Source organism: Bidens hawaiensis, unplaced genomic scaffold (assembly GCF_021521415.1).
Source record: "Bidens hawaiensis isolate Kalapana, Puna unplaced genomic scaffold, B.hawaiensis_p1.1 tig00009447_1, whole genome shotgun sequence".
Lineage (NCBI taxonomy): Eukaryota > Viridiplantae > Streptophyta > Magnoliopsida > Asterales > Asteraceae > Bidens > Bidens hawaiensis.
In genome coordinates, this window is record NW_027491701.1 from 813 (window position 1) to 144,991 (window position 144,179).

At 35.5% G+C, this 144,179-nt stretch overlaps 10 protein-coding genes and 2 pseudogenes across 15 annotated transcripts; all 12 read right to left on the minus strand.

Annotated features, from left to right (window-relative positions):
• Positions 1 to 5,613: 5,613 nt before the first annotated feature.
• On the minus strand, positions 5,614 to 6,928 carry LOC143532460 (GEM-like protein 7; annotated as a pseudogene). Its single transcript, XR_013135176.1, has 3 exons — positions 6,435 to 6,928; positions 6,076 to 6,339; positions 5,614 to 5,980 (listed from the first exon to the last, which is right to left on the minus strand). The product of XR_013135176.1 is annotated as a GEM-like protein 7 (transcript).
• Positions 6,929 to 8,096: 1,168 nt separating this feature from the next.
• Positions 8,097 to 11,014, minus strand: LOC143532461 (GEM-like protein 7). Its single transcript, XM_077027498.1, has 2 exons — positions 10,413 to 11,014; positions 8,097 to 8,655 (listed from the first exon to the last, which is right to left on the minus strand). The coding sequence occupies exons 1-2, from the start codon at positions 10,573 to 10,575 to the stop codon at positions 8,210 to 8,212; spliced, it is 609 nt and encodes a 202-aa protein (XP_076883613.1). The 5' UTR covers positions 10,576 to 11,014; the 3' UTR covers positions 8,097 to 8,209.
• Positions 11,015 to 14,318: 3,304 nt separating this feature from the next.
• LOC143532462 (GEM-like protein 7) lies at positions 14,319 to 15,393 on the minus strand. 2 transcript variants are annotated; one of them, XM_077027500.1, is made up of 3 exons: positions 15,176 to 15,393; positions 14,807 to 15,072; positions 14,319 to 14,724 (listed from the first exon to the last, which is right to left on the minus strand). In XM_077027500.1, exons 1-3 carry the CDS (start codon positions 15,336 to 15,338, stop codon positions 14,548 to 14,550), a joined length of 606 nt encoding a protein of 201 aa, XP_076883615.1. In that variant the 5' UTR covers positions 15,339 to 15,393; the 3' UTR covers positions 14,319 to 14,547. The 2 variants fall into 2 exon arrangements, with proteins under 2 accessions (XP_076883615.1, XP_076883614.1); XM_077027499.1 differs by having other exon boundaries at positions 14,807 to 15,081.
• Positions 15,394 to 16,542: 1,149 nt separating this feature from the next.
• LOC143532477 (uncharacterized) lies at positions 16,543 to 19,015 on the minus strand. Its single transcript, XM_077027510.1, has 2 exons — positions 18,634 to 19,015; positions 16,543 to 17,794 (listed from the first exon to the last, which is right to left on the minus strand). The coding sequence occupies exons 1-2, from the start codon at positions 18,965 to 18,967 to the stop codon at positions 16,899 to 16,901; spliced, it is 1,230 nt and encodes a 409-aa protein (XP_076883625.1). The 5' UTR covers positions 18,968 to 19,015; the 3' UTR covers positions 16,543 to 16,898.
• A 6,792-nt stretch (positions 19,016 to 25,807) lies between these two features.
• On the minus strand, positions 25,808 to 27,922 carry LOC143532478 (uncharacterized). The gene is made up of 5 exons (XM_077027511.1): positions 27,787 to 27,922; positions 26,938 to 27,667; positions 26,752 to 26,857; positions 26,258 to 26,427; positions 25,808 to 26,165 (listed from the first exon to the last, which is right to left on the minus strand). Exons 2-5 carry the CDS (start codon positions 27,639 to 27,641, stop codon positions 25,910 to 25,912), a joined length of 1,236 nt encoding a protein of 411 aa, XP_076883626.1. The 5' UTR covers positions 27,642 to 27,667; positions 27,787 to 27,922; the 3' UTR covers positions 25,808 to 25,909.
• Positions 27,923 to 34,974: 7,052 nt separating this feature from the next.
• Positions 34,975 to 36,869, minus strand: LOC143532479 (transcription factor SRM1-like). Of its 2 annotated transcripts, none has more exons than XM_077027514.1 (3): positions 36,140 to 36,869; positions 35,807 to 36,048; positions 34,975 to 35,281 (listed from the first exon to the last, which is right to left on the minus strand). In XM_077027514.1, exons 1-3 carry the CDS (start codon positions 36,526 to 36,528, stop codon positions 35,277 to 35,279), a joined length of 636 nt encoding a protein of 211 aa, XP_076883629.1. In that variant the 5' UTR covers positions 36,529 to 36,869; the 3' UTR covers positions 34,975 to 35,276. The 2 variants fall into 2 exon arrangements, with proteins under 2 accessions (XP_076883629.1, XP_076883628.1); XM_077027513.1 differs by having other exon boundaries at positions 34,976 to 35,281; positions 35,595 to 36,048.
• Positions 36,870 to 38,222: 1,353 nt separating this feature from the next.
• LOC143532463 (replication factor C subunit 3-like) lies at positions 38,223 to 41,576 on the minus strand. The gene is made up of 9 exons (XM_077027502.1): positions 41,422 to 41,576; positions 40,878 to 41,094; positions 40,602 to 40,681; positions 40,364 to 40,523; positions 40,007 to 40,088; positions 38,934 to 39,063; positions 38,771 to 38,834; positions 38,628 to 38,696; positions 38,223 to 38,403 (listed from the first exon to the last, which is right to left on the minus strand). The coding sequence occupies exons 1-9, from the start codon at positions 41,564 to 41,566 to the stop codon at positions 38,304 to 38,306; spliced, it is 1,047 nt and encodes a 348-aa protein (XP_076883617.1). The 5' UTR covers positions 41,567 to 41,576; the 3' UTR covers positions 38,223 to 38,303.
• Positions 41,577 to 44,626: 3,050 nt separating this feature from the next.
• LOC143532465 (superoxide dismutase [Fe] 3, chloroplastic-like) lies at positions 44,627 to 48,185 on the minus strand. The gene is made up of 9 exons (XM_077027503.1): positions 47,823 to 48,185; positions 46,929 to 47,018; positions 46,745 to 46,834; positions 46,332 to 46,523; positions 46,014 to 46,185; positions 45,731 to 45,804; positions 45,614 to 45,640; positions 45,338 to 45,361; positions 44,627 to 44,924 (listed from the first exon to the last, which is right to left on the minus strand). Exons 1-9 carry the CDS (start codon positions 47,892 to 47,894, stop codon positions 44,799 to 44,801), a joined length of 867 nt encoding a protein of 288 aa, XP_076883618.1. The 5' UTR covers positions 47,895 to 48,185; the 3' UTR covers positions 44,627 to 44,798.
• Positions 48,186 to 53,854: 5,669 nt separating this feature from the next.
• Positions 53,855 to 54,751, minus strand: LOC143532466 (transcription factor MYB4-like). Its single transcript, XM_077027504.1, has 3 exons — positions 54,602 to 54,751; positions 54,355 to 54,484; positions 53,855 to 54,248 (listed from the first exon to the last, which is right to left on the minus strand). Exons 1-3 carry the CDS (start codon positions 54,732 to 54,734, stop codon positions 53,855 to 53,857), a joined length of 657 nt encoding a protein of 218 aa, XP_076883619.1. The 5' UTR covers positions 54,735 to 54,751.
• A 10,564-nt stretch (positions 54,752 to 65,315) lies between these two features.
• Positions 65,316 to 72,925, minus strand: LOC143532480 (katanin p80 WD40 repeat-containing subunit B1 homolog KTN80.4-like). The gene is made up of 18 exons (XM_077027515.1): positions 72,723 to 72,925; positions 72,040 to 72,170; positions 71,854 to 71,971; positions 71,552 to 71,778; positions 71,359 to 71,461; positions 70,832 to 70,902; positions 70,651 to 70,725; positions 70,426 to 70,569; positions 70,097 to 70,322; positions 69,266 to 69,817; positions 69,036 to 69,095; positions 68,814 to 68,932; positions 68,391 to 68,516; positions 68,170 to 68,244; positions 67,955 to 68,067; positions 66,696 to 66,812; positions 65,901 to 65,969; positions 65,316 to 65,829 (listed from the first exon to the last, which is right to left on the minus strand). The coding sequence occupies exons 1-18, from the start codon at positions 72,751 to 72,753 to the stop codon at positions 65,766 to 65,768; spliced, it is 2,421 nt and encodes an 806-aa protein (XP_076883630.1). The 5' UTR covers positions 72,754 to 72,925; the 3' UTR covers positions 65,316 to 65,765.
• A 7,736-nt stretch (positions 72,926 to 80,661) lies between these two features.
• Positions 80,662 to 90,423, minus strand: LOC143532481 (guanine nucleotide exchange factor SPIKE 1-like; annotated as a pseudogene). The gene is made up of 29 exons (XR_013135183.1): positions 90,340 to 90,423; positions 90,042 to 90,204; positions 89,860 to 89,948; positions 89,674 to 89,786; positions 89,547 to 89,602; positions 89,351 to 89,448; positions 89,121 to 89,258; positions 88,724 to 89,035; positions 88,417 to 88,659; positions 88,151 to 88,318; positions 87,838 to 88,073; positions 87,640 to 87,709; positions 87,377 to 87,538; positions 87,080 to 87,187; positions 86,957 to 86,994; positions 86,738 to 86,882; positions 86,512 to 86,638; positions 86,246 to 86,439; positions 85,996 to 86,126; positions 85,816 to 85,891; positions 85,607 to 85,717; positions 85,333 to 85,515; positions 85,103 to 85,246; positions 84,864 to 85,052; positions 84,420 to 84,767; positions 83,923 to 84,255; positions 83,668 to 83,852; positions 82,177 to 83,148; positions 80,662 to 81,262 (listed from the first exon to the last, which is right to left on the minus strand). The product of XR_013135183.1 is annotated as a guanine nucleotide exchange factor SPIKE 1-like (transcript).
• Positions 90,424 to 93,388: 2,965 nt separating this feature from the next.
• Positions 93,389 to 102,771, minus strand: LOC143532482 (uncharacterized). 2 transcript variants are annotated; one of them, XM_077027517.1, is made up of 12 exons: positions 102,703 to 102,771; positions 102,001 to 102,124; positions 100,871 to 100,953; positions 100,683 to 100,758; positions 100,527 to 100,594; positions 99,708 to 99,792; positions 99,310 to 99,428; positions 94,500 to 94,583; positions 94,279 to 94,425; positions 94,034 to 94,150; positions 93,824 to 93,935; positions 93,389 to 93,652 (listed from the first exon to the last, which is right to left on the minus strand). In XM_077027517.1, the coding sequence occupies exons 2-12, from the start codon at positions 102,086 to 102,088 to the stop codon at positions 93,579 to 93,581; spliced, it is 1,053 nt and encodes a 350-aa protein (XP_076883632.1). In that variant the 5' UTR covers positions 102,089 to 102,124; positions 102,703 to 102,771; the 3' UTR covers positions 93,389 to 93,578. The 2 variants fall into 2 exon arrangements, with proteins under 2 accessions (XP_076883632.1, XP_076883631.1); XM_077027516.1 differs by having other exon boundaries at positions 102,001 to 102,142; positions 102,721 to 102,759.
• Between the last annotated feature and the right edge of the window lie 41,408 nt (positions 102,772 to 144,179).

Consider the following 144,179-nt stretch of genomic DNA (forward strand, 5'->3'; position numbering starts at 1 on the left):
TCTTCACCATATTAACTTCTCCAATTTCATCTGGGTTATTTTTGTAAATAAAAGCATCTTGCAAAATTTCATTTTTAGGTTTTTGCCCAGTATCAGAAATAACCAATTCTTTAGAGATATTATTGGTTTGAACATGTTCTTTAAGGACTTTATCAAAAAAAGATGGCTTATTAAGGGTTTTATTATATAAAACAGATTCTTCATGTTCTTTGTTGCAAGGATCAGGTTCTTTAAGGGGCTTGTTTAAAACCTTTCTAACTAAAGGGTGAATAAACTCATGATTGCAAACAAAAGGTTGAAAAGAATATGTATTGTAAACATTAGGGTTTGAGATTAGTCTCTCAAACATGTTACCTCCCTCATCAGAACCACCGTCTGATATTTCTGTGCCACCAAATCCTTCACTATCTTTTTCTGATTTCATGTGGATCTCCTTTGTTTTCAAGGTGGTTTCTGAGCTGCCGACGGCGACAGCGGCTTTTCCGGCTACACCAGTTGTCCCCCTTTCTTTGGTGGTATTCTGTTCAGTCGCATTTAAAGCAATCTGAGATGATAGGTTTTCGGTAAGGTGGTTTCGTCTTGCGTTCAAGTTTTGGGAATTGATAGCATGTTTGATGAGATTGGCTATTTGGGTTGTGAGATCGTCATTTTTTGTTTGATTGGCTGAACTGTTGTGGTCATACATGTTTTCGTTTATGAAAATTGAGAGAAAGATAGTGGATGGGTAAATATGATATGGTCCTGAAACCGTTTACTACTCTGATACCATATTGTAAAGATGGTGGAGAGAAATTAATGATCTGTATTGCTTTCTATTTTGTTTCATTCTTTTTCCATAGACAAAAAAACAATTAAATACATACAAGCATGCTAGCTAATAGAGGTGCACAAACCGGTTGGTTCGGTTATTAACCGGACCGGTTTTTTTTTGCCCGGAAAAAAACCGGTTCGGTTAATAACCGGACCGGTTAATAACCGGTTTTTTTCTGTCAAAACCCTAACCGGTCTAACCGGTTAGGACCGGTTTAGAAACCGGTTAATAAACCGGTTTTTTTATTAACCGGTTTTTTAATAACCGGTTTTTAGGTTAACCGGTTTTTTATTATTTTTTTTTTTTTAAATTTCGCGGTTTCAAATACGAATATTTGTTTTTTATATTTTGTACTTAATGAAGACCATTATTTTTTCACAGTATAAACAAACCGGTAACTACAAGGCAAACCGGTAACTACAAGGCAAAACGGACTGACCGAAACCATTCTTTGCTTTCTTTGTTAGGGTTCTTTGCTTGGAAGATGAGTATGAGTGTGTGTTGCTGAATGTGTTTTCAACAAACCAAAGATTAAAAACACATAACTTTCATTTATAGTTTTTACATTAAAAATACAAACATTAAATCGTTATCGCATATTCGTAACTCAAAAATACAAACATTAAATCATTAACACTGAAGAAATCTCTGCCAAGAACTGTTGTTCATGATTTAACTCAAAAATACAAACATTAAATCGTGAACTAGCAGATGCTCCTGTTGTTCCCAATCGCAGTTTGTTCATGATTTGCCTCCATGTTTGTTGTTTCTTTAACTAAATTAGAAAAATCCAAATCAACAAGTAAATAAGAGCACATATTAGGAAAAAGAATGCTTAGACACGATTACATGAACAACTTGCTGTTTCTTACTCATGATTTGCCTCCATGTTTGCTGTTTCTTTAACTAATTTTCTTCGCTACCCGATCCCGAGCTATTTCTTAGGTAATCGTCGTACGCGGCTTCTTCATCGGTCATTGGTTGAGTGTGTCCTTCATTGACCTCGTCTTCATACAAGCCCGCTTCATACTCCATTTCCCCCTCGAGTGAGCGTTGATGTTGTGCCCTATCTAAAGAGTCCAAGTAATCCTTGTAGCAAATCAACATCTCTATAGCTGGTGCAGTGAGTCGAGTCCTCCTAATCGATATAACCCTGCCAGAAACAGAAAAAGCAGACTCCGAAGCTACCGTGGAAGCTTGGACCGTTAGTAAATCTTTGGCCATGGCGGCGAGGATCGGAAACTCATCCTCCTTACCTCTCCACCAAGCCAGCAAATCAAGACTTCTAAATTCATCCGGAGTCATGTGTTTCACAAAGTTGGTACCACCATACCTTCCAAGTTCACTGCTTGGGGTGTTTACCCTTTGACTTTTACCGGCGTCTTCCCAAATCATGTAGTACATCCCCATTTCAAGGTCGGTTTGGGATTGGGATTGGGCAACAGCTCTTAACGAGTCATGAATTTGGGAAGACGACCCGTATTTTGTAAGGTAGACATCATACATGTTTGACAAGGTGGTGTTGAAAGCATTCTTTAAAGTTTGGCTATAATAGGGGTTTTGATCGTCGTTTAACCCAAGCTCATCACAAATTTTTTCTATTAAAGCTTCAACACCACCAACATTGATGCAAGGGTTTAACGCAGCAGCACATGTCAAAACAGCGGGTAGTTGTTGAAAATATTTTCTAAATTTTTCTTTCATTTTTACACCCATATCAAAATAAGGTGCACCCCTAAAATCAAGTTCACTCAACTTTGTGCACATGACAGCAATTTTTGGTAAAGCAATGGGGCTTGTTGGATAGTAAACCCCGGATAAACTAGTTGTGCAAGATTTAAAAATTTGAAGGACCTCCGTAACGATCTCAATCAATAACCAGTTTCTAGGATCATATGGTGCACATTTACCCCTACTTGACAAAATTTGATGAAACGCAATTAATGATTCTTTTTGTTGGATGGCTTTCTCAAACATATTACAAGTCGAGTTCCATCTTGTTGGACAATCCCAATTTGGCCCCAACCATTGACAATTAGCTTCTACACAAAATTTTTTGTATCTTGAAAATGTTTTATTGTTGCTAAAAACATCTCGTAACATTCTTTTAAAACTGTTTCTTTGCGTTTCGATCACGTTTAACCCATCTTGCACGGCCAAGTTGATAATATGTGCAATGCATCGGCTATGAAAAAACGCTCCATCACAAATAGGTTTATACTTTAATTTTAAATGGCCAACCGCGGCCGCATTGTTGGACGCGTTATCAAACGAAATTGAAAAGATTTTATCTTCAATTTTGTATTGTCGAATGACTTTATCCAAGATTTGAAAAATATTTCTACCCGTGTGCGGGTAATCAAACAATTGAAACACAACGGTTCGTTTCATCATTTGCCACGACTCGGGGTCAACCCAATGGCCGTCACACAAATGTATGAGTCGGGTGAACCATGAGGTACCGACCAAACATCCGTTGTTAAGTTTACACCAGTTTGTAAGTTTGAAAAGTATGAAATTAGTTCGGATTTAGCGTTTTTCCATGCTTTAAGACAATCTCTTCTAAGGGTCGAACGACTTACGTGTTGGTAGCGTGGTTGAACATAGTTTTGCATCATCTCCGTGAATTGAGGGTTGACGAAGTGGTTGAAAGGAAGTGTTTGTTGAATCACAAAGTTTGAAAACTGTTGACGTACCGCTTCAACGTCGTACGTAAACACCCCTCCTTGATTCGTCATCTCCGGCTGCGAACTACTTCCCGCTTCGTCCTTCAAGGCCTTGCAAAAGCGCTGTTGTATATGCGCTTTAAAAGTGGAGTTTGCATCTTTGGCATAGAACTTCAAACAGTGCTTGCATCGAGCTTTTTGGCGACCGTTAGACAGTTCGCATAGGTCGAAATGTTGCCACACATCTTGGTTTCGTTTCGTGGGGATGATCCGAACGACCGTTATGTCTGTGTTCGAGGCACCCATATTGACGGATGAAGCAGCACTTTGGGAGGCCATGATAATAAGAGCGTATAATCGAGTATGAAATAAACGAGTACGAGTATGAAATAAACGACTACGAAATAAGAGCGTATGGAGTGGTAATGTGGTATAATTGAGTGTGAGATAACAAAATAATCGCGTATGAAATAAACGTTTAGAGCTAGTAGAGTTGTATAATCGAGTGTGAGCTAACCTACCCAACCTAAACTATATATAGTTGTTTGTGGGGGTAAAATGTTAAAAAAAACGGCTATAAATCAAGAAAAAACGGGCAAAAAAGGACCCAAACGGTCATATGGCCGTTTTATAACGGTCAAAAACCGGTTAACCTAAAAACCGGTTAACCGGTTTTTAGGTTAACCGGTTTTTGACCGTTAACCGGTTAACCGGTTTTTAGGTTAACCGGTTTTTTAATAACCGGTTTTTAAATTTAACCGGTTTTTTTACTAACCGGTTCAATAACCGGTTTTTGTCCACGAATGAGTAACCGAAGTACTAACCGGTGGTTCAATAACCGGTCTAACCGGTTTTTAAAAAACCGGTTTTCGTAAAAAACCGGTTTCCGGTTTAAACCGGTAAACCGGTTCCCCAACCGGTTTTTTTGAACACCTCTACTAGCTAATAATGGAACATACAATAATAAAAATAAAGATGATTGATGGAGGCAACGGTATAACGTAGGGGTGACAATCTTGACCCATGGGTTGAATGGGTTGTATCAAAATGTATAAGATGGGTCAGAATGGGTCAAACTAAAAAAAGAAAATGATTGAAACGGGTCAAAACGGGTTGACATTTCTCGAGGGTTTTTTTTATGGAATGAGAAAAACGGAGGAAAATTTTTGGTATTTTTACTTTTTAAGTTTTTTATTTATATTTTGAGTTATAATTTTTAAATTATTTTTTTTGAATTTTTTGATGAGGGTTTTGAAATGGGTGAAAATAGGTTGAGATTTCAAAACCCCTTCACCAAAAAATTCAAAAAAAAATAATTAAAAAATTATAACTCGAAATATAAATCAAAAACTTAAAAAGTGAAAATACCAAAAAGTTTCCTCCGTTTTTCTCGTTCCATAAAAAAAACTAAACTCGAGAAATGTCAACCCGTTTTGACCCGTTTCAATCATTTTCTTTTTTTAGTTTGACCCATTCTGACTCATCTTATACATTTTGATACAACTCATTCAACTCATGGGTCAAGATTGTCACCCCTAGTATAATGGCTGTAATTTTGGAGGTGAATCTTCAAATAAGGAAATGAAATAAAGTGAAATTTATTTTAATTTTTTCATATTTTCTAACAATAGTAACTAGGATCGGTAGTAAGGTGGATAGTCGATAAATGAATAAAGATTGGCTCAGAAATACATCGATTGAATCTTTTCAAAAAGTAAATTTGAAGGCTAAAAACTTCAACCTGCTTTGTTGAGCGTGCTTATTTGGCCTCGTTTGATTGGTTGGTTTTGGATATATCTGTCAAAATGCGTATTTTAGTGACTTTTCTCTTTTTTATTTAATATAAGAGTTTAGTTAATATTTTGGTTACTGTGACCAAACTTAATAAGTAAGTTACTAGAATAATATATGTAGAGTGTCATTGTAGATATTGTTAGGATCAACTTTTGATGTTATAACAATCATCCTTCCTTTTGGGTTATCTACAAACATTTGCTAGAATGTATTTGGTAGACTTGTATTAGTAACAACCAAATAAATGGTAAAAGTCGGATCATTGTCATTAGTCCATCAACAAAAGTATACATATTCTTCCATACACAAAATAGTTAATAAATAATTTTTTTGGGCAAATATGTGATTTCCAATATGTCATCCCAATAACCAGTCATGAAGTTACATATTGTGGACAAATCTATAATCCATAATTAATTAGCTATTCCAATATTTCATCAATAATCCATGAAGTTACATATGTACAAAAATGTCTTGCCATCCTACTATGTACAAACCTATCAACAATCCCTCACTGTTCTAGACTAATCACTTAAGCAGTCAAGACCGAATCTCTGGCGGAGGCATTCTAAAGTTTTCTTGTAATTTGGAAAGCCAGAAAACCAAAAGTTGAAATCATCCACAGTTACTAACTCCACATATTGTTAGATGGCCTCTTCAAGTTCATGCTTTCTTCTACTCCATGTAATTTTTTCAATGGGATAGATACCTACAAGAACAATTAATGTTTATGTCAAGATACCACTTTGAAACTGAAAAATATATAAGTGCACAAGATGTTAACAAAAGAGGTTAATTCCATACCTTATATCGGAACTTTAACAGCTTCCCTGTGGTAGAATATGTTTTGAGGGAGCTATCACTACAAAAGCCAACTCTTTCAGTAGAGATGAAGAGTATGCCTGAGATCGCACCGGCTGTGGTGTATATGTAGCATCGGGAAGCATGTAACAACTTCTCGCCATCCCTGATAGTGAAACTTTTTCTGAAGATTTTTAGTGGTAGGATATTGGAACCATAAGTCAACTTGTGTTTTAATAATATCTATTAGTCTGTGTCCTAAGCCCACTGCAAAGTAAATTAAATTCTGTTAGATTAAGGAAGAGAGTAATGTAATGGAACTGTTAGTTGCTATTAGTTATTAGCACAAGACAATTAATTACCATGATTTTTCGAGACCGCAAAACTCTCTTTTTCTACACCATTGATTTTTGAGGAAGTAAGAAGTAGTCCCCTTGTTGGAATGCATACGGCAACTGCTGGGAGTCTGTTATCCATATTAATATTGATTTGAAGGTATGAAGCTAGCTAGCTCTCTTAATGCCGAATTTGTTGGGTGATGTATATTGGATCATGATGTTTATAAGCTGATAAAGTTCACAACTTTTAGTTGGATGAGTCACCTATGTGTCACAGTTAATGGTGCTTTGAATGTTGGCCATTAAATAAAGCCTAATTGAATATGGATTCGCCCAATTTGACCTCGTTCGCTCACTTTAGAAGTTCTGAACCTTTATCTGGGCCGCTCGATCTTCCTTTCGGTGATATCGGTCCTTCCGATAAGATTTAGCAATTAAACTTTATATGCTGACTGTTGCTTTCATAGATTTCCATTAGTTGTTAATAATATTGTGCTGAAGTTGGAGAAAAGTATATTATCATCATCAACATGGAAACAAGTCATATGCCGACAACGAAAGCAAGACAAGCAAACAATGTAAATGGTGACATAGCCTTTATTTTTCTTGATCAGATTGAGGTGTAAAGAAGGTAGCTTTTTACTATGGTTATGGGACTAAGATTTTTTTCAATCTTTTTTACTCCATATGTAGTACCCAATCATGCTTATGCCATGTCATTAGTACAAATAGCACATCATGATTTCTAAATACCCTTTCTGTTCCATAAGAATAGGATAGGAAAGAAACTGCGTACGGTGTTTAAAATGATAAGTTCCAATAAGAGCTTCATTGTTAAGTGTGTACAGAGACGTGTTAAATTTACATTTCGATCAGCGACACACGTTCTTGGTGAAGAGACGATCTTGTAACACCCCAAAAGTAAAGCTTTCTTCCGGGGGGGGGCATTTATGGAAAAAATATTTTACATGTACGTGTCGATTCTAGCCCCTCCGTATTTTTGTCGAAGCTTCGTCACTAGGTGATCTTCCATGAATATCTATTTTATACGGGATTACAGGCTCATTTGTAAGGTTTAGGGAACAACTTTCATGTATGATAATATACTTTCTCTCATTTGTGTTTTATATTAAACTTAAGTAGAATTTGTTTAGCACTTTCATATTTCATGCAATTAGTCAACTTTATTTTACATGTTCTAGCAAACATTTAGATACAAACCCAAAGGAGAGAGGTTTTGTGTTATTACCCCATAACCGTTCTCCCGAGGTTCCCATCATTACAAGTTACAACATATATGAGTCAAATGTTTGGTAAAATGTGTCTAGCTAGCCATTTTTTATTTCATACGAGCCATCTCACTACTAGAATATTATCCTTCAATAATAAAATCATTGTTACATGTATTTTTCGGTATTTATCACCGAGGATCAACAGCACATAGTTTGAACCCCAGAAAGGATACACAAACGGTCTATTGACAATCCATTATTACTTATGTCAGTTATATTTTATAGCAACTTTGACGCACGAATGCGTTCAATCAAACATTTATATAAAACAAAATTGGGAGAAAGCTTATTATATATCATACTTTCTTTAATTCACTAAAGATTAGAAACGATCCTCTATTTGAATTGTTAAATTTTATATATATATATATATAGCATGCAAACAAAGAAACAATGGAAAATCAATCATTTTAAATGGCATATATATCAACAAATGTATATACAACTTGTTATAAAATAGTCATACAACACAATGTTGTACACTTCAAATGCATATCGACTCGAGGGCTAATGGACAGACAATCGTGACCGATTAATTGCCTGAAGGAGATATCTTAAACTTTTGTTAGAATTTGGAAATCCCAAAAACCAGAAGCTGAAATCATCCACAGTTACCAACTCCACATACTTGTTCATACTCTCTTCTACTCCTTTTATCTTTTTTAACGGAATTGACACCTTGTATCGGAACTTTAACACCTCTCCTGCTGCAGAATAAGTTTTGAGGGACCTAGTACTGCAAAATCCCACCCTTTCGGTAGACACAAAGAGGATTCCTGGGATCGCACCCGCCGTAGTGTATATGGAACATTGTGCAGTATGCAACAAGTTCTCACAATCCGTTGTATTGAAATTTTTACTGAAGACTGTTTCTTTGCGGCCAAGTGGTAGGATTTTTGCGCTGTAACTCAGCTTGTGTTTCACTATTTGTATTAGTTTTGGTCCTAAACTCACTGCAAATACAAGCAAAAGTTTTCTGTTAGATCGAAGAGTGAAATAGAATCGTCTATTGTTACCCTCGGTGTTCAAGTTCGAATATTCAAAAATTCCGGATACTGAATTTCAATATCGGAATCTGTACCCGGAATTTTGGATATCAAGTTTCGGATTCGGATATCCACACATATATCCGAATTCGGAAAAATATTTATTATTTAAGAATTTTAAATTCTTTTTTGGATATCCAATGTCCAAATTTTTTTAAATAATATTTTAAATTTTATAACTTAAAGAATATTTCAGATAATTCGGATATCCGAAATTTTCTAAAATGCCTATCCAAATCTAAAAATTCAGATATCTGAATTTCAGATATTTGGGTTTAGTTTGGATAATTCGGGTTCGGATTGAGATTCTTTTTTACACACCGCCCACATTTGATGCAGTTTCGGAAGCAATCAATGGCTCGAGAGACTCATGATTAATCAAAGACGATAAACGAACCAAAGGTTCAAAAAACAAAGTTCTCTTCAATTAAAATTCAATCAAAAACTAATAATCTAAACAACCTTGGGTCCCTATTTATCCAAAACTCAAATAAAGATATCTGCATCATACTCCCCGTCTTCGAAAAAAACTCGTCCTCGAGTTTTGCCTTCGAAAAGCCACCCGGATCAAACGTAAGGTCGACTCGATTCTTATTCAGTATCATCTCTCTTAGCTCACTAGACAATTCAACTTCAATGGTCGTTCGACCGCACTCTAAACCAGTACCACCTGGGTCGAAGGGATGGCTGAACCGATTCTCATTTGCTATCAATTTTGGGCTCACAGATTTACAAATATCATAGCCTTTTTGTGGGCCATCATAGTTGGTAACTTCCCATGTTACACCTAACGCCTTAATTGGCCCATTACTACCTCCATCTTTGTCACCCATCTTTTGAAAATCCATATTAACAGGAGATTTAGTCAAATAAAACCCATAACTTAAATAATACCCATCCACATGAATTAATTTACCTCCCCCATCGTTCATGAAAGCCATGCAATCTCTATTTTCGGCATTGTATTTATTTTGTAGAATTGACCCTTCAACTAGCATTTTTGAAATAAATGACAAGCCATGTATAACACTAACCGAATTATACTCCAGATTATATTTATCATTGGCATGATATACGAGCTTTTGAAAGTAATCAATCATATTCCCCTTGATTGTCGGCAATACTATTGGAACTTCCAAAACTAACTCATAACCTCTAGCTAACTCTTCAAGATCGCGGACTCGTTGTCGGAGTCGTTGGATCTTCATAAGATCTCGTGGGTCGGAACAGACTCCACCGCTGCCTCGGTTGGCGACTCTGCGATAGGACATTGATCTTTTCCACGAGCACTTGAATAGAAAACACTTCTGTCGTTGCCTCAGTCGGCGAATCTACAAGTATTCTACACCACTTCGAGCCATTTGAGAACCAAAAGCTCTGATACCAACTAATGCAGTTTCGGAAGCAATCAATGGCTCGAGAGACTCATGATTAATCAAAGACGATAAACGAACCAAAGGTTCAAAGAACAAAGTTCTCTTCAATTAAAATTCAATCAAAAACTAATAATCTAAACAACCTTGGGTCCCTATTTATACTAAACATGGAAAAGGATAAACTAGGAAACGAGATAACATAAAATAATACAAGATAATAAAAATCAAAACTCAAATAAAGATATCTGCATCAACATTACTACTGTATTAGAGGGACACTGACGTTACCACGATTTTTGGCAGACACTGCAAGACTGTCTTTACTTCCTGCGGCGTTGGTTTTGGAAGAAGTAGGGAGAGTGTAAATGGGTTGATAAGCTAATTTAGACAAGACTAGTTCCCTTGATACAACCGGGGCGCCAATGACACTGCTCGAAAATGTGTTATCCATTGTGATCTGGTTGTGCTTGATATATGCTGAAGTTGCTGGTAAATGGTAATGCCTTCTGGATCATGATACATTGATATTTATAATGTGAGAAAGATGGTATCAACTAACAACTTTTAGTTGGATGAGTCATCTATGTTTCATATTTGTTGGTGGTTAGCATGTGAGGGCTTGAAAAGCTTGACAGATTAAATCTACTATTTTTGATTGATTTAGAAAGTTGGCATATCAGATTTTTATGGGATACATTGCCTTTATTGATATGTTCCTTTTGATGTAGATTTATGCATCTACTTTATATTTGCCATGCTGACTATTTCTTACATAGATATCCACTAGTAATTGTAATGCACAAAAGTTGGAAAAGGAATATTATATTCAAGATGACATGCAAATGACATAACCTAGCTAGTTAAGCAAACCGAATGGTTAGATGATGGCCTTTATTTTGCTTAATCAGATGGACCTGTAAAGTGGTTTTCAAATTTCAACTTTCTTATCCTGTAATATCCTAATTCATGGGTATAGAATTGAACATGCATGGATCTTTGTAACCTTTCTTCTTCTCTAGAACCAAAATTTATACCATGTATGCCATGGCGTAATTACAATAGGCAATGGCACATCGCATCACCAACTAAAATTCTAAGAATGTACATGGTTAATACCGTCGGCCCCCACCTTATGTTTTTGTCAGGCGACTTTATTATCAGCTAACGATTCATCGCCACTTGTCCCTTTTAACACACAGCACAAGTTTAAAATATATGGCAACTTTACAAAAGAGATGACTACTTTATAAAATATAGGACGATTTTATAAAACACAGGGTTGACTTTGTAAAAATATGAGACGACTTTATAAAATAATAGACGATATTATAAAAGAGATAATGACTTTATAAAAATACGGGACGACATTATAAAAATAGTGTGGATGCGACTATTAAGAATGGACATTTTGGGAATTTTAATTAGTGCATTTTATGTATTTTTCCTTAATTAATATTGACTTAAAGATGGGACAAATTGACAAGTTTCAGTTGGATCCACGTTGATCTCGTTACAGGTGGTTGGTAGTTGAATCTTTTGTAGGGCATCGGTCATGGCTTTTGACTGTATATGGCTACCTTTCTTGTCATGCACACTGTTTTTCAAAGTCATCATTATAATTTATTAAGGGGGTGTTTGGTACGGAGAATGGAAATGGAGAGAAAATAGAAATGGAAATGGAATTGTAGAGAAAGAGAATTGGTATGGAGAATGAGAATCGTTTCTCTTGTTTGGTACACGAGAAGATAAACAGAGAACTCTACCGTACCCAACCCCACCTCCACCCAACCTGACACCACCCACCACCGCAGCACCACCACCACCAGCCCCACCACCACAGCCCCACACCACCAGCACCACCACCACAGCCCTTTCTTCAACCACAGCCCACCACCACCGGCTGCCGCCACCAAACCCCCTTCTTCAACCACAGTACACAAGAAATTAAAAAGATTCAAATTTTTGGAACATAAGATATAGAAAAAGGAGGCTCAGATCTGTCATCACTGCCTCTTTGGAGATTTTGTGGTGGTGGTTGTGGTGGCGATGATGATGATGATGATAATCAGAAGCCACCTGCAACCACCGCCGATTTCCACCACCACTGTCACCCACCTGCGACCACAATCACCCGACCATCTGAAAACCCTAACCTACCACGAACCACCACTTGAAACCCTAATCTCCGTTCACCCGTACCACCTGCAACCTACAACCGGTTACCATCTCTGTGTTCACCACTGCGAACGGCGGAGACGGGGTTGTGGTTGCAGACTTGGAGACGAGGTGGCGGCCGGAGACGGGGTGGTGGCTGGAGACGAGGTGGTGGTCGGAGACGAGGTGGTGGCCGGAGACGAGGTGGTGACATGCTATGAGGAGGCTGCTGAGAAATGGATTTCTCTTTGTTTTAAAGAGAAATGGAATTCTCTAGTTTTAGAGAAATAGAAATGAAAAGTGGAAAACAAACAAAAGAAATATTTCTAATTCCATTTCTCCCCAATTAAATCCCTCTACCAAACACCCCCCAAGTGTACATATATACATAAATCCCTCTAGCTCTTTAACCTTTCTCTCACCAAAATAATTTATGAAACATTAACCTAGCTACAAACTTTTTTATTTTATTTTATTTTATTTTATGTTTTTGAACAGCCAAACAGGATTTCATTAAAATGCAAGGGGGTCTAGCCAAAGACTAGGCACCCAAAGTACAAAAAGAAAACACCTAAAATTAAATAGCTTTAAAATAAATGACAATAAAATAATATAACCATACGGCATAAACCATATTTCATCTGCAATTATTTGTAGATGTTAAAACAATATGAGAATATAATAAATCAATATGAGAATATAATGAAACTTCTAAACGAATATAGCATATTGTAGCTTTCTTGTCACGGTATCTAATTGTTTTTATTTATTTGTCCTAGATGGGAGTTTTCGTATTAAAAGCCAAATGATCTACGGACACATGACACGTCACTCCCTCATTAGGCAATAAAAATTGCTTGATATGTGTTACCTCCATAGGTGATGTCTCTCAACTTTGTTATGCATATTTTTGTCTGCTAAACATAAAGATTTAGATAAATTTATGATATATAAAAACTGAAGTTGATTGAATAAAAATGATTTAGTTAAAATTGTACACACATGGATAAAGATAAGAGCATTGTGACCCAAATATTTCTAGTCGTTAGGAATTGTGAATCAAATTGCATCGCCTTATACACCAAAACAAAAGGGTGTGGCTAAGAGAAAGAATCAGGCTCTTGATGAAACGGTTAAGCTCTTGCTATGTTGATTACTCGGCTTGAGTGATGGGTTTTGTGGATTGGCTATGGCTATGTTAACGGCCTGCTCTTTATTAAACATGGCTCCTAACCAAAGCCGAGTGAGATAGTAATTATAATTAACAACTTGGTCCACCAGTAGAAACGGAGATTAGCAGCAAATGTGTTGTTAGTAGTAATTGCGATTAGCAATGCTCTAATGTATATATGTATATAATGTATATATGTGTGCACCATCGGGTGGGCAAAAGTGAAATTGCACTAATTCTGACGTTATTTTAATAATCTCGTGAAAATAACGTTAAAAGTGGCCGAAGGTTAATCAAGCATCATGTGGTGGCGTTGATAGTCGAAAGACAAGGGTACATGCACCAATCAGCCGGTGTCTCGATGATTGAATGCTATGTGTCTTATGTTCAAGGCTTGATGCAAAACTACTATCGAGCCGGTGGTCTCACCGGAAGCAGCCTCTCTATCTTTATGGGGTAGAGGTAAGTCTGTCTACATCTTACCCTCCTTAGACCATACCATAGCTTTGCTATTGGTGGGATATACTGAGTACGATGATGATGATGAATAACTTGTGCTCTAAACAGTAAGTGTGCATTAGCGGAAAATTGTGCGATCAGCGATAACTAAGCAGCTGAGTTTCTGTTGAGGGGCTTTTTGTTGTCAGAAGTTACTATTGATGGTAACCGGAAGACTATAAACAGATGTGTAAATTATGTTAATTCGATCAATAATTTACGTTTTTTAGGCTATAGATGAAACTGTTGAATATTGATCAACTGGAGGTATCTTGAGTGACCAAATATGAGCCTTAAACTAAAGATCAAGGAATTTGGGTATGACAACTGGGCCAAATCGCGTATGGCCGTTTGTTAGATGATTTGGCTCGTCAAAACATTTCCATACACTGGTTATATATGGCCTTGTAACATTTCTTCAATTTGGATTAATCCCGACCATTATATTAACATGGAAACATACACGACACTGGAAATGAAATCTCGTCATTCTTTTCTGTACTTCAACAAACTATATATATGTACAAGCATGCTAACAAATATTGTATATTAAAAATTTACATGGAATGAAGCACTACCATTCCTTAGTCATCTATATCTTTAGCAAACAATACTAAATATCTTATGAAGGTGTCTTAAAGTTTTCTTATAATCTGGGAATCCCAAAAACCAGAAGTTGTAATCGTCCACCGTCACCAACTCTACATACTTGTTAGATGGCTTCTTCAAGTTCATGCTCTCTCCTACTCCTTTTATCTTTCGTAATGGGATCGAAACCTACACAAACAAATTATGTCAATACGCTAAAAGTCTAATCAAATTTTCAATAGAATATATAAGAATTTTGGAGGCTGCATACCTTATATTGGTACTTAAAAACCTCCCCTAGAGTAGAATGCATTTTCAAGGACTTGTTACTGCAAAATCCTACCCTTTCGGTAGAAATGAATAGAATGCCTGCAATTGCACCAGCTGTAGTGTATATGTAGCATTGACTTGAATGCAACAACTCCTCGCTGTCAATGGTACTGAACTTTTTCCTGAATATATTTTCTGCTCGGCTAAGTGGAAGGATTCTGGCCCCATAACTCAACTTGTGTTTCACCGTTTCTATTAGTTTGGGTCCTAAACTCACTGAAATTGCGTAAGTAAAAAGCATTAGATTTTGGAAGAGATAATATATATATATATAAAACGTATCGTCACAGAATCAGTGGTAAACCATTACCATAATTTTTAATCAACGCTGCAAAACTGTGTTTTCCTTGTATGCCGTTGATTTTGGAAGTAGATAAAGGATAATGAGGTTGATTATAAGGTTTAGACGATAATAATCCTCTTGTCGATATGATTGGAATGCTCATGACAATGTTTGAGAGTCTGTTATCCATGTTTTGAAACGGATGTGATTTGGCGACCTTGCAGATACTGAAACTTAGTGATGAATTAGTTGATGAGTATTAATGTGTTCTGGATCATGGTATTTATAAGCCCATAAAGATGGTGTAAGTTAACAACTTTTGATTGTATGAGTCATCAGTGTGTCATTGTTGCTGGTGGTTTGAAGATGTGGAAGTAAAAGAAAGGCTGATGGAAATAATATACTCATTTTGATACATCAACTTTTTGCGGTGCATGAGCAAGTTAAGCAAACTGACATGCAAGAATTGAATGGTCATGAGATTGCCTTTATTTTTCTTAATCAGATTAAGGTGTAAAGTGGTTGGAAGGTAGGTTCCTATCAAATAGTTCTTTGTTAATGGTTTTTGATATTATGGTTTCTAGATGTTTTATTTTATCTTTCATGACATCCAATAAAAAGGAAAGCTAAGTAAATTTTCATATCCCAAAACAAGTATTTTCATTTCGAAAACATGTTAGAAGCAATTAGAACTAGTAAATTAATTATCCCCTTAATAACAACATGTGACTCCGCGAGTTTTCCCATACGCACAACATCATATATAAACAGAATTTTTGGAACTAGTCCACGTAGAGGGCGTTCAGTTTGTAGAACGTTTTTAAAATTTAACAAAATAATTGGTTTGTAAAATTGTTGAAAGCATTTATTTGTTTATATAAAAGATGAAATGCAAATTAAAAAGCACATTTATGTTAGTCCCCATTGAATCAAAACTCCAATAACATGCTTTAAATGTTGAAGACTGATGGCATAAATTGACAGCTTTAAGTTGGATGACATGTCATTGTTATTGTTGCTGGTAGTTGATAGTTGAGACTTCTCTGACAAGTTTTAGTTGGATGTATCATCCACATGTCATGCTTACTGCTAGTCTACACTTTTCTTGGCCACTGTTTTACATTCTTGATGGTGCTGCTTGCCTCTTTCGTCCAAGTTGATGGCTCTTAAATAAGGTTGATAAGTGAAGTCAACTCGAGCTTCTTAAGTGAAGCTCAGTCTCGGGCTCAAACTCAACTCTGTTTAAAAATTTAATGAGCCAATCTAGAGTAGCTCACAAACGACTAAGCTGGTTTACACACCTAGCCGCAACAGCCAGAATGTTGATGAATTCATTTGGGCTATATTTTAACTTTAATACCTCAAATTGTAAGCCTAGAATAACTTCACATGACGCGCCCCATTCTAATCTGTATTCAAAATTGCTCATTATAGCCTAAATTTTCACCTGTTACCCTGGATATTACCAGTGGTTGGTCATAGTTCATCACCTCTGAACTATCCAAGTAAGCATAAACAAGACAACTTTAGAACTTAAGAAATAACACACCTGGTGTAGGTTTGATCATGAATTCGAATCAAGAACCGAAATAAAATAAATAAACCACCCTAGAACAGAGAGCGCTTTAATCAACAGGTTATAAATACTCATAATATGCACACAATAAAATCCACAAAAACAGCCATCAAACAAATTAAAAAGACAGACAAATACCCAAATAACATAAAGAAAACCACAATGGATTTGTATTCAAATCAAGATATTAGGCTCCACTAAACTTCCAGTATAATTCACCTTACAAGATTCAGGAAACCTCAATCCAGCTTCCTCACAATCGGCTTTTGTAACGTTTGGGCACGACCTCACATCAAGGTACTCCAATGACCTGCACGCCTTCAAAACCATGCTTATTCCCAAAACGGTTATCTTTTGACAGTTACTGACTTTCAAAACCTTCAAACGCAAACCGGACCCTTCACTGTCATCCCCCAGTCCCTCAAATGCAGCATCTGTCACCTCTTCACAACAACCAACATCAAGAACCTCTAAACAAGTGCATTGTGACAGTATGCAATTTAATGAAGCATCTGAAACATTTAAACACCAATCCATTCTTAGAGTCCTAAGGGAATGAATAGACACAGCCAGTGATTTTATCGATTTGCTAGATAAATCCCGACATCCTCCAATAATCAGGGTTTCAAGGTTTTTACAGAATTCAGCCACTGTTAATATAGATTTGTCACCAAGTTTGTAACAATCGAGCAGCTTTAATGTTTTTAAAGAAGTTGAGCAAGCTTCTGCAGCAGTTGAAACTCCAAGATCTCCAACATTAGTGCATTTATTTACATCTAGATGCTTTATGCGTTTACATCCGTCAACTAAAGCAGTGAGTCCAGTGTCTGTGATGTTGATGCAGCCTTGTAAACCTAATACTTCTAAATTATGACAGTTTTTAGAGAGGGATTCTAGAAGCTTGTTGGTAACAAAGCGGCAACCAGCAAGATGTAAGCTTTTTAAGTCATGGCAGCCGTCTGCAACAGCTGACAGCCCCTTATCAGTTAGCTTCCTGCAGTAGGAAACATCTAATGACTGTAGAGATGAAAGACCAGATCCAATGGCTACCATTCCAGCATCAGTGATACCTAACAAAACATGAGTGTTATTAAGTAATATGATGTTGCAAGCTTGATGATTAATAAGAATTGATCCAACAATCCTAAATAGGAAATAGTTTGATTGGTCTGAGGATATATTGTAGTATATACCAATGAATAAGTACATCTAACACGTAACAAATTTCTGCACCAGCTCAACTAACAAATTAGAAGATCTCACTACACATTATTGAGAATGCAATATCACTTTTCAACAACAAATAAAAAAAACATAGTTACATTTTCGAAAAAGAAAAAAAAACTTTTTTTTAACAAAATAGTGATTTTTCAAGACAAGACCTTTATCTAGAATTTAGAAATAATATATTAAGAATATTGGAAGGCAAATTACAAACACAAAAACAAAAAAACTGTCCCCTTCGTTTTTCTCAAGAAATACCAGAGGTTAGAATCTACCAAAGCATTAATCACCATAAGAACCAATAGTCCCCCACAATCGCGTTATATATAACAAAAACAGTGGCCTTTGTAATAATTTGCGGATAATAGAAAGAATTATAAACCTAACAAGAAACATGTATGATTTCACACGGTAGGCCAAGTATATCACACAGTAAAGTATCACTAGGATTTAAGGAATGATATACAAACTAGCACAAATTTGGGAGAAACTAATATGCAACAAGTAAAAGGTAACGAATCGGAATGTAAAATGACAAATCAGAACTGGAAGATATTACATCCCCTGAAAGATACGAGTTCATAAAGAACATGTTAGCAATCTAGTATCATAAAGTAATGATCACATATCATTTTCTTTCATTTGAAATGTAAGGTAGCAGAAATCCAATTGAATGAATTAAGACCTTTGCAGTTTTGCAGTTTGAGGAGACAGAGGCCGGTGAAGCCGGTAGCAATAACGGAAAGATCTGAATCGGTGACACCGGGGTAAAAGGAACGGGAAGCGGATTGGGAAAGATCGAGATCCCTCAAGCGAGTGAAGCGTGCAGCCATCTTACGGAGCATGTGTGGGCCGGCACGGGCACACAGCTTCTTCCGCTCGGTGCTCTGGAGATACAGCCATCGCTTGCACACCAGACCGAACACCTCCTTGTCTTTATCGCTTTCCAGCTTAGCCAACACCGCTCGAAGCTCGTCATCCCTCAATCGTTCGTTGATGCACCCGATTGTTGTTGTCATGATGATGATTTGACCAATTTGGGGTTTGGAAACCCTAATTTGGTTTATTAATTCAAGTGTTGTGACATATGGTGTGGGAGTGTTATTGTGCAACGATGGATCAATGCTCATACCACATGCTTCCTTTTCTACTTTTTTGTGTTTTTTTCTAGATTAGGTTAATAATAATGATCTCTTGACTTTAGATTAAATTTTTATAATTAGCACCTTTTTCTCACACCGGTTTAAAACTTAAAACTCAGTTTGGATTGAAACTGTTTTGATTTAGTCAACAAGAGTTGAAACTGGTTTATGATCGATTTTGGTTCGGGTTGAAATCGGTTTCTTGACTAGGTTACGATTGGTTCCAGTTCGAGTTTTGACCAGTTTTTTGTTGGTTTCGGTGAGGTTAACCGGTTTGGAACCGGTCTGAGTGGTGAAAATTACAAACATGTTTTGAACCGACGGTTTCAGTTGGTTCCAAACCGATTTCTACATAAACGTTTTAAACGAGTTCGGTTTCGGTTAGTTCGGTTAACCGGTTTATTTACTCACCTTTAGATTTCTCTAAGGAATGGGCCATGTCGTATTTGAAATGGGTTTAGGTGATTTTAATTACGTATTTGATTTATAGAAGTTTGTTTCGTATTCAGCTAGAAACTGGTCGGGTAACTATTGGGATGGATGGATGGTAGGATCCAGGAATATAATTAGTTATATTACATATCGTATTTAGTTAAAATAAATAATAAAAAAAGGAGAAATTATATTGAGTATGTAATTGGGTAAAGTGTATCGTTAGTGGGTAGTCGAATCGAACAAACAGGTATATCACCAAATCGGTATCCATCTCAAAACCGCAAAATCCAAAATTAATCACATATAGGCTATAGTCGTTCAAAATGTGTTGGATTTCCAGTATTCCCATCAAGTGGGGTTTAATTGTCATCCTTAGCTTCCCTAATAATTTGTGAAGTCGATTTTTAGACACCAAATAACAATATAAATAATTAGTGTATGTATGTAACTAGATTAGAAATTCGTGTGTTTGAGTTGAATAAAAAATATTAAATAATGGATTTTTTTTTATTTAATTTGCAAGTTGTCAAATTATATAATACGAATGACCGAAGGTGAATTAAGATAAAATATGAAAAAGTAGGTTGAGCTAAATAATTAGAACACCTGACACTAGATAGTTATTTATTAAGTATAGATTAAAGTTGGATTGGGGGTGTTCATGATTAGCGGTGTTTAGCCGTAATGTGGGAGACAATATAACATTCACAAAAGAGAAAAGAGAGATTAAAGTAATGTTGATATTTTCTTTTAATTACGTTTGTTCTGTTTTCTAATTTTATTTTATTTTATTTTTTTTATATGTTAGAAGCCTAGACGGTATTTTGATATTTTTAAGTAATTAATAACAAAATATTAACGGACATCCCTTTTAAATAAATGAATAAATGATGATTGGCGTTACGTTTGATCAAATTATTAGATTATTTAAAGATGTAACTAAATAAAGTTTAAAATCATCAAAATTATGACTAGGGCATAAAACATGCTCCATAATCGACTCCTAAAACTAATGTTTGACAAATGATAACCCAGCTAAAAGGGTGATTATATTTTATTTTATCATTAAAAAAACAAATTTAAATTATGCCTTTACGTAAAAGCCAAGATAAATGCATAAACAACTTTGATTAGGCATAAAGGATCAATTTGGTACAAGAATAACTTCATTATAATATTCCTTTTAAAGTCATTTGGGGAAGTTACAATAAGATTTATAAGAAACATATATAATTATCTATGTAACGATACAAGCATAAATGCATAATTTATGTAAAATTAATTTTATAAAAGTAATCACTTTTGTGCCAAATGCACATGATGGTATTTAAAATCATTTCTTGAAGTCAATGTATTCCTTAACTTAATAATAGAAGCATATTTAAAGTTGAAAATTTTATTGGAAGTATCCTTATCATATCATGATATATCATTGATGAACATCAAATGTTAAGTTTAAAAGTTTCTGATTACAATAAAGAGACGGATAAACGTGAAACAAGTTATGTCGCAACTCCCTTATGAGTAACAACATACTAATGCATTAAAATATGTTATTAAATCGCTAAGGCACCAACGCATCATTATTACAAGTTCTGATCAATCAAACAACTACATAGGTTTCTCAATTACATGTGCAGATTACTCATAATTGTATCTTTTACATCATTTTCGTTGAGTTTAAGGTACAAGACGCATGGCAATTTATCCGAAAGCGGTTTATCATGTTAACCTTCAACACCCAACAAAACAAAATATTGGACTCATAATTTCATATGCTTGAAGTAACAACCAAATTAAAGAAACAATATGATTTGAGAGCAAGAGTCAAAAACATGTGTAACATCCCCAAAATTTTGATCCAAATTTGACAACTTAGGAAAGTTGAAGGATCAAAAATAATATTAAAGACAAGTCATGGAAAAATATTAAATAAGGAAATATAAGAAAAATAAGGAAATAAAAATATTTCCTAAGTAAAGTTTACTTACATGAAAGAAAATTCCATCCCACATTAGAAGATGTAAGAAAGTAGAAGCATTCAACTAAGGTATACATAAGGATGATGGAATCCATCTGTAACATCCTAAAATTTATAATGTGAATAAAGAAAGTTACGTTTTGTGATTTTGCGTTATTAATAAATTAATATCGAGTAAAGAACGGATCATGGACTTAGATTAATTGAGATGGGTTAAATGAGAATGAGCCTTAGGTCCATGGGCTTTAAGGGATATAAATATCCCCTAAACCCTAAACAATCATTCATTTCCATCTTATTCTCTAACACACACTCCAAAACACACACGACCCGAACCAAGATCCAAAGGCGAGGACCCGAGCTTGTTGGTGCTAGATCGTCGTGACGAACCACCAGCTCGTGTTCGTAGTTCGACTCATTTACGGTACGTTTATATCGAGAACTTGTTCGTTTAGGTTTGGATTAGTATAGAAATGATAGATCTGTGTTTGTATGGTAAAAACGAATCCAACAAGGCTAAACTTACTGAAAATGGTTATGATTTGATGGGTTAATCGATTGATAAAAGAACCCGTAACCTATATGCCTAAATCGCACCCTTTAAACATCGATGTTAGGTCGATTTGATGGTTGGGGTTTGTAGGCGCTGGTCAGACGATTCCGTGGATACCTAAATCGAGTTATTTGGTTAAGAAACGAAGGATTTAAGAACGAACAGTAGCTGCAGCCGACAACTTCGCCTGCAAGCTAAGTTCGCCTGATGAACTTCGCCTGTAAAGCTAAGTTCGCCTGATGAACTTCGCCTGTAAAGCTAAGTTCGCCTGATGACAACTTCGCCTAAAGCTAAGTTCGCCTGATGAACTTCGCCTGTAAAGCTAAGTTCGCCTGATGACAACTTCGCCTAAAGCTAAGTTCGCCTGATGACAACTTCGCCTAAAGCTAAGTTCACCTGATGAACTTCGCCTGTAAAGCTAAGTTCGCCTGATGACAACTTCGCCTAAAGCTAAGTTCGCCTGATGACAACTTCGCCTAAAGCTAAGTTCGCCCGATGACAACTTCGCCTAAAGCTAAGTTCGCCTAAAGTTTAACTTCGCCTAAAGTCAAGTTCGATTAGAAAATAAATTAAAAACCTAATGAAAAATGTGTTAAGACAGTTAATGTAAATAAAATTTTTCCAAGCTGACCTGGCAGCTCGACCCCAGCCAGGGGCTCTGCCCCTTGGACCCTGCTAGGGGCTGCCGCCCCTAGACCCCGCTGCCCCCGGACCCCCGTTCGTTGTGGGTAGTAATTAAGACTAGAAAGATGATATAAGTAGTGATAGTTAATTGATATGTATACTTGTTATACAGTCAGCCGTGCACAACTGAGGAAAGGGATTACGATTAACGGTGAACGTAACCGTGTTCAGGTGAGTTTCTAGCCCCATTTATGTGTTATGTTTTCGGGGCTGTGTGCATACTCGATATGTTTGTTAATACGCTTATTCTAAGAGATAAGTGTATGCCTTATGTGAATGATGTGATATGTATGAATGATTGCTTGATGGTACGTGAACGATCTTCGGATATTGCACGTACTGTCAGGTTGTAACGCTAAGTATAAGGTAAGTATGATATGCATGCTTATGTGTATGAATGTGATAAAGTTAATAAACGAAGGAAAGGATGGTTGTATGGTAACGAAGAGGGAATCGAACCCTACTAATATTCGAGAACTAGGGAACCGAACCCTACTAATATTCGAGGAAAGAGGGACCGAGCCCTAATAATACTCGATGAAGAAGGGTACCGAGCCCTAATAATACTCGAGGAATGAGGGTACCGAGCCCTAATAATACTCGAGGAAGGAGGGTACCGAGCCCTAATAATACTCGAGGAATGTAGGGCGTAATGCTCTTTATAATGTAAGATATGAAAGTAAGTTAATACAAAAAAAAGTATGAAAGTAAGAAAGTATGAATGAAAGAATATAAGTTTATGTGTATTGTATAGTGTATGATTAACTAGAACTCACTCAGCGTAGCTGACTTTTAGTATGCACGCAGGTGAGTAGGATGAGGCAGCTCGCTTGAGGAGACACGTGGCATTGAATAAGAAGCTGGCATCGGAAGACTCAAGACGTTTAAGTTTAATGTTTCGTTTATTTTGAAAGACAAAATGATGTTTTAAGACAAGACGTGTTTGTTATGAAATGTTTTATGAAAGCTTTTATATTCCGCGAATGTTTTAATTAACTCTGATATTTAGAACTGCGTTTATGAGTAAATCCAACACGAAAGTAGGGCTACCGGTAACGGGGCCTTACACCATCCCACATGAAAAGTGGTAAAGAAATGGAAGCTTTATATAAGGAAGAGATTTTTCATAGTAATATTTTTTTATTAATATCATGCACCAAGTGTTCATAGCGGAGGGTGTGTAGCACCTGAAGCGCTCGGGCGAGGGCGATGGCGAGGGCGATGGCGAAGGGCGCAATCTTTGATGGCGCACTTCGCATCGCCGCGAGCCGCCTTAGTATTTTTGGACAACGAGAATTAGACTAGAAATGACAAGCTATCAAATACAACGGACTAAACGGCCATCGCGTACCGCGATGGGCCGTGATGACACATCAAACACGTGTCACACCCAGGTGACACGTGGCGGCAGGGCATGACACGTGGCACACGTGTCAGGCCACGTGGCGACACGTGGCGTGACCTCAGGAAAGGAGCCGTCCGCGACGGCGAAAGAAATAGGACCTATCGCGTACCGCGATGGGATCCAAAATTTGCAATAAATAGGGGGGCTACGGGCTCATTCCCTCACACCCATAGCCACTCTCTCTCTAGAATTTCACTCTCTCTCTCTACATCGTTTTGCGTGCCGAGTATCGTTTGGCGTGCCGAACCTCGTAAACTGTGTCAAGTACCCGATATTTTCTCGAAGTACGTGCCACCCAAAAAGTAACCCGACATTCAGTCTCGAAATACGTGCACGACCCGGCGACACCTACACATTGCCTCGATTTGTGTGCCAAGAAGAGTTAATCAAGAACGCCTCGATATACGTGCATAGAGTAGAAGTGCTGCTCGTATAAACTTAAGAAAATCTAACTCCGAATACCCGTGCGAGGTAAGGGGTTCTGCTAAGTTATTATTTTATTATTATTTATGGTTTAGACCATAGTCGGAGGTATAGCCGAACCTTGATTATAATTAAGCATAATATACCTTTTCTTAAGCAAAGGTTATAGTCAAAATATAGTTTGATTAAGGGTATAGTAAATAGTATTTCTTTATTATTAAGAAATATGATATTCAAAGAATATAGTTTGATTAATGTTTCTTCTTGAAGAAGGAACTCAATATAGACGTTTCTTCTTGAAGAAGAAACGTAGCATATGTTTGGTAAATAAACAAAGGACCAAAGGTCCAAATGTTTTATTTAAATAAATGTTTTATCAAGATTGAAGTTATACCAAAATAGACTAAAGGTCTAAAGCTATATCGTTGATCTAGTTATTTATACAAAAAGTTATTCTCGTACTATATGTCTGAGGTAACAAAACAAGAAGAAGGAATCAGAAAACAGGAATCAGTAACAGAAACTGATTACAAACAGAAAAGTTGAATACGCCCCAAACCTTTTATACTGAGTCAGAATGTTTGCATAGGATTTACGAATCCTTAAAACTTTGTGTTACAATAATAAGAAACGGACACTCTGATTAAGAGTATACATGTGACTGGATCCAAACATACATGGTGATTCGGAGTTCCCCGAGGCCATGCGTATCATCAACATGCCTCTGAAGGTCTACGGGATTGTTCAGAGAAATGATATTGTGTATAGAATTAATTCTACAATGTACTTAGGGTAATTTGATCCCAATTGAGTTGGGTGCCTAATGCGTAGTCACAAAGGTATTATTATTGAAAAGAGATGTTAGAGTCAGCGTTATTCACCAGCTTTGTGCTGACGTATTTTCCCCCATGTTACAGGGAAACAAGAAAGGTTAGAATATACAAGCAAGAAGGAATAGAAGATTGGAGTTATAGTCATTAGATGCTATCTGATGGTTCAGATATTTTATTTCAAAATATTACAAAGAGTTATGTTTTCTAAATAAATGTATTTGAAACATTGAACGGGTATTATAACCCGAGAGTTTAATAAGTTTTCAATATAATAATATTTTATTAAAGACTTCCGCTGAAATAAAACCCGCAACTCTGATGTATTTACAAAACAGGTACCAACTTGTGGTCACACGCCTAGGCCCTAAGTCGGGGTGTGACGACATGACACATTAATCTCATGTATATTCACCCCTTCCCAAAACAATAGTCAGATTATCAGTAAAGAATTTAAAGAATCAAGTTTGTTGTCAAACCATCGAACGGTCATTGTTGTTCAATTGTGTTAAGAATCAAGCACGCAGTCCTTGAGAAACTGCGAGAGCTGTGTCATGTACAGCTCGGGTTCATGCCTAAAATGGTCAACATGCGGGGTTGACTTAAAGTTGCACGACCTAACCACATAGCCCATTCTCTGCTGTACCTCTATGAAAGACTCGACTGATCCTGCAGGTATGACTTTATCTGCACTGCTGTAAATGTATAACTGTGGGCAACTCGGTTGTCCTGATTTTAGTTGTAATAGTACATTAGATAGCCTCCTGCAAAACAAACCATTGTTGTTTTATATTAGTTCCAAACATACCCTTTAATATGTAGAGATTCAATTGACTAAAAATTTAAGTCAACTTACCGGTTGACCGTGGGTAGATTTAAAACTACATCAAAGAACTTCTCCAAAATTACTAGCAAAGCTGCTTCACTCATTGATGGTTTAGCAACAATGTCGCCTGTATTTCTGTTTCCTTTTGCTGCAATACTGTTTTTCTTTAAAAATGCAGCCGAGAATCCCGAAGCCCAAACCTACAACACAGTTCACAGTTTTTAAACTCCCAGTTCAAAATTCTGTCAAAAAAATGTTTGCTAAACATCAATTTTCTTGTTTTTATAAGAATGTAAATGTAGAGAACCACATAATGCGTTTGTACATATTTCTTTGAGTATGATACAAAAGACGGTTTTATGTGCCGCCTCTGTTTCTTTCTCCCATAATTCTCATCGTTTTAGGCACTATGAACGAGTGCATTATGCGGTTTGTGGTGTCTTGCTATTCTCAACATAGTATTGGTTTTGAAACCCTAGGAAAGAAAACAAAATACTTTTCACTAAAATAGTTGATGACACTACCTGTGGGTCTGGTGTGGCAACTGGTGCAGAATCCACAATACATCCTTTAATTCTCTCCATTAAAGTATGATTTTGGCTTTGAAACTTCTCCAACATCGCCCCGTATCTGAGATAGAACCAAGAATTAACAAAAGAGAAAAGTGTATAAAAAATTAATAATAATACAAGATGAAAAGGGGGGGTTACATTAGCCATCCGGTATTGCTAAACGTGTGAAAAACCAAACTATTTCCATACTCTTCTTCCAAACAATCAGCAAGATGGTTAACAAGCAAATCTACATGTTGTTCGGCTTTCCCTCCAACTTGATAACTTAGAACCTCAGACATTGGAAATGTAAAAGTAATCACATGAAACCCTTTCGAGGTATACCAATCAGCATACTTCTTAAGATGCTTCTGTTTAGCACCTAACCACCCGAGCAAAACCACCACTGTCTTAGAGTTTCCTGACAAATCAATGGCATTAGCCTGTGGTAAATGCCATCTGTACACAACATCTGCAGACCCCGAGGTGCATACACTAGGAGAATAATCAACCGGCCTGCGAGCTTTTGCCAGCTCAGCTGACCGATACACGTCAAGAAAACGAAAACTCTCCATGTTGTTTGGAAGACAATTATTGCCTACATGAATCATTGGAAACCTGAATTTAGGAACAGGTATCGCGGTTTTTGTTGCAAAAGACTTGCAGACACTAATATCAGACACCCGGGCCCATTTCGTTTCGTTAATCATATCTAATGTACAACCACTTGTTTGTTGAGACGAAAGACATGTTGTATGAGTATCCAAGGGTGTCGATGGCCAGATTTTGTCACGAAGATCAGCCGAAACAGAAGCTAATGCAACCGCAGAGGCTGCAACAACCGGTCTTTGAAACGAACCCATTATCTTGGAATTGGGATGAACAATTTCTGGCACACCAATAAAGAATTGCAAATATATATGCGCAAGATAAAAAAAACGCGCAAAGAAAAACAAAAACGTGTTTGTTCAAATGTTGACTGTTTGATCATCATAAGTAACTTGTTACCTGTATAGGTTTGGGCTGCCAATAAACGTGTGTATTGACAGCCCACGTGAAGTCTTGTTATATATATAAACTGTCAGCCAAGCTTCTTCCTACCTACAAAGAATATATTATTTTTAATAAAGATTCAAACTTTTGAATTTTGATCAACCCAAGTGGTAAAGAATTTGAAGATGGTATAATAATATTCTAACAAAAAGGGGAATAAGTATGGTTTTTATATTCTGATGATATAAGGTCAATTTAGAGCCACAAAGATTGATGACCTTGATAGCATAAAAGAAGGAATCTCACAAGAAGATACCATAAATGAGGTGGACAGTGAGGTGGACAGGGTATGGGCAGGTGATGGATGGAAGAGCTTCTGGAAAGTTCCAGTTTATACCCCCTAATTGTATAGGGATGTCTATTTTGTCACACACTTTTGTTAGATAACAGAGCAACTCCTTTAGTAAGTACGGGTGTGCACGGTTCGGTTATTAGCCTCAACTAAATTAATCAATTGGTTTTCGGTTAATCGGTTCGATTTATTCAGATAATTTTTCGGCTTTCAGTTCGGTTCGGTTAATTTTGGTTAATAACTAAAATAAAACTTGAGCTAAAATTTTTACTTAGAACTACATTAAATATTATTGACATTTTATATATAATTTACTATACGATTACAATAAAGTGACAGGCAAATGGGCAACAAGCTGGCAGGCAAATTTACATTAAATGGATGCATAAATTATTAAATATATGAGATACAGGTATAAATACATGAACTGGCGGTATAAAACATGAATTCATGAAATACATGAAATGGAGTTATTAAAGTTCAAAATATATGAAAATATGAATGATTTGGTTCAGTTAACCAATGGTACAAAAAGTAACCGACAACTGCTTTTCGGTTAATTTGATTAATTTCGGTTCGGTTTCATCGATTCCAATTCTATTCAGTTAGCAATTCGGTTATTGCTCACCCCTATTAGTAAGACTTATATCAGTAGTAATTAAAGTCAAAAACTCAAAATCAATGTAACAACTTTACAAAGGCTCTTACAGCCTTACATGAATGCTTTTAGGAAAGAATGAAAATCTTTGGGTCAAAATTGCATTTTTTTCAACATGAGGGATGCAAGTAGAATTTGTTCAATATGTTTATTGGCCCACCACTCAACCCAACCAATAATACCGACCATGTTTATTAAAAGATACTAGCCAAGCCGGCCAGTTAGGTTATGCTTAGGCTCTTGGTTTGGTCTATTTATCTTAACAAGCTGAAATGTTAAGCACAATGTCAACGAGTAAAAAACTAGAGCCGACTTATTTGTTTTAAATTGTTATCTTGTTTGAAAATATTGTAGTTATATATATACGCTAACGAGGTAAATGAGCGATATGACATGTAACACATAGACATTGGTGATCACGTAACATGTCAACTCTTTATGGAGAAAAAACTATAACAATACAATACTCAAGTTAAAGAGGACATGATACTTGTTTTTATGGTGTATTTTTTTTCTAAATATTATCAATATATGAAAAAGTTATGATCATTTATAAATCCTGAAAGAAGTTAATTTAAAAGCTAACAATATGTTTACAAAGAGTTTACGGTATATTTTAAAAAAAAATTGTAATTAATTACTTAAAACTTTAATTACTTTTTTGTCATGTCGGACATATCATAATATAGTATAGGTAAAAACAAAGAGAAATTTGTAATTTATAAATATTAAGATTTTGACATTAATTTAAACGAGTCAAATAACAAGTCAGTAAAAGCAAGCAACCTAGCTCAAACTCGACTCGTATCAAATGCTTATTTAATCCTAATTAAAAAGCTAAAAAATATGCAAAATTGAAATAGTTAATGTTTGACACGTGAAGCAAAGTTTAAAGTTTGCACCAATCTAAAAAGGCAGAAGAAGAAGAAAAGGAAAGCAATAGAATAACTAGCTGTAAACGAATGAGTCATGAGGAACGTGAATCCGTTACGCTTTAACCCTCTTGTACGGTACAATACCGACACATTTGAATTTGATAAAGTAAAACTGACATGGATCTGCAATGTAGGTTTTGAATCCAACAACAATTCACACTGAAACCCTAAATTGGGTGGGTAAAAATACAATCGTATGTATGAAAACGAATGAAGGATAGAAACAGCCGAACGGAAATAAAACGAAAATACGAAGAAAGAAACAACTTGCCTGAGAGGAACAGCTCCGGCGGCAGAGGAATATCATGAAACCTCCAAAGCTTATTCATTCGTTTTCAAAACAACTTATTTATATATATCATAGCATCCCTTTATATACACGCACCTTATTATTTTTCTTCCTTCCTTTTTTATGTTATATGTATATTTTCTAAACTTGAGAGCAGAATATATATATATATATAATATAACTTAAAAATGATAGAAATATAATTGTACCATTTATTTGAAAATGACTTGACAAAATGTCAAAAAGCATCCTTTTATGTTTGCATTAATTTTCAACGGTCATTCTTTACAAAGATGAATGCCAGAAAACATCCTTTAAGTTTAAAAATCTTATCACGTTATGTCCTTTGGCCCTAACCCAGTTAGTTTTTCTCGTTAAATTATATCATGTGCAAATTCGTCATTTTACCCATTTAATTAAATACAACATTTTAATAATTAAATCAAATTTCCTAAAATTAAAATAAAATACCCTTTATTTTTAAAATCAAATTTTATTAGAATATATATATATATAAAATATTTACATATTATATAACCCATTCCATTTCCACCGTTAGCTGCCGTCTTCCCCCTCCACCACCGCCGCCCTAACCATGGCTGTTTAAAAACCAACCCGACGGCGCTAGGGACATAAACAAACCCTAACAATGGTTGTCGGAAACCTAATCATGGTGTATTCCCAAATCAAAACACAAAACCCTAGATCTAAAATCAAGATCTAAATTTTGGAGACGATTATTTAGATCTTGATTAAAGAAAAATAACAGAAAGAGGGGACGATGGTTCCGACGCGATTTCCGGCAATCGGCGGCGAGATGACGTGATTTCCGGCAATCGGCGGCGGCGAGAACAACGAGGAAGGCCACGAATCTGATGCAATAGAAGATTCCGACCACTAAGGTAAGTGTCGACAACCTAAAACCTTGATTCTCGACAGACGGTGGTGGTGGTGTGGGTTGGTGGCGATGCTTTTTTTTGCTAGGATTAGGGCTTCAGAAGACCTAAGATGATGCTGATGGTTGGGGTGGGGGGGGGTGTGTCAGCTGGAGACGGTGCCGGGTGAAGGTGATATTCAAAGGCGTTGGGTTTTGTTGTTGGTGGTCAAGTGATTGTCATTCATGGTGGTTGCCTTGGGAGTTTTTGAAGTTAAAGAGAGAGAGAGAGATGCTGAAACAAATATTATTAAACAAACATGCAAAATTACAAAAATACCCTCATATTCAAAGGCACATGACTAGACTTGAACGAGAAAAACTAATTGGGTTAGAGCCAAATGGCACAACGTGATAAGGTTTTTTTAACATAAAGGATGTTTTTTGGCATTCATCTTTGTAAAGGACGACCATTGAAAATTGATGCAAACATAAAGGACGAGTTTTGCCATTTTGTCTTAAGACTTTTGTGGCCTAACAACTTCAGTTTAACTGACATCGAGGAAAAAGTGAAGATTTGAGTTTGAGACTGAAAGTTTGAATCCGATGTCAACCGAGTTTTATTGTAGTGAGCTTTCGTGCAAAAAGTTTACCCTGAAACAGAAGATTGTGAGCTTGGGCTACTCAGTGTTGTCTTCGATTATAGGAATTTGGGGTCGTCTTTTGTCATTTATGTTACCTAAGGTAGCTGAGCTTTAATCGTTGGTCGTTCAAAAAGAAAGCAAAGACTTACGTTAACATAAGTACATGTTAGAAATGTTACAATGTCTAATAGGTAGTAATTCAATTTGTGACAATTGTTATGCTTAACAAGTTAAGGAATTAACGTTACAAATCATTTATTTGCACAATCTAGCTAGTGGATCATAGAAAATATGGGCTAAAAGCCGAAGTAAAATAAAGCCAGAAAAGTATGTGCATATATATATATTGATCATATAGAAACGATTTATACTCAACAAGTTACTTTATGATCGAACAACATACACCATACTACTTTTGTGTGCCATTTCATTTTACACGAGTTCTCTCTTATGTTGTATACTCAACTAGTTCTCTTGAAGTAGTTCCAAGTCGCATGTAACAGCTTGCTCAAAATGACTCAGTTGTAGTAAGCCAGCTCAGCTCGGTTTGTAACGTTCGAGCTAGCTCTTACTCAGGTTGATATGCCCTGTTCAAGTTAAGCCAAAAATTAATTGTTTTATATTCTGGTTTATTTCTTATTTATAGTAGACTTATTTGTAATGATTTTTATTTGTAACTAAAGTTTAATTTTCTTTTATGATGATGTAGAATGTATTTTCATAAATAGTTAATTGGTAGAACCGAGACTCCAAGTAACATACTAAAATTAGTATTGTTCAAATAGCTTGAAACGATCTAAAACAGTTCACTAGAAATCCGTTCGATTGTAAACAGGCTTGAAAGGCTTGGCTCGGTTGTAAACGAGTCGAGTTCGAGCTAACCTTTACCCGAATCAACTCCATTCGGCTCTTGAACACTACCTTCAACAAGAACAAATAAAAGATATTTGTTTGCAGAAGATATCTAGCATTTTTAAACAGCGGAGAAGATATCTAGCATTTTTAAACAGCGGATGACATCACTATTGTCGTTTAATTAGATTCAGAATAAAGCATGGTTATAACACCCCTAAATTTGTTAATTTAATCATATTGTAAATCAGCATATTTTAAACTAAAATTTGTAGAAAAAAATAATTAGATAATAAAAGTGTTTTGAGGTTTTAATAAGGTTAACCTTATACTTAAACATTATTGAAACTATGGCATAATATAGGGGATATAGTGAAAATATCAAGTGTCTTTGACTAGTCAACACACAAATATGTTTAATAAAAATAAAAATCTGTATGCTATGTATTTGTGTGTGACGACGACCAGAAGAAAGGAGAAAGATAGGGCAAGAGCTAACTTTGATTTAATCCAAGAAATTGATGAAATACTCTTCATCCAATCTTTCATACTTATTATAGACACCATTTAATTCAAGTAAGTGCCTTTCTTCTCCATTTCTAGAACTCCATGGATGAACATTTAACCTCTTTAGTGGGGTTTGTGGATTTAATTCGAAGATGACTAAATTGTGATACTTGTTAATTCAGAAACTATGTCGTTTGTGTTACATGCGATTATATGCTACCAATTTGATGTTATATCCAATTTCTAAGAAGTTAAGAGTTTAGGGTTCATGAGTAAATTTGAGGATTTTCATATTTTAATGTTTTGTTGTATGGATTGTCTAAACGATTAGAAGTTAGAGTTTCATAAAGGAAATTTGGGAGTTTTGTGATACAATGATTATTGAGTATAAAATGAAAGAATGGGGTGAAATTAGGTAAATTTAGTAATGTAATATCGAACCATGGAAATAGCATAAATCGTTTGCCACTAACTTTAATATTGGTTCGAGGATTGAGTTTAATGTTTTTAAAATCAACTAAGGTGAAATATTCATTAGTAAAGACATAATGCTATGAAAGTGTGATGGCTCTTAATGTGCATGACAATTGTGAAATAATGGACTAGTGATCTAAAGCGTTGAACATTTAGGTAACTGGGCCATCAAGGACAAGGATCGTCAATCGAGCTCCTCTAAAGGTACGTTCTTGTATTTTGTTTATAGCTTGGAAAATACGGATTTGTATATGCTTGAATTACAGGTTATATATTGAGAAGCTTCTTTCATTCCAATGGCTGTGCGTTTATATATTATTTTAGAGACTCAAATACAAAATTTGTTAAGATGTTGGAAACCAAGTAAGTATGAAACCCTTAACCTTATGAACTGCACATGTTAAAACAACTGGTTTATATACAATTGTAGTAACATATTTAAGCTGGAAAACCCATGGAATTAAAGCTGTAATTTCGATTGTACATGGGGTTGTCACGCAGCCGTATAAGGCTGCAAAACACAGCCATACATGGCTGTAAAAATACAGCACAACAGGGCTGTAAACGTGGGCTGTTATTAGCCGTACAGGGCTGGAAAAATATATCCGTGCAAGCCTGTAAAATGTAGCTGTTATACAACAGTATAAGGTTGGAAAATATAGGAGTACATTGCTGTAAAACAGGGCTGTTATGCAGCTGCATAAGGCTTCGAGAAATAGACGGACAAGGCTGTGAACACACCCGTTAAGGGCTGGCATATGCTCGTATTATTGAGCATGCAACGGGATTCCGAAATATATATTTATTTTAAGATTAAGCTCATTATATAACTAATTGAAATGATTAAAATCAAATGGTATACTTATGTAGTATATATACTAATGGGTTTAACTGTGTACATTTTCAGGTAAAGCACACTATAAGAATGTTGGTGATCAAGTCTCGTGTCGGATCAAATAAAACTTCTTCTGTTGATTAAGGAATTTGTAAATATATAAATCTTAAGCTGATTTATTACACTTGTTTGCAAGCAGTATTTTATTTTAGTTTATATGAATCAATCTTTTAAAAAAAAGTCAAATATTATACATTAAAAGAGATTATGTGATGTGTTTGTTAAATAAGTCGCATGAAATCAAAGTTCTGGGACCATTTTCCGCAACACGTTTTAATTTTTAAGTTATAAAATTTTGGGATGTTACAATGGTGTTCTATACTTAATACATCAATATAGAATAGAAGTCACTTATTTAATCATAAGTAGCGTTAAAAGATTCTTTTTCATAAATAATTGACTTAACTAATCACATTGTCACACACAACACAATGTTATTATTTGCATACAAAATAAAAAAAAACAGTTAGGGTTTAAACGAGTCAAACTAGATACACGATGAAAAATTCAATTATGAGTAAAATTATTTAACATGTGCATATTATAATAGATGATCACTTTCATGATTTCCAAAGAGTGTGGCCGGCATTGGAGATGGTCTAAGGCTCTAAGCAAGCATACTATTGGTTCCAAACATTAAAAACAAGAGTTAACACACACCCTATGGGACCACTTGTAACCATGCATGTACAATATCTATTGCAGGCCATAGATTGCAAGAAAAATAACATCTTGAATGCAAGGAGAGACCACATTATGGACCTAAATAGACTTAATTAGGCCCTAATTTCATGTAAATAAACATATGATGTCAGCATAACATGCTATGTACAAGTGAGAACAATTATCAATCTCAGTCATAGTACATACACTTATCTGTTACAGAATCACACACCAGTGCGTACACTCATCTGCACGCGCAAGGGTCACGGGATTCCAGCTTCAATGTGCACAAATGCAGGTGTAGAACAATGTAGTCAGTCACAATTATCATAGCAGCAAGACTTTGCATCATCCTCTAGAGGTTATCCTGCAGAAATTTAAGTTACAGGCACTCTGATTTAGAGCATCATAAATATAATCAGTAAATACATGTTTCTAATTTACACAAACACCTACGCAAAAACACCCTGAAGCCTACATCTCTAATAATACAACCAAATTCCAAAAACGATTGGCTACACGAAACTAAAACTTAGTTTATTTATAATATTTATAAAAAAACCGACAAGAATATTGTAATTATATAACAAGTTATTATTATTATTATTATTAATATCCCTGATTTAAATCATGTCCAAGAAAATATTCAAAAAACAGTATGCCCATGTTGTCTTCCTAACCTTGAAAGTTCACCTACGAGATGGTGTGGGACCCATGTTCATCGGGGCACCTGGGACCACTTGGCCTGGTGCTCTGATACCATATGCAATGTGTGCTGGTGGTGGAAGATTTACAGGTGTACCTACTGCTGAACCTAGTGGTAGTCCTACTGGTTGCCCTACTGTTGTTCCTCCAAAGAAGCCGACTTGAAGATTGGGGTTGCCTGAATTACCTGCAGGAGAAGTGCTTGTTTGACCCGTGATTGCAGCTTGAGGTGTTGACGTGTCACCATTGTTGACACTTGTTATATCATGAATGCTTGATCGTCTTCTGTCTCGATTCATTGAATTCAAACGAATGAAATACTTCTGAGCGTGACTTGCAACTTGAGTCGGTGTTCTTGTCACAACAAAGTTTCTAGATATACTTCGCCAGTCACCTTTACCGTATTTTTCCAAACCAAGAAGGAATAACCTGTTTTGATTTTTAAAGAATTAACAAACAATAATAATCCATATCACAAAACAGAGTTTTATAAGCTATAACTTTTAACTGATTAAATAACCTGTGTTCATCTTCTGACCAAGCAACACCTTTACGCCGTTCTTGATCTGCTTTTGAAGACTTACCTCCATGAACAGATTCATTATTATTGTGCCCTAAATTCCCACCTTTTTTACTGGCTCCATCACCACCTCCGTGGCTTGCTGAGTCATCAGAATATGTACTGTAACTAGGCAAAGGTACAATACCTGACTCGATACGGTCCAAATCATCAACTAACAGCTCATAATGATGTTTAACTTCTTCCACTGATTTTCCTGCAACTTCAGTGGCAATTTTCTCCCAACAATCCTCAGAATCCTCCTCATAATATGCAACCAGAGCATCCTCAAAAGCCCTATCTTGCTCTCGGGTCCATATTGAATCTTTGACTTCTTCATCCGCCATCATCAATTATTTGCAGGTAGTTTGCCAAAAAAAAGCTATCCAGAAACTAGTTCAAAGCATCCTTGAATACAATCATGCTACTTTTATTTCATCATCACTTAAAGATCATCACCTTAAAGAAGCTTTATGGTGATTTACTAAACTTGTGAACAGATGACCCCTGCAAGTGGATAAGTCACATGAACTTTAAAATAAGATATTAATACAGCAATAAATGGTACAAGTGCAACTACACCATTTGTTTGGTGAATTCAAGTCATTCATAAACTAGGTTTCTAGACTTCATCACGTTACTTACATGATGTAAAATATCATATTCAAACAAACAAATATCCATGATTTGTAAACACAGATCAATGAAAAAAACAATAGGTTCCACATCAACACAGTCTAAGGGTGAAAACGAGCCAAGCCACTCACAAGCTACCTGAGATCAGATAGATAAAAAGCTCGAAACGAATCAAGTTTTTTCAGGCTCGAGCTGAGCCCAAGCCTCAAACAAAGCTTGTTTAGTTATCGTGCCCGAACTCAAGCCTTGTATAGGAAGCTCGTCGAGCCTTAATGAGCCTTGTGTGTATTTAAGTTTTACCTCTTTTGGACTTGTATGTATTAATTTCACTCTTCAAAGCCAAGCTCAAGTCAAGCTTCGGCTCGTTGAAGGTACTACACGAGCTTGAGCTGTGCTTAGGCTCGTTTAAAGGTTTTTCTCAATATATAACAAAATAATCAAGAACGTATGTATATATAAAATATTTATAAACAATAACAAGCCGAGCCCGAGCTTGAAAAAAGACTCACGAGCTGAGCCCGAGCTCGGGTCGTTTACACCCCTACCCAAAGCAAAAGTGATAATAAAACTAAACAGAAGCAGTTTAGGGTTTGGAAGCAGTTTGTGCTGTGTTAACACTGATAATCAAAGTATTATTAGGTTAACAAATCCGAGGAATCAGATAACAATAATAATAATAAACAGTAGGAAGAATAACATACCTAGAGCTAGAGGTTAGGTTGGTTAATTGAAGAGGAAATAGTATTCATAAACCCTAAAATAAAATCAGCAGGGTATGTGGGTAGAATAAGAGCGATGATTGAGTTAGCCTAGGGGCCCCTACATAGCAGTCTAAGATGCGTTGCCAGCAATCATCTGGCTGTTGGTATCCATCTGCCGTAAACGTCAACTTTCCCATACAATACACTTGTGGTTTGTATCAACTGAGAATTGGCATATACGACTGTTTGACTGGTAATATTACGCAAACAATCGAACCTTCCGTCAGCTTCCATGGCTATATAATATGATTGATTGATTGATATTCAAACTCGCTATCCATGATTCGTGGGATACTCTAGCACCATAACTTCCATTACTACTGTCTGTTACAAATATGAAAGGCTTGATAAATTTTATAACTATTTTTTTTAACTAGTTTATTATTATTATTATTATTTTTAATTCATATTCAGTGGTAAGCGGCATATGTGGACTCCAACAGGAGGTGAGGGTTTACGAATTCCATCTAGTTCTCGAGGAGTCGACCTTCAACATAGCCATTAAAAGTTTAAAATACTAATGCATGCATTAACATTGAGATCAAAAACTGTCGGTACACTGGTACAAAAAGTCTGCATCACATAATAATATCCATGAAAACACAAAGCTACAATGCAAAAGACAGACATACTTTTAGAGAGAATGCGAGTTTCAGAACAAACGATTACACAATAATCATCATACTATTTAAAATTTGAAGATGCTAATTATCAGTCAAACAATTTTTCTACTTTGCAGAAGCAACAATTGCAGTTCTGGCTCGTGTAAATGTAGAAATCACCGAGCCCAGTTGCAATTTGTCGTTGCACCCAAAACTCAACCTGTACCTGCAAAAACAGATAAAAATGGCAAAAATGAATGTACGATAATAATGCATTAACTATGGTAACAATAACAATATTATTACAATGATAACATAAATCTTTGAATAAGATGATTTAAGAGGTTGTATGAATCAAAATTGTCTTTAGGACAACTTTCATCATGATTAACATGTTCTCCTTTTAGCTAATTTTTTATAATTCGACCCATTTGAGAAAAGAGTACATACTCTATATCAGCCAAGTCGTTGATGAGCTGGACTCGAACATCTGAAGGCATCTTGATTCTAAAAACAAACCTGGAAAAACAATATTCTTGCAAAGTGAGCTGGAAAATAAGTAGAAGCTTACAAGACATGAATATTAGACTTACATAGTTACTTCTCTTACAATGTCCACTAAAGCCAATCCTTTTGTCGCCTTCATATTAGATATTTCTACAAAGAGTTAAAACCAACGAAGAAAAGTAAATACAGAAGGTAAGATGAACATTGAATGCTGCACATTTAATTATAATAATAGCACAAATTGGATACTTTTAAAGCTCTCTGAAAATGGCTCATTCAGTAGCCAGTAAGATATCTGCTCAATATCTTTAGGCAATGGATTTCCAGTGCAGAGATAGACAGCTTCTTCATTTATATGCTTAGAAGCCATATGTGTTGACTGCATTATACAATCACATTTAAGCTATTAGCATACTTTTACTGTAAATTAACATTATAAAGCTGAAATAAAATAAGATGTAAAAGAGTAGCAAGACCTCAATGGACTCATAAAGTTTACTGCAAATCAAGATTATATTGAACAATGTATGCCTTTGTTTATATTGGCTTTCTGTTACATGAGGCGCTAGAGTACTTTTAAATACACATAACTTGTTCCGGGAATATCTCAGATTTACTCAACTTTTACACTGACCAAATATTTTTTGTGTCTAAATTAAGATTATAGGGTGCCTCCTATTAAGGCAATTGCATGTCTGTGTGTGTATTATCTTTTAGTTTGTACATGATTCATGAATTCATGGATTGATCTATTTGTTATAGATCTCAGTTCCCAGAACATATCAAAATCTTAGTCATCGTACTGGAACACAAAAAGATGATTAACTTACATGATGCAGAAGCATTTTAATGGGAATATTTTATTTGTTACTTTATCTTCTATTGTTTTATATTTATTTTGTTTCCAAGTTATCTCCTATTGTTTTAGTTTAAGTAGGGTTATCATTGTTTAGTTTGTTAGTTTTTGGATTTTGAATAAACATTCAAAACCTTGAAGGTTTAGAACCTTTTGGTCCTAGCTTTTGACTAATAATCATGAGTATTCAAATGCCATTTGATATGCGCTTCTAACTGCATCATTACATTATGCTTTTCTTCTAAGATGACGTAAAAACCTACAGGAAATCTTGAAACACATGACCCAAATATGACTTCTTACTGTAGTGTATTCATGACCGAGCATGATAGTAAATAAGATAGAAAGACAGAACTACAACCCACTAGAATTAACTAGAATAAAAGATGAAGAATAAAGCTTTCATACACTATGAACTGAGAAAAGTGTAAACTGAAATATAAAGTGAGCAAGAATTAAAAATGACCTGCAAAATGTTCAACGCCTTCCTCATGTCACCATTGCTAAGCCGGACAAGAGCTACTAACCCATCTTCAGTCGCATCAAGCCTGATTTACAATTTATAATCCCAAGTTATTAATCACACAAGAAGACTTGAATCAAAAGAAAAAAAATAGAGCATAAAACATGTTTTTAAACAACTCAAAACAGCAGGTAGGCAATGGAAGTTCTAAATGAGATCCCAAGGCAGTTTAAAAGACACACTAGTGATTGTGTGTTCTAGAACCCTAGAAGCAGATAAACTACACCTGATTACAACAATCATGTATGAAGAAAGAATGCCTGTTTTAAGACTAAAATAACAGGAAGTTCACAGACTTACTTTTCAGAATTAATAACATATTTAAGTCGCTCTTTGACATTGGCAGCATCCAGAGGAGCAAACCGAAATCTGGTGCACCTTGATTGTAGTGCAGGAATAATCTTGTTCACATTGTTACAGATAAGCGCAAACCTGGTGCTTTTTGTGTATCTCTCAATCACTGCATTGATAAAACTACAACAGTTAAGTGCTCAGCCAATAAAAGTACAACTAAGTTACTTTCAATAGTATAGATTACCTCGACGAAGAGCAAATTGTGCATCCTTAGTCATTGCGTCAGCCTCATCCAAGAGAACCAGCTTCACCGAAGCCTTTGCACTAACAAAAAACACATAAATCAGTGACCAGTTGACGGAAAGCAATCACAAAAAAGGATCAAACTGCTAAATATACTAGCTGCAAATTGTTTGAAGCGATTTTTATGCGACAATCACAACTTTCCTCTAGATGCAAGTAATATTCTATAACGTATAAAAAGATTATTAAAAATCAATAGAAACATAGCAAGATTTACCCAAAAGAAAAGCTCTGAGTGCTAGCAAAATCCTGTATCTGCTGTCTGACGACATCAATTCCACGTTCATCAGACGCATTGAGTTCCAAAACCATATTCTGCATCTGCGACCCAAAAAGCTTTCTAGCCACAGCAAGAATTGTGGATGTCTTTCCGGTTCCCGGTGGTCCATACAGCAACAAATGAGGCATTTTGTTCTCGCTCGTGAGCCTATCAACTGTTGGAGAAAATGCTTCGGTGAGAACACATGCATCTTGCTTAAACTATTATATAAACAATTAAAAAAAATGAGGTATATTGTTCTCGGTCGTAAGCCTATCAAGTGTTAGACAAAATGCCGCAGTGAGAAAACACGCATATTGCTTATCAAAAGTAGAAAAAAGATGTAGCATTTTGTTCGTGCTCGTAATCCTATCAACTGTTCAACGAAATACACACAATTTTATAGTAAGCATGTCAAGTGTTCGACGAAATGCCCCAGTGAAAATAAAAGAAAATCTGTTAAACAAAAACGAAAGTTGTGGAAGAAGAATTAGAAGCATACTGGTGTCGATTATGTCGCGATGCGCGGCGACGTCGGCAAGAGACTGAGGACGAAACTTCTCGACCCATGGAGTGGTTTTGGGTACAGTAGCTTTGCCCTTGTTTGGTGGTACTGGTAAAGGATCGTCAATGTCCATTAACGACATCGTTTCCGCCATTATTTTGTTGCTGTCCAGAAAGAAGAGGTTTGTTTGGGCGGGAGTAATAGAGATGACTTGATGTTGTTGCCGCCACACCACCCTTCCAAGGTAACTTAAACCCACACAAACTCGGTCGATTGATATTGATTAGGTTCCTCTAACTACCACTAAACCCAAAAAAAAGGTAAATTAGTAAATACCCAAAATAGCAATGACACTCGTCTATAACATATTTACAACGATCATTACACCATTGGTAAAAACATGGGTGTTGCGACGGCAAGTCAACGCGAATTTCGTCGGTATTGATTAGATTCGTTACAGCATCGGAACTAAATCCCAAAAAATAATTTTGTCGAATTAAAATAATTTTGTGACGGTGATTCGACACAAATTCAATCGTATTCGCCGTATCGCTTAGCTAAATTATAGTGCCGAGACTAAACATAAGAAATACTTTCATTAAATTATCGAATTTAAACAAAAATAACAGTTATAAGATTTTACTAAAATAATTTAAAAAATAAATAAATCTTGGCAACGACTATGCCTTTTTAAACTAAAGTAAAATCAAGCTAAATTGAGTGTAAATTTATAATGATTATAAATCAATCTAAATTAAATGTAAAGTTATAATGATTATTATAATGATTATGTGAGTAGTAGGATTCCTCTTGTCACCCAAATGGAGGAAATTTCTTAAAATAGGCGTTTATGAATACGTTTTTCAGGTTTTAGATGTTATTTTAAACAAATTCCCAAAATAGGTATTATAAACTAGTTGTGACGAATAGTTTATGATTGTCAACGAGTAGTTTGTATAACCAACAAAAAGTTGCCACGTGTCTATAAACTAACCGTAACGACCAGTTTTACTAATCATCTACTCGTAAAGATTAAATAATTTTAAAGCCTCGTAATCAACGCCCACGAGTAAAGATATCCTTTAGTCGCGACGCGCAGATTATAAAACCTAAAGAGTCGCGAGTACTTTATCAAATTAACCATGACGATGAGTTTGATAACCAAATGCATCGAACCGGTTTGTTTTTCAAAACACTAACCGGAATGGTTAGTTTGTTTGGTCAACTAGTCGTTGCGATAGATAATGGTCAACGATTACTTTACATCCATTATACGAGTTTTTTATTGGTAATTAACTCGTCTCGATAAGTTTACCTGGTAAACATTACTCATACGAGTAGTTCATATCTAGTTAACTCGTCCTGACTAGTTTACCTTGTTTATATTCCCGATACGAGTATTTTATTAGTAATTAACTCGTTCTGATAAGTTTACCAGATTTACATTACCGATACGAGTAATTTATTGGTAGTTAACTCGTCGCGTCTAGTTAACCTTGTTTACATTACCGATACGAGTAGTTAATTAGTAACAAACTCGTCTTGACTAGTTAATTAGTAACAAACTCTTCTTGGACGATAACGGTATACGATAGGTACGTATGTATACTTATTTTTGGTAGCTAACTTTGAAATAAATACGCAACAATTATGTTAATTTTGGTAATTTGTTCATGTTTGTGTGTTTTTTTGTAAACAGTCTACCGGGTATCCGGCCACAAGAACTAGAGGGGTATTTGTCTTTCATTGATTCATGTTTTCCCGCATGGGTATGCGGAGTAGGCTATGATCTGGGCCCAACATTTAGGAAACCGCCTTTTTTAAGAAATATCCCTGAAAAAGTTCTGGTTCAGGCAGATGGGTCGGTTGATTGTGGAATATGGACGTGCATCTTTTTGGACAGGTTGACAGCGGGGAGAGAGGTGTTCGTAAATGGTGAAGATACAAAAAAGGCATCGGTAACTACCAAACATAATCAAACTAGTCAAGACGAGTTTGTTACTAATTAACTACTCGTATCGGTAATGTAAACAAGGTAAACTAGACGCGACGAGTTAACTACCAATAAATTACTCGTATCGGTAATGTAAATCTGGTAAACTTATCAGAACGAGTTAATTACTAATAAAATACTCGTATCGGGAATATAAACAAGGTAAACTAGTCAGGACGAGTTAACTAGATATGAACTACTCGTATGAGTAATGTTTACCAGGTAAACTTATCGAGACGAGTTAATTACCAATAAAAAACTCGTATAATGGATGTAAAGTAATCGTTGACCATTATCTATCGCAATGACTAGTTGACCAAACAAACTAACCATTCCGGTTAGTGTTTTGAAAAACAAACCGGTTCGATGCATTTGGTTATCAAACTCATCGTCATGGTTAGTTTGATAAAGTACTCGCGACTCTTAAGGTTTTATAATCTGCTCGTCGCGACTAAAGGATATCTAATTTACTCGTGGGCGTTGATTACGAGGCTTTAAACTTATTTAATCTTTACGAGTAGATGATTATTGAAACTGGTCGTTACGGTTAGTTTATAGACACGTGGCAACTTTTTGTTGGTTATACAAACTACTCGTTGACAATCATAAACTATTCGTCACGACTAGTTTATAATACCTATTTTGGGAATTTGTTTGAAATGACACCTAAAACCTGAAAAACGTATTCATGAACGCCTATTTTGGGAATTTTCTCGTTATTAAGTCAACTACTTAAATTGTCAGCAAGGATTATTATATCAACTAACGACTAATTTTCGATTTTTTAAATCCAATTTGCCTCAAACTTAGTAAGATAGGCACGTCAAGTAGAGCATCCGTAACAAACCAAAACAACATATACCTATATACGCTTATACACCATCAACAAATTTTTTCTACATAAACTTTTCCTGATTAATGATCTTAAGACTTTCCACATCTAACACCCAATTTAGTTATACACATGAACTACGGAGAACCAAAATATATGATATGGTCCCATCATTACCCATTTGTGGGCATCCGTGCCCGCAAACTCCCTCAAACACCACTCACGGATGCAAAAAGGGATGTAAGACTCGTATCATCATATGCATGCACGCCAAGGACCCCAACATGTGTGGCATTAGTTATTGATATATGGTAAAATTATGTGCCTCGTAGTCTCGTAGATACTAGACAGTGAAGCTTCAATAATATGGAAAAATAAGATTCATTTTTCTTCCTACATCCTCATATAGTTTTCTTCATACAGTACAACTGCGAAAGCAACCGAGCAATTACAGCAGCCACAAAAGTTAAATGCTTAAGCATACATTTTTCCAAATAAAAGTTGCATTACTACCTGCAAAACTTGCTACCTAAACATGACACATAACAGTTAAGCAACCGGAATCTTGGGTTCTCCTAGATTTACAAACGACTGTGCACGAGCCATTCTGCCCAATGCTACATTCCATGACACGAGATGGTCCATGAACACATTAGCATACCGGGCTCTGTCATTCTGTTGAAAAAAAGAGAGAAACATAAAAACATGGCACAGTTAAATAGAAAACCAGAGGTGTAAAACAGGCAAGTAGTTTATAATGGGTTCGGGCCAAAATTACCTTTTTACAATTATGTTGAAATTTAGCAATAATCAGTTCGTTAAATATTATTATAAAGGCTATAATAATAATAATCTTAACTTATATTTAATTTATGATTTTAGAGGTTTTATGCATTAGATACGCTAAGGTTGATTTTCAACCAATTTGACTTTTTTTTTTCTTTTTATTGAACTTTTTAGATTTAGCCCATTTGACCGGTTTGGTTTGAGATAGAAACTGATCCATTTGTGGATAAAATCTGTCAATATCACCACGTATACAGAAAACGATTGGCTGTGGAAAGAAGGGTGTTTCAAATGAATAATACCTTGTGATCCAGATAATAAGCATGCTGCAAAACAGAATAAATGGAATGAGAATGAATAGTCAATCCAATACACACACTCCACCCAAAAATGAAAGCCCAAAACACATACGATATTTCTCTTTTGCTTAAAAAATTGAAACAAACAAATGCTTGTTTGTTCAAATTTGTTACTAAATCTTACTGAGGTTTATATGCAAACTATATCTTGTTGCCATCATTTGAGAGTGTTTAGATATTTGAATTAAATAATGCTTTCATGTGGAGAGAGAGTCATACCTCCCACATATCCAAACTAAGAAGAGGCTGTGAAATAAAAAAGAAAATAATACGTTACTAAAAGTTAAAAAATATGATATTCATAAAAAGCAGTAACAATATGAGAAACATGCTTACAATATCATCCCACACAAGAGGGGTCACAGCATTTGTCGTTGTAGCTATTGCAAGTCGTCTTTCATTCCGCTTTACTGAAACAAAAAACAAAAAAAAATGTTATCAAGTTACACAACACACAAAACTTAGATAATATGAACACACAAACATTTTTTGCCCTGATTTTGAAAACTATTTTAAGATTTATGAAAAGAAACGATATTTCCTAGATTCAATAAATAACTGATGCACCAGAATTCTACTGTAGTAAACTTAACAATCAAGCAAGTGACAAGAGACATACAAACGAGCCAAACCCATCCAGAGCCAAATAGTGTGAGGGCGGTTTCAATGAACTCTTCTCTAAAATTTGAAAAGGAACCAAAATCCTTTTCAATCTGTTGAAGTAGACCCAATATCGGTAAATTTCCGCCTCCAGGCTGCATGGATTCCCAGAAGAAATCATGATTCCAGACCTGCAGAAAGTACAATATTGAAATCAATTAAAGAAAACCATCTTATTGAACTCAAAAGAACAAAGAATCCACTAACTCTGGCAATCTAATGCTAATTCTAGTTTTCAAAGACAACATATTACTTGTAGCTAATGAATTGTTCAAACCTGAGCAGCAACATTAAACTCTGGCAAAGGGTTTCCATTGTTATATGTCACTCTGATCAATTCATCTAATGTGTATCCGTATAATATATCATCCTTTGCTAAATATTCGTTCAAACGTTCCACATAACCACGGTGATGCTGTCCCCAGTGCACCTCAAGAGTCCTCTGGCTCATATACGGCTCTAGCGCATCCTGGAAACAAAAACGCAAGACAAAATCAATATCTTTAAATAGGTTCATCTGCTTAAACTGGTACTCCTAGTTTTATTTTATATCATACTGCACCGATCATATGTAATATTTAATATCTTACTGCACCGGTCATATGTAATATTTAATATCTTACTGCACCGGTCATATGTGTTTTTCAATTTGTGGCAGTACTTAAAGAGGAAGATAACAAAAAAGCTTACAAATTTATAATTTGGAGGTTTCAAGCTGTAGTAAGCAGAAATGTTTCTTGGCTTTTTCAACAAATGATCTTTCCTTTTTTGAACTTTATCCTGACATTGTAACAAACCAATAAAGATTCAAGGAATGTGTTCAATAAAGTTTATCAGAATAGACAAACAAAGTATTTAGTGGTTATAAACTTACAAACTTAAAAGATGGAGGTTTCAAGCTGTTGTAAGCAGAAATGATTGTTGGCCTATTTAGGGCTTGACAATTCCCCCTTTGCCCTTCAGACTGCCACATCAAATAATCATTAAGAGTTCTTAGACAAATCAATAAACATCAATCACAAAGGAAAACTGCAGCCCTTGTAGAATATAACTCCAAATTGGATTAAAGGCAGTTCAAGGGGCTGTAAATGAACCGAAGGTCTGGCGAACTGTTCATGAACGGCTCAGCGGGAAGTTCACTTACGTTCATTCGTTTAATAAATGAACGAACATGAACAAGGAATTTCATTCGATTAACTAAATGAACGAACACGAACCAAGGCCATGTTCGTTCAAATGTGTTTGTGAACGTCCGATAATGCATTCATTTATGTCCATTTATGTTCGTTAATGTTTGTTTGTTTACATTTGTTCATTAAATGTTTTAAAAGCTTTTTAACGACTTCTATAATTTAAGCAAATTATTAACTATAAAAGCAAAAACATATACGAATATTATGTGATAATTTATATGTAAAACATATGAATATGAATGTTAAAAACACACAAACTTGGTAGTCGGACCAAACCATTAACACTGACCATTCTCGATTAGTCAAATAAAAAAACATTGTTCATGAACCGTTCACGAACTAGTTCATTTCCTTAAATCCGTTAAAAATATTTGTTTCCTTAACGAACAAACAAAAACAAGAAATTTCGCGAACCATGCACTTTTCCGATAAAAGCTTAACGGATGAACATGAATAAGGCCTTGTTTGGTTTGGTTTGTTTACAAGTTGCAAACCTACATACTTCTACAGCTTCAGGATATAAAGAACATGCTAACAATAAACAAAATCCAGAGAAATTAACACCAAATTCTCACCTCATAAGGCAGCTTGCACCTGCTAAGTTCATTTGAACTACTGATAAGATAGTTACTAATGGACCAACTCATATCTTGCAGACACCTGCAATCAAATGGGTATTTGAAACTCAGTTCACTTATTGAGACTAATATGGAAATATTAGGAGGTTCTCTCTTTGAGGCATTTTCGCAAACACTTGGCGTGCAAATATTATTTTGACGTAATTAATTTAAGGGACAAACCTATATGGTGTTTTGTTTCTCTGTTATGCGAGTATCGACTGTACGACGTTGTGATTGTTCCTCGTACTTTACAATGTTCTTGGAGTCAGGGCACAGTCCAGTTTTGAGCCAAAGTTCGACCAGCCTTATCCGACCACAATATTATTATAACTCGATACAAAATCACAACAAAGGATATCATTATCTAAATAATTTTATTTTAATTTTTTTACCGCTTCAATAATGTCGTGTACTGGGTAGACAAGAGAAGACGACATGGACGAGTGAACGCGGGTCCAATAGTAAACGGGTATACCGTTTTAATTACCAAAAAAAAATCATTTTGTTTAACATGGTGGGGTACGAGGTACGCCCTACAAACATGTCACCTCTCTTTGGCGAATCACTGACATGGACTGATGAAGACTGGAACTGGGCCTTCGATTAGGTCTTAGACCATGTTGGGGGGGGCGAACATGTTCCAATATGTCACTAACTCTGAAGATGATCCGATGAATGAATATGAATGGCGTTTGAGGACGAGCGCTCAACAGAGTCAGATTGCTCATTTGATTAGCTCACTCGTCTATAAAAACGCGCTTTATTATTTGATGTATATTTAGTTTTTCTTACGTAACTTTTTTCTATCTTAATATATATTTTTAAATATTAAAAGTATTTTGATTTGTATTAAATAAATGTAAAATTAGGCGATGATGTGAATGATGCGGTGGGGGGTTTTGTGTTATAGGAAAAATAAAGGTTTTTTAGTAAGGTTTAAAATATGATGTGGCATGTTGAGTTGAATGTTTATAAGTTTTTAACGTTGGAGATGCTCTAAAGTCTAAACTTACTTCTAAATCTATGTATTTGTCTCGCAATGTTCTAAAGAAGATTAATGATCAAGGAGTAGGTAGAGTGACAAAACAATACCTTCTTTTAAAAGATCATGTGATTTAGAAAATTTAATTTAAAAGACAGGTTCAAAGGAAAAAGTTGCTCTTCGCATACTAACTTACGATGGTATCGGGTATTGAATCTATTATCGAAAAATTTAAATTTCAACTAGTCGATGATAAATGGCATTGTGACGGAGACACGTAAGATATATACTGTACTATGTTAAATTGCTTGGTGGTTTCATGTCGGAAGATTTGAATATTTGTCCGAGTGAGTAAATTAGGTTCATATTAAAGTCAATAGGTTTGTTTAAAGGCTTCTTCAAAAGTGCATATTAATCGCATGTAACATCATGTCTAAGGATGTTAATTTGAATTATATGCTTGTTGCTCGCTTGTTTTGTAGGTAATGAAGACGTCAACCAATTTTTCAACGTTTTATTTAATTGCACAGTTTAAATTATTTGAGTAACATTTTTAGAAAATGCATCAAGTCAATCAATTTCTTGTAATATTTTTAAAAAATGCGGGTCCCTTGATCACGAAAGGAAAGTCATCCCATTAATTTGGATATGTGCGAGCAAGATACATATGAATATAATATAAATTTAGTATGCTTATTTTGATAGTCGATATGATGAACCTCAACCTACCCATGCAACAATCTCCTCATCTAACTTCCAACTTGCTTTGTTTACTAAACCGAGAAGGACGTTGTATGGAAAGAAGTTAGCAGGTTTTAAATGCATTGAGTTGAAGTCAAAGTTTCAAAGTCAACTAGCATAGCATAGTATCGAAGTTATTGATAAGATCATCCTTTAAGTTCAAACTTATTTACTTTGGAGTGAAGCCGCCATGAATGACTATGGATGTGGATTTAGTACATCAAATATTAAAACAATTATATTTTTGAATGACCAAGTCATGCAGCTTGTCAAGTAACCTAATGGTAAAAGGCGAACTCATGTATCCGTAAGCGTAGACAGCGATGGGTAGCCTAACCCCATCATCTCTAGTTCTGGAAAAACTTGTTGCCGAAACCTAGCTCACTGCAAGGAAAACCCGATTGAGTGTGAATTCGAACTTGAGATTTCATGGCATCCATCCCAAATTTTCACTTCCCCTCCAATGTCAGTTTATGTAATCCTTATTGATAGTATTAAATAAATGAATATTTTCGTCCATGCAACACACGAATATTGGGTGGGTTCATTGAGAAATCACAAAAAGTAAGGAACCGAAAAATCATGTGTTTTACATGTAAAACATTCATAAAAAGAATTATTTCTGCACAAAGAAAATATAACGTCCCGAAACTTTTAGGTAAGTTTTTCTTAGTTTTTAAAAGCTGAAGGACCAAAGATGTCACCAAAATAAATAGGAATCAACAACCCAAATACGTATAACGGAAACCAGCACGGAAAGTGAGAAAATCATATATTGTCATTCACCGTCCATCGCGACGGGCAACTTCAGACTCATCGCGATACGCGAAGGACAATAAAATATCTGATATTTTGGGCAGTGTCGCGCTACGCAATGACTCAACCCTTTTGATCGTCACGATATGTGATGACCACGTTAAGTAATCGGAGACACGTGGCGCGTCATCAAGCCACGTGGCTGGTCGCGACAACTCCTTACCTCTCCATCGCGATACATGATGAGTTTTAAAACTCGCCTATATAGGGGGAACTGGGGGGGGGGGGGGGTGCATACTGCATCCCAAACACATTTCTTTACACACACAATTAGCCTCAAAAGGCATGCTGATGAGCCGGACCCCAAAGTTCCGACTGTTTGTTCCCCAATATACGACATTGAGTAGAAGTGTTGCTCGATGAATCTTAAGTTGTTCACTCCAAGTACCCGTGATAAGATAGGGGTTCCGTTTAAGTTATTTGATTATATGGCTTAAAGCATAGTCAATGGTATATCCTAAACCTTGAACAATTTTAAGTATAGATAGCTTTTTATATATAAAGGTTATAGTCAAAATAACGTTTATTCATGATTAAACATGAAGTTTTACATACGAGGGTTATTGCCAAGTTAACATTTCTTCTTGAAGAAGAAACATAAATAGACTTTTCTTTGTGAAGAAGAAGCGTAGTACATAATTGGTAAATAAACATAATGACTACAGGTCTAAATATTTTATTCAAACAAATTTTTTATCAAGGTATAAAGCTAGATCATTAATCTAGATATTTATACAAAGCTATTGTTATACCATAAGTCCAAGGTAACTCACAAGCATAAATCAGTATTACACTGATCATCATAACAAAGGTGAATATCCTTAAACTTTTACAACTCTTTAAACGAGTCATATGAAAAAAAATGTTTACATGCGGTCATAAGTCCCTAAAACTTTATAAGCAAAAGTAATCTTTGGCCCTTAGGTCTGGATCATTATATATGCTGTCAGTCAGTGGGCACACAGCACCACGTTTGGTCGTTCCTCCGCCATGATGGGTCAGGTCCAAGTTATACCCGCGTGGGGAATGGTCTTGCGGTGTTTGCTGAGCGGTTTCGAGTTGAGCTTGAGTTATAATACTATTTCAGAAATTTAGAACTTGATTATTTCCTTTGCCATGACGGGCCACGTCACAAGAACTTGGTTAGAGTCAACGTCAGCATGTGTTGTTGGTGTATTTTATAAACTGTTTTATAGGTATTAAGAAATAGAGGTTAGAAAATGAAGGTATTAGCCATTAATGATTTGATGGCTCGGATATTATGAATAATATAAAAGATGTAAATTATCCTTTTATCATATAATCTTTTGTAAAACTTCATCGGGTGTTTAATTCCAAAATTTTAATACAATATTATTAAATTAAGAACATCTGTTACACATATACTCTAAAATAATTACAAAACAGTTATCAATGTTGGTCACATGTCTAGGCTTATGGAGCCAGCTATGACAGATAAAACAATTTATACATAATTTTTTAGAGCTTTTGCATATAAACATATTTAATAGTGATTTTAATTAAAGATAAAAATAAAAAAATAGTTAGAAAAAACAGTTAAAAAGTAAAAACAAAATAAATAAAGTGAGTTTTTTTTGTTAGAACGTATTCTCCATGTTTTTATATGCAAAAACTTCAAAAAATATATGAAAATTTTGATTTATTATTTTTTATTCTTTTTTACATGTAATAATAAAATGTTATGATATTTTTACATGTAAAATTGTTGGTTATGTGGTTACTCACTTTTTTGTAGTTCGTTAATAAACCCCTCTTTTTATATATACATGCATATGGACAAGTTAACGTACAAATTAAATTAACGTGCTAACTGTGAAAATCAAGTAGTGTAATTATATTTTCAAGTAGTGCAATTATGTAATTACATCGTAGTGCAATTACACTGTGTTGTAATTACACTAAACTATAATTACACTATGTTGTATATAATTACACTACTTAATTTTCATAGTTAGCACGTTAATTTAATTTGTATTTGATTCAAACATTATCTACATTTGTGCGTTATTTTCTATAAAACACTCAGTCTTCATCAGGTATATTATTAATCTATAAGGTCACATGATAAAGAGAGAAAGTTTTAAAGTAAGTTATTGTGTTGTATACAATGTTCTCTTATGGGTTTTGATAAAATACAAATAAAATTAACGTGCTAAACATGAGAATCAAGTAGAGTAATTATATATACAAGTATAAACATAATTATTATACTTGTATATATAATTACTCTACTTGATTCTCGCGTTTAGCACGTTAATTTCATTTGTACGCTAACCTTCTCCGTTCTCTTATTATCAGCTTTATACACACTTGTTTATGTTGCCAATTTCGAATGAAGTGCCTTGATGCGCAAGACACAAGTTATTAAAAGATATATGGATCCTAATACTTCCTAACAAGTGTCGGTTTAGGATGTTAGGTTTGTTTAATTATTTTAATTAAATTACCTATTATTTAAGAATTCTAGTTACATACAAACGTGTTTTGGTTTGGTCTATATATATAAACCGTGTAAACGAGTATACCAATTCGATCTTGAGTTCATATAACACAAAAGCACGTGATTTATAATTTGTGTTCTTGATTGTTCATATCTATTCCGCAGTCTAATTGTTAAACAATTAAGAACATTGATTTAACAAGTGGTTAAACTATTTATTTCTAAAGAGATTGCTTTGGATATAAAATTTTATCCAAATTTATTAAAAAAACCGAAAGAATTATTGAGATGGACTTTTGGCAGTCAAGCCAATATTCTATCTTTGTGTTTTCGACTCTTTTTTTCCCCAGTCAATTACTCAATATAATCAAGCATTGGGAGCCTGTTTCTTCTAAAAATATTAAATTGGGTTCTTAATAAATGTCCAAACTCAAATATTACCAGAGCATATTAGAGACGTTTGTTGTAAATAAGATTAGAATTTTACAGTTAACAAATTAACGTGATTGAGTGTAAGTAGTAGAACGGGTGACATCAAGAAAAGTCTCCAAAAAGCAAATACGTACGTGAGCTAGTGGTGATAGCTGATAAGCGGACACTATTTGTTAACAAACAACCATTCATGTAACAAAAAGATAAATATGTGAGCTTCGTGTAGACAAAGTATTACTAATTTGATATTGGTGTCCAAATAATAGAGTTATATAAGCTCAAGAAATACAAAGGATAGTAGTTAGTCATGACTAATGATAACACATTAAGTAAATTATTGCACCACTTCAAATAAGAGTTTAATGGATATTCACATCATCATAAAACTTATTTTAATCTCATTGTGTACATATTTTAGAATACATACCTTTTTTTTAACAACTTACTCGTACACCACTAATTATACTCTTAAATCTACATAAAATATAAATACATTAACCAGGTACACATTTACTACACTCTAATAATACACAAATAAATTAACCAGGCCGGTACTCACTTCATAAACTCCATATTGTTTTCAACATAAATATCCAACGTTGACCATACATCCTGGGAAAAAGATTCACAGATGAAATCGCCGACAAAATTAAAAGGTGACAGCAAGTTATTGCCTGATGGCATGATATCATTGTCTGCTACAAATGGCTCAGTCCAGAAATCACTAAACGTATTTTCATCATCTAGTGTTCGTTGACTCGAGCCACATGTTTCTTTGACATCATTTTCTTTAGGATTAGCTTGATGAACACAAGGATCAACGGTTCCGACATGTGCAATTCTAGAGGCACTTTGGTCATCCTGAACTCGTTTCTTCAAATGTATGTTCCAACGGTTTTTTATTTCATTATCACTTCTTCCCGGTAACTTTGTAGCTATCGTAGACCACCTGTCCATAAAAAGACCAAATTTCTATTAGAATCCCTCTTTTAATTAGTATGCTAATATATGCATATACAAATAAGTAAAAGTATTAAAAGGTTATTTGAACAGACTTGTTGCCTAGCTTGTTATGTAAATCAATAACCAGATCATCTTCTTGCTTTGAAAAATTTCCATGTTTCATGTTTGGACGGAGATAATTCATCCATCTCAACCTACAACTTTTACCACATCTAGACACACCTAAACAGAAAACATTATAGAACATTAATATTAAGCAAATTATGTTCAATTAAAAGATGTTAATTACTAGCTAGGATATTAAGTGATTATATATTGGACATGCATGCATATATATACAAGCAAACTTTGGAAGTAAACTCCAGTTCCAATGGCCATATCTCTGGATGTATGTTCTTAACTTGTTGTCTTCGTCTTCACTCCATGCACCTTTCTTTAATCCATTTTTGTCATACCATGATGCCTTCACCATCTTTTCAACAACACTCTAATTTAGATATCTTCTTCACCAACTACACTTATATATATATATATATATATATACTAATATTATCTAACTGTGATCCCTATATATATAGAGCCAAGTCAACATTGGAAATTTGACATATAACTGATCATTTATTGTTCTTTTGGGGCGTTGAGTTTTTCATTTTTTTTGGTCAAACTTCTGGCAGTTTTGGATTTTTAAAATGATTTTAAGTGATAAAAGAATTATACAAAAATATCATTGAATTAATGTCAACAAATTTAAAATTCTTAACCATCTTTAAGAATCATATGTGTTGAAACAAATTCCCGGCTTCAGGTAGATGCTTCACGAGTTTCGGGCAAAGAATGAGAGACTTTTCTGGTTGAGTCCGTTTTGTTAGATACGTGGCATTACCTCTCTAACAAATCATGAGTAGGTTGAGAGTATAGAAAACGTGTTAAGAGGGTACACGGGCTTAAAGTCCCGTGAACACTCAAGTTGGGGCTAAAATTATCACAAGTATATGTATTAAGGGGGTATTTGGTCTAGCTTTTATTTTTTGACGTATGCACATGTTTTAAAGTAGCTTATAGCTTATTTTATATATATATATATATATTAAAAATTATGTTTTCAACCTCTAACTAAATTTACTATTCATAAAAATATCAAATTTTAGTCACAAATTTCGTCAAATATACTAATATACTATTGACGAAAGTTTCAAATATCAACCACAAGATTCAACCATGTAGTCAAACTCATTTTTCCGTACTCATGGAAACGTAGTCTTCATTCTTCAACGGTTTCCAAACACTGGTGTTATGCTATTTGTTGTTTCCTTATCTGCCAAACTTGGAATTTTGTTTTAGACTTTAATCTTGTACCAACCATATATCCACACATATTAACACACTAATAGACCCCCGCACTACAATGCGCGAGTACAAAACTTGTTTTCTGCTATTTGATAAGTTTTTTTTAAAGTGTTTGAATTAGCTTATATGTCTTATATGCTACAAGTTGATAAGCTCTTTTTAAGTGTTTGTGTTAGCTTTTTTTTATTTAGCTTATGTTAGTAAAATGACCAAAAGGGGCATGATTACATATTATCACATAACTTATATTTTATATGTATCTACTTTGTTTTTATGAGTTATACCATCATTTTTGGATAAATTTATATCGAGGATGACGTAAAACTTCTACAAAAATACATTAATATTCAATAAACATTCATATTGGTTTGGTTTGGTTAGATATCCTGCAGCCATATCTCTAACTGCACTCACGTATACATCATCTATTATACGTTGTGTACTTATCGTGTCTTCATCTATTTCATCAATGTCACTAGATCCTCGACAATCAATACCATTATTTGGAGTGTAAGATTCTTGTTGCGCCTTATTAAATCCTCCGTCACATGTATCTTTTCTTCTAAATTTGTTTGGCTTTACTGAATTAGCTACTACAAAGCGTTTACAATTAAAGTGGCAAGCAAACGGGCAACAAGCTGCACCGCAACCCCCTTTTGAATAGCAAAGTCAATCCTACTAAAAATGAAGCTTTGGGGCCTAAGAGCTGAAGAGGTTCCGTGTATGAGACGCTGAACCCTACTCAAAAAATTCACAGCCTCTGGGGCTAGAAAACCAAACGTATCAAAAGAAAATGGGAGAAAGACATGTTGATTCTCTAAACAAACTTTCTCATGTTTAACCACTTTGCCCGATTCAGCCTTCTACGCAGCCTGACCCACAACAAACCCACGGTCTCTGAGCCCAACAAGAGGAGACACTCTTGTAAGATCCACACAAGCGTGTTTCCCCCCTGCCCACCCGAACACAAGAATATCAGCTGGTCGTAAAGTAGACCTCCCTTCAAGAGGATTCATGAGAAAATTGACAGGGGCCTCCTTTTTAGCAGAAATCCCTGCCCGTTTAAGAACATCACACAGAACATCCCTAACCAAATCATGTATGCATTTAAAGCCAGACAATTCTTTGCAATGCACCGCATGGTCTCCAAAAGAATCCAAACAGACTTTGCGACAAATTGGGCAAGGCTCATCAGTCGGGAACATAGGGATCATTAACCAGTACTTAAGGATAGCCCGATACTCCAAACCCGACATATGTTGGCCCAATCCTTCAATGTGGATGGCCGTTAGAAAATCCTGATCCCGAGGAGCCCGAAGGCATTCAAACACCGCCTTTTGGCGAGGGGATAGATCAAACTTGCTTCTAAACTCTGGGTGATTCCACTAAATAAGGCACTCGCCAAAACATGTTAAGCTTTAAGGGGGGCGGTGTCCTTATTAGAGAACCCGCTAAGATCAAAATCTAGAAGTGAAGTATGTAAACGATCTATCACACACCCATAATCAGAGTCTAACCCATAAATATCACAACCCCAAGGAATATGGTCTTGCAAACATCACGATTGTGCTCTCGAAGCCACAAAAGCATATATAGATACATCCTCGGCCGAACATAGACCCAATCCCCCAAAACGGGTCGGAAGTGATGCCAACCTTCATTGAAGATCCCCGAAGAATGGACCCCACAGACCACGATGTCCTCAATCGCCCTTCGAAGGCCATTGTTTAGAAACAGCTTCTCCCACATATATAAGTTGGCACGTTCTCAAACCGAACAAAAGTTTTGCAACTCCCATACATGAGCGAAGCAAAAGAAGCTCGCATTGAGGATCCCGAAGTCTTGGGAGGCATCTCATCAGTTCCACAGCGCTAGATGCCCTTTTCATAGCCAAACTGCTGATAAACCCCGCATCCCGGCTTACAGCACCACCAAGGAGTTTCACACCAAGTACCGTCCTTCTAATCCCGCAAGGGAACAACCCCTCCTACACCTTCACCCCATTGTATGTTGGCCAAAATAACTCTGTTTTCTTAACGTTTAATTCAAGACCCAAACGAGGCCCCTCGGACCTGATAATATCTAATGCTTTGGCGACCTCTATAATGTCCTCGATAATCGTACCATCATCCAAGTACCAAGCATGAAATAGAAGTTTGCATCGATCTCTGACTTGGTGAACAAGTGGGTGCAAAACTAAGGCAAAAAGGAGAGGCCCAAGAGGGTCCCCCTGTTGAACCTAGTGGTAGATTTAATGTAAGTATCACCCACATATAACATAGTCGACTGCCCATATAAAAAATCCACCCAAAGAGAAATAGAGGGACAACGACTCCGGACCTCATGTAGAAGGGTCGTCCTATCGACTAAGTTGAAAGAATTAGAGAAATCAACAGTAAGCATAGCCAATGACCCATCCGAATGAAACTGATTTAGAAACATGTTCGTGTTATTAAGCACAGCCTCTGCCCCACTAGGGACTCCACCCCAAATTGAAAGTCACCGAGGTATTTAGCCATCTCCTTCCCGACACCTCTCATAGCCACCTTAGAGACCAACCGCCTCCAAATGGCCCCGACGGCAATAGGTCTAATCCCATTGTCCAGTTTAAGCAATGGCGTAAGGGGCAGACGCAACAAACTCTGCCAACACGCTAGGACACCTTACCCCTAAGAATAAATTAACCACCACAAAAATAGCCTCGAGTAGCCTATCCGCAATCGGAGACCCCTCTCCGTACAACGCATCTAAAATGTGTTGGGCACACAATCCATCCCGCCCACACGAAGTCCCTTTAGGGAAAGATTTAATGCACCCAAGCACACTAACAACGTCCAAGGGAAGGCGCAGAAAACAAGGAAGCAGGCATAATCGGAGGGGCCATGATGGGATGCTTAGATAACAATGCGTTCAAATTATCCTTGCCGAAATGTGCAACCCCTGAAGAACATAAAACTTTGACCGCAGCAGTGAAATGCCCGTCCGCAACTTTCCGCAAACATTACTTAACATTGGCGCACAACCCGAAGTTATCATACTCGGGGACAAACACATCACCACCCGGGGCATCCCCTAAGGGTTGGTCAAAAAGGGATAGAAGAAGCTCAAAGAAACCGTCACCGTCACCCCAAGTTGATAGCGACCGTTGAATACTTCGGCATTGCAAAGACTTTATATTGCCAGACCTGCGTTGCTGACGATTAGATGGTCTGAAAACTCGTAATGTGCAACGTGGTAACAACAAAAGTTTCACCCACGCCTTAACAGACTCTGACATAGACGCCACCTTACCCAGAGCACCCACTAAGTCTAGGGAAAAAGCTATACGACAACTATGAGGAATGTTTTTAACAGTCGTAATAGGAAGAGTGAAGACACGCTCAAGGAGAGCTACATCCACCTCCACCCTTCCCACCGCGACAACTTCCCTCCAAACATGTGGCTTCACAATCCCCACTATAAACTCTTCCACATCTTCCGTGACACACTTGTACCAGACCGACCCGTCATCATGATGACACCCCCGACGGAGAGCATGTGACTCCATACACGCCCCACACATCCACATGCACGAGACCTTTGAAGCCTCACCAACTGAAATAAACAAATCCAAATTCGTTTAGATCGCCTCCCGTAAGGTCCCTTTCTTGTCATCCGATGACAAATGAAGCCGCTTAATAGGTGCGGCCAATCGAACCCCCTTGGAGCTCGGTAATCCATCTGGGCAACAGTGGAAGCCACTAAACGGACACGGCCAAACACCCTCATCAATAACCCCGGTTATACCACCCCCGCCCAACAAAACACCCCGGTGGCCACGAACCACACCAAAAAAAATAAACAAAACTCGAGTTGAATTTGAGGAAAGAACACCCGAACGTAAGAGGAAAGATGAGAGCAACCACCTGTTGCCCTCCCCTCTTCAAACACAAAAAACTATGATTATTTCATTGATGCATTTTGTCAAACATCTGGTGGGCAACCCATTTTCTTCAAAAAATTTAGTTGATGATTCCGTTATAAATGCGTCAAGTGAAAATGGATTTGGGTTGTAAGGAAAAGGAGGAAGGGATTTATTATTGTCAGTAGTAGTACCAGTAGTAGTATTAATAATAATTATGAATTGTCATAGATGCTAGCACGATCTTCACTTGCGTCTCGTAGGTGTAATTGACATGCATATGTTGTAATATCTCCCCTCTAGCCTCCCATACTTCAAAAAGTTCATCACTGTCACATTTCCCTTCAATCAACTCTTCATCTTTATCGATCATGTTCTCAAACTTAGAAGGAGTCTTAGATTATCTCCAACTACAACACAATCTCGAAATAAAGGCTCGTAATACATAGTATACATCTCTAAATTTTGCCCCCTTAGCTTGGCAAGGTCCTTGTCTCCCTGTACAAATAAATATATATAATTTGTAAGCTAAAACATATTTTATATACTACATTTTACCAAAACTGATTTTAATGAGCTATAGAAAAAAAATTTTAAAAACAAAATATTACCTTTATTTTTTCATCCCACCATTCATCCGATGCATCAATCGTCTTTCTCAAGGGATCCCACCCAATTCCAGATTCAAGTCTCATTAAACGATTGTACAACTTCCATTCTTTCTTCATACTTTCCCAATGGTTTTTAATTTGCTTGTGGTCGAAAGTTCTCCCAGTACGCTCTTTCATGTACATTTCCAAATTCTCATACCCAAATTTATTAAAGTAACCAGTTGGCTTGTTCCAAACTCTAACATCATTCAAGCATAACTCAAGAAATATCATACGAGTATCATCCGTCCATAGTGACTTAGTTTCTTTTCCTTAGTTTTCATGACAACAACGTCATTATCATGGTTCAAGTCCATGACTTAAAAATTAAAACAAAGAGAAACGAATTCAATAAGTAAAACACGAAGAGAACAAATTACCTTAGTATATGAAAACAAATCGGTGTTACTCCACTTTAAGCAAATTTTTTGAATGCTTGATAAATGGTAGATGGGTGTTTGATAAATAGAATTTTTTAAGGTAAGAGTTAACAGTTTAAGAAATGGTAAATGGATGGTAAGAGTTGATCTTTTCTCCATATGGCTTGAGAATAGCTCTCAATTAATAGCTTTGCAATTTTGACGAGAAAATGAATACGTATTTGCTTCAACCTTTTACAGTTTTCACAAGAATGGCTTCATAAAAGTTTTTATTTTAATTTGCTTCATTAATTATCACCAACTTCTACACAAGTTGGCATGTTACCGTGTATAGGCATTAAAGCCCTTATGTGTATTATTAATCCACCAACTTGCCTCTTCTCCGAAATCCATCATTTGCCTTTTATTAATTATACGTCAATAAGTTGTTAAATTGTTACAATAATAAGTTGCCTCTTATTAGTTATCCACAATTTGTCTCTTATCAATTATGTGTCTTAATAAGTTGTTAAATCTATCATTCTTTAATTTGTTACATTAATAAGTTGCTTCAATAATTATTAATCCACTACCATTTGAGGATCAATTCAATAATCTCTCTAAATTACACCAAGAAGGAACTTTGGATATTACATCATCTTTTACAAAAAAAATAATGATCCTATAGCTAATGCAATTGAGTTGGTTCAACACTTGAATACGTTATAGAAATTTCAAAAATTACTTTCATATTTGAATATTATTTACATATAAATGAACATAAAAATGGTGGGAGATGAAATAGTAATTTTAGAGAAAATTAAAATTTTTTATTTAGTAGTAATCAATGAATGTAAGATTAAAAGGAGAATATATAATGCTAAATATAGTAGTTATTAGTGTAATTAATATAAAATTATAGATTCAACAAGAATATTCCCATAATTAATGTTTCTTATATGTGTCCTAAGGGCACATGTTAGAAAATCCCTTTTAATAATTACAAAATTATTAATTCAAGGCTTCTTATTAACTTTAATAATGAATAAATAATTGATCCAAACAGTAAGTCATTCCTTGTCCTTAGTTTGTGCTTCCTTGTAGACGTGCACAAAAAAACCGATTCCGGAACCTAACTGGTGGAACCGAACCGGAACCGGTTCCAGTTCCAACCCGGTTGGTACAATACCCGGTTTGGGTATTTTTGTACCCGAAAATCATACCCGGTTCTCATATTTGTATGTTAGTATCAGTTCCAACCCGGTTCTTAATTGTAACCGGTTCGGTTCGTACCCGGAAAAACCGGTTTCGGCGGTTTTTTTTGAAGAGTCAAACAAAAGTCAAAGTAGCTGTTGGAACCGGTTCCAACGGTAATATAGCCGTTGGAACCGGTTTTTAGCCACCAATTAGCCGTTGGAACCGGTTCCAACGGTAATATAGCCGTTGGAACCGGTTTTCGAGAGACAATAGATCCGTTGGAACCGGTTCCAACGGTAATATAGCCGTTGGAACCGGTTTTTGATGCCCAAACCTATATATAACTTGTTTTCCACCACTAATTTCACCACCAAACTCAAAAACAAACTAAAATACTACTCCTTTAGCAAACCCGTTCCGTTACCCGACCATCCAACTAAATATTATTATGGCACCCATCAAAAAAACTAACAAGAAGGCTAAGAAGAGTATTTTTGTTGCCCCCGTTCCTGTTACGGAGGACCCAAGGGTTGTTACGGTAGTCAACCATAACCGCAACCAAGACATATGGAAGAATTGGGATTTGATTGTGGATGACGAAGGTTATCAAAAGGCTCGTTGCAAACTATGTGGTTCAATATTAAAGCACGATTCCAACTCTACTTTGAGAAAGCACATCGAGAAGCCATATTGCAAGGCGTTGAAAGGGATTGGCGCGACCGATCAAATTGACTTGGGTAAAGATGGTACACTATTTCGTTACAACACGACTCAAGTTCAAGATAGAATGGCAAAGTTCGTTATTCAACGAGGTTTGCCGTTTAACCACTTTGATGACCCGGAGTTGACGTCGTTGATTCGCGAAACTCTACAACCGAGATACACACATGTAAGTCGTACTACCTTAAGACGTCATTGTATCAGGTTGTGGGAGTGTGCTAAAAAAGAGTTAATCGAGTCTTTTCATTCTTTAGAAGCCATGGTTAGTTTAACTACCGATGTTTGGTCGGCACCACACGGGTTGCCCGAATCATACATATGTGTCACCGCTCATTGGGTTGATCCGGTGACATGGCAATTGATGAAACGCACCATCGCTTTTGAAAACTTCCCGTTCCCACATACCGCCGAAAAATTGTTTGAATTACTTGATGAAGTTATAACGACTTACAACTTGAGAAATAAAATATTTTCGATTTCGTTTGACAACGCTTCAAACAATACTAAGGCGGCTGAAAAATTTATCATTAAATATTCACCACCTTGTTTCGGGGATTTTTTTCATGTCCGATGTGTTGCACATATCACAACTTGGTTGTTCAAATAGGTCTTGACAATGAACACATTTGTGATGATTTAAAATACTTTAGACTTATGTTACAAGATGTCTTCAAAAGTGGTAAAAGAAGACATCTTGAATATAAGAACTATTGCAAGTCGGTTGAAAGAAAGTATTTGGGGCCGAATTGGGACGTTCCAACCCGTTGGAACTCAACTTGTCATATGTTAAAGTGTGCTTTTGCCCAACGCCAAACTTTACAAGCTTTTCATAACAATCTTGTTGAAGAACGCGAGGCCGATATGTTTCCGGAAAGTGTTTGGGTCCAAGTCGGTTATTTGTTGGAGTATCTTGACGTGTTCAAAAAGTCAACAACAAAATTATCGGGAGTCTATTACCCTACTAGTTGTTGGGTTTTGCAAGAGTTGTACTATATGTCTTGTGTTTTTAAAAGCTTTGCGGAGAATAACAAACTCTTCGAAAATATTGTTGCGGTGATGAAAGAAAAGTTCATAAAATATTTTGAAAACATACCGCCGGTCTTTACTTGTGCCGCCGCATTAAACCCCTATTGGAATGTTAAACAACGATTGAGGAAATATTCGACAACTTAGGTATGCACGAGATTGACCCGAAGTTGTCGACGGAAGCGAATGACAAGTTCAACAAAAACCTTCAAGACCTTTATGACCATTATTTTCAAATGTATGGTCCAAGCACGAGATCGTCTTTTGTGAAAAAAACAACAACTAGTAGGCCGTGCAATGACCCACTTATAAACTTGATGAATGGGATTCGTGAATCGGCATCTAAGAGGCAAAGAGGAAACACACCAAGTAGCGAACTTGGTCGATATAGTGGAGCAAACTATGTTGAGGGCACAACGGTCGACGAAATTCGCAATATTGATTTGTTGGCTTGGTGGAAAGGTAAACAAAACGAATTTCCCATTCTATCCGCCATGGCTCGTGATTTGCTTGCCGTACAAGCCTCAACGGTTGCTTCCGAATCGGTTTTTTCTCTTAGTGGGAGGGTGTTATCTATGCGAAGAACAAAACTAACTCCCGAGTCTCTAGAGGTTTGCATTTGCCTAAAGGACCATCTGGATGCGGTGGATCGTGTACAACACAAGGCGAACTTTGAAGACGAAATACCAATAGAGCGTCATATTCATGATGAGGAGGCGGAGGACGGGGTTTCTTCCGATAACGAAGACGAGGGTGAAGACAAGAATGAAAACGAAGAAGAGTTGTAATTATTTGTTTTGGTAAAATTATTTGTAAATTGTTCAAATAATATTTAGTTTTGATTTGTTTTATTATAATTACTTTTGTTACTCATGAATAATTTTTGTTACTTTTTTAATAACGACGAACATTTTATTTATTTAAAAAGTAACTATTACAAACATTATTAAAACATAAACGATACTAAACATAACAACTAAAACATAAAAAACAAAGTCCGTCGTTTTAATCCGGGAATACTTATTTTTGGGTTGTAGAGCCGGACGACTCTCCCACTTCCGTTTTTTTAGCTTCCAAACTTCTTTTCTCTCGACAATACTTATTCGTATGTTTTCGTAATGTCGAGTTGGACCCTGCTTTAAGAAACTTCGAGCAATATTTGCAACGTGCCAACTCATGTGAGTCGGTCATGAGACACAAATCATAATGAACCCAAACATCGGGGCATCTTGTTGTTTCGATCAACATAACGTCATCATTAGTTGCCATTTGTTGTCGGTTTAAGGTTAATTGTGGTTTGGAGTGTGTTTTGGAAGTGGTTTAACAAGTACACAAACAAACCTTGCTATTTAGAGTAAAAAAATAACCTATTTATAATTAAAAAACCGGTTCCAACGGTCAAAAACGGCTATATAGCCGTTGGAACCGGTTCCTAACGGCTATGATATTTAAATTTCAAAAAAAAACGGTGGAACCGGTTTTTACGTAAAAACCGGTTCCGGTTCATACCCTACCCGGTTCTTAAAAGTTAGCATATCTGGGCATCGGTTCGGGTCGGGAACCGAACCGGTTCTTGATTGGAACCGGTGCCATTTTACAACCCGGTGTGAAAAAACCGGTTTCGAACCGGTTGGGGTTTTCCAGTTGAACCCGATTTGTGCACCTCTACTTCCTTGTAGGGTAATATTATAGTATAGTTGTAATTATCATAATAATGAGCACCAAACTGTAGTATTAATTGGATGGTAGGGAAAACATCATCATTCCTCAATGAGTTTACAAGGAGACGGGAGACTGACTGTAACACCATAGACAAATCTCAAATCAGTCTGGCATTAGGCTCAAGAAAGACGTGGACTTTAAATATCACCAATGGGTGTTTTTCAAGCCAAAAGGTGGGTAGTATTCACAACTTAAAAAGAACCATGCCATGCCTACTACAATCAAGTTACACAAAACAAATACATTTTGAACGTAATCAATCTCAACATTAATCAACTGGTAGTATATTCATAAATGAACCAATGGATCATTATCTCCTCACTCAAATAAACTCAAAAATATTTACTAACTTGGACACGTCTCGATTAGTCAGTCGTTGACTCCTTGACCGTAAGTATGTCCGGCTGTTTGGCCTCCAAAAACTCAATTAGTCTTCGAAGGATACATTAGCTTAGTTAATCATGATTATGCATGCACAATCAAATGTACATCATCACCCCAACACTGCAGTTGAACTTTTCAAATTTTCCTAGCCTAAAAAGCAAACCCTAATCTGTTTCAAGTAATTCTTTCACCCAAACTCATGACACTTCTTGAAGTGCAAGATTCAACTCATGTGCTAACTTGGCAATTGTTCCGCCCCGTCTAGAAGAATATATCATTGTTTAGATGCCTTTTATTAAATCTTGGAAAGAAAATGTGAAGCGAAAACACACCTTGTTATGAGTGGCAATGAACGTTTGACCTTTTCAAGCTCCAGATAGCACAGGTTGCACCGCTCCAACCTGCAACAAATTATAATTTCAAAACAGACACAAAACAATTGGGATTTGATCTAAAACCTTTGATCGATCGTATATAACAATTAGCCAAAAACTCTTTAAATAGACTAGTCCCTTATTCACCAAGCAACCCTAATTTGACTAAACATATAAACTAAATCAAACTTAAATTAACCTTACAAAATTTCTAAACAAAACAAATACCAAATAAAAAAACATGTATCAAAAGACTCAACTACCCCTAGACCTAATTCAAAAATTACCAGACAAAAAACTTCAAATTTTGACCAGTGACCCACAAACATGGTTGAAACCATCACTTTCAACATGTTTGGCAATTCCCAGTTGTTAGGTAATTAGTTTAAAAATATACTCCCTCCATCCCATTAAAAGTGTCATGATTTGAAAAACACAAATTTCAAGGTAGATTGAATGATTACTTTTTTTGCTTACCAAATGACAATAATGCCCTTGGAAAATGGGTCCATCAATATTGTTTATTAATGCTAGTTGTGAGAGTTTAAGGGTAAATTTGGAAATTGGTTAATAAATCTTAAAAGTGGACATTTGTAATGGGACAAACAAAAAAGGAAATATGGACACTTTAATGGGACGGAGGGAGTACCATTTAACCATTTAGAGACAAAAGGATAACCCAAATCAACCAATCCACCCATAAACAGGTCGGAATTGCAACCGGCAAAATTAATTAATGCAAGTCTAACATACCTTTGCTCTGCCTCAATATCAACACCAACAGAGGCTGATGCTTGTAAAGAGGAATATATCACCGAACCAAATACTCGTACCAGTTTAAGCAGTAACTCTATTGATACTCCCCGATGCCTAGAAATAAATAAAAAAATACACAAGATCAAGAAAGTTAGATAAACATATATCATCGCTTGAAATTCACAGCATGAAACAACAATTCACTTTTTGTGTGGTCACAAAGAATGTATCGTATTTTTTGGTAAGCTTTCGTCTTTCATTAAACAGCATTCTAAATATTTGAGCATTGGTCAGATACGCCCTTTTACTAATATGTTTGCCTACTCCAATGTATTTTTTGGATGCCATTTGATGTTACAACTTTACTTAAATACATCCACATGGACACAATCTTAAACTTGACTTTGTACTCAACATTTGGATTGTAAGTGCAACCTCTTAGACCATCTTTAGGTAGCCATGAAAAATTAAAAAAGAAAAAGGAAAAATCAATTTACCATCACAACCTGGTTGATGTGGCAATCTTGGGTTGCCATGGGTTGTATGGCACATGTCAGCCCATAAGTGGTTGTATGAATTTTCTTTTTTTGTTTTAGCAACAATTAGTTTTATTAATAATTTGATTTTTGTTTAATTACTTATAGTATTTAACCTTTTAAAAAAAGAATATAAAAACAGTCTTCTTTATTTTTTTTATAAACATTTCAATATAAATTTTTTTTAATATAAATTTTTTCAATATGATTTTTTAAATTTTTGTTAAAACGGTCTTTTTGTTAAAACTTGTAAAAAAGTTATTAGATTTGAAATGAAATTTAATTGTCTAGTTTCATAAAATCTAAAAAACAGTATTGTTTAGTTTCTTTTTTTTGAACATTTAGATATAAACATTTTTATTTTTTATAATATATTTAATAGAATAAATTAAAAACTAAATCACATATATATATATATATATATATATATATATATAAATAAATAAAAGTTGGGTTGGGTTGGGTTGGGTTGTGTAGGTTGAAGAGAAGAAATTAATTTTCTATTAAGGTTGGTTTGGTTTGGGTTGGGTTGTGAATAAAAATGGTCTTAGACACACTCGACACTGGATGCAGGAACATATAAATTAAAACAAAAATAAATGCGAAAAAACAGGTTTCCTAAAGTAAATCTTTTTTGTATTTGCCAAAAAGAGATGTTACTTTGTGTTTTCCATATAGCAATTAACGCTATCTTTATAACTAATATGCATAATCATATACCTATCCATGTCACTGTCCAGGAGGCTATTGAGGAGAGGCAGTAAAGAAGAACAAACATCCAAGGTGATGGTATCAATCTTTTCAGTCAAAAGGCTGATAATATCTGCAGTTACCTGCACCATTATACAAAAGTAGGGACTCAGAATTTAAAATTTTATCCAAGAAACAAAAATTATAAACAAGTAATACGAGTGACACAGAAACAAAGTGCTCACAGCATGATCAGACATTCTCGACAATGCATTAATGGCTCCTTTAATATCATTTCTGTCCCAGCATCTACGAATCATCTGCAGACAACATAAATAACCATCTGTTTTCAAGTACTCTTCGCAGCAATAAGTTTAATAATTATATAACGGATTTTTGTGAACTAATGAGCATGACATGTTTGTGTAAAACTTCCAAAAAGAATAACTAACAAAACATTAGTAACCTGTAGCTTGGCTAGACGAGTCTGCATCGAGGATACAAATTGATCATGTCTTCCCATGATATCTACAATGGCATCGTCCTCTGATATGGGCCCTGTTTCCTTCACAGTGGATTCAGTTAACTGTTTCTGCACAAATTGAATATTATACGAGAAGAAAACAAGTGAGACCTTATTTTGAAAAAATAATAAATAAAACAAAACAAGCGTCTGCACTGACTGTATAAACGTTTTTAAATAATAATTTCAGTGCAGGAGCTGTAAAATATTACTCAAATAGCTAGTTTACAATTGTAAATTTATCAATTTTGCATGTTAAGGACCTAAAGTTACGTCAACAATTTGAAGACAGTCCAAAAAAGTTACACTCTTTTAAGTAACAAAGATCAAGTTTTATTAAAATAAAGACAAAAAAAAGTGTCATACCACAGTATTTGGTAGCTTATTGACAGTAGAGCTACTATCAGAGATGCTTCTAGAAGAAAGAGTGTCATAAGGAGGCCTTTCTTTTCTGTCCCAAGTAGAAACAAGTGTACGTGTTCTTCCTGGATATAAAATATTTATCTAGTTTAATATCATCAAAATTCATGTTTGTTGATGGCTTAACAATTGAATCCATTAACAAATATTGGCATTGTACAGTTATACCTGTCCGTTTTCTTTCCATAGAAAAAGCATCTCTGTTTGCACGTGGAAGACGTCCTTCATCTGCAATAATTCACACAACAATATCTTTAGTTGCCATATTTAGAGATAGAGCCATGTTAAAAACTAGCTGAAATTCCAAAATCCAAAATATATATTGCAGATTTGTAGATGCATTCAAATTTTTGTTTATAGGAGAACAAATATACAAGTTCAGAGAATTATAGACTTACATATTTCAGGCTGGTAGCTTGGGACTGACTCATTTGCTATATTCTGATGACGACTGTCATTTTCAAAGTTCGACTCTTTTGCAGGAATTTCAAAAGCCAAGTTTTTCATTGAAGTAAAATTATTTCTGTCAGCTACTTGACTTGATTCAACGTCACTTGGGTCACTCACAGATTGTACAGAAGATAATGGTTTCTCTGCTTCATTCTTGATATTTGTAAACTTGCGAGAATCAGATGTTTTTGAAAGTACAACCGTTGGTGTCACTCTTCCAGAAATACCCTCTCTTCTTAATTCCACATTGTTTCTTGGCACAATTACAGGTGCAACATCTAACCTATTAAAAGTTGATGCATTTTGTGTTGATTGGTTTTTTGTTACAGGTGCAACATCTAACCTATTAAAAGTTGATACATTTTGTGTTGACTGGCTTTTTGTAACAGTTCGCTTTGAAGCAGTTGGTGCACTGCTAGCTGAAACTGAAGCAGTTGGACTGATCTTCTGGACAACATTGGGATAAACCTTTTGAGGAATACCAGCTACATTTCCTGTGGCTTCATTTAGTACACAACATAGTATTAATGTCTTAAGCATTACACACAAGATAAATAGTAGAAACATAATGCGAATTTGGGTTTGAAAGAACAAAAAAAGAAACCACGAAGAAATTCATAAATTGAGGATGAGGGTATTTTGGTCATTGTACTTGGGGCAGGGGCGAAATTGTCAAAACTTTGAATATCACAATGACCATTTTCACAATTTTAACCAAACAGCATGGGCAGATACCATAACATACTCCAATTATCAAGTAGAGAACAAAAAAGACATACATGAGAAGGTTTTGTACTCCTTGTTAGTTGGTTCTGAGTTTTGAGTAACTGAAAGCCTCCCCAAGGATTTTGTTTCCTTTGCAATCGGATCTGAAGTTTGTGAAACGGATAGCCTTCCCAAACTAGGTTTCGTGGTATTTTCAGCCAAAATTGAGTGGTTTCCACTTGAGTTAGATATTTGGTCTTGATGACCGTTAGACTTTGAAACTTTATATGGTTCAGTTCTCTGCATGAAACAAAGGTTGCATGAGAAACAAGAGTCTGAAATGCAAAAACAATATGCCATAGTCAAAACAGTCAAACTAGTAACCAAGAATACTATATATTACCGAGATATCTACAACCCAAACTCCTACACAGCTTTGATTGTAAGAGCAGCCAAGAAGCTTCCCTTCATGCATATTAAGATCTGACAATTTTGACCATCCCACATCCACAGCATCATGAGTTCTAATTGGTTCCCATGAGAACACCTGAAATACATATAATGAGTATGCTTCGCAATGTTTTGTAACTTTTTTTTATCAAAAGATATGCATATGAAAAGATACCACCTTTAGGCTCTCATGCAAACCACATAGAAGGGTTCTCCCATCAGGATTGAATGTCATACAACGTACTCCACTGGTCTGAAATGAAAACAAAAGGAAGAAAAGTATAATGTGTGTCCCATATAATACAAAATGGAATTAGAAAATGATATTGTCTAGACATATAGACCACACGGTATTTTACCTCTGGACCAGCAGAACCTATGAGTTCCAAAGTCTCAAGATCCCAGAATTTGACGGTTTTATCAGCAGAACCTGACGGACAGAAATGTAAACAAAAAAGATTATATTATGCTTGAAAAACGTAGTAAGTATAAAAACATATATTTACTGGAGTGATTGACTATCATTGCAATAACCTATACATAAAAGATGAACCAAAATTTAACATAAAATATATTTATGTTCTCATTGTAGTCAAATAAGAATTAATAACGATAAAAATTAACAGCAAAGAAGCTGATTCTTAACAAGCTGCCAATCTTACAAGGATAATTCATTAAGCTGATTAATACATGAGTAGGATAGTATTGTTTTCATTGACAGCATTTAAACACAAGAAATGCTTCTTCTTGATCAACCATTATCAAAAGCATAATAACAATTGAAACTCTAAAAAAAACTGCAAACTTTTTGTTCACATTAACAAATCAACAATATTGGCACCAACAAGCACATGAAAACAAGCATTTGCAGCATAAAAGTTCCAACCTGTAGCCATCAGGAACTCGTTTGGATGAAAATCTATGCATTGGACCTGGCCTTCATGAGACTTGAAATCATGTAATAGCTTTCCCGCAGTTAAATCCCACAGCTGTCAGAGCATTCCATATTTCCAGCATTATATAACCATTTAATTTAGACATGCATTATGAAAAAAATTGAAAACAAAAGGCAGTCTGACCTTTACACTGTTGTCTTCTCCACCAGAAACTACCCAACGACCATCAGGTGTAAATCTTATTGCATTCACACCCCGTGTGTGACCTTTGTATGTATGTATACACCCTTTCCGTCTTATATCCCATATTTTTAAATTTGTATCTAAAGACCCCGAAGCAAAAAACTCCCCAAATGGATGGAAATCAAGTGATATACAATTCGACCGATGACCGGTAAGAGTCCGAACAACTGCGGAAAAAAAATGAATAAAACAAATAACAGTCAATAAACTAACAGATTACAATCATCATATAGCAAACATACTTTTTGCTTCTTCTAAATCCCACAACTTAATTGTCCCACTTGCAGCTCCAGCTGCTACCAGTACTTCAGAAGAATCCAGGCTGACAGAATCAATTCCACTTGAATGGCCCGACAAACTCTGTAGCACCAAAAAATGAGTAGAGATCCAGATAAACACATAAAACGGCAGTATGATGTGTAATTTACCTGGATAGCATTTGGTTTTCCAATAGCCCATAGATTAACCTTGTGATCTTCGCCTCCAGTAACAAGCAATCTCGAAGATTTTCTCCCGATTTTTAAACAATTCACAGTGGAAGCATGAGCTACAAATTCCTCTATAAATGACATAAGGTTAAGTTCACAATTTCCACAACTAGACTCAAAACTTCCCTATATAAAGACAGAACCCTAATTTCCAATAATTTCTGATTCAAATATACATACATTTAGCACACATAAGATTTCCTGCCAATTTTTAAACAATCCACAGTGGAAGCATGAGCTACAAACTCCTCTATAAATCAAATTAGGTCAAGTCCACACACAAAGCCCTAATTCCAATAACTTCGAATTGAAATCACAAAAATACATACATTTAGCATATATAACCCAAAACACTTCCCTAGATCACGAAAAGGCCGAGCGAAGCATTAGCTACAAATTCTTCTATAAATCAAATGAAGTCAAGTTCACAATATCCACAACTAGATTCAAAACAAACCTCCCTATATAAAAACAAAACCCTAGCTTCCAATAATTTCCAATTGAAGTCAGAAGCATACATACATTTAGCATGTATATATAAAGAAAAGAGATTGAATAAGTGTTTAAAGATGAATAGTAAAGGAGAATGATAATAATAATAATAATAAGCAAGTAAAGGATACGTAGCTTATAAGCACGCTTTGTGGTGGCCATGAATATATGATATACAGAAACCCTAACTAGATCTTCTTATTCTTGTTGTTGTTGACACATTTGATTGATCTGAAACCCTAACTGGATCAAACAAGTAATGAGGAGGAGGAGGAGGACAGGTGGCAGTTGGATTTCTGGTGGAATCCCATGAGAAGAGAAATGAAGGGATTCAAAATTTGTTGAAAGGAATCTGGAATTATTATTATTATTATTATTATTATTATTATTATTATTATGTAAACAAAGAAGAAGAAGAAATAAAGAGTGTTTTATTTCAAGATCTCAACTCAAAATAAAATGAATACGAATGTTTTTGAATACTTTACTAGTCGGACGACAATCGAGATGTCGTTTTTACCAACAACCAAACCAAAGAAGCTTGAGAGGGAAACCCACTTACATGGATATTATTATGGCTTGAAGATGACATGACCCCACAGTAAATAAATATAACTGAATCTGAAGATGAATTTTTGTCATCATTTTAAATTATTATTATTATTATACGAATTTAATTTTTTTTGTTTTTTATTTTCATGTAAAGGATGTATGAATACAGAATATTTGTAATCAAGTTGTATATAAGTGCAGGTATTTAATGAGGACTCAAAGGAATTCCTAACAATTATTGGTTATGGTTACTTGATGATGGTATTTATATATTTAATTCAACATTTTGTGTAATTATGGCAGAACTAGGAAAAAACATGATTTATTCGTTCCATATTTCATGTCTAATTATTTTTTTTAGTTCCTTCTCCGGATTAAAGCATTAATATGTTACAAATAAAATCATTTATACATTACTGATTCTATGGCTTTTTGTTTGAAGATTTCACAGAATTCATTAAGAGAGTTAACGAAGTAATACAAAATTGTTGTTCAACCATGAAGTAGGACATGTTTTTCCTGAATTATGAGCCGATTAAATAAGCTATATATGTGTAATTGTTTATCCATATTCTTAATGTTGTCAATACTTTGTAGGGTGAAACGTGATAGAATGAGCTTAAAACTTTTTTTAGCAAGTTCGCTAATTATTGAGAGTCAACATTACTTTTGAATAATACATAATGCATATACAATCAATATAATTATATCAGAATGGAGATTAATAAGGAAATATAAATAAATCTATACATTTTTTCATAATATCATAACCATGGTTGATCAATGTGATGCTAGTCCATTTGATAAAGGCGCATGCCTCTCAGTTGGGAGGTCACATATTCAAACTTCAGCACTGGTGTAATTTATATTTGTTGATTCAAACATGTACCTCTCACATGGATGGTCATAGGTTAAAAACACATTTTGTTCATACTTAAATTTGTCAATGGAGGCTCGAAAACTCACTAAACATGTTTTTTTAAAATCGTTCAGTATATTTCTTATATGCTTACTGATGAATAAATTACATTTTCAAATGTCGTAATCACGTATAAGTCCTCATACATTTCTTTGCTCCCTCCAACTATTGGCACTAGGCCTATCTCATAAAGTGTAGCCCCTCAAGTGCTTCCCCACTGTGTCATTCATGTGAACTAGTATCCTTTTAAATTTAGGTTTCTAAAACGTGTTTTTGCCACATTTGTGTCACCCTGCTTTTGTACACCATTCATCTTGATTGTTCCCTCTATAGTGTTCAAACAATTGATCCATCTACTCCATCTTAGGACTCTTCTTTAAATTTATAAAAATTTAATAAACAATTGGCATCAAACACAAACAATTTGTTTGATGTTTATTAAATTTTTATAACTTATTTCTTTTACTGTTCTAATCAAATGATTTTATTCATTTCCTAATAAATAAAAGTACTTTCAAACTCTTCAAATCGCTTAACTATGATTTTAACCTCTGTGAGAAATTAGTTTGATCTATTAAAGACATAATAATAGTTTTTAACGACTAGTTCAAACAAAACCCCTAGAATAATTGCTCATACAGGGGTTAGATGTCGTGAGGCCTAATCTACCCAGTGGTGTTTCATCCATACTTAAATCCAAGAATATGATATATAAGTGGGACTCAAACCCGTGGTGTCAAACGAAAGAAATCCTTAGAATACCTAAAGTCAAACTCCTAACCACTCCACCAAAATAAAAATGGCTTATTCGCTATCTATTAGTCTAACAAAAACCTTCGATTTATTTATGTAATTGTTTCCATCTCTTTAATCACTATTTATATAAATAAATACAACTAATTACCATGGTCGAGGTAAGTTTTCTCATATTGATGGTGACGCTAGCTATCATCTAACTCTTTGATGCTTGACATGATATTAGACATGACCCCTAAACTCTTCACCAAATGTTTTCGTTTTTTTCTCAACCACCTCCCAAATCATCATATGCCCTCCATAACAACCTATAATCAAAAGTATCTATATTGTATAATTGTTCATGTGCTTGATCTGCCAAAATATCTATAGTTGCTAGCAAAGGTGTTGCTTGACTCTATGGCATTGAGTATGTAACATTGATCCAAAATACACCATGCGCATTTGTTACTTAAAGGATATGAGTGTTTCGGGTATACATATTAAACAAGACAAGGATGGTACCGTTAAGCTATGAAAACATTGTGATGAGTTTTTATATGTTTCATATCCCCTCGTCAGAAAGCGGCGTTTGAGTGTCTTCGGGCTCCTCCGGCTCAAGATTTCTTAAGTGTTCTCCCTATTGAAGGATTGGGCCAACATATGTCGGCTTTGGAGTACCGGGCCATCCTGAAGTATCGGTTAATGATCCCTTTGTTTCCGGTAGATGAGCCGTGCCCGGTTTGCCGTAAGGTTTGTTTGGATTCTTTTGGCGAGCATGCGGTTCACTGCAAAGAGTTGCCTGGGTTTAAGTACAGGCATGATTTGGTGAGGGATATTCTATGCGATGTTCTTAAACGAGCCAGAATTTCGGCTAAAAAGGAAGCCCCCGTAAACTTTCTTACGGATCCTCAAGAAGGAAGATCTACATTACGACCGGCCGATATACTTGTTTTTGGGTGGGTAGGGGGAAAATACGCTTGTGTCAACCTCACAGGAGTGTCCCCTCTTGTTGGGATTAGGGACACTGGATTTGTAGCAGGCCAGACAGCATTGAAGACGGCATCGGGCAAGGTTGCTAAACACGAGAGAGCTTGTTTGGAGAATCAGCACGTGTTTATCCCCCTTCGCCTTTGACACTTTTGGCTTCTTAGCTTCGGATGCCGTGGACCTTTTGAATAGGGTTTAGAAAGTTGTGTATAGTAACGTATCAGCCCATAAGAATCAAAACTTTGTTTTTAGTCGGATTGAGTTTGCTATCCAAAAGGGGTTTGCGGCGCAGCTTGTTGTCCGCTTACCTGCCACTTCATTGTAAATCGTTTGGATGTTTCTATGAAATATAAAAGGAGCCAATAAAAAAAATTATATGTTGATTTTGAGATTCTAGCAAGAAGATGCATTCACCGAAAACAAAATCATGCGATAACTCATGAAGTTGAGATGATTGTGTGTAAAATTTACATTAGGATGATTAAATTATAAATACATGTATAAAGTAATTCTTTTGTGATAATTTGGGCTGAATGGACTAGGCAGATCCATCATCTTTTTTCGACCATGGCCGTTTTTCTTCTGTCATGAATATCTATTAACTCGAAATATAAACTTTTGAGTAAACACTTTAAACTTATGCACTAAACTCATTTTTATAATATAATGTTTTACTTAACATTTAAAACTGTAAACTTCTTACGCGGCGGTCGCTTTAAATCTTTATATAACATTGATAAAATTTATTTGTTATACACACGCGTGCGCTTACACACTTATAACGTTTTAAACCAAATACAATAAATAAACAATAAACCAAACACAATAAAAATACAAAAAATACGCATGAACTTCCTAAACCAAACCCAATATAAAATTAGAAAACAAACATGTAGCAACCTAAATTAAATTAAAATCTATTTGATGTATGAAAAATATGAAATAATTATCTAAACCAAAAATATATATTGGAAATATGTATCACTATTGGTAATTTGAATCTATGACCAACCACTAACATAGATATGAACAAGTAACCATTAGAACAAGGAAATTAGTTTTGTTAAGTTGTATAGCAAGATTTTTCTATTAAGTATTATCATTGTCATTTGACTTTCGAATACAATAAGCCTATCGAATACATGATACTGGAAGCTATAATGTAGGCCTACACCAGTTGGTCTGATCTTTCGATTGTTTTGGCAGGTTTCCTTCTTAAGTTAACGGGGGTATCTTTTAGGTGTATTTCAGAGTGTTCACGTATAAAGAAAGAATGAAATTGAGGAGAATTATTTTGCATACATATATGCATCGGAATTTTCATTTTTGTATATTGTTTTGTTATTTCTGGCCGCTGTTGTTTTGCGTATGTATGATATTATCAACTCATCAAAATTAATTATGTTTGGTTTGAGTTAACAGGTCAATATGCATTTTCATCCATATTTTCATTTTTATTTTTTAACCATATATTTATTTGTTCTTGCGGGTTGCTGCTCTGAAATATATAATACATGGGGTGCTGTTATGTATTCAAGGTAATAGGAAGTAAGCTAAAATTATGTAAAGTTGCTCTACATTTTTCACAACAATAATTTCAATAGTAGGCAACAATAATAATTGGAATTCAATAATAACTGGAGTTCTTTATATAAATAATCAGTTATTCTTTTCTTTTATTATTTTTCTTTATTTTCTAAATAATCATATTGCTATTTTGAGTTGAAAAGATTTTACATTCGTGTTTGTGTTTGTTCATTTAACTTTAAACGAACACGAAAATTTATCGGGCAAATATTTGTGTTCATTTTTAAAAATGAACATGCTCACGTCAGAAAGTGAAGACGTGTTAGCTGACATTATACACAAGGAATTTTTAGCAACGGGAGAGGAGTTTCTTTTGTTTCGTCAAAAGTGAATGGTTAAAGAATCCAAGAATAGCTTGTGTCGGGTTGTGCTGTTTCGTTGGTATTATATGCAACGGAGTATTGCACATAGCAAATGCAGGTGATTATCGTGCGGTAACGGCGAAAGAAGAAGATAGATATGCTAATGCATTAAAAGCTATTAGACTTTCAGAAGAACACAATGCAAGCTTTGAGTCAGTTAGATAGGAGCTAAAATCATTGCATCCATATAATTCTTCAGACTGGTGCTTTTAATCAGTTAGAGAGGAACTAAAATCATGCATCCAATTGATCCATATCATTCTCCAGACGGCGTGGCATAGAATGAGGTGATAAACGAATCTCTTTTCCCATTTCCTTTTAACCGGTTACATTCTATACTAATCTTATATATATGACCTGTTATAGAATCAAAATAACTTATTAACCCATTTCAGTATTTTTATGCCAAAGGTTCACGCAGTTGAATGTTATTTCACCCGTTTGTCCTGTTATAAAGTCAATAAGGAGTGAAAAGTCATCTGGTGGTGTTGAATGGGGTTGATATCTGGGTTTCGTGTTTCGGATTAATCAGTCTGGATTATTCGGGTTTTGATGTTTGAAAGCCTAACCGAAAACCGACCTTAATGACAATTGTTTTTCAGGTACAAGAACTTTGGATACGAGTGAGATCAGGTCGAAACGTGTTGGATTGACGTCTTGCGGGTGCACTTGGTCTCTTCAAGATCTCTTACGGGTGGTCAATGGTCCGCCATCAATCTTACCCCTGAAATTTTTATTTATTTATTTATTTAATTTAGGGATATGAATTTTTGTATCAAACAAGTTACTTATTTTGCAGCCATGGTTATTTTTATGGGACCAAGCATAAGATTTGCCGAGTTCATTTTTTTCTTTCAACTATCTTACAAGTAAACTGACACTTTTTAATTACGGTGCGTTGTTACCAAACAATTTGGGCCTACTAAACAAGTGAACAAGTCAATTTGAAGTGTTTTTGACTTTTTGGTTTGACTTCAATGAATTTTTATATTTATAATTCTTCTTCTTTATTTGCTTTAGGGAAAGGCTCAATGATGTATTTATACTCTATTTCCAGTAGTATTGTTTCTCCACTGATTTTTAGTTCTTTAACAAGTAACGAAATTTTTAATAGATGCTTTATTTTTTATTGATTTTAAAGAAATTGAGTTTGTGATTCTAATTGTATCATGCAACATTATTTTTATATTTTTAAAGAGATTCATCTCGCTAGAGTATGTGATTTAGTGGTTAATCCGACGTCCATTGCGGTGTTCCATGGTTACTGGTTCACCAATTAGATTTTAGGATTGAAACGAGAGACTACAAAGGTTAGTTTGTGGTTTAATAAAAAGAATCAAACTTTGTTATGAAAAGGTTCGCTTTAGAAAGTATTACAGCATAACCAATCTGGATTACCATATATTACACTATATTATAACAATTGACCAGGTCTTCTTTTTTAACTCTGATCATATTCATAGATTAATCTCTACAAAATATAAAAAGTAATTATTTGAAGTGATCTACTTATTGATAGCATTGATCACTACGAACTAAACTTAATTTATTTATATATATATGATGGTTGTTTTTGGTTTTTCGTATCCATCATGCACGCACGGTGTTCATAACTTTCATTGGTTTACTTTTATAATATCTTGGTTTTATTATCAAGATATACATAACAAACAAAGTAATATAAATTCAAATGAAATTTACTGCCTGTAGCGTTATAAATTTTAATTTACATCATCCTAAATAATTATAAATTTTAATTTACGTCATCCTAAATAAAATAAAATGAATATGTAACTCAAAAAACTATCAAAATCCGGATTCAAGTTATATATTCACAACAATATTAAAAATAAAATCTAAATAAATTACGTAACACGCGGGCTAAAAGCTAGTATGCTATATAATAGTATAGGCGATTCAAGAAGGTTGCAAATGACACCTATGAATGTGATAGCTTGAATATAATTGATAATTATTGGTGTTGTGAGCTAATTCAAGAGGGGATTTTTTTTTCCAATAAATATATGTTTGGTGATAAGAGTATACCTACTTTCAACTAATAAATAAGATATTTAGATATTATTCGGTTTGATTATTCAAAAGAAGTTCTAAAGGTAATTTAGAGTTGAATAATGAGTCTCATAGGTTCACATTCGAGTTAAAATAAATAAATAAATAAATAAACACAAACTTATTCAAGGTCGAGTTTACAAGCGGATTAATTAAAATCACATGTAAAAATATTACTAGAATTATTAAATGGAAGTTGAAGCATTTAAAGAATTTTTCTAGTTTCAAGTCAAACTGAAAATCTTATTGCTTAACTCGTAAAAAATAATTTCCGTGGGCAAAATTATTTATAGAGTTGAGTAGAGTCAACACAAGCTCATATAATATTTGAGCTTGGTTCGTTAAAAGGAACATACATAAAAAAATATTTAGACTATATTTAATATTTTTTTTAGAAAGGCGGTTGCATGTATACCTTCTCCATTTGACGTTGCATGGTTTGATATACCAACATATTGTTCATGAATATCCATGGCATACAGGCATTTATGGCTTTATACGGGAGTATACCATCGCACTCGCCGCCCTATACAAACATATACAGTCAAATTACATCACATCAGATTGGGATCGGGTGGGGTGTTTGATTAGTGGGATAGGTTTGTTTGTTTAGCCGTTCCTTTATTAAGTAAGTTTAACATCTTTCAATCACAATCATAGTATAATCAAGGCGATGGTTGGCGCGAAATCTAACAATCTTGGCCATCAAGTTATGTAAACGAATTATTGTAATCGTAACCATTAGCTTATCTAATATAAAAATAAGTTCAGACGGGTAGGCTTTCCATAAGACTACAACTTGTGAAATTTAAATTTATACTCATTTGATTAGGACTGCTTAACTAAAAGGCAGTTATAATAATTTTGTTTTTTTTCAAAAACCTGACTTGATAGACTGATGGAATATTAAATATAAAAAATAATAATAGCAATAAAGTATGAGTTGAAAAAAAATACCAATGAATGATTCCAAGATTCCCCAACAAACTAAACTCACAAATGAAGCAAGCCAAGTTAGTATATTTCTTAAAACAATTAAAAAAATATAATTACAAGATGTTCTATTCAATAAAAACCAAGAAACCTAAAAAACCAAACATTATCATATATCAACCATGGTACATCAACAAATGACTAAAAAATGCAAACATGCAAACCACCAAACCAGCTATGAACTTGATACAAATACAATACAATACAATCAAAGCTCTGAAAGAATTGCAGGAATGTAATGTGACAACTCCGCAGTGAGCGACTGAAAACCGTTGACCAGTTGCGTGTGGAAATCTTGATCTTCATCCCCAATAAGTCTAAAATGCACGCGTATAGCGCGCTTGCAAACAGCCATGAATTCAAGAAGAGCAGCAATCAGTTGCTGCAGCTCCTGTGACCAAAGTCTTGTTGCAGGCTCTCCTGATAAGAAAGCTGTGCACACACTAAGGACTCCACTGTTCACCTACACAAACATATTAGTTCATTAGTTAAAAGTTTACAGGCGGCGATGCCAACCCATTGCCTTGCGAATGGGTCGATCTGAGTTGTGCTTTAACATAAATGGGTCAAACAGGTTGAAAGTTGCTTGTAGTAATAATTAACACATTTATTAATTGTTAACTATTGATAAATAAAAAATGTCAAAAAAGTGTTTGTGGCTCCCCTCCCCTCAACTTGCCAAACGGGTTGAAAGTTGACACGAGTGTATTTTATATGCATGCCTCTTAAATCATATTATATTATTATTAAAGAAACCATATTATTATTGTAGTAAAATATTTCTTATAACCATATATCACACGCTGACTATTTATAAAATAATAGCATAATAAAGTGTTTAGCTGACACAAATATTTGTCGGCTGACACAAACACAACCCGCAAATTTATATAAAATAGTCATATTTCAATTATAATTATTATATTCAATTATAATTATTATACTGATTTCTATTTTAACTTCAAATTTTTGCCATAAAATACTCAACAATTTAGTGTTCGCCATAAGACAATTTCTAAAAGAATAAAAAAATAAAGGGTCAAATGGGTCAATCCCGAAACCCGATGGGTTGATACAAACACAGCCCTTTTAAATAAACGTGTTCGCTGTTCAAACCCGAGCCTGTTTATACTAAACCCAAACCCACAAAATTCATGTTAGGTCCATGTCGTGTTAGAAATTAACATGCCTAGGTCAACCCAACCGACCCGACCAATACAAAAAGCACCCATTTTCACCCGAACATGTTTTTTAGCCGTTACAAAACCTCCCACAAACCCATTTTGCAACCTAAATTCAGACATTCAAGCAAAACTAAAAAGTTAACTCAGAACATGAACGGAATAAAAAAAACTGATTAAAGTAATAAAAACTCACTTGAACCGCAACAGACCCCTGAAGTATCCTCTGTAAACTCTGGAGACGTGGAAGCTGATCACCATCAGAGATATGCGGCTCTTCAAGCTCATTCCTTAACGCAGCAGTTCGGGTCTCAATCATACCAATAGCATTCTCCACAGGAGAAAACTCAAGCGACTCAGATGTAGTAACCAAAAGCCGGTTCACTAAAGCAGGAAACGACCCCTCGGTTTGAACCACGGTCCGTCTTTTCCACTGGTCTTCCAACCCACCTTGAGTCTTACCATTTTTAGTAAATGGAGTATCAAATAAGAACTGGTCAAACACACGAGCCCGAACCGAACCAGTCGAAAGAGAAAAAATCCTCTCCCTTCTGCTTCCCAAATCCTCATCTTCCATAACCGGATCAACGGCTGTGATTTGCAGATAACACACACCAGGCTGCAATTCATCGGCTTTTACTTGTCGGGAGTCAGGAATTATATGCAACGTGGGATTACCGTCCATTCTTAAATCATAAATATGACTAAGTTTTTCCATTATGTCACCTAATCTTACATCACGAGGCTCTCGGTATACATACTCCTTTTTATCAAGTTTCCCGAATTTTTCACCGTAAAATCCGACACGATAATATGTGGCGTCTGTGAATGGAATTGGGCTTGATTCTTGTTCTAAGATTGATTCATAAACGTTAGTTAGCATACTATGGCATTTGGCTAAGAGTCCATATGATCTTCGGCTTTTATAAATGGGGATCACGAGTTCCAAAATGGACCCACAAAAATGAAATAATTCGGCTTGAGAGAAAAGCTCATTTGCCAGCTGTAAATATTTAACAGCCGAATCAACGGTCAGTTTTGAAGCACCGTACCCTTCAACTTCTGCTGCTGATGTCTCAGATGTGATCTCGGTGGAACCATTGGACACATTTTGCGGAGTGCGGTCACATGATTATTGCTCCAGACTCCATTTCTGCTTACAAGAGCCCGCACAAACATTTTCATGACATAAATTTTAAAAAGATCTTTGTGCATTTTGGATAATATCATATACGCCCTTACAAATTTAATAAGTGACCATTTTACCCTTATTTTTCTAAAACCTTAAAATTACATATATGCCCATCTTTAACTACAAATTTTATATATACCCACTTTTAGCTTAATTATTTTTACCCATAAACAATTGTTTTCTCAAAAAATTAGGTTGCTTATCGTTCAATTATCATGTGATTATACCTAGTTTGATTCTGATTCGAACATACAGATTCGATTGTTCGATTATCTACCATCGAGAGAGGGTTTGCTTGCTTATACATCGTGGATCAAAATCCAAACTAAGATTAAGATTTTAAACAATACAATAGAAAGGGGTAGAATGGTCACTAAGTAAAAAATCATTAAATTTGGGTATATATGATATTTTTAGTTTTGGTTGGGTAAATTTGAAAATTTTTAAGTTTGTAGAGGTATTAAATATAATTAATTCTTTTAAAAATTATTTACCTGCATTACAACACCAGCTACAGCAACAGCACACTGCGCAGCTTCAGCCCATGATTGCATCTCCTGATGTGCATCACATAAATGCAGCAACCACATTATATGAAGATCTGGCACTGGCGTAAATGCCATTGCTAGTTTATAAAAACTTTCTGCAGCAGTATATCCATCTGTGTTCATAAGTGATCCCTGTGGTACATCAACCAACCAATAAGATAAAAACATAACCAGAATCATGTAAAAGAATCTTGAGACTTACCAAAAGTGCATGTTCCAGGCTGGCATCAAGAGCAAGAAGAAGGCTATTGGATAAAAATTTGACTTCTGACCATGACCACCGGCTTTCAGTTGACCCTTCTGGAATGTCAACAAGTGAAGTTTCTGGAAGCCCACATTCTTTCAGTAAGTTTTGACTTGTGGTTTCATCTGCCATTTCTTGTAGTGATTTTCTAAGACGTCGTGCTTCACCACTTTCTTCAAGGGTTCCATCAGACTTCATTTGAGTTACTTGGACGTCTGACATCAGCTCTGATATTGTAATTGTAAGCATGGCCCTTAATCTTGCTGTTTGTGTAAAGTGAGAGAAAGAACTCTGCCAAAGTAAATGACAGTTAGTGGTAATTGGATTACCAAACTGAAACAAACGAGTTTAACCCAAACTAATGTCTTAAGTATGATTACAATAATAATGTTTTAATAATAATAATAATAATAATTATTATTATTATAATAACAAAACAAACGGCGTACACATACCCTGACAAGGATCTGCAACCCAATCACAGCTCGTTTCCTGATATTTTCATTACGGAAAACAGCAAGTCTAAGAAGATGAAAAGTGATTTGCTTTAAGAACCGATCATTTTCCCTTGCCATTAATGTTGACCCATGAAGCTGAAAAACATTGTCGAACACTGGAAATAATGAGTTCCAGAACGCCACTGATTGACTTCGCGCGAAAATACTCGTAAATATAGATGTAATGCAATCCAACTTTCCATAATCAGTTGTAATACTATGTGATGCAGCAGCTTTAGAAAACTTCTCAGTTATTTCCAGGATTTGAAGACTGATAGCAGCACTAAGGTTTTCTTCCCAAAGTTCCTGAAACAAAAAAATATCATAATCATTTATAATTGACATAAGTTTCACCATAATTACCAAACTACCACAATACCACATGTGTTTCATTTAACATACAAGTTTTTGCCTTAAAACTGGATGTAGGGATTCCCGTAGAGCTTGACTTGAAGCTCCTATTCTAGAAGATTGAGCTTGAGCCAAAGCTTCTCTTAAGGAAAACGGTTGACTCGGTGAGCTCAGCTGTGAGTTGACTCTCTGCCACAAATACCCATTCTCAGATGCACCTTGTGCTGCAATTAATGTTCTCTTAGGTCATTTTATTATACAAATTGAAGAGATAATATAACAATGCATACCATAATTTCTTGGCGAGATGCTTCAGATAGATACTGATTAATGGCAGGTGACAGCCTGTCAGAGTATTTTGGAGACATAGGTGCATCAGCAATTGGGCTCCTAGAACTGCCGCCAATAAGCATGCTATCAACACTTTTTTTGTGCTGCATTGTGTGAGACAATATCTCAAAAGTGTCACAATATGTTAACCTACAAAATCTATACATAAGTTTAGGTAGTATGAAATAACCTCAAAAAGAATTAAGCAATCTTCTAGTAGTTTGAAAAACAGTCTTGTTCGGGCAACATTCTGCTGCCAGGCCTTTACCAGTGACGCGTCATCAAGGTTACGTAGTATTTGTAAAACTACAATTAGCACTTCACGTTTTTCAACAGCACTCAAGTTATAAAATACTGGCATTTCATCCAGTATCTGCAAAAAACAAGAAAGTAAAATTGCTAAATTAAGATGTGATTGTAATAATATCTTCAGCATATAAGAGGAATTCAGCCATCCTAATTACCCGTCCCACAAGTGGAAAATATAACTGGGCAATATATAATTTATCCTCTGGCTTCTGGTAACGAGAATCAAAATCATGCTTGCATAAGAGAACTACCAAAATCCTAGCTGCCTAATAACAGAAAAAAGAAAAAAAATAATGAGGGACAGCAGTAATTTACTGAAAATTATATATCCATACAAAAGGGAATATTATTAATTTATACTCACTTTTGCCCGCTGAGGTAAATCATCATGATCCCATGTTAGAAACAGTTCTTGAATTAAGACAGATGAAAGGTAGTTCCTGTAATAAAAGCATATTTAATAAAATAACCAAATAATTATACATGACAAACAAACAAATATATATACATATAGACACACACGCGCGCGCGCACATGCACACACCTGTCAGAAGGATCCCGCCCAGGCATTTCAACAAACAGATCATGATCACAGATGATTTGTAGAAAGGTAAGCTTGCAATCATGCAAAACTGACTGACAAACACCAGAGAACTTATCAAGGTATAAGGACACCTGCAATGAGCAGAATCAATATAGTAAGTGAATTGTTTGATGCTTGGAAACTAATATAAAATAACAGTAAATACTTTTAACTACGCGTAATTAGGATAAATAAAGAGTAGTAAACCTACCAATTCAAAAACTTGGCGTGGCTCAATGGTTGACAAAAGATCATAACAAAAGAAAGCCAAACTGCTGTTTAAACGTTTTGCTAAAGCTAAACCCCGTTTACAACGTTCATGCACTTCTGTCAAAAGGCAATCATATAATTGCATAATGCACCTAAAAACACTTTTTTTTAACTGCATTGGTGGGATATCTTCACCTGCCAAACAAAAAGTAAATCATTAATCAGATTAGGTTTAGAAAATCAATCATTTATGATTAAAAATAATACCTAGAGGCAGATTATGATACATCAGATGAGTCTGTTCTAATGACATTGTCTTTACAATTATTTCAAGGAAAAACCAAGCCATTGAGAGTACATCATCATATACTGGTCCAACTCGATAGCCTTTGGCCTACAATGAAAACAAATAAACAAATAAATTAAAAAGGAAGATCTTTGGCTCCAAAAACCTATGATAATTAATAAATATATATATAAATAAACCAGTCACCTTGCTACGAGCCAGACTTCCCCACACAGTTGACAAACCAGGATATACTGGAGCTTGTCGACCACCAAAATCATCAAAAGCATAATCCACATAGTTGACCAAAAATACATTTCTATCAGCTTCATCAACCGATTCTTGTTGTACTCTATGGAAAAAGATATGCACCATTTTAAATTAATAAACAAAAAAAAACTTAATCATGTTAGTGTCTTTACATACCGTGTCAAGATATTAACCATAGCTCTGAAAGCAGCAACCTGTCAGAGAACAGAAAAATAAATCTGGATCAAATACAAATAGTAAATTAATGTTTAATCAATTGGGAAAAATAAACTCACTCACCTGGAGTGTTTCTCCACCATTGCCAATAAGATGGAGAAGCATATTCAATATCGGGTGAAGAAACTGTAGCAGTGCAGTTGAATCAACATTTTTCAAACTATTGATTGCCTGAAAAAGAAGTTGAAATACTGAATGAAATAACAGATTGACCAGAAAAGTTTTTATACATATATACCAAACTATATACATTGGGTTAGAGGTCTATATCCATATGATGTAATATTACCCTATTACAGATGGTAGCACTAACCCAAAGAAATAGATGAGCCAACATTAAAAATAAAAATTAAAGAGTACCTCAAGGAGTTCGGAACCCCAAGGTGGGCTTGTGCGAAGAGTGTGTCTATCATATTCAAGAAAAAAATCCCGTATACGCTCACTAACAGGGTACAATGATGAACAAAGTCGTAACCGTAAACGAAAGACACTTTTCCCGTCTTCCAAGCAATCCAACCTCTCCTATACCAAGTTATAGAGGGTTAATACGTAAATCAACAATAATGATATAAATATGTAAGATATAGAGGGTAAATTGGTAAATTAACAAAAAGATGGCATACCTTGCCACTGTCTTGAAGATAGTGTGGAACCAGCTCTTTCATGATTGGTAGAGAAATGTCAGATCTTAACCTACACAAGTTGGTTTAAAGTGTTGCAATTAATATGACAAATAATATTGTAACTATTAAAACATATAACTATATAAGAACAAATACAAACACACAAAATACTGTTTCTAACTGCATGTAAAAACTTACTGAGCATGTGTTGATAACGGAAGAGCTGCATATCCAATAATTACCGGTTTGGGGGCTTCTAATTTTGTTTGAAGGTCAACATGGAAGAAAGTGAACAAAAGGTGATGTTGTGGGGTCCACATAGAAGGAAGTGAAACTTTCAATTCATCATGGTAGCAAGCCACCCTACTTCCAGGAGCAACTTGTGTGTGGGCCCATTTTTGTAGGGATGCACCTGGCTCCCTTGAATACATTGCCTGTTAAATTAAACCGAATTTCAGTTTTGTACCAAAAAAGAAAAAGTTATTGTAAAACATGCTATATGTTCACCAACCTCTAGTGGCAGCTTTCTGATATCAGCATCGTCCATTCTAAGCTCAGTTCTTATAAACAAATTCCTTTTTCGGCTTAAACTGACAGTCAACGGGTAGACATAAAGACAATGGAAAAGCTCTGAAAATGGCTCGTTTCTTATCATTGTGCGAAAGTCAAAAGCTTCAATCTGTGAAGTTCAGGGTAATATACATAATAATCAAAGAAAAACATAAGAATCAAATGATATCTTGTTCAAACACACCAAAAACAAAAGGTCAAACTTACATCATGAGTTGTCACGTCTGCATGTCTTGTTGAACCGGAACCGTTTAGTGGTTCTTTATGTCTATCTGAATGAATGTTGTGCCACTCATTAACAGTTGAATCAGTTTGTCAATCACCGTGGTCATGTTGATTGGTCAAACTTCCATCTGAAGCATTGTCATATTCGGTGTTAGCAGCTTGAATCTTTTCTATTTCCAATCGTAACACGCCTTTCACAGGCTTATGAACCTTCCGTTTGGGATCCTGAAATATAAACAATTATAAATACATAACCAACTTGTTTCATAATATAATCATGTTGGTTTACCAGGAGTGAATCCTCAGTATAGCTCTCTTTGACTTTATTTAGGTTCGACACATCAACCACAACAGAATTGCCATTCCAATAACCCGTTTGACCATTTAATGTGACTTTTGTAACTGGTTCAGAGACACCCTCTTGCAAACTAGCTCCCGATAAACTATGAGCAAGTGGGCTGCTAGGTGAAGCGGACCCACCAGAAGCCAAACCATTGTTGCTTTCAAATAATGGAATAATTTCCCAAGAGAATGATTCTCTGTAAGGCATCATTCTAGACCAAACTTGTAGCTTTTGCTTTTCTCTCTCAGTCAAGTGAACCTATTTCATATAGTGAAACATCAATAACCATTTTTATCATGTTTATTAATCATATGTCACAGTTATTAATAGTGTTGTTACATACTGGTTCTTTGCATGAATAAACAGATGGAGTCACTCCGCCTTCTTCAGTAGCACACTTCTCTAATTGTATAAGCAGGCAAACAGATGATGACGGAGCGTCTAGATAAAATAGTCCACGAGATTCTGATGAACTACCAGCCTGGACAAATAATGGTAGGATTAAAGTTCTTGATATGATTGCAGTTTTGCATATAATTAACCTTAAAGAGAGGCAATATTATTGGTGCGTACATCCTGCATTTCAGATGGAAGAACACGAAAAATGAAGTCTTCTGACAGCTTTTCTCGTTTATCTTTATTGTACAATGATATAGTACCATAAAACGGCTCTACAAGAGAAATTTAGCTGTAATCAGATATATGTATACACACACAAACACAAACTAATTTCATAAAAACAGTATACACAAATTAGAAGAATCTTTACCGACTAATCCAGCTTGAAATGACAAAGAAAGAACTTTTACAGAAATCTTCAAGCCACTACAGACACGAAAAACATATTAGAACAAATAAATAGATGTGTGTGTTTCTAAATTATAGAAGATCTAAACCTTGAAGACTGTGGCATATTAGATTCCGGAAGTCTTTGACCAAATATCATTGACCTCTCGTTTTCCCAGTCAAATACTGGTTCATAAGCAGGCAGAGGGGATTCACCATGGTGCTGAATAAAGATTTCCAATTCAATAACCAAAGTTATCCTAATTCATACATATGAATATAAATACAAAGATAACCTCTGTAAGTTGTCGACCAGAGGTACTAGGCACATCATCATCACTGTTATCTTCAATCTTATCTTGTCGAGCGTTAGCAAGATGCATTTCTAGTTAAAAAGCCAAGAATAAGGTAAAAATAGTTGATAAAAACTCTTTTTTAGTTTGCATTACACATATAATACTCTGTCCACGCGTATTACCTGTTTCAATATCAGTATCAGGCCCTTCAAATATCTGGTTTAAAAAGGATATGCTGCCAACACTTTCATAATGTCCATACTTGTTTTCGTCTTTTATCCAATCAGTTTTGTAGCACTGAAAAAGTTCATTTAGATGTGGCGACTGCTCTAAATTTTCATCAAGCTGCAAATAAACATGAGCAATAAAATTCTGAATATCCATTAATTAATTATTCATGGCACACATTATACTGGAACACAAGCCACCTTAACATCCTTAAGAACGAGTAATAATATAAAATTGATAGCAACAACATACCAATGAGTCAATATTCAAATTTTCAGCGACCTGCTGGCGGGACTTTCTTCTAAAACGATGGCCATTAGAAGACATGTTTTTGGCCTAGAGTAATAACACACACCCAAAAAAATCCACATGGTTATTAATGTTTAATATGTTTTTGTAGAATAACATGACTGAAAAAGGGGTAATGAAATTGAGATTATGATGAGGGATTACATCAATATATAACATCATAGAAATACAGAAAATTATCAAACCCAAAACCTACAAAACAAAAAACACTGTCTCACTTTAAATAAAAAGCGGGAATGTTTTCGTATGATACATAATTTGTTAAGTTTTTATTTCTTATAACGTGGTTCATTAATGTCATTGTCGTCACCGTCAACGGTAACAACATCATAGCTGTAATCATCATATGATCTATTTCGTCACCTTCAACTTCCATTTTCGGCATAAAACAAATTCATGTATTAGCTAGCATTAATATACATACTCATTATTAGTCATTACACACCGAAAACCTAGACTCGTTGACATTACAAAATCTACAGAATTATTCGCAAATTTGAAACAAGTTCCAAAATGTAGAGCAAGTATGGTACAGTGTATAGCCTAACAGCAAATGCAGAAGTAGTCATGAGATGAAGAGAAAAGTAGTTGATTGATAAATTGAATGAAAGACGTAATAATGAATGTAACTGCAGAGTAAACTAAACGAATTACAATAAGCAGCAGCAGAAATGAAGTCAAACATCGGTCAATGTAATTAAAAAGAAGTAAAGAGGTCGGAAATTAGGTTTTGAATGTGGCGATGGATCTGAATTATTATTATTATTATTAATAAAATGCAGTTGTCATGCTGCTGCTGCTGCTGCATAAAGAGATAGAAGAAGAGATTAATGACCTTACCTTAGATATCTCTGTGGAGTGGAGTGGAATGAACCAGCCACTGCAACTATAAACCATAAAATAAAATCTAGTAGCTGTAGCAGTAGCAGTAGTTTAATTGGAGGATTGATTGATGCTTAAAGCTTCAATCGTCATTCCATTCAACACTGGAAGTGGAAGTGGAGTTTGGTAATTATTATTATTATTATTATTATTATTATTATTATTTATTATTATTTATGATTAATATGCTACATCCATCATCATCTGTTGTTGTTGGATTTGTAGACTGACTTTACAACCCCCCTATGCCTATGCTTTCTTACGTCATTATTTTTCATTAATTAGCTCTAGTATTTATACCATCAACGCTGTCGTTTATCAATAACCTTTTCTTTCCTTACCTTTTCTACTTCGATTTGCTTTTGCTCGGCAACACAAGTCCACAACTCCGGCTATCATTTTCGGTTTGATGAAAGAAACCCAATGGAATTTGATTCGGTTTGGCCATTTCAGTTTACATATTTTTTAGCTGGCATGCGAAGTTGCTCGGGTGAGTACACCCTAATATATATATATATATATATATTGGAAAAAATTATATAGTCTTGTTGTTCAAAGGTTTGTGACTTTTTTAAATTTTATAATGTAAAACTTTTACAGTAAAAGTGACAAGTATTTAACTATGCTTTAATTAGTGTATGAAACGATACTTATGTGTCAGAATAAGCAAAACTAGTCTACAAGTTATTCAGTTAAGTCTAGGGCTGTGCAACGTTTCAGAACCGCGAGAACCGAACCGGAACCGAAAATGAGTGAAAAATAGAACCGGAACCGGAACCTATTATAGTAAACCGGTTCGGTTCTAGAACCGCTAAAGCCGGTTCTCGCTAAGCGGTTCTGGCTAGAACCGGTTCGATCATTTATTTATCAAATGAGTTAAGCAAACTTTGCAAATTGCAAAACAATTTTATACAATTGTATGTCTTCTTTTACGGTAAAACTAATTTAGATTACAACATGAACATCCGTTATTAAAACCTAAGTGTTGAAGTTAATAAATCATTAACAACGATAGATTAATAGAAGATCATATCATTTTATATTAAATTTCCATGATAGCTTAAATCAAAATTGATCATGGTTACTATTTCTTGAACGAAAAGAAAGAATATTTGAATTAGAAAATGATTGAATGGATGTCGGTTAATAAGTTACTCTATAAAAAATGGGGATTGGTAAATTTATTTAAAACGTTTTGAATATTCCGGTTCTTCGGTTCCAAGTCTAGAACCGCCGGTTTTACCCGGAACCGAACCGGGAACCGTTTAATGCAAATTTAGAAAACCGAGAACCGAACCGATACACACATTAGCGGTTCTGAGGCACCGGTATAGTTCCGGTTCCTCGGTTCTGACGGTTCCGAACCATTTTTTGCTCACCCCTAGTTAAGTCATGTGATGCCATCTCTTTTGTGTTTAAAGAGTGCAAAACGATAAAATTTATTAATGCTATTTGATGACTCGTATGACGCACAACATTAATACTTTTGTGTTGTTGTGGGTAGGAAATAAGAGGTGAGTACGCAGACAAAATTCTCTATGAATAAACATATGGTATGACACATTTGGTATCTATAATATAATAATATATATAAACGAAACATTTAAAAGCTCTCTAGTTGTTTCATACATTCTCTCAGGCCACTATGTTAAATTATTTGTAAATGGAGGATTCTCATGCATTTGACCCGAATTTACGAATATAGGTCTCACCAAACCCAGATGTTCCTTAAACAGGTTATAACATATCACTAAATTAAAAATGAATCTCACAAAATATTTAATACAAAAATCCTATAAAATATAGATATACTAAAAATTAATATCTGATTTAAAAAAAAAAGATATATATATATAATTTATAATTAAAAAACAATTTTGTAGTAAAAAAAAATAAACAGGTCATAGATCTCACCAAACCCAAATAGCTTTTAAACCGGGTTATAACATCTTATTTATTTGTGAAACTCTTTCATCATTAAATACTCGGTTATTTATTCATACAAAGACCCTCTATGCATACAAAATAGACGTTGCAGATGGATGGGTTCGATGTATTAGGTAACACAATAAAAACGGTTAAACGAGTCATCAGTTGAGTTGACCCGTCAATTGTTACATTGGAGACCATGCTTAACGATAAATAAAAATGTAATAAGTTAAACCGACAGGTTTCTAGTTAAATATTACATCTACCAATCAATTACAGCTTAACAAAAATATACCAAGTACTAAAGATAATAATAACACGCATTTAGTGACGTGAAATTGCTTCATATTTCCCAGCAAGTCTGAGAAATTTTACCACATTGAACGCCTGGGATTCTGCGTTGTCACTGCCTCCAGAAATCTAAACATCCATTGGTCAAGCATTCCTGTCAAAGATGACCCCAGAATAATAAACATTTTTGTATATTTTAAAAACATGTAAAACATATTTATCTTGAATGTGTGTCATCCATTATTAAATCCACATAAGTTGAGAGTAATTGATGATAATAATTTATCAGTAAAGACAATATATATTCCTAAGAGTTAAAACAAACCTGTCAAAGCAAATGTACCGCCGAGCACTGCACATAATCGAGTTATGAAGTGAAGAAAACTGCGCCGTTCTTCTTTGATTGTAACAGTAATTGGTGAAAGATCATATAAAAAGTAACCGCTGAATCACATAAAAGAAGTAATTAACACCTTGCTTTAGAAAATCATTTTAATCAATGGTACCATAATGAGCAAATAATAATCTATTTCAGAAACAAACCTGGCCATGTCCTGTCATATTCATTCATTGGGGAAAAGTACTCAGTTACAGAGAACTGATTGGTCGGTAAGACTTCTTTTGATATGTATTTATACTCGGTTGGAACAATCTATAACACGTAAAATAAACATCAAATTATGATATGAAAAGAACTTTCTACTGGACTTAAAACTGTCAAATGACAATAATTTTAACTTTATAATCGAAAGGGTATTTTCGGGAAAAATGTAAACTAACCTTTATGTAATATTTAAATGTTCCACTTGAACCATGGAGAATTCTGTTAGTATCATCAAGAGGATTATGAAGTCCAGGATACTTTGGCCCGAAAGACAAATCATGAATCACATGGCTGACATTAACATGTGTAGCTCCTTCAAAGATCTGTAGAAACCGAGCACGGATTAAATATTTAAATAATAATTTATAAAGTAGACACAAATGTCTGCGTTACTTACCATTTGGGCAACAAAAATATTTAAACCATGAACTGAAATATGGAAGTTTCCAGCAACTCTTTGAACATCCAACACTCCATAGACCTAATTCAGTTAAAGAGAATGTTAGGTTTACTAATAATATAAACAATGTATCAATAATGTTAGACATAATAGAGCCGGCCCTAGTTTACTTACTTAATATAGATTAGGCCTATATATATCAAGGCTCTCTATTGTAATCAATTATTCAGAAATCAATATCAATTCAATTCAATAACACGGTTTATCTTGGTATCAGAGCCAAGATTAACCTAACCCTAATTCTTCCGTCACAGGCCCTAATCCCAACCCCGACGCCAGCACTCAATCGCTGCCCAAGTAGCCTTCTTCCTTCTCGATTTCTTTACCAATGGCCATGATCAGTTCCTTCTCCACTGCAGAGAAAACTGCTCACAACTCACATAAGTTCGCGTTCTCTTTAACACCCACCAACTATGGGTTCTGGAAGGAGATGATTCAACCGTTTCTCATAACCAACAACCTTTTTGGCTACATGGATGGAACAATCAAGTGTCCACTTTCAAAGACAGCCGCTACAACAGATACGTCCTCGGTTGATAACCCTAGTTATCTCCACTGGATCACTAATGATGCTCATGTTCGAATGATTATTACTTCAACCATCTATGAAGCGTCCTTTCAACATGTTCAAGGCACGACTTCCAGAGAATTATGGCTTGCCCTTGCTCGTGCTTATGCGCCGAGTAATCCAACACGCGAGTATTCTCTCCGGATTCAACTCATGCGCATTGAACAAAAAGGTGATGAAACTCCAATTGCTTATTTGACTCGTGCTCAAGGGTATGCTAATGCCCTTGCCAATATCAACGCTCCTGTACCAGATAAAGAATAGGTCATGCTCGCCATATCTGGTCTTCGACCAGAATACAACCCATTAAAGTCTTCCCTGCTTGGCCGAGTACCACCGGTAACGTTCGTTGAACTCCATGGCTTGTTGAATGATCATGATTTCATGTATTCCAAATCTGCCCCTGCGGTGCCGCAAGCTTTCACAGCAGCTACGTACTCCCTGATTCGTCCTAATGCTATTCAATCATCACAACTTCAATCACTGCAACAAATTGCCTCTCAACTTGGCCTTCAGTTGAGCCCCATGGCCTCTCCTAATCCTCAACCGCAAGCTTTCTATGCAGCTCGTGGCAACCGTGGCAACCGAAGAGGCAACTATCGCAACAACAACCGAGGAAACTATTCTCGCAACCGCGACGAAGGTCGAAGCAATAATCGTACCCAACAATTTGCTTGGGCATCCACCCAAAACACAGTTTATGGACATTGTAACAGATGCGGTATTGCTCACATTCCATCTCAATGTCCAAATCAGTCCGGGCCAGGCAATGCTCGACAACAACCGCAGGCTAACTATGCTTCTTTCTCGGAAAATGCTTCTCAATCCGGCCACTCCCCATGGTTTCCTGACACGGGGTCCAACAGTCACGTTACACCGGATTTGACAAGCTTGGATAACTCTGAACCATAATTTGGTAATGAAGCACTCCATGTTGGCGACGGTAATCCTCTTCCTATTTTTCATGTTGGTTCTTCTAAATTCTATTCTCCAAACAAAACGTTAAATCTTTCTAACATCTTGCATGTTCCTCAAATAAAAAAGAATCTTCTTTCTGTCCAACAATTTTGTACTGAAAACAATGCTTTCTTTGAATTTCATTCGTCTTTTTTTGTTGTGAAGGACGAGTCTGCACGGCATATCCTACTCATGGGTCCAAGTAAAGATGGTTTATACTCGCTTAGCGTACCACAACTGAAGTCTATTCCACGTGTCTCCTTTACCGCTACTAAAGCTTCGTCAACCATCTGGCACAATCGTCTTGGACACCCGCATGCTCGTGTTTTTCAATCAATTGTTTCTGCTTTCTTTTTACCTGTTTTGAATAAACTTTTCTTTATGTACTCCCTGCCAAATGGGCAAATCGTCTAAACTTTCATTATCTGTTTCTAATTTCCGTAGCAATAATATTTTGGATTTGATTTATTGTGATGTTTGGGCACCAGCTCCTACTTTATCTTCTGATGGTCATCGATACTTTCTTTTGTGTGTTGACCACCATACTAGATACATGTGGTACTTTCCGTTGGCACAAAAATCAGACGTATACCTGACTTTTCAATCATTTATTACCATGGCAGAACGTCGATTCAACACAAAAATTAAGAACGTTCAAACTGATTGGGGGGGGGGGGGGGGTTGAATTTCGAAGCTTATCCCCCCTTCTTTCGTCCCTTGGAATTGTTCATCGTCGTTCGTGCCCTCACACGAGTGAACAGAACGGTACGGTTGAACGTCATCGCCATGTGGTTGAAACGGGTCTTGCCCTTCTAGCCAATCCCACCTACCAGAACGTTTTTTGCACTTTGCCTTTGAAACGGCGGTTTTTCTAATCAATCGCATGCCCTCGCGTTCAAATTCCAACAAGTCTCCCTACCAACATATCTTTCACCGCCCTCCCGATTACTCGTTTCTTCGCGTATTCGGTTGTCAATGCTTTCCTTATCTCCGTCCCTACAATCCTCACAAAATGGACTTTCGTTCTACCCCTTGTCTCTTTCTTGGTTATAGCCCCGTTCATCATGGTTATCGTTGCCTTGACTTAGCCACTGATCGGGTCTATGTCGCCAGACATGTTCGTTTTGATGAGGAATTCTTCCCGTATGCACAAAAATCCAAACCGGAACCTACCCCCAACCCGGATCCTTATTACTCTACTTACCCGGATCCCTCCACAATTCCAACCCATTCTACACCTCCTAATGACCCATCCCCACCCTCTTCACCCTCGGCTTCAAGCCAACACACCCCTTCAGTGGCGCTGCCCCAGCAGCCCCCACTTGATTCAATATCAGGCCGACCACCTAATCCAGCCCCAACAGCCTCCCCAACCTCGCCCTTGGCCTGCCAATTTGCGGCCAAATCCCACCCATGTAACTCGTTATTCTCCCGCTTCCTTTCAGACCTCATGTTACTCTTCTCTCACCTCTGAACCTACCTCCTTTACCGCCGCCAACAAGTCGCCGGAGTGGCGCAATGCCATGAACGAAGAGTTTACCGCGCTAGCGAAAAATGGCACATGGTCTCTTGTTCCACCTGTCCCAAATACTAATGTTATTGACTCTAAGTGGGTGTACAGGTTAAACAAAGATCAGGATGGAAAAGTCACTCGATTCAAAGCTCGCCTGCAAGGGCTATCGCCAACAACCCGGAATTGATTACCAGGAGACATTCAGTCCCGTCATAAAAGCTACCACCATCCGGGTTCTCCTCTCCTTGGCAGTGACAAATGAGTGGCCACTACGCCAGAGTGGCCACTACGCCAACTTGACGTTCAGAATGCGTTCTTACATGAAGACTTAGAAGAGACCGTATACATGTGCCAACCTGCGGGCTTTGTTGATAAGGACAAACCCAATCACGTTTGTCTTCTTCATAAGTCCTTATATGGGCTTAAGCAAGCACCTCGAGCTTGGTTTCATCGGCTATCTGGCACTCTTCACTCCATCGGGTTCAATGGGTCGACAACTGACCCGTCTCTTTTCATTTTGAAAAACAACGGTACGCTGGTGTATGTCCTTGTTTATGTTGACGATATCATCGTCACAGGTAATAATCCTAATGCCATCAACGAGGTAATAAGCAAGCTTAGCTCTGCCTTTGCGGTTAAAGATTTGGGTGCCTTGCACTATTTTTTGGGGATTGAAATTGTACCTCAAGGGAAGAACATTATTCTCTCTCAACGGAAATACATCTCCGAGCTCATCACCAAAACCGGCTTAGCGGACTGCAAGCCCGTACCCTCTCCGATGAGCAGTTCTCAGATTTTATCTCTTGGTGATAGTGCTCCCTTATCCGATCCAACCAAGTTCTGACAAGCCGTCGGAGCACTGCAATATGTCACTCTTTCACGGCCTGATATAACCTATGCAGTTAACAAAGTTTGCTAATTTATGCATGCTCCTACGGACAATCATTGGTCGGCGGTCAAACATATCATTCGCTATCTCAAAGGCACATCGCATTATGGATTGTTTATTCAACATGCTTCCTCAACAAATCTTCATGCCTTTACTGATTCCCAATGGTCGAACAGTCTCAAAGCATACTCGGACGCTGACTGGGCTGGTTGTCCGGACTACCGTCGATCCACGGGGGGATTCCCAGTCTATTTTGGATCGAATTTAATCTCTTGGAATGCAAGAAAACAGCGAACAGTCTCCCGGTCTTCAACAGAATCTGAGTACAAAGCGCTTGCTGACACTGTTGCTGAATTAACATGGCTAGAGGCTCTTCTCAGTGAACTTGGTATTGTCCCAAACTCGTCTCCTACATTATGGTGTGACAATCTTGGAGCAACCTACCTTTCTGCCAATCCTGTCTTTCATGCTCGGACAAAACATGTAGAGGTTGATTTTCACTTTGTTAGAGAAAAAGTGGCCCAACGGAAGCTAAAGGTTCAGTTTATTTCCACTCATGATCAAGTCGCTGACATCTTTACCAAACCACTGCCATCTCAACGTTTCTTACTTCTACGGTCCAAGTTGCAGGTCGTACCCTGCCCTCAACTTGCGGGGGAATGTTAGACATAACAGAGCCGGCCCTAGTTTACTTACTTAATATAGATTAGGCCTATATATATCAAGGCTCTCTATTGTAATCAATTATTCAGAAATCAATATCAATTCAATTCAATAACACGGTTTATCTAATAAAAGTTACAAAACTGGGAGCACATACCCGGCACCCTTCTCCATTAGCCAAGGCTTGCTTGACGTTCTTGACCATATTTTCAGACTCATCATCAAATTTATCCAGATGAACTTTTGTGTCTGAATCATGATGATCTGTCTCATTTCCTGGTCAAACTAATATGTAAGAACCATGCTATTAAAAATGAACAGTTTTGAAATGCAATTGGTTCAGTCATGCCTTTTCTAGGATAGAATCATTGAGTTTAGTTATTTAAATAACTGAAAAGATGTTAAAAGAGACTACCATGCAATGCCATCAAAACAATTAACATAGAGGTATTCACTCCATATGTAATGCATACTATGAAAATAACCAAAAAGAATAATGAAACTAATTCAAATTATTCAATAAGTACAGAGATGATAATCTGAGAAGCAAATTACCATGCTTATGAGATGTATGCCCCTTTTCAACAAGATCAGATAGATACTCAGTCCCAATGATCACGCCTTCTCTACTCAATCGAAGCTGCAGTAACTCTTAGCCGTTAAAAGAACAACAATGAAATACAACTAAACAAAGCATTTATCTTACACAAATAATGCCAATGGTAGCTGAAATAGTCTTATAATATGTTCACGTAACAAGTAAAAGAACAGAACAATGATTTATTGACTAACAAGTAACAACAGATTTACAGAAAAGTGTTCATCTAATCTATATAATGTCTCCAGATATGTGAATACTTAATAAATAAATATAATGTTTGAAATTTAATGCAACATGATCAAAATTCTTCTTAGTATGGGACTGTAAACAAAAGGTTTTAGCAGAGAGAAGAAAACACATTCTTAATGTTCAAGCAAGCATTCATTTTGGTTAGTCTCTTCTACTCCTTTCTCATATTGCATGTTTCAAGGTATGATTTTATAGTGTGATAACAATTGAAGGTGAATGCCAATAATGAAAGTGTAAGACGGAGTGATAAGTAGAATATCTATGGAATCACAACTTAAATCACATTACTAGAATGAATTTCAAGATGTTGCATATGCACATCATATTGAAAATTGTATTGATCTAGCTAATGACATGAGTTACACTGTCACAGTATCATGGAGACCGTAGTTTATGTAGAATATCCATGGAATCACATACTAGAATGAATTTCAAGATGTTGCATATATACATAATATTGAAAATTGTATTGATCTAGTTAACGACATGGTTTACACACTGTCACAATATTATGGACACCATACCTTCCATATATTTGTATCCAAATCCACTTCGTGTTTGCCAGACATATCAATAGCATCTACACTCAAAACTGGCCAAGCAACAAATGTGAAAAACAGAGAAGAATGCCAATCATGTGAAACTAAAATAAGAGTCAAATTGACTACAAAATTGCTAACCTTGACAAGGTAAAGATGGGAAGGACATATTTATATGTATTGGTAGTGTTTCTCCACGTTTCAGATCAACAGCCATCTGCCAACATGTTAATTTTAAGAATATACAAAACACATACTCTAATAAATTGACATTTGTGACCATTACAGCTGAATGATTATAGCAGGCTTTTTAAGCCTAAAGGACTAACCTCGTGAACCGTATATGTAGAAATGTAGTATGTTAGCTCATGCAAGAATAATGTTGCCATTATAAACAAACCTACAATAGAAACTAGACAAACAAAGAAGGGTAAGAGATTATAACACTTAACAGAGGTTCCAATTACTGACACAAGTGATTAATGGTTAAAATACCAAGAACATATACCAAAACCAAACTCAATCAAGATGCTTCTACGCCATTTAGTTTTAGCATAGTGAAAAGAATCCTAAATGATCCTACTAATAAATTGTGTAGCTGCCTTTTTGGTTCAGGAGTGCAGAACTAGAGAAACAAAGTGACTTGCTATAATAGGATGCCCCAGCAACTTAAATGACATTATTTCCAGCTATTAATCAAATTATAAATACCTCTTCGGTTTAATATATCCCACAAAAGTATTATCTTGGGCTTTATAAGTTAGAAAATAATCGTTCTTGTATTCTTCAAGTTTTTTAGGAGTAATCACATGATATGGAGGGTGTGATCCCACACATAGCTATTAGCAGGGTCTATGGAGGGTGTGATGAGGGCAAACCGTACTTCTATCCTGTCCTAGGGATAGCGTAACTGCTCCCTTTGAGACCCCCAGTTCCAAAAACCTTTTTTTTTTCTTTTTTCTTTTATTGTTTTATATATAGAGTATAGAAATTCAGATAGCATAAAATGTAGCTAAAAGAATCATATCAAACAACCCCCTATGCACAACCACACACAAGTACTAACAATGGAAGTTGTAAACTACTGCTCACATATATTGACGACTGAACTACAGATAAAAAAGCAAAGAGACAGTAGAAATAAGCACCGACCCTACGTACGCACCTATACACTCCCTTAAAAAACTATACGTCCAGACTGCAAGAAGGCAAGGCTAAGTCTAAGGCAAACAAAGGTATAAGAAAAGCCAAGGCCCCAAGACAAATCTAAGGCATCTATACACTAACCAAAAAGTCCATAACCCGGCCTCTCATACCAACCAATATTGTCCCCTTTGCTCACCGGGAGCTCAAGGCTATTATCTTAAAGTGTTACAGCCATGAATGTGAAAACGTGAGGCCACACTCACTCCGACATCTTCATACAAAAATCAAGTAATATTAGTGCCAAAAAACTTACCAACAGCACCAGATTGTGTCTTCTGTAACAAATGATCTTCGGCACGCGGAAACGCATCCAGGTTCTTTAGAACTTGTTTCATACCCATGATGTACTGATTTGTTTACAAAACCTTCGCGTACACCTGCAAATTTGAAAACAAGTGAAAAACCTTGTTTTAAAATTGAATTGAAACCAGCCATCGTGCAATCAAATTACTCAGATTTTTCTTAGGAACGGGCTTTTTTTTTACCGAATTCCAGTACCTATCAAACACATCAGGCACCAGTATTCGTTTTTTCATGTTTTCGGTATCTATACCATTCAGTATTTACCATAAAAAAATTTGTACATATTGTTTTACTCGTATTCAGTATTGGTACTTTCCGGTGCCGATCTCATCCCTACTTAAATTAAAGCAGGTAGCACCTAACACAAAGTATAACCTAATTTTCAATTGACACCTAAATATTCATAACAATATTACCGAGTCAAAACATTAAAAATTGAATAGTAATCTACGGTATGGATCTCATCCCTAGTTGGATAGGATTAAAGGTAAAGCAGTTAGCACCTAAGACTGGTGTGTGTATAACCTAATTAATTATCAATATTACGGAGTGGATTAGTGACATAAACATAAAAATTTGAAAACTAATCTGGTTGTAAAGGCAATCAGATCATGGAATTATAACAAGAGTATAGAAGCCGAGATTAAGGAACACGCGCTGACCTGCAAAGTGAGACCGGAGGATTTGACCGGTGATGAATCCCAAGAGGATGTTGATGATGGTGTTGTTTGGTAATAGTTGTTATTGGTATGAACTCCAATTGCTCAATGGGTTGTGGGTCGGGTCGGAACAGATTTATGGGCTTTGGTAAGATGTTATATATTTTATATGTCGTCCGTATTATTAGAATGCACAAGTCGGGTTTTTCTAATACATGATTTCGGTTAATTCGGGTATAGAATTAGGTTTGGGTATTGTCTCTAAAAATCATACCCTATGCATCGAGTTCGGGTCAAGTATTGAACTGCGTATTTTAAAACCGAGTATTTGAATACCCTATTTTCGAGTATTGAAAAACCCCTGGGGTTTTTGGGCTTTTCCCGGTATTTTTCAGGTATAGATTGTGTTTTGAAGGGGCTACACTTCTTTGGGGTAGTTCAGGTAGTTTTTTTTTCAATTATTTTTCGGGTATATATCGAGTATTTATACTCGATTTCGGGTATTGGAAAACCCAGGTTTTGGGTATGGAATTGTTTCCGGCTTTCGGGTATTACTAAATAGAAATTGGGTCTGGTTCTTGGTACGAGTTTTGGTACTGAAATGCATACCTTATATGTACCTTGCGGGTAGGGTCAGGTACACATTCGGGTAGTAAAACCCCGGTTATTAAAAACTCGGTTTTGGGTTCGGTTCGAGTTTTTTGTGTGCCTCAACGTATCATAGAGATGTGCAAAAAACCTGGTTTGGAACCGGTTCATTGCAAACCGACCTGAACTAGTTGTCAAAAAAAAATCTGGTTTCAACTAAACCGGGTACGAAACCGACCCAATCCGTCAGTTCTATCGTCGGTTCTCCTTCTGAACTACCAAATTGGTTTTAAAATCGAACCGACTTAAAAAAATCGGTCTAAACCGGTTCTAAACCTAACCGATCGATTGGACCAGTTCGACCTTTCATGCTCCTAAACAGGTTTGAGTCAAACCGGTTTTGACCTTGGTTTGAAAAAAAAAACGATTTTGTGCACCTCTATCGTACCAAATCAATTCTTCTTTGGGGTTCTTTTTTAAGACTATGTGTTATAGTCCACGACAGTGAGCATAGACTCGGGGTGTCATACCCGGTTTACGAGAACACCGTGCAAACATTAGCTTCTGGTATATGTATATATACATGCTAAATAGAATGAAAACACAAACCAAGTGTTGGCCTTTTCACTGTTTGTTTAAATCATGTCTCTCCTTGCCCAGTTTTAAGTACTTAATGATTTTTCTTTTCTATTTTTATTTTGTTTAATATTTGTGGTTGGACCCAATTTCACCTTTTTCCAAGTGAAGATTTAAATACTTATTTCTAGCCCAATTGATTTGCATATATATCATACTAGTTTTTAGTCCGCGTATTACGCGAGTTTATTTAGAGTTTTTTAATATTATTTTGAATATATCATTTGTTGTATTATTTTTAATTAATCTACATAAACCACAGCTGTCACTTTTAATGTCATTTTGGTTATAGTTTTTTCCCAACCGAGATGGGCTATATGATGCTTTCTTGTTTAAAATTTCAACACGTTCTAGCTTAAATCTTGAAAGTAAATATGTATGGTTATGTATACACACTTGAACAAAAATATGGTCAGATGAGTATTTTGCTACCAATGTCCAATGCAAAGTTGTAAATACCCCATGGACATGGTCCATGGATGACGGACCCACCTGCATAACATGAACAACGTACCGAGGTTAACTTAGTTTTCATGAATGTTCATTTATGTTTGTTCATATATGTTTGCTTATTTATGCTTATTTATATAATAACAGAAAAAATTAAATAATATTTGTATTTTATACATTATATTTTACATATTCATATAAATTAATTCAATAGTGTTCATTTAAGTTTATATCCGTTTACACTTGTTCATATATATTCATTTATATTTGTTCAATTAAGTTCACTTATGTTCGTTTAGCTTATTAACGAACAGACGCAAACGGACATATACATGTTCATTTTTTAAACGAACGAACATGAAAATAAATATTTGTCCGATTAAATGTTTGTTTAAAGTTAAATAGATGACCACGAACAATGGCATGTTCGTGTTCGTTCAGGATAATTTGTATTTTAAACAACATATTAATAATAATGTACAGCTAACGATGATATTTATAACCATTAAACAATCACCTTTAAATATTTTTTGCTAGAATGAATGTGAATATTGACATTGCTTTAGGGCATATAAATTAAACATCCATTCCTGCTATCATTTCAAGCCAAGCACGTGTATTACACGGGTCTTGAGCGCAACATGTTTGCCCACCTTCTTTGTCAATTTCGCTATCATTTCAAGCCAAGCACGTGCATTACACGGGTCTTGAGCGCAGGTTGTTTGCCCACCTTCTTTGTCGATTAAGGATGTTTCAGATAACCGCTTCACTTCTATTTCAAGCCCCTCTACCATTAAGGCCTTAGAATTAGAAACATGATCATTAGTGGTTGATATTGCTTCTACTTATATACAAGAATAGTTATTTTGTTTGTCCTATAAACATACTTTGATGTGATACAACACAAATGTGCATGAATATGTTATTATGTTACCTTATAATGAAACAACATTTCTTAACCAAGTCAATCACTCTAGGGCATTTTGAGACGCCCCAAAAAATTACCAGTTTTGACCCGGAATGCATTTTTATAACGACAACAACAAATTATACCTGAAATGCCCCTGGAGCAAAATAAATTTGCTATTTTTTTCCCTTACTTTTTGGTTTTTCAAAACAGTTCCAAATATCCCTTAAATAAATCTGCAAATCAGTAACTGATGAACGACTAATGAAATACAAGTTGAATTTTAAGTCCCGAAAGTACCCCTTACCTTCAATTGTAATCCCATATACTAACCTTTAATACGCAATGTGACTATATCGGTAAATGGAACCAGCTTTCACCACAAACCTGAACAAATGTCACTGTAAAGTTTTTTTTGACTTAAAACGTCCTCTGACAATTAACCTTTAAACTTTTACCTGTAACAAAATTTTGACCCGTTTGCAATTCTTTTTAATATTTTTTCCTAAACTACCACTGATGCAAAATAAATATTTAGATTTTAACTTAGACCTTCTGTGAGCTATTAACACAAACAAATTAACTCGTTTGCAACTTTTTTAAGAATTTTTTCTTAACTACCAATAGATGCAAATTAAGGGGGTGTTGGTTTGAGGTCTGAATGGTTTCATTCATATGCCAATGTCTGATTCGCTCAGATTGTTCAGATTAAGAGCGTTTGGCTGCATCTCATGGAACCTCTGAATGAAAATTTCAACCTCGGATTCGTTCAGTAGAAAAAAGACGCTGAATGGGAAGATAGACAACAATAGCCCTAACCTAACAATCGGTGCTATGTCCCTCCCAATCAACTACTGCTGCCCTCCTAACCCTTAACCAGGTAATTGTTTTCTCCGATTGCAGTTTACGAATTTTACTTTCGAAATTGATGAGCCATTCTTTGTTCTCCCATCTACTAAGCATTTATAGTGTTTATATTTTATAACATCGATTAATTAGATTGATAGGATTGTTTGGGTTTCGTGGTATTCTTCGGGTTATTTTTTTGGGTTTCGGGTTGTTCGGGAAGATGTTAAGGGCGGGCTGCAGAATGTTTGGGTTAAGTTAGAACACAAATCTAATTTATGTTGTGATTTGGTATAAAGATGGATATGATAATGATAAAATGCTGATATAAGTACTTAAATATTGATTTTGAGTCTTTTACAAGTCTACTTGATCCCTAAATAACTATTTGTTGTTAGTTGTTAAGCGTTGTTGATGAATCATAATGTGTTAGTTAACCATTTAATTAAAAATTGGGCTGTATGTTGACTTGAAAGTGGTTAATTATGTTAGGCAAACTTTATGCTCACCAAGTGTTTGTGGAAATGCTTAACTTAAATGTCTTATGAATGTTAGTATGAGCAATTGGATGTAGTAAAAAATGTTCACGGGTTAATGAACGCAAACAAATGTATGATGTATTACTCGCTCATTAATGCATTATACATGCATGAAGGTAATTATTATAGGATCTTTCATTCATGAGAAGGGCAAGATGGAAAAGGATCATGAGCAAATCGATTAAAAGAGTTTGAGTTACAAACAAACGATTTATATGGTAAGTGACTCTAACTTACAAATATAATCTTTGAGGTTTTTGCACTAAACTATAGAGTATGAATTTACATATCAATAACACAATGTTTTATGGTGTTCCGGTAGTTCAAGTCATGAAAAAGGGGGTGTATATGGTTACTGGGTCGAATGACCCAAGTGCTGAAAATTCAGCTTATTTCAAGAAATTAACCATCTTTAAAAAATTCATGGTAAATTAACCCTATGCTCGTTTGGGTCGTATTTTATATCAAAAGAAAGCTCTACAAGTATATATTACTCAGATTTTTAGTTTGAAGCAAAATACCCACTTCAAGTGGGTGTAAACATTAAATTACTACTGTTTCGCAAATCTGTCTTGAAACTGAAAATTCAGCTTATGCTCATATTTTAATTGTCTTTTATTAATTCTTAGTTAATTAACTTGAAGTCCGTTTGGGGCGAATTTTATATCGGTAGAAACCTCTAAGAGTCTATTTTACTCAGATTTTTAGCTTGAAGTGAAACACTTACTGTAAGTGAGGTAAACATTAAATTGCTACAACTGCGCGAGTCTGTCTTCAAACTGAAAGTTTATAGTTTTAACAAAATTATGGGAAATCAATGTAGAACCCGTGTGGCGTGCTTTTATATAGCGGTAACCCTTAAGAGGTTATTTGTAGTTAACTACTTTTCAGATTTACAGTTTTCCACTATATAACTCGTTCGTTTTTGTACAATTAGGATTCAAATGATAGAACTCATGTTGGGATGATTTCTAACTGTAAATTAAAATGAAGTATTGAATTATATGGTGTATTATAGTTGTATATGTGTTTTTTGGCAGCTGTGAAGGAACGAGCTAACAAGTTTGCTGTAAAAAGAAAATCTGTGGTTGTAGTATGAATATCCTTACGGAATGCTTATGTTTGTCTTGATGATTGAAGATCAAGTTTATGGCTCGAGCGGATACCAAGTCACTATAAAGAATCGGATGGTATGAGCATATAAGGAACGTTGACGTTGCGGCAGAGTTAGCAAACGCTTAGGTGAAGTTTCAATAATGGAGTCATATGGCGAAAGATCAAGTGCTCGGAAGAACATCGGAACACACTAGACCTTGCGTCTAATCTACATATTTGTGGAATGTGTTTAAATTAATGTTTATAATACATTTATTATATATAAAAAAAAGTCTTTTAGTTGTTTGTTGATTGTTCATTTATAATTAATATAGAGTAACATTGTATATCTAAGTTGTCGTTTAAGTTATTTGCGCCGATGTCTTGGAGAACCATTTTTGAGATGCATATTGGTTGATTATAATGAAAGTTTGTTTAAGATGTATTTTGGTTGACTATAATAAAAGTGTGGTCATTTAGTATAATTATTAAGAGCTCTGATAAAACAGATATATTTAATTCAACACACAATAGTTCGAAGGGGTAAAATAGTCATTCTGTACAGTCATTCAGAAGTCCAACCAAGCAGCACTTACTGACTCAGAGTCTCTTAATCATTCAGACCTCTTACTGGTTCAGCACTTGCCAAATAGCCCATAAATCTGCAGATTACAACTTTTACCTAATGTGAGCTATTGAAATTACCAAATCGACAACTTAAAGGGGAGCTTCTTTGTTTGCATGTTTAGAAAATAATAGATTTAGATGGGATTTCATCACTTCTTGATTTTGTTTCCCAATTTCTCTTAGAGCCATATAATATTAGTGCTTTAAGGCCACTAAGCCATACCCTCGCTTCACCTTTATCGTTAAATATTTAAGAAATCAAAATGAATTGCAAGAAAAAATATTCTCAAAATTTGTTGGTAATTGGCAGATAAAAGGCCGACGATTGCAAAATTGGTATAAAAAACAATGTCATAATGAACAGCAGCTCCTACCAAGTTGAACTATTACTATATGTTGAAATTATTTGCATCTAGTATTTGCATGTTGACCCGTATTTGAAACTATTCATATTTATTAAATGCTAATTAAAGAGATAATCAAATTGGTCAAAGTTTGGCCAGTTTGTTGCATATAACCTCAAAAATATTTTACTCAAGAAGCTGATATTAATGAAAACAAATAAATTCTTTAAAAAAACATATTTCACAGACTAACCCTTTGGCCTGTTGATATACGAATTGTACTCGATGAATTAAATGAAAACATGATGAACAAACTTTTCCAAGTATATCGGCCTTCCGAGGAAGATTCTAAACAAAAAAGTGTATGAGGCGGGTTGAAGTGGATTATGATGTGTGTTTCGCATTTTCAAGAATCTTGTCTCACCAAATCAAAAGTCCATAATTTAAAGCTAATGCAGTTGTTTTGTGACAATAAGCAAACAATAAATCAAGTTGACTTCCAGAACAATCTACATGTTAAATGAATAAATTAGGGTGTGTATGGGTCGGTTTTGAAATCATACCAAACAAAAAAAAAAGTGATTTTTGGGTTTTCGAAATCCGTTGGTTTTCAATTTTTATTAGTTTCGATTTTACCATTTGGGCTTGAAAACTTTAGGCTGAAAAATAACCCAAAATCTTTTTATTGATTAATGATTAAGTGATTATCACACATTTTTACATATATTATTTTGGCTACACCGTTTATGATTTCTTATAAATTACTTGAGAGTAAAGTGCAAAATGCACCCTTGTGGTCTAACGCACAAGCCGTTTTTTATACATTAAGCGTACACCCCTTCGTAGACCACACATAAAGTAATTTATTTAACTATTCCCGATTTCCGAGTGTGAACATTATAAAATTTTGAATTTTTTAAATATTTACCTTCGAGTCATTCCCATAAAAGATTTCGCCAACAATTTCACCAGCAACATCTTCAAGGGTTACAGTCTGCTTGTTGAGAAACAAAGTTAAAGTCAATTCTTGCCTATTTGTTAAAATATAAAATAGGCAAAAATAAAAGTCAATCAACATACACACATGGGTCCTCCACATTCGTTAAGATCAACAACCATATGAACCTTCCTAATTCAATATTTCATCAAAAGATTCCATACTAAGATTGATTTTACATAAAATTGTAGTTCATTTAAGAGTTTAAGAGTCATGTGGACTATATTTATAATATGCTGGTTTTACTATACCAAGAACAAAATAAGCAGGCTTGTGAGCCACTTCTCAAATATAAATAATTGCATAGAACAAATTTAAATACATACTTTAAACACACACCAGCTTGAACAAACCAAATTATTCACTTTGCACATAAACCAAATCATTCACTTTACACATAAAGCAGTAAAATGTTCTAACAACACATACAATTGAAGCAACTGCACTCAATATGCCAATTTTCACATGAATATATACAACAAACCAAAATTACAATTCCAGATATATGAACATTACAAAAACCAAAACTTTAATTTTTGATTTTTTTTTACACCGTTTGGTTTTGGGTTTGATTTGGTCTTTGTTTTGCCATTTAAGCTTGAAATTGTTTTGCTCAAAATAATGAATTTCGATGTAAATCATTTTTAGTTTAATAACTAATTGATTATTATACATTTGGGTTATATATTTGAGTTACATATGTATTTAATTGTTATAATTTACTTAGTATAAGATGAAAATCCATAAATTCGGTTATGTCGTTTTTTTTTTTCTTTTCGGTTTCTATTACTTGCAAAACCAAATCCAAATCATAAATTCAGTTTTTTACAAAAACATAAAACCGAAACGTCGTTTTTTTGTTTCAGTCCGGTTTTTTCAGTTTGGGATTGGCTTATCCAGTTTTATCGAGTTCTATCAACTAAAGTAGGGATGAGATCAATAAAAAAAGAAAATGAGTAAAACCATATACCGAAGGTCGAAGTTTGCGTCTGCACAATCTGAACATCAGTAATCTGTGGCACCAGTTTCGAATGTGATCTCTGCATCGTACATCAATTTAGTTCACTATTAACCACACCCAATATAACCTCACCAATTAGATTTATAGCATGCAACCAAATAACAACAAATGAAGTAAATCTTCAAACAATTTATAAATCCGAAGAAAACATAAAGAGACGATCAAAATACACATACAAAGAACGCAATAAACTTTTACCTTCATTGGAGAAATTTGCTGGAGACGCAGCCCAGGTTGTTGTAAAATAAACGGCATCTTAATAGAATTCAATAGCAATTGATCGCGTACCAAATCAATCAATTTAGGGTGGTGGTGTTTTATGATATATCAGAAGCCCTATAGGGTTTGTTTGTAATCAGATGAGAAGGGAGCACAGGTTGATAAGGGCGAATGATAGATTTGGGATGAGGATCGGTTGAGGGAGGCAAGCTTTAGGGTTAAGAGGTGTTGTTATGACCTGGATATCCATGTTTCGTGACCAACGAGACCCGCGAAAATTAAAACCGGTCAAATCAACGAGAAGCCTCCATTGAGAAATAAAGCGATCTGGTAAGGCACATAGGATTTATTGGTAGGCAATTATATAGATAGTTAGATTATAATAAGCTATATGTGTGTACAACGACACACAAGAAAGGGAAAAGTAAGATTCATTGGATTTGAACCCGAATGCATAGGAGATGGCTAGGGATTCTTACCACTAGATTGTAGATCGCTATGGGTTAATGATACTAGGTAATATAATAGATTTCGAGAGCGTATGAGTTCGTCATTATGAAAAAAAAGATACATATACATGTTGGTGTTATACATAAATTACATAAATACGTGTATTATTAATATAAATAGTAGCTAAAATGCGTTGTAAATTCTTTGTATACAACTTTATAATCATCATTAACTTCAAAAATTGAATAGATAATTAAGATATGACATCAAGTTAGGGATAGCCTTAATTTTACTATCGCGGTATCTACAACATTGGGGACCCAACTTCTCTTCTTCCAATGTTATGTTTGTCGAAGAAACATAAGTGGTACAAGTTTTGTCAACTAAGAAAAGATCGCGATTAAAAAATGACCCGCTCATTTCTCATACGTGTTGATCCAATGGCACATGTAGTAATGTTGATTATCAATTTTTGTTTATGTAAAGGAGGAACGAACATATCTCAGTCAGTCTAATTCAGTTCATCATATTTTGCTCAGCTTCGCATCCTTGCTTTCTAGTTTTGTTAGAACTCTTCATTTCCTAAAGTTGTATATGTTACGATCGATGGATGTCCCATTAAATGAATAAATGGTACATTGAGATAACAATAAAAAGCTTCATCACGCAACCACCATTTTAAACGATCAACGTTATGGAGTACGTCAATAGGTTTTTATGCAAATTTCACACATAAGTATGTGTGATGGTAGGGTATATTTCATGTATATGATTGTATTAATTGTTTTTATAGTTTAATTATCGTGTGAACATTGATACTTCAAGAGTGTTTACGTGTTTCAGGTCATTGGACGCTAAGGATGTGAAGAAGCACATATCTAAACCCAAATAGGTTAGATCGATGATTCCACCGGGTATGGATTGTGAAACAGGAACCAGGCTAACACATATTCAGATCTAACAATTTCGACGACGATAACCTACAAAAGAGAACCACCATGAGCTCGTTACGGGAAGGACAAGAGTTGGGGTCTTCCCGTAACCACCATTCGGCGTGAGAATAAGTACCGTTCTTAAAGAGAGAAAGTACTTAAGTGATTGATGTAATGTGTGAAATGTGAATGAATACCCCATGATGATGATGAGTTCAGTATTTATAGTCGGTGGTTCTAGGGAATATGATTGGTGTATATGTCATTTTGTAGAATATGCTCTTTCTAACTGAATGGACATGTGGCAACATTTGATAGGAACTGATAGCTAGCCATGTGTATGGTTATAACAAACTATCTAGCTGTCCTACTCTGATTGGCTACTTTATCACGTGCTCTTCACGAAAGAGGGAATGTCTCTTTCAAGGAATATTTGAATCAGTCTTCTAAAAGGAAGTTGGTTACAACTTCTTTGCTTATGTTATCCTTCTTTTCTTCCGCATTTGGGAGGTTTCCGCATATGCGGGAAGTCCTTTACCTTCTAGGGCAACTGTTTGAACTTGTGTTTCTTTGGTATTACGGATGACCTGCGGATGTCTTTTGAGGAAGTCCTGAACGATCCACGGATATTACGGATGACCTGCGGATGTCTTATGAGGAAGCCTTGAACGATCCGCGTGTATCAACTGGTAGGTATCTAAGGCTTTTTGCTACCCTACTTCTGTAAGTCCCCCGGTTTATTGTTTCTTTCGCGTACGTTTGTTATGCGGGTGGAATTTTGGATTTGGGATTTTTTGAAATTTGTTTGCTGTCTCTTGGAGATAGTTTTACTTTTTTGAATATAAGCATGGAGGCGAACGGATTTGACTAGTTTATAGGTGTCAGAAAGTGATGTGCTAGGCTGTCTTTCCACTGTACCAAATTATACCCTTTTTCTCTTTTTCGTTTTTCCCGCCTGACTTGTCGCTTGATTATTGGACCCATAATGTCTCTCTCCACTATAACCTTCCCATCGCATTAACTGTGTGTAACACCCCGGCCTCTCGTACAACCAATATTGTCCGCTTTGCCCCCGATGGGTTGCCCATCCGGGAACTCACGGCTTTTTTTTTGTTGCCCAGGTAGAGACTTCCCAGGTGGTCACCCATCCTAGTACTACTTCCACCTAAGCACGCTTAACCGTGGAGTTTTTATGTGCTCCACAGCCAACTAAGCCCAAAACGCGTTGGTGATATTAAGAGGCAAGACATTACTTATGAACCAAGGATCTCTCTTGTCCACGGCCGATGTGGGATAACCTAAGAGTGGGACGATGTTGTGTTTGCCAAGGGTGTTACAAACAACCCCCTTTGGACTCATCGTCCTCGATGAGGCATGCCCCATCATCCCGAACGGCACAAGAGTGAATCTAATACCACCTGTAACACCCCGGCCTCTCGTACCACCAATATTGTCCGCTTTGCCCCCGATGGGTTGCCCATCCGAGAACTCACGGCTTTTTTTTGGTTGCCCAGGTAGAGACTTCCCAGGTGGTCACCCATCCTAGTACTACTTCCACCTAAGCACGCTTAACCGTGGAGTTTTCATGTGCTCCACAGCCAACTAAGCCCAAAACGCGTTGGTGATGTTAAGAGGTAGGACATTACTTATGAACCAAGGGTCTCTCTTGTCCACGTCCGATGTGGGATAGCCTAAGAGTGGGACGATGTTGTGTTTGCCATGGGTGTTACACTGTGATGGGTATTAATAGGGGTTTCTTCATTTTACTTGTTCTTTTATCTCCTTTTTTTCATCTTCATTTTCTTTCGCCTTCTCCTGAAATCAACTGTTATTTCCTTTCTGACCACCATAGCTCGTTGTGACCCGTTTGATGTCGATCTCATGGCCAACGAAAAGAAGAATTTTCTTTCGATTGATCTGATACACGTCTATTTATACATCTTGTTTCCCGTGTAAAGTTATGTTTCTTTAATATTTTGAGTTCGTTTTAGTTCGATTTTCGTTTATCTTATATTATTTAAGGTTTTGAGTCAAGTTTTATCTATTTATTATGTTTTATATCTTTTGGTGTCTTGAGTGTTAAGCTCTAATTCTTTCTATCATATCATGTAAAGGTTAAGTTCGTCTTTTGTTCGTTTTGCTTGTCAATGATTACTTGATTGCTTCACTAATGTTTTGTTATGTTTTCATATATATGATGGCGTGGAGAAGCAAGGGAAACAAGTTCTAGAAGATTCTCAATATTACTTGGAGTTTAAGAAGAGATTAATCAAGATTTAATAAAGAATAATCAAGAAAAAACAACAAAAATCCGAAATTCCCTTTTGAGGGTGCCACCGCACGCGAAGGTGAGGGGCTATGGCAGCCACGCGGCGCCTAGGGCCTTCTGGTCAACATATTTTACAAGCCCAAGCCCGGTACTCGTTTATATAAACATCTCTTGCAAAACCCAGCCGAGTGAGACATTATTGCAGCCGATTTTCCAAGGGTTTGTGAAGGTTTTGAAGCTAGTAATCAAGGAAGATCATCAAGCTTTCATCCAAGTGTTCAAGGGTCGATTAAGATGGATTCTCTCGTTCTTTATCTTTGTTCTTGTTCATTATATTTCATGGTGTTTTTCTTTGTTCTTGGTTTTAGTTATTTATCTTTGATTAAGACTATGCTAGGCTAGACTTCATGTCTACCTAGGTTTTATGAACATGTTTGAGACTTGATTCTTGATTTGGATAATGTTTTGATTATGGTTTCATTTTATTAATAGTAAAGACTTGGTTTTGTTTTCGTGATGCGTATAAGTATTTATTATCTTGATTGATTATTTAACTATTGCTTCACATGGATCTTGTTTTATATTGATTGTGTTCTTTAGATATTAGGGTTCATGTTTAATCTTTACTTGGTGTTTTGATTATTATGGTTGAATAGGCCTATTAGATCATAGAAGCTTGTTAATTGTTGATTAGGATTTTGAATGTTTTGCTAAATTCCAATAGCTGTAAGGTGAGGAGTTGTTCATGTGTCTTGGTCAATCGCATGCTAGGATAGATTAGTGACAATATTCTTGCTTATTGTGTTGATCCATGTTCATGATGTCATGTTTAGCTTATCAAGTTATCTAGGGTTTAGTGTTTCGTAAGATTGCTTGCCTATGATACTATTAATTAACCCTATTTGATGACTTTGCGGAAATCAATAATACTGATTGCTTAATAATCTAATAATTGTTCTTTGGAATTTCATTTGATTCGGTCAAGGGTTCTTTAGGGTTTATTAGATGAATATGTTTAAAAATCAGTTTCCATAATCATGTTATTTGTCCATTGCTTGATGATTGTTGATGCATGTCATTCTTACCTAGGTAGATTCATTCTCTTGTTGGTTTTGATCTTGTGTTCAATTGCTTGTTTCTTAGTTTACTTGTTTATTTATTTGCTTAGCTTAATACAAGTTTAAAACCCCCCTTAAAACATTAATAATAAATAGGCGTGTCATAAGTCGAGTCTAATTAGTTAATTTACGTAATTTATAGTGTCCTGTGGGTTCGATATTCCGGACTAACTTAGCTTTAGTACAATTGATCGGTACACTTGCCGGTGTTTTGTTTAGTTGAGTCTTAAGTCTAGTTTTTATTATCTGTTTAATTTAGTTAATATTTACTGACTGTTTTTAGCACATCATGATCTCATGGAGATTAACTGGAAGGAGAAATATTTTCAAGACCTGATTACCACCTATGGTATTGCACCGGAATGGGAACCGGAGTTCCCTGTATCCCAATCTACCACCGATAAGCCTCCGGCAGGCCAAATGGTCGTTTATGCCGAATTTTTTGCCACCGAAAATATTCGATTTTCTATTACCAAGTTTTTGGAAAATTTTATTATGGGGCATGGGATCCATGTTTCCCAGGTGCACCCGTTTGGTTTGATGAGGATACGCCATTTTGAATTTTGTTGCCGAGCCAACAATACCGTGCCCACTGTGGAGAAATTTATTGTGTTTTACAAGATGAATGGGTGTGGTGGCTGGTTCAACTATGCCACCACTAGTAAGATGGTGTTGGGGAAAGAGCCCCCTGCAACGCGTACGACTGGAGTACGAAATTATTTTGGGTTCATGAGGACTTGGTTCTAATTACCATGGTCCGTCGTCCGTAAAACTAGAAACTTCCTGATCAGCGGTTTGCTCTCTACGAGGACCAAGTGTAGTTCAAGTCATTAACTCAAACGCCTACTCCGATGCAGGCTATTGTCGAGGAAGCCCTTGTATAGGCCAGTATGAGCCGCTTGTGGCCATATCCAGAACTTGAACCATTTTTTAGAGCGTAGATGAAAGTACGTGTCTGTACATCTCCCTTCCATATTTATCATTGTACATTTCCTCATATTTATTTTGGTATGGTAGGTGAGGGTTCAGTGGTAAACGCTCTTCTTGATAAAGTGGTGGGTTGTATGCAACGCCGTCTGCGTGATCCCAAAGCTCTTCATGTCCTTGACAGGACGAGGGACCACTTTTTGTTTCCTAAAGATCTGTTCCTTGAGCCTGTAGTGTCAAAATCTATCTTTACTTTTGGGGAGTTCTCTATAAACCCTCGGCCTTTGAACGCGCTCACTTCTGATGGGGTGATTGTGTTACTATAATCAAGTGATGAATCATCACCCCGCGAAGAAGAATGTCCCGTCAGTGCTTCTGATTTGTCGGATGTTATGCGTGCTTTAGCAGATCTCAAACCGCAAGAGGAAACATCTTTCCTTGAAATCAAGTGATGCGGGTGGTAGCCAAGCTGAACAAGCCCCTGAAACTGATCCCGTTTGTGGGGACCGTGTGGACACTGTTGACGCCCCGCCCAAGAAAAAACAAGCGGTGAGGCCAAAGAAAATCAAGAAGATCTGTCTTGAGGATCGGGTCAAGCGCGTGGCTACGCAGACATTTCAAGGTATCCCATATTTCATTAAATATGGCAGGGGCCAGTTGAACGCTCGAGTATAGATTCCCTATGCTCATCGGCCAGGGCCGGCCGGCCCGTAGATCTGGATCCATCCATAGACCTGACCTGATATCGTTTGTCCAAAAAGAAAAAAGTAGGTTTTTAATAGTAGTTCATGAGACCTCGAATTCCCACGTTCCAGCTTGCATTATGCCAACAAGTCCCACCCCTAACTCTAGCTGAGATGTTGAGTCGCCCTTCTTTTTTTTCTTTTTTTATTTTCAAAAAAAGAATCGAATAAAGAAAGAGATAGTCTATATCCTGTATCGATCATAGGATCACTCTATGAATAGGTAAATTCTCTTTGACCTCCCACCGTTCACGACATCCCTTGCTTCTCGCTGCAAACGGCTCCTCGGTGGAAGAGTAGAAGCGCTGGTCCCCTTCGGTCAAGTTGCTTGTACCTGCTGTTACCTACCGTAGGACGTCCGTCCCCGAAGCGAAGAAAGAGTCGTTCGTCTACCTCAGGTCTTACACTGAATGACCTCTCTCATCTAATCGATCGGTGAATGATGTCTTTGAAGATCATCTGGTCTGGCTTGTTACCATTAGTTCCTCTCTCTATAGTCGAGCTATTAAAACGAGATATCCTAAATAATGGTTGACATTTAGGTAGCGTATCACTTAGTTGGGAGAATAGCCCCAATCTCCTTTTGCTGAAGGTGTAGAAGCATTACCGTAGCCTCTTCTGTTGATTGGCCATTTCGGATCGGAGCAAGGGATTCATGGATAGGTGTGTTTGATGCATTTGACGCCCTCCATGAGGAATTTCAATATAGTTGTAAGAGACCTTCCTTCGGTTCTAGTCTTCGATGACAGAGATTGAGATGGATAAAGTGGATTCTCCCTAATGGTGAAATGAGACTGATTTCTAGATTTCACTGATTTAAGTGATTGAACTGATGGCAACTAGCAAGCAATCTTACTCAATAGGGGCATAAGCCAAAACCAACCAATCTCTTTTTTCCCACACATCATATGAGTAAGCGGAGCTCTAAAGTTAACCCAAGCTAAGTAAGCGACACGACGCTCAAATTGGATTTCTTACTAACATTTTTTTTTCTATTTGTTTACCATTCTTTATGCTTGTTTTTGTTAATGATATATGGTCCTGATACGCCCGCAAAAGGAATGAGCATCCAAGAACCTCTCACTTCTCCTCTTAACGTTATTATTCCTGAAGAAGTTGTGTCTTCAAATGGAAAATCACAAGAACAACTTTTTGATATACCATAAGCTGTGAGACCCATAGGTTTTTGATGTTATTTAAACTTAAATGCTTAATTTGCGTTGGGGTTTGATAGGCCAGTGGCTGGGTTTAAGTGAACAAACAATATCGTCAATCGAGGGTTTTGCGTTTATTTGAGCGTTGAAATAATTTACATGTTTTTAAGACCTTAGTTTTCGATTATGATTCCATTGCAAATAACTTTTTCAGGGACGAAAAATGTTTAAGTGTGGGGATATTTGATATGGTCTAAATATACATATTTATATATAATGTCTCCTACACATTTGAATACTTTTGAGCCAGTTATTATTGAATATTACTACTAAGTGGTTCGTGTGTGTATTTTATGGTTTCAAAAGAATACGAGCAAAAACAAGTATACAACTCAAATCTGTTTATTTATTTTATACTTAATATTAAACACAAGTTTAATAGTAAGTTGTATTTACTAGATGAAAATTAAAATTTAATGTGATTATCTTGGAAACTCACGAAGTAATGGGCTTGCAGTTGGGCTGGAGAGAATAAGGCTTAATTGGAGTCGGTTAATGATAAGTAGGTCACACAAAGAATAAAAGGGACGAAAATAGGGGTTTTGAGGAGGAGTTGATTTATTTTTTTCCTTATTGGGAGGAGAATAAGTTAGAGTTGAACGAAAAAGAGGATAAACATAAAAAAGAAGTCAGTCGCAAGAGGGGTTTGACCATAACCAAAAAAAGATAAAGAAAATTAGAGAAGAAAGGGCTTGACACCTACTCATCCAAACATGATTATTATTTGGTTCGAATTTATTGTTTTCGACATAAATTCATTATTTGAACTTTTTTATTTTCTTTTGTGAGTATGGTTGTTGGCTAAACCCCTAAACCACCTAGGTTTATAATGAACTTTTGTTGATGTTGGATTTTAGTTTGGACTTTGCTTTTGTTATGTTTTATGATTGAGTAAGAGGTTTCTTGATATTCATTCGATGCATATGTGTGATTAGGATTGTTTGACGAGTTTTATTGTTTCACAGAGTCTTTGGTGATTGTCTGTCATATAATATAATTCTGTTAGGTCATCTATTGTGTCTTTTTGACTAGTGAGTGTTTAATATGCATTAAAACCATAGGAACAATAATAATAAATCAAGTAGACCTAAGCGTGCTGCTAATCTAAATAGTTGTAAGGTGATAGATTATGTGATATGTCTTGGTTGGTTAAATTTCTAGATTTAGTTCTCCGTAAGGAGTCCGTTGAGGTTTAATTTATCAGCTTTGTCTATCTAGTCGATTGAGTTCTTTAAACTACCTTTGATTTCGGCGTTGTAAGGTAGGATTTCTTATAGAGGTAGTTGTCATAAAATAAATTAACGATCGTAAGCGAGTCTAATTAAACCGGTATTTGTAATAACTCATTAGGGTTCCATAGGTGTCTCCTTGAGAAGGGTACTTGTCGAGGGTCCTGTTTGGTATTATATTAAGTGAATACTTTAATATCCCGGTTCTATAACATGCATTTTTCAACTAACTGATAACTGATACATTAGGGATTCTAGCCTAGGTGATTGTTGGTCTTCATCTTAATTAAGTCCAATTTCTAAGTTTCGTCTTTTGTTTTATTAATTAGTTTTAATTTTATTTTAATCTTAGTTTTTAGTAAAACCCCCCTTTTAAGAATAAATAAATAGATGTGTCCGTAGTAAAGTCTAATTTAGCTAGTTAACGTAATTTAAAGAGTCTGTGGGTCGATATCCGGACTTACTTAGTTGTACCAGAGTCAATCGGTTCACTTGCCGTTTAGTAGTTTTGAGTTAAGTTAATAGTCTAGAATTATTACTTAGTGTCTAGATTAGCATAATTTTATAACTATTTTTAGCACATCAAGTTTTTGGCGCCGTTGCCGGGGACTTTTGGCTATTGCGTTCATTAGCTTTGATTAAATTTACTTGATACGTACGTGCTATTTTTTTTTGTTTTTGTTTTTTTTCGGTTGGTAGGAATCTAAATAGTTTTTATTTTATTTTTCTTTTTATTGTTTTTTGGAGTCTATTTTGAGTCGTGGAAGTTAGGTTACTACATTTTAGTTTTATTGCTTTAATTTAGTTTAATTTTTCTTTAACCTATTGTTCATTACTAGTATTTGGTGCATGCGATCCTTTTCTGTTTAAGTTTATCTATACAATGATCTTAATGGAGTGTTACCACGAGCCCAAATTCTGCATGGTGTTTGATAGGATGAGGAATGTTCTTGGTTGTAAAGACTCATCTGGTGAAATGATGGATCACATATCAAATCCAGAAGAGATATTATACAATTTGTTACGTGTTATCCATAGTTGTAATAAAAATACACCAATTTCGAATGAATTGATTATGGAGGATTTCCAGCTGGGCTTAATGAGTCAAATACAATTTAACGAGCCGAAGATCAAGTTTGAGGATGTTGGGTTGCAGGATAAGATAGAGGAGTGTATCCCTTCTTGGGAGGACGAGTTTAGGATGAAGTGGATGAGAGAGATTCTAACCCCGAAAGAGATCTTGAGGAGCTTAAAGTTTTGATATTCAGGGAGCCGGTAAAAAATTGAATGACAAAGAGGAATCACAAGGGGGATCCGAAGAATTGAAGAATATAGAACTGCATCTTATTGTGAAAGATTATCCGCATCTCCGCAGTGAAGCAGATCGGCTTTTAAAAATACTCGTTCGTGGATCACCACATAAATCAAGAGCCCCAAGAAGGAGGATTTATGGACTCAGGAATCAAAGTGTGCCGAATTTGTCATATCCTCATAATGTCAAGAATTTGTGGATCGAGCTGAATGCATATTTTTGTGCAAACAAGAGTTTGGAAATTAGTTTCTTCCCAACTAATTGTAAGATGAGAGTGTTGAGGAGCACTAATGGGAAGAGGATAAAGGAGAAGCCTCCTGATTGAGGTTTTGGGAACGAGTCCGGCTGAAGACTCTTTTGTAAACTTAGCGCTTCCCGGGAGGCAACCCGGTACTATGTTTTCATTTCATTTTAGTTATAATTTTATTTCTTTGCTATGCCGGGTGTTTCTTCTCTTACTTGCAAGTTGTTCTAGGGTTGCTTTTGAGATGGTTGATGAGCTATGGTTTTAAACAAGTGCGGGGATGCCACTTGCTTCAGGATTGTTGTTATTGTTCGTGAGAGATGACGTTATTTGAAGAGAGTTTACTGATTTTGTTTGAATTGGAGGGTGATGTACACAAAATTATACATCTTTTTAGTATCAAATAATCTTTAAAAACTACAACTTCTATCAAATAATACAGCTCAAAACGCTACTTATCACATTAAAATGTAATTTCAGGTATACCCAAGCCTTAAACGAAGAAACAAGCAAAAAGTCGAAGAAAAACGAAAGAAAACACCTGAACACGCCCCCATGCCTCTAGATGCTAGAAAAGACAAAAATCTGCAAGAAAAGACAAAATACTGGACACAGAAGCATGGGGCCGAGCCTTAGAAGGCATGGGGCTGTGGTCACCTTTCATAAAATACAAAAGATTTATAACAAGTCACCAAAAGCACGGGGTCGTGCCTCAGGATGCACGCCCCGTGGTGAGTAATTATGTACGATCTGACATAGCATTTAATGCAACTGGACACCTGGAAAAAGTGGGCGTGCCTCCAGAAGAACGGGGCCGTGCCTACCTCTCTAGAATGCCTATGAATAGAGTAGCATTTTGCATTGATCAAGTGTGCTTGAAGAAAAATTCCATACGGGTTTCTCTTATAAAAACACTCACATTACACTCATATTGAAGATCTTGTGAAGAGTTTGAAGGCTTGGAGGCTATCATCATCATCATCCATCATCATCATTATCCATCACCATTGAAGAAGGAAGATTCATCCATATTTGGTTAGATTGTTCTAGTTTGATCATATGTTTATTATCTCCATCTCTTTTAATGTTTATAACCATGCTCATTATGAGCTAAACTCCATTTACCATCTAAAATCTATGAAGAAGCTTTGTTTTACTTGATGATTATGTTTAACATGTGATTTAGTTTGGTGACTAAAAATCATTCATATTGATGACTAAAAATCATATGGATCAAGGTTGATGACTAAAAATCATTCATATTGATGACTAAAAATCATATGGATCAAGGTTGATGACTAAAAATCATTCATGTTCATTCATATTCTTGGAGACTAGAAATGGTAAAAAGAATACTTTGATAACTTATTAAAAATAAAACATGGATCCTTACATTGGACTTAGAAATGACGAGATATAAGTTATGATCTATTTTTCTAGTTTTGATAATTCTAAAATAACATTTTTAACAAGATTTCTTAGGTTGTCAAGCTAGTTAAGGAAATCATATGTTAATGCAATGTGTAACTATAACCTAATCAAATCAACCAGATGGAGGTTGTGTGAGTTAACTACAACCACTCGAAGTTTTTAGGATTGGTGTTTGAGAAATCGAAGTCAATCCTAATCATTCTACTTTACCAAACTACTTGTCTACTTAAATTGACATTCTCGTGGTAGCATGATATTAAGCATATGATGGACTTGAAAATACGCATGCTATTTTCTTTTATGTCATAGAATATGTTCGCTTAGAAATGAGGGACTATTCTATCATATATTATTAGGACAAGTTTATCACCTGTTTACTTAATAATCACCAAGGAAGACTTGAATGGATTCTTGATCTTAGATGGTAACCTTCATATAATTGAATTACTCATTTGGAAATTCTCTTCTTGTCACCTATATATTATATAAGTATTTCTGTTTTATAAAAAGTTAGAAAATCAACCTCAAAATGATTAAACTCTCCGATTGAAATAAAATAAAGATTTATTATTAGAAACATTTTTGTCCATGGATCGATACTTGGTTCTTACCAATACTATTCTACATATACGATAGGTATACTTGCCAATTTTGTGTGTGTTTAGTCTTAGTAGAAATCACTTTGATAAAATTAAAACACGATCTTGTGCAAAAGCTAAATCTCCAATCCATTACATTTTAACCGCACGCACAACACACATCAGAGGGCGCGGAACACGACTCACGAGGCATATCGTCTATTTACAAGGGGAGTCTGTTCTATTTTCCTTTATTTATTTTTGTGTTTTTCTGTCTCACATTGAGGACACTATGAAATTTAAGTGTGGGGATGGCAACTGACATTCTAAATATAAAAAATATATATAAATTAAATTAAAGAAAGGCTTAAAAAAAGAAGTTGAAAAAAAAAATGAAAAATGTCCCAAGAATTTAATGAATTTTTTTTTTGCACTATAATGGAAAATGATAGTAAAATTTGAATTTGGATTTTCGAACTACTAATAATAAGAGATTATATAAAAGAAAACATACTAAGCTTGGAATGTGTCGGTAGACCTAACTAGTCTTGAAAGGTTTTCCATTGCATATTCTTAATAAACCCAATTAAATCTTATATTTTGTGGGTTCTCATCTTAAGGGGGATAGTGAAACTGAAATTCGATAAGGCATAGGGAGTATTACCATAAGTTGATTATACTAAGGTGGTGCGAATTAAATGCACTTTAAATTAGCACCCCACTTCGTTTTATGAAAATAAATTAACAGTGGTGGCGCCTCACAATGTCTAATTTTTATAAGAGCTTAGAAATTAGTTATATATTTGTGGAAAAGATGCCCGAGTGCACAATGAAAAAAAAAAGAAAAAAAAAGCAAATTACAAAGTATTTCAAGAAGTTGGTCCGAAAAGCAAATGAAAAAAAGAGAAAAGCTATGTATTGTAAATGCCAAAGAATCATTCTCATAAATAGAAAAAGAGGCCAAAGTGCACATACTAGATGGGACTAAGAGTTTACGTGTTACCAAGAGGATGGTGAATCTGAGGATACACTATTGCGACTCAAGGTTTTTAGTCGATGAATATTTTCTTAGGGAATACATAGGACAAAGTCCAATAATATTTAGGGCATACCCGTACTACCTCATTTAACCTATCATCCATAATTTCACCTTAAGTGTATTTTCCTCTTACCATTAAGGGTTCTCATCTTATGGTGATAAGTTGAACCAGTCTGTTTCAACCTGATTTTAATTGTCTTTATTATGCTTGAGATGGGGTAGGTGGATCTTAACTCTAAAGGTGTGAGACCATAGGTTTTTGATATTATTTAAACTTAAATGCTTAATTTGCGTGGGGGTTTGATATGCTGGTGGCTAAGTTTAAGTGGACAACAATATCGTCACTCGAGGGTTTTGCGTTTATCTGAGCTTTGAAATAATTTACATGTTTTCATGACCATATTTTTCGATTATGATTCCATTGCAAATAAATTTTTCAGAGACGAAAATATTTAAGTGTGGGGATATTTGATATGGTCTAAAATATACATATTATTATATAATATCTCCTACACTTTTGAATACTTTTTGAGCCAGTTATTATTGAATATTACTACTATGTGGTTCGTGTGTGTATTTTATGGGTTCAAAAGAATACGAGCAAAAACAAGTATACAACTCAAATATGTTTATTTATATTATACTTAGTATTAAACACATGTTTAATAGTAAGTTGTATTTACTAGATGCAAATTAAAATTTAATGTGATTATCTTGGAAACTCGCGATGAAACAAAGAAAAGAAAATACCCTTGAAATAATTAACTGAATTTATGGTTCATTTAAAATTTTAATGAGATAATCAAGTCAAGGACCAATGTATTTGTATGAAATTTTAAGCCTAGGAATCAAAGAGGAATTAAATGAAGTAATGGGCTTGCAGTTGGGCTGGGGAGAAAAAGGCTTAATTGGAGCCGGTTAATGATAAGTAGGTCACACAAAGAATAAAAGGGACGAAAATATGGTTTTTGAGGGGGAGTTGATTTATCTATTTTCCTTCTTGGGAGGAGAATAAGTTAGAGTTGAACGAAAAAGAGGATAGCCATCAAAAAGAAGTCAGTCGCAAGAGGGGTTTGACCATAACCAAGAAAAGATATAGAAGAAAATTAGAGAAGAAAGGGCTTGACACTACTCATCCAAACATGATTATTATTTGGTTCGAATTTATTGTTTTCGTCATGAATTCGCTATTTGAACTTATTTATTTTCTTTTGTGAGTATGGTTGTTGGCTAAACCCCTAAACCACCTAGGTTTATGATGAACTTTTGTTGATGTTGGATTTTAGTTTGGACTTTGATTTTGCTATGTTTTATGATTGAGCAAGAGGTTTATTGATATTCATTCGATGCATATGTGGGCTTAGGATTTTTTGACGAGTTTTATTGTTTCACAGAGTCTTTGGTGATTGTCTGTCATATAATAGGATTCTGTTAGGTCATCTACTATGTGTTTTTGTCTAGTTTGTGATTAATATGCATTAAAACCATAGGAACAATAATAATAAATCAAATAGACCTAAGTGTGCTACTAATCTAAATTTCTGTAAGGTGATAGATTATGTGATAGGTCTTGGTTGGTTAAATTTCTAGATTTAGTTCTCTGTAAGGAGTCCGTCTAGGTTTGATTTATCAACTTTGTCTATTTAGTCGATTGAGTTCTTTAAACTACCTTTGATTTTCGCGTTGTAAGGTAGGATTTCTTATAGAGGTAGTTGTCATAAAATAAAATAGCGATCGTGAGTCTAATTAAACCGGTATTTGTAATAACTTATTAGGGTTCCATAGGTGTCTCCTTGAGAAGGGTACTTGTCGAGGGTCCTGTTCGGTATCCCATTAAATGAATACTTTAAGGATTCCGGTTCCAAAACATGCATTTTCCAACTAACTGATAATTGATACATTAGGGATTCTAGCATAGGTGATTGTTGGTCTTCATCTTAATTAAGTTCAGGTTCTAAGTTGAGTCGTCTTTAGTTTTATTAATTAGTTTTAATTTTATTTTAATCTTAGTTTTTAGTAAAACCCCCCTTTTATAAAAAAATAAATAAATAGCCGTGTCCATAGTAAAGTCTAATTTAGCTAGTTAACATAATTTAAAGAGTCTGTGGGTTCGATATCCGGACTTACTTAGTTGTACTAGAGTCGACCGGTTCACTTGTCCGTTAGTAATTTTGAGTTAAGTTAAGAGTTTAGAATTATTGCTTAGTGTCTAAAATAGCATAATTTTAGTTAATAATTTTATAACTACTTGATTTGGTTTAAAATATACATGTTATTATATAGATATTTCCTTTATTTTCTAGTATTTTGAGCCAGTTTTTATTAAATATATATTTTTAGTAAATTGCATGGGACATGTACATAAATATTTGATCTTGATTATGAATGTTTTAAATGAGTATGTAATACTACAAGGGTGGTGAAATATATAATTGCATAGAAATGATCACATAAATACATTAACGAAAATTGAGATTAATTAATAATATTATAAAAATATATAAATTTAAAAAGAAACAAAACCGAAAATTTAAAATGGGTCGGATTTTCGGGTTTGAAAAGTAACGAAAGTTAAACCTAATCAAATCAACCAGATGGAGGTTGTGTGAGTTAACTACAACCACTCGAAGTTGTTAGGATTGGTGTTTGAGAAATCAAAGTCAATCCTAATCATTCTACTTTACCAAACTCTTTGTCTACTTAAATTGACATTCTCGTGGTAGCATGATATTAAGCATATGATGGACTTGAAAATACGCATGCTATTTTCTTTTATGTCATAGAATATGTTCGCTTAGAAATGAGGGACTATTCTATCATATATTATTAGGACAAGTTTATCACCTGTTTACTTAATAATCACCAAGGAAGACTTGAATGGATTCTTGATCTTAGATGGTAACCTTCATATAATTGAATTACTCATTTGGAAATTCTCTTCTTGTCACCTATATATTATATAAGTATTTCTGTTTTATAAGAAGTTAGAAAATCAACCTCAAAATGATTAAACTCTCCGATTGAAATAAAATAAAGATTTATTATTAGAAACATTTGTGTCCATGGATCGATACTTGGTTCTTACCAATACTATTCTACATATACGATAGGTATACTTGCCAATTTTGTGTGTGTTTAGTCTTAGTAGAAATCACTTTGATAAAATTAAAACACGATCTTGTGCAAAAGCTAAATCTCCAATCCATTACATTTTAACCACACGCACAACACACATCAGAGGGCGCGGAACACGACTCACAAGGCATATCGTCTATTTACAAGGGGAGTCTGTTCCATTTTCCTTTATTTATTTTTGTGTTTTTCTGTCTCACATTGAGGACACTGTGAAATTTAAGTGTGGGGATGGCAACTGACATTCTAAATACAAAAAATATATATAAATTAAATTAAAGAAAGGCTTAAAAAAAGAAGTTGAAAAAAAAATGAAAAATGTCCCAAGAATTTAATGAAATTTTTTTTTGCACTATAATGGAAAATGATAGTAAAATTTGAATTTGGATTTTCGAACTACTAATATTAAGAGATTATATAAAAGAAAACATACTAAGCTTGGAATGTGTCGGTAGACCTAACTAGTCTTGAAAGGTTTTCCATTGCATATTCTTAATAAACCCAATTAAATCTTATATTTTGTGGGTTCTCATCTTAAGGGGGATAGTGAAACTGAAATTCGATAAGGCATAGGGAGTATTACCATAAGTTGATTATACTAAGGTGGTGCGAATTAAATGCACTTTAAATTAGCACCCCACTTCGTTTTATGAAAATAAATTAACAGTGGTGGCGCCTCACAATGTCTAATTTTTATAAGAGCTTGAAAATTAGTTATATATTTGGGGAAAAGATGCCCGAGTGCACAATGAAAAAAAAAGAAAAGAAAAGCAAATTACAAAGTATTTCAAGAAGTTGGTCCGAAAAGCAAATGAAAAAAAGAGAAAAGCTATGTATTGTAAATGCCAAAGAATCATTCTCAAAAATAGAAAAAGAGGCCAGAGTGCACATACTAGACGGGACTAAGAGTTTACGTGTTACCAAGAGGATGGTGAATCTGAGGATACACTATTGCGACTCAAGGTTTTTAGTCGATGAATATTTTTTTAGGGTATACATAGGACAAAGTCCAATAATATTTAGGGCATACCCGTACTACCTCATTTAACCTATCATCCATAATTTCACCTTAAGTGTATTTTCCTCTTACCATTAAGGGTTCTCATCTTATGGTGATAAGTTGAACCAGTCTGTTTCAACCTGATTTTAATTGTCTTTATTATGCTTGAGATGGGGTAGGTGGATCTTAACTCTAAAGGTGTGAGACCATAGGTTTTTGATATTATTTAAACTTAAATGCTTAATTTGCGTGGGGGTTTGATATGCTGGTGGCTAAGTTTAAGTGGACAACAATATCGTCACTCGAGGGTTTTGCGTTTATCTGAGCTTTGAAATAATTTACATGTTTTCATGACCATATTTTTCGATTATGATTCCATTGCAAATAAATTTTTCAGAGACGAAAAATATTTAAGTGTGGGGATATTTGATATGGTCTAAAATATACATATTATTATATAATATCTCCTACACTTTTGAATACTTTTTGAGCCAGTTATTATTGAATATTACTACTATGTGGTTCGTGTGTGTATTTTATGGGTTCAAAAGAATACAAGCAAAAACAAGTATACAACTCAAATATGTTTATTTATTTTATACTTAGTATTAAACACATGTTTAATAGTAAGTTGTATTTACTAGATGCAAATTAAATGTTATTATATAGATATTTCCTACATTTTCTAGTATTTTGAGCCAGTTTTTATTAAATATATATTTTTATTTGGCTCGTAATTGGATTTTAAAGATTATATTTTTAAATGATCTAAATTAAAGTATTTATGCTAAACTTGAGACCACAATGGCATCAAAGTAATAACTGGTGGAATAAATGGTCACATATTTTATGGAGTTTAATGTTAACATGCTTATTAAAAGATAAAATTCCACATTAACAATGCTCCAATTTCTTATGAGTTTTATTTTTTACAAGGTGCAGGATAGCTCGTTGAAATATGTCAAATGGGCTGATGGTTGGTGGGCCCACAAGAAAATAAAAAGAGAAAATGGATTCCAAGGCTAAGCAAATAAACAAAAAGAGAAAGAGAATTGGGCCTATGAAATTAAACTTGTTGGTGGAGTTTCGAGTGAGGCTCAAGTTTTGTTTATTAAAAACCCTACCACAAGAAAGATATATAATATATTGAGAGAGCGGCAGAGACGAGAGAAAGATATATATTATATAGAGAGAGGTTCGAGGGTTTTGTATGGTGGCGTAGAGAGAGAGGTCAAAAAGAAGAAGTTATATTATTATTTTGAAGTTCACGTGGAAACCATCACGTGCGGCTACTGTTTTGTTTTGGTTCTGTCAAAGCACCACAATTTAATTGGTGGTTAGTTTTTTTTTTGTGAAGTTCACGTGGAAACCAAAAAAAACAGAGAGAAAGCAAAATAAAAAAAGAAAAGTCAACCCTTTGAAGTAAACAAATCCCATCAAGAATTGAAGGTAGTGTACGCTACTGTGTAAAACAAAGCATAAGGCAATTGGCAAGAGGTTCGAAACTATTATTATTAGTTATATATTTTGCTTTATAATTATTGTCACGAACTCATTTATTTTTGTTTCACACTTTATTATGAGTAGCTAAACCTTTATACTACCTAGGTTTTGGTTGAGTACTATGTTAGATTTAATGGTTTGATGAACTATTATTTGACTTTGGTTGATTTAATATTGTGGTAAAGTTTTTAATTGGTTTGGTCATAATATTGTTGCGTAATAGAATCTAGTTTATTACTTTAATATTTATTCCACTTGTGTTTAATAGTTTTTGGTGATTGTTAGGCGCATGATTAGGTTGTCTACTTTGTGTTTCAACTTGTTTGCGGTTTATGGTCGAAAAAACCGTAGGAATTATTTATAAAAGTTTACTAGATTTTTATTATTCTTTCACTAGAGAGGCCGGGAGGCAATTTAGTGTTGTGTCATCTTTGTCTTTGTGGGTTTGGGTAATAATTGCACGGGAGTGAGTTATCCTAGGTCCCTTAGATTATTGTGATACAAGTTTTGTTCAAATTAATTAAAAATACCCTCTTTATATTAATATATTTTGTATCCGAAGAGACCGGGAGGTGATTTGGGTAGTGGGGTACCATAGTATTATTAGGTAAGGTGAGACTGGGAGGTGATCCAACCCTTTAACAATTGAGCTTCACATGTCATTAGTGTTCTAGGGTGTCGTTGGTGAGGCCGGGAGGCGATCTAGCGTATTTTAGTGGTCTTGTCTTTAGTGTCATATTTTTTTAAGATATTGTTTTTCAACCAAGTCAAGTTCGTTTGCTATTAAGTTTAACTAGTAGGATTCCATTACCTAGGTAGTCGTTTCTCATATTTGTTTTAGAACCCAATTTTTATAAAGTTTTATTTTTAGTTTAATTTTTAATTAGTTAAGCATTATTAGTTTAAGTAATATAAAAAGAATTCTAAAAATCAAAAGAAAGTCTAGGTTAGTAATCTTTTAGGTTTAATAATTAGAGTTTATCCATAGTGTCCTAGGTTCGATATCCGTTCTTACCTGCTAGCTACATTGCGACCGGTACACTTGCCGATTGTGTGTTTTTTTAAGTGAATTCGATAAAACTTGGTTATTAATATTATATACGTTTCTCACACATCACTACTTTTAGCACATCAATGAAGCAACACTGTTGGTGGGAAAGGAACGTTAGGCGGTTGCAGCCAAGGCGTGGAGGCAGCTTGCAAGAATCAAAATGCTATTCCTACGGCTGCCCGGAAACTCGCCAAAAAAAGGCTGGTCTTGCTAAAGCCTTGGAGGCCAATGCAACGCTGGAGGGGCAAATCTCAGTTTAAGGCGAACTGATTGAAAGTTTTGAGGAAGAAGCTGGGTTGCGAAGGGTTCAAACGGAAGAGATTGACAAGAGTGCCCAAGAGCTAAAGGAGGACAACCTGAAGCTTCTGAAGAGCTATGATGAGCTGAACGAAAAGGCACTACAAACTGAGGATGGCAAGCAATGGCTTATGACCCAGGGTTTGCTATTGGTGAGTACTTTAATATTTTCTTTGAGATTTCTATAATTTTTTCTTTTCCCCTCATCCTTGTTTTTTCCAGGTTATTGAACATATCAAGGACGGTTCGAAACTAGGAGATTGTCTTGCGGAGCTTTTAACTGCCTCTTCTCAAGCCGGCCACAAAGTTGGTTTTGAGGAAGGTGTTGATTATGTGAATAACCAACAGCCTCTTGAAGAGCATGCTTTGCGTGGCCATGATATGAAAGTGGAATACAACGAAAATCTACAAGATTTTGATGGCCTAACCTTCCTGCTTCAAAGTGCGCTGATTGAGTTTGCATCTAAAGATAATGGTGTGCAATTGCTTCGAGAGTTTCTTTGCGTCCCTTCAGAAGAGAACCCAGAAACTTCTCATGTCCCTCAAGATCTTGACTCTACCCAACAATCGCCAGAATAGATGTTGAATTTTTGTATTTCACGCTTTTGTAGTAGTCACAATGTAACTTGTAATCCTTTTTTGATAATATATTACACATTTCCTACACTTTGTGTTATTACATTAAACAATATAAGTGTTTTAATTGGATTCGTAGATATATTCCAATAAAGGAATACTCATTAAATAGTACGCACATCACTTGAATTAATATTGACTTCGCAGACCCAAGAAATGTGTATATGGATATTGGGTTCTCAGACCAAGAGATGTGTATATGACACGAAGGTCACTATGGCACGCATACCATCTATATGTTATGACACTCAGGCCACAATGGCACGTACACCAATTAAATGTAATTACACTCAGGCCACAATGGCACGCACCCTAGTTAAATGTTATGACACTCAGGCCACAAATAGAAAAGATAACTAATTTTTATAAAGGTTGATGGCACGAAAGCTTTCTTTACAATACTAATTATCAAGAAAGGTGATACTCAGATCCCTTTAATCATCGGCACGCAGACCGGAAATAAAATTCAAAATAAATCACGCGGGCCACTTCTCAGGTCATCATATGTAACATTTCTTTAATTGTGCCAGATTCCGAGTGCGTGGAATCAAAGTTCCATCTAACTTCATTAATTTCTATGCTCCTTTATTTAGAACATCTTTGACTTTGTAAGGTGCTGCTCAGGTTAGAGCTAATTTTCCTGAGGGCTTAATGTGCTAAAATTAGTCAAATAATTATTAACTAAATTACGCTAATCTAGACACTAAGTATTACTCTAGACTCTTTAAACTCGACTAAACTACTGACCGACAAGTGAACCGATCGACTCTAGTATAGCTAAATAAGTCCGGATATCGAACCCACGAAACTCTTTAAATTACGTATATTAACTAATTAATTAGACTCGACTAACTGTTACAACTATTTATTTATTGTTATTAAAGGGGGGGGGGGGTTAACTATATTATATTAAACTAATAAAATAAACTAATTAATAAAAGACAATTAATGAAACACAAGACAAACAAGTTTGACTGATTCAGATGATAATGAAAAACCACATAGGCTAGAATCCCCAAAGTTTCAATTATCAAATAGTTGGAAAATAATAGTTATGGAATTGGGATCATAAAATAGACACTTAAAAGAAAACCCAAACAGAACCCTTGACCCTTTAAGAAGACACCTATGAGTTTCTAACAAGTTTTAAGACACACAAATTATATGTATTAAACTTCCTTACGGTTATCTAATTAATTTATGAAAGAGTACCTTTATAGTGAAATCATACCTTACAGCGCGGAAATCAAGGGTAATTTAATAAACTCAATTGACTCGCTAGACAAGGTTAATTAATCAAACCTAGACGGTCTCCCTACGAAGAACTAAATATAGCAATCTTAATCAACAAAGACCTAACAATAACCTATCACCTTACAGCTTTCTAGGTTAACAACACACTTTTATTCGTTTGACTAATAATATTATTCGTATGGTTTTATTGCAAATCAACCACAAACTAGTCAAGAACACACAGTAATTGACCTAACAAAATCCAATTATATGACAGACAATCACCAAGGATAATGTGGAATAATAAAACTAGAACAACCAAAACCAAGTACACATATGCATTAATCAAGTAAAATAAAATAGTTTACTGAATCATAAAACCATAACGAAAAGAAACAATCCAATTAAAATCAAAACATCAACGATGGTTCATCATAAGCCTAGGCAGTCTATAATGTTTAGCCTAACATCTTAAATTAAAAAAAAACAATGATAAAAGAAATCATGGTGAAAATATGATAAACAGTCTTTGATCTTGAACGTAAAGCTCTTCACCGGGTGATTCATTGCCTTCAAAAACACCAAATAACTCCAAAATATGCTCCAAGAAACTCCAAATTCGGCTTTGGTTCGTAGGGTATTCTTTAGGTTAAGGTTTAGGGTGTATTTATACTGAAACAGGGCCGAAAACCTGACAAAAAGGGCAAACTTTCTAGAAAAACTGGGTCTAGGCGCCGCGCTACTATGGTTGACCCCCAAGGCCGCGCGGCGCGGCACTATACATAGGGGGCCGGCTTGATCTGACCGGTTCTCCTTCTGGTGCTTCCTGTTGCGTTCCGGCTTCGTTTAGGCTCGTTTTTCGCTCTTTTCGATCATGATCAACTCCCAGAACCTACATAACATAATAATGTTAGTAGTATACAAATCTTGACTAAAAATGAACAAAAACTAATTAAATATTAAATAAAATATTCAAGGGAAACATATATATTTAGCATTATATCAAATATCCCCACACTTACTCTTTTTTCGTCCCTGAAAAAGTCTAATGCAGTAGAATCAAAATCGGAAATACAGTCTTAAAAGCATATAGATTACTTTAAAGTTCAGAAAAACGCATAAACAACGATCAGCGATATTGTTGTCCACTTAAACCCATGCCTTAATATTTACCGGGACAAATAAGATCCAACATTAATATTACTCAGTGGTTTACACAATTAAGACCCGCTTATTTTCAGCTCTTACCGGACCAGACCACCCCAACTTGACTTAAACCTCAAAATTAGCAGATTTAAAACTTGTGTTGCTCTCTTTTTTTTAATGAATAGTTAAGACGATCAAGGGTATTGTTTATCCGCCTAAGCTTAAGCATCAAAGTCTACCAAGCAGCCAGATACGATTAAGGTATAATTAATTAATAGCTAGTGTTCTCCACAACATGGCATACCCACGTTATCAAGCAATACCCCGAACCCATCACCATAGGTGAGTATGCACGATTTCATCTATAAAATTTACATGTGGCGTGTCCCTTGTGGTGCATTTCTTAATGGTAATGAGACGCGAGCAAGGGGACCCCACATGGCTAACAGCGTGGAGGATCAAGTCAGTAGTGTATTTGTACTTTAAGTATGTAGTGATCATGTTTAATGACTTATGTGGCAGATAGCTGCGGGTTTGCTCTTTTATAGCTTTTTTTTAAATATTCACAACCCCACTTAGGAATTGCGAATACCCATATGAATAAACTGCATATAGACCCATAGTCTCCGGACCCTAGGCATCCCATCAATACAAGATTTAAGGTTATAAAATCATACGCCAATGAAATTTAAAACACTAAAGCGAGACAGTTTAAGATTTATATCACCGGCTACTTGGCATACTCTAACGTTAAACCTACCCAAACATCATATGATAACGTATTCAAATTTTAATTTTTATAATATTTTCACATTTCATACTAAAAATTGAGGCTTGATTATGGCCCGACCTTTCATTACTTATTTTCCACGGACTAAACGCTTTACCCATAAGAGATTTTCGTTTACCCATTTATCAAATTTCCCTTTCATTCTCAAGGCTGAGCCTAGCGACACATCCCAAGTTAGGTGCGTTTTCTTTTATATTATCTCATATTATAAGTAGTCTGAAAAACCAATTTCCGATAAGTATCATCATCTCCCACTTTAACGCAAAAAACTATATTAAAGAGATATTTTTTTAAAACTTTTTTAATTATTTTTTTAATTTTTTATTATTTTATAGTTAAATTTAAACTACGACTCAAATATCCTATCCCCACACTTAAATTTTGCATTGTCCTCAATGCAAGGATAACGAAGCACTTAAAATAAAAAATAAAATAAAGTCGGACTATAAAAAATTAAAAACAAAAACAAAATAAAATGTTAATAAGCTAGATTATGGAAAAGACTAAGCTGGTAATATGCGCATGAAATATGATGTTAAAGTCTTCTTCCATTAATGCTCTCCAACTACGAACGTGCTCAGCAAATAGTACCTCCTTCTCTCACACACGAACGTAAGCGGAAAAATTTAACAATGTCTAATAATATATCTTATTAAGCTGATAGATATTATGCATTTGGAGTAATTCCCAAACCGACAAATATATAAAATAATCATGAATAATTAGCAGCAAATAGTAAATATAAAGTATACGGCTCCACTACTACATCCCCACACTTGTCTTTTTCAATATACTCAACTTGGGGATCGTCTCTAGCTCAAAATTTCTTTACCTTACCTAGCAAATCGTAAAAACACAAAAAAACAAAGAAGAACTACAAAAAACTACGTTAGTGATTCAAAGAAAATTAAAAGAAAATAGAAATAAAAATAAAATAAAATATATAAACTCTACACTTGAGTTTTCCTCAAGAACCCATGTTATGTGAATCCCGTGGTCGTCCGAGTGGAGCTTCCTCCACCTCGGTAGAACTCCAGTGCCCTCAAAGATGCTGAATCACAATCTGACCATTCATCACTCTTGTTCTTCTTCTTTTCTAACTCCATGAACCCTTTCAAACTTTCGCTTTCCACCACCTTTTTCTCAAACACACTTCACCATTACTCGAGAACTCGAAACCTCTCGCTCCTTCCCCACACTAACTCTGACTGAATGGGAATCGTCAAGACGTGGACCCATTCCCAATATAAATGATTCTATCAAGTAAACTGGATGACATAGATCAATAAGACCGTCTTGACCACTCGGGTGTCTCATGGATTTAGCCATATAAGTAGCACTATCATCGCCGGCTCTAAGAGTGATCTTGCCTTCAAAAACATCAATGATTGCCCTAGCAGTACGTAAAAATTGAAGACCCAAAATGATAGGAACTCTCTCATCGGCCTCCATATCTAAAAACAACAAAATCTGTGGGCAAAACCAAATTATTGACCTTAATGAGCAAATTCTCCACGACACCTCTCGGATACTTAACGGACCGATCTGCTAAAGACAACGTCATACGTGTAGGGGTGAGCTCTCCTAGGCTCATTTTTTCATATAAAGAATATGGCATGAGGTTTATGCTAGCTCCTAGATCGGCCATTGCTTGACACGTCGTGTCTCTTCCTAAAAGACATGGAATGGTAAAAACACCGGGGTCTGGTAACTTTTCCAGTATCTTATTAAGACCACTGCAGAACACTCTCTATTTAGTGGAACAGTCGAAAGCTCCTCCAACTTATCCTTTCTCTTAAGAAGATCTTTTAAAAACTTGGCATATTTAGGCATATGCTGAAGGGCTTCAATAAACGGGAGATTGATATTTAACTGTCGGAAAATATCTAGAAAATTCCCGTACTCCCTCGTGTACTTTTGATGCTTCAGGAGAGCGGGATATGAGATATAGGCAAGATCAATTATGTGTGGTGGTGGCCGGACTTCAACCAGCTTTTTCTCGATGATTCTCTCTACTTGCGACTCTATAATTGGTGTGTTACCTTGTATTTTTCCTGCAACCTCCATCTCTATTTCCTCATCCACCAACTCATATTCCCCATCTTTCTCAACCTCTCTACTAACTCCCTCTGGACCAAAAACTCTACCACTACGAGTGTAGATGGCTTTCAATTAAGTAGCCGGATTAGTTTGAGGAATACCCGAAAAATGACCCAGAAGCCTCTCTTCTAAACGACGAGAAATATCATCAACAGAACTTTGAAGGTCAAGTAACGATGATTGTTGATTCTTTAAAAGTAGGTCGTGCTCGGCGAAAGTTTTCTGTGTAGTCTGATCTCTTTCCAGGATTTGTTTCATCATATCTTCCAAACGTCCTATTCCACTACTCGAATCTTGCACATTACTTTAAACATTAGTACCATTATTATTATTATTATTATTATTATTATTATTATTATTATTATTATTATTATTATTATTATTATTGAAATACTGACCTTGATTATAAGTATTCTGAAAGCCAGGTGGTGCACCGGACGAACGCCAATTAGAATTACTCTAATTTGGGTTCTTGTAGGTATTCCAACTCGAATTATTGTTACTATTAAAAGCATTTGAAAACCTGTTTTGACCAACAATAAAATCGACCTGTTGACTCATCAATGGGCACCCCATGGTACCATGTCCACCCCTGCAAAATTCACATTTTTCAACCTTGGCCTTGAGCTCCTTCACTTCTCTAGTTAAAGATTCCAAAGCAGCAGCCACACTAGTGTCCAGATTAACCTGGTGCACACCTCGAGCATATGAGGGTGTACTAGTAACGGGAGTAGAATTCCCGTGATGTGTCCCTTTGGCGTATTCTGATTGAGCAAAACTTTCAAACATCTCGTTACATTCGGTGATATTTTTCTTAGCCATTAGATTCCCTCCTGCAGCCGTGTCGAAACGGACTTGGGTTTCGTAGTTCAACCATTGTAAAACTTCTTAACGAGAGCCCATGGTGTGAGACCATTCTGTGAACAACAAGATAACATATTCTGAAAGCGTTCCCAAGCATGACAATATGGTTCATCTGGCTTCATTTGAAAGGGGTGGATCTGATCACGAAGATGAGCTGCTTTAGCAAGTGGGAATTATTTCTTGATAAAAGCTAAACGCAATGCTTCCCATGTGGTGAACGTGCCAGGTGGCTTAGTGTTAAGTCAAAGAGCTGTCTTTCCTACTAGTGAAAAAGGGAAAAGATGTAAGAAAATAGCATCTTCAGTAGCACCTTGCAAATTAAAAAGTTTTTAAACGCGATAGAGCGGGTTAATGTGCACAGGTGCATCCTCGTTATCACGCCAATGAAATTGGTTAGTTTAAACGAGAGAGTTCATGACGTATGACGGAATCTGCCATGAGTTTGGATTGTCGATCTCGGGAATGATGATGAACAACTTGTTCTGGTTAAGCCATAGAAGGCTTGTGTAGCAACTGTTCTATTATCGGCCATTTGGACTTCTGGTTGACTTCTCGGACTTTTTGGTGGTGAACTACGTGGTGATGACTTTGGTTTAGAACCAGCTTCTGACAGTTGTTTCTCTGCTAACGAACTAGTCTCGGTCTTCAATGAAGAAAATCCAAGATTATCCCGTGGTGGTCCTTGCAAACGAAGATGTGGCATAAGCCTGAAAAACGCAAAAGAGAACCAACTGAGTAGACTTGAAAACTAAAAATAAAACAAACTATAACTTAAATTAGACTCTTACGACTCAAACGAGAATAAAACAAATAAGTTTTACTGATTTAGATGATAATGAAAAAACCACCTATGCTAGAATCCCAAAGTTTCAATTATCAAATAGTTGGAAAATAATAGTTATGGATCTGAGATCGTAAAAAAGACACTTAAAAGAAAACCAGAACAGGACCTTTGACCCTTTAAGAAGACACTTATAAGTTTTTAACAAGTTTTAAGACACACCAGTTATATGTATTAAACTTCCTTACGGTTATCTAATTAATTGATGAAAGAGTACCTTTATAGTGAAATCCTACCTTACAACGTGGACAGTTTTATTCGTTTGACTAATAATATTATTCTTATGGTTCTATTGCAAATCAACCACAAACTAGTCAAGAACACACAGTAATGACCTAACAAAATCCTATTATATGACAGACAATCACCAAGGATAATGTGGAATAACTGACGGGTGGTCCATGGGACAACCCTTAAGTGATTTAAAGCCGTTAATAATCAAATTTTGAATTGGTTTATTATGTGGAATTAGATAACTACGGTGTTGTTGGTGAATTGTAGGTTCAAAGGAGGTTCCGGGGCTATTATGGTGTATACCGAGCACCCGAAGGAGCCGGAGGCGCGAGAGATGTCAAAAGAGTTGAAACCCGGAGTTGTGTGGCTGAAGTCCACTGTGGTCCACGGTTAGGACCGTGGGCCACGGTCCAATTTGACAAAAAGAAACAGAAGGCACCATACCATGGTGGGTACGGTGACCGTGGGGTGAACCGTGACCCATGGTTCCACCATGGGCCACGGTCCAGAGTTTTCAGGAAGAAACCGTGACCCACGGTGGAGACCGTGGGCCATGGTACGCAATTTGTAACTGCCTTTTTGGCATATTTTATTCAGTTTTCTCTTGTCTTTTCATCTATCTTATCTTTCTAAACAACCTAAGGTCGAATATTGGATTGCAAGAACAATACTTTGGTGATTTCTATCATTCGATTGGGTTTGTGACTTGTATGATAACTTTAATTGATGCGATGATGAATCGAAAGATGAGTGGCCAATTTCTTTTATGTTCTCTCCCGAATTGTAAGGTTTTCAATTGGATATTTGTTAATCGTTTATGTTATTTGTGGGATAGTATTTTGATCTTATGATTATATTGCTTTGGTGATTGTGAGTTTGTTTGTAATTGTTAGTATGGTATAAATTCGTGTTCTTGACTATCCGTTATTGGTGCCATAGGCAATCGAGATTTAGTATAAGAGAATTAGGGTTAACAATACTAAACTGATTATTGAGTGACAACCTTGCGTTTTTATAATCCAAGTACTTAGTCCTCTTTTATCACATCCAAACGCATTTTCACAAACTATATTTGTGTAGTTCATCCCACAAGTAAACGTTAACTTTATCAACATTGGAAACCTGAAATCGGGAGAGAGCATTGTTTCTTATATTGTTTTAAACTCGTTAAATTGCTTTAAGTTCTTTTTGTTAATCAAACCAAACAACCAAATCTTTGAATTTATTTTCTGCACTTAGATTAATATAGATAAATTACTTTGCTACTTAATAACACATTTTCCACAAACTCCTTGTGTTCGATACCCGTTTACCGCTATCTAATTAGTTGTAATTGGTTTATTTTTGAGTAAGTCTTCGACCTCGCGTCTGTGTTCGATACCCGCTTACCGCAATCTAATTAGTTGTAATCGGTTTATTTTTGAGTGAGTCTTCGACCTCACGTCAAAATGATACCCGCTTACCGCAATCTAATTAGTTGTAATCGGTTTATTTTTGAGTGAGTCTTCGACCTCACGTCAAATTTTGACGTGAGGTCGAAGACTCACTCAAAAATAAACCGATTACAACTAATTAGATAGCGGTAAGCGGGTATCGAACACAGGGAGTTTGTGGAAAATGTGTTATTAAGTCGCAAAGTAATTTATCTATATTAATCTAAGTGCAGAAAATAAATTCAAAGATCTGGTTGTTTGGTTTGATTAACAAAAAGAACTTAAAGCTATTTAACGAGTTTAAAACAATATACGAAACAATGCTCTCTCCCGATTTAAGGTTTCCAATGTTGATAAAGTTAACGTTTACTTGTGGGATGAACTACACAAATATAGTTCGTGAAAATGTGTTTGGATGTGATAAAAGACGACTAAGTACTTGGATTATAAAAACGCAAGGTTGTCACTCAATAATCAGTTTAGTATTGTTAACCCTAATTCTCTTATACTAAATCTCGATTGCCTATGGCACCAATAACAGATAGTCAAGAACACGAATTTATACCATACTAACAATTACAAAACAAACTCACAATCACCATAGCAATATAATCATAAGATCAAAATACTATCCCACAAATAACATAAATGATTAACAAATATCCAATTGAAAACCTTACAATTCGGGATAGAACATAAAAGAAATTAGTCACTCATCATTAGATTCATCACCGCATCAATTAAAGCAATCATACAAGTCACAAACCCAATCGAATGATAGAAATCACCAAAGTATTATTCTTGCACTCCAATATTCGTCCTTAAGTTGTTTAGAAAGATAAGATAGATGAAAAGACGAGAAAACTGAATAGAATATGTCAAAACGGCAGTTACAAATTGTGTACCGTGGCCCACCGTATCCACCATGGGTCACGGTTTCTTCCTGAAAACTATGGACCGTGGCCCACGGTGGAACTGTGGGTCACGGTTCACCCCACGGTGACCGTACCCGCCATGGTACGGTGCCTTCTGTTTCTTTTTGTCAAATTGGACCGTGGCCCACGGTCCCAACCGTGGACCACAGTGGACTACAGCCACTCAACTCCGGGTTTCACCTCTTTTGACCTCTCTCGCGTCTCCGGCTCCTTCGGTTGCCTCGGTATACACCATAATAGCCCCGGAACCTCCTTTGAACCTACAATTCACCAACAACACCATAGTTATCTAATTCCACAAAATAAACCAATTCAAAACTTGATTATTAACGGCTTTAAAACACTTAAGGGTTGTCCCATGAACCACCCGTCAATAATAAAACTAGAACAACCAAAACCAAGTACACATATGCATCAATCAAGTAAAATCAAATAGTTTACTGAATCATAAAACCATAACGAAAAGATACAATCCAACTAAAATCAAAACATAAACGATGGTTCATCATAAGCCTAGGTAGTCTATAATATTTAGCCTAAAATCTTAAAATCAAACAAAACAATGATAAAAGAAATCATGGTGAAAATATGAGAAACGAAATATTAAAGGCGATAAAACCCATAGTCTTTGATCTTGAACGTAAAGCTCTTCCCCGGGTGATTCCTTGCCTTTAAAACCGCCAAATAACTCCAAAATATGATCAAAGAAACTCCAAATTTGGCTCTGGTTCGTAGGGTATTCTTCAGGTTAAGGTTACGGGTGTATTTATACTGAAACAGGGCCCAAAACCTGACAAAAACGGCAAACTTTCTGGAAAAACTGGGCCTAGGCGCCATGCAACCATGACTGACCCCCATGGCCGCGCGGCGCGGCGCTATACATAGGGTGCCGATTCGACCGGCCTGGTCTGACCGGTTCTCCCTTCGGTTCCTTCCTGACGCGTTCCGGCTTCTCGTTTAGGCTCATTTTTCGCCTTTTCAATCACGATCAACTCCCGGATCCTACAAAACATAATAATGTTAGTAGTATACAAATCTTGACTAAAAATGAACATAAACTAATTAAATATTAAATAAAATATACAAGGGAAACATATATATTTAGCATTATATCACGGCTCCTGTCTGAGGCCTCATTATTGCGGAATACAAAGTCTCCCGCTTGAAATTTACAGATCTTGACCTTGGGGTAGTAATATTTCTGGAGTTGATGTTTGTAATTACTTTAGCCAACCCACGTCTTTCCTCCAGTAAGACAAGGTTGAGACGTAGTTGAACGTCATTATTTATAATGGAAAGCGTTCTTACGGATGGAATCTCAATCTCCGCGGGAATCATTCCCTCAGTTCCATACGTAAGGCTAAATGGAGTTTCTGAGTTGCTTGTTTTCTTTTGAGTTCTATAAGCCTAGAGTGCATGTGGTTACTCGTCAACCTCACCAGTACGTTTGGTACCCAATCTTGCTTTTATCCCATCTTTGATACTTCTGTTGGCTCTTTCCACTTGACAATTGGCTTGCGGATGAGCAACTGAAATAACACTTGATTAATGTGGAGTTCTTTTAACCACTCTTGTAAACCACCATCCGCAAACTGTGTTCCGTTATCACTAACTATTGTTAGCCGAAGCCCAAAGCGACAAATGATAAATTCCTAGATGAACTTTTTTACGCTTGCGGCTGTAATAGATGCGACCAGTTTAGCTTCAATCCACTTAGTGAAATAGTCAGTTGTGACTATTAAAAACTTCGCACACCCAGGAGCTTATGTAAATTGGGCCATAATATCATTGCCCATTTTTGAAATGGCCATGCAGATGAAACTGGTACCAATTCGTTTTGAGGACGCAAAGTGTTTGGTGCATGCCTTTGACACGAATCACATTTTCGAATTTCACGAACTGCGTCCACATGCATTCGGGGCCAATAATACCTTGCGTTCATCAGTTTAGAAACCACCATCCCTGGTCCCGCATGTAGACCACATATGCCTTCATGCACTTCTCAAATTAAATAATTAGCGTCTTCCGTCTCAACGAATCTGAGAAGTGTGTTGGGTTTTGACATGCCTTAAACAAAAATATTTTGGCAACGGAAGCAAATTTAAGCATGTCGCTTTTAAAACTTTAAAATCTAAACCCATGAACAAGGATCCATATGTATATATCTTAAAACTTAAAATACTACCATAGGATGTTTATAGAAACTACAAACTTTGATGGGAAGTGGTTGTCCTTTGAAATAGATGAACAAAAGCTTCAATGTTGAAACTTCACCAAAATGATGCACACCAAGAAAGCTTCAATCCACATATGCTAGTCTTTCTTCAACTATGTCAAGAACACTTAAAATAGATCCCCTTTGGTTCTTCACTTAACCTTTTTCGCCCTCCACTTGAAAAAACTCACAGATCCATTTTCTTATGAAAACCAAGAGTACTCAACAAGCTCACATGTGACTTATCTTTATGCATTTGAAATTACATGCAAAATGCAACATTTCAAAGTCAAAAGGAGAGAAAG

Bases quoted from the DNA above. Each gene is read 5' to 3' on its own strand.
- LOC143532477 (XM_077027510.1), bottom strand. From the start codon at position 18,967: ATGACAACAACAATCGGGTGCATCAACGAACGATTGAGGGATGACGAG. The intron at 17,795-18,633 runs GTCTTAATTCAT...ATGTTTTGTTAG, and splicing joins CAAACTGCAAAACTGCAAAG to GTATCACTGATGCTGGAATG.
- LOC143532462 (XM_077027499.1), bottom strand. From the start codon at position 15,338: ATGGATAACAGACTCTCAAACATTGTCATGAGCATTCCAATCATATCG. The intron at 15,082-15,175 runs GTAATGGTTTAC...ACGCAATTTCAG, and splicing joins AGCGTTGATTAAAAATTATG to TGAGTTTAGGACCCAAACTA. The intron at 14,725-14,806 runs GTATGCAGCCTC...TTGTTTGTGTAG, and splicing joins TTTTTAAGTACCAATATAAG to GTTTCGATCCCATTACGAAA.
- LOC143532466 (XM_077027504.1), bottom strand. From the start codon at position 54,734: ATGGTGAAGGCATCATGGTATGACAAAAATGGATTAAAGAAAGGTGCA. The intron at 54,485-54,601 runs GTATATATATGC...TTTTCTGTTTAG, and splicing joins TTTACTTCCAAAGTTTGCTT to GTGTGTCTAGATGTGGTAAA. The intron at 54,249-54,354 runs GTCTGTTCAAAT...TTTTATGGACAG, and splicing joins CATAACAAGCTAGGCAACAA to GTGGTCTACGATAGCTACAA.
- LOC143532461 (XM_077027498.1), bottom strand. From the start codon at position 10,575: ATGGATAACACATTTTCGAGCAGTGTCATTGGCGCCCCGGTTGTATCA. The intron at 8,656-10,412 runs GTAACGTCAGTG...TTGTATTTGCAG, and splicing joins AGTGTCTGCCAAAAATCGTG to TGAGTTTAGGACCAAAACTA.
- LOC143532482 (XM_077027517.1), bottom strand. From the start codon at position 102,088: ATGGGTATGAAACAAGTTCTAAAGAACCTGGATGCGTTTCCGCGTGCC. The intron at 100,595-100,682 runs GTTAGCAATTTT...TTGCTTGGCCAG, and splicing joins CCCATCTTTACCTTGTCAAG to TTTTGAGTGTAGATGCTATT. The intron at 94,151-94,278 runs GTTAGTTTACAT...TACGTGTTATAG, and splicing joins CATTTAAATATTACATAAAG to ATTGTTCCAACCGAGTATAA.
- LOC143532480 (XM_077027515.1), bottom strand. From the start codon at position 72,753: ATGGCCACCACAAAGCGTGCTTATAAGCTAC. The intron at 69,096-69,265 runs GTAAGTCTATAA...GAATTATTGCAG, and splicing joins AAGCTACCAGCCTGAAATAT to ATGAAGGACGTCTTCCACGT. The intron at 68,068-68,169 runs GTGAGCACTTTG...ATAATGGTGCAG, and splicing joins CGAGAATGTCTGATCATGCT to GTAACTGCAGATATTATCAG.
- LOC143532463 (XM_077027502.1), bottom strand. From the start codon at position 41,566: ATGTCGTTAATGGACATTGACGATCCTTTACCAGTACCACCAAACAAG. The intron at 41,095-41,421 runs GTATGCTTCTAA...TTTCTCCAACAG, and splicing joins TCGCGACATAATCGACACCA to TTGATAGGCTCACGAGCGAG. The intron at 40,089-40,363 runs GTAAGTCTGTGA...ATTGTAAATCAG, and splicing joins TATGTTATTAATTCTGAAAA to GCTTGATGCGACTGAAGATG.
- LOC143532479 (XM_077027513.1), bottom strand. From the start codon at position 36,528: ATGATGGCGGATGAAGAAGTCAAAGATTCAATATGGACCCGAGAGCAA. The intron at 36,049-36,139 runs GTTATTTAATCA...AAATCAAAACAG, and splicing joins TGGTCAGAAGATGAACACAG to GTTATTCCTTCTTGGTTTGG.
- LOC143532465 (XM_077027503.1), bottom strand. From the start codon at position 47,894: ATGAGTTGGTCCATTAGTAACTATCTTATCAGTAGTTCAAATGAACTT. The intron at 46,835-46,928 runs GTAAGTTTATAA...TTACAATGTCAG, and splicing joins AACCTCCATCTTTTAAGTTT to GATAAAGTTCAAAAAAGGAA. The intron at 45,641-45,730 runs GTAAGCATGTTT...TTTATTTCACAG, and splicing joins CTCTTGTGTGGGATGATATT to CCTCTTCTTAGTTTGGATAT.
- LOC143532478 (XM_077027511.1), bottom strand. From the start codon at position 27,641: ATGGGTTCGTTTCAAAGACCGGTTGTTGCAGCCTCTGCGGTTGCATTA. The intron at 26,428-26,751 runs GTAGTGTCATCA...ACTGTGTTGTAG, and splicing joins TTGCCACACCAGACCCACAG to GTTTGGGCTTCGGGATTCTC. The intron at 26,166-26,257 runs GTAAGTTGACTT...TTTGTTTTGCAG, and splicing joins AATCTACCCACGGTCAACCG to GAGGCTATCTAATGTACTAT.